Raw genomic sequence first — 121896 nt, forward strand, 5'->3', positions numbered from 1 at the left:
TATAAGATGGAGGAGTTGGAGCCTAAGCCAGTAGCCAGAAAGAATGTGCGTGGCAACGGCCACGCACGCAAAGCCAAAGTGCAGACTGAGCCAGACCCAGAGGACCACCAGCCGCCCACCTAAAAAGCACGTGGTGGAGCCCGTGCTAAGACACCAGTATCCATCAGCGGATACCGCTGTCTCCTCAGCATCGACGGCACGCAGTGGCCGTGCATATATAAATATTCTCTGCGGTACAATTGTATTTAATCTGTACAAAATAATTTGCTTGCATACTGACATGCGGATGGTCCTCGAAAGAACGCAGATGTGGTGACGACGTCCACTTATTACTAAATTCATCTTGGAATATATGTATATATGTACGTTTCGACTGCTGCTCTAATTGAGGATACACAGACAGGCATAGCTAACTTGTTTGAGAGCCGTTGCACAATTTCACAGGCTCATTCGACTCGAAGGAGCCAAAAGCACCCAGGAACACCCTTCGGCTCCTTCGGCTCTGGGTTCCTATCGTCCAGAAATCGTATCCAGGTAGAGTTTGTCGATTTGACGCTTTTATGTTACTTTAGCTTAATGCCAAAAATGAACTTAAATAAATGAACAAAGGTATGTGTAATTATGAATATTTCGGTAATCAACCAAATTTTATATCATTTTATATTTCAAATTATTCAATTATTTGTGATAAATTCGGTGTAAAAACTCTGGATATACAAAAGGTATGATGATGTTCTTGAATGAGTTTGAAAAACATTTGGATGTGATCCAGTAGGTTCCAAAGAATATTGCCATACGCGTACGAGTATTTTTGGAAAAATGGGTACAGCATGTCCTTTAACTGTGATCTTCTTGGCTTCTTCTGTGAGTTCCATCCAGCAAAAGAAATCCTCAAAATCATAAGTACTTTGATTCCCATCGCTATCTGATAGCATCCCAATGGCAATCCCATGGTATTTTATTTATTTTATTTTTAAGCCATTCTCAAGTAAAACCGGTTTTATTCGTATCGCAGCATGTTGCCAGCCAGCAGAATGGTGAGTTTCTCTTGCCTCATGTTGCAAGCATGTTGCTGGGGTCTGGTTCGGTTGATGGAGCATTGGCATGGGCACGGGGGACGTCTGTCTGTCTGCGAGGGCTGTCAAAGGAATTGCTTTTGGCGATCGAGTGGGAGCCGTTGCAATATAACTTTTTTTTGCTGCTCGGTTGGGTAGGGCCTGGGGCAGGGCGTATCCCCCAGGTGGGCGTGCAGTCGATATCGAAAAAAGTAATTAAAGGCAAGCGTGGCACGAATGGAGCCGCCGCCACGTTGATGTTGATGATGATGATGATGCTAAATGCTGATGCCAGTCGCAGTTAAACGTTGCACGTTGCCACGCCCACCGCCCAGCACTTGGCTGTCAAGTGCAATACGTGCCATATGCGGTCACCGAAAGAGGCGAAAATGCAACAAGAAAATGGCAAATGAAGGGCCGGGAGATAATGCAACGATAATGCAACGAGCAGATGGATGCTCTATCCATTTGGCTAGGGAAACTCTTGACTGTTTGTGGCTTGAAGATATAATCCAGTAGAATTGTCGATAGTAGATACACAATCCCCTCTACATCCTCATCTAAGTAGTGTACGCTTTGCCCATAGATGGACCCCCAATTTAAGTCACGGATGTTCCTTGCATTAGCGTGGACCACAAATGATGCCACCGACCTTATCAGAGAGTGGATACACTCTCTCTCTCTCTCTCGGTCGGCATCCACTGGCGGCAGCCACCAAAAAGAACAACAATAACGACAACAGAACGGTATCCGTTTTGTGCAACGCAAACGACAATTATCAGCGACATGAGCAAACCAATTGTTCAGTGCCCCCTTGTCGAGGGGGTACTCCATTCTCCATTCTCCATTTTCCATTGTCCAGTGTCCATTGTCCATGGCGACATGGTTATCCTCTGCGTGTGTGTGTCCGTGCAGGAGGAGAGCGATAGGCCTGGAGCCAGGACTCCATTGACCGCACATCTACACACTCAACTCAACTCCACTCCACTCCAGAGTCCAGTCCAGAGCGGGTTCATTTGTGTGTGTAATTGTTTGCCAGGCTACACTGATTACGGTGTTCAATAATAGTCGAAATTCACGGCATCATGTCCGGGTCACGCCCTCTGGATATACCCCTATCCATGCACCCATTCAACCCACATCCTTCCTTGCCCCCTTTCGGGGTTCCGGTTGCGGGGTGGTCCTTTAGTAGTGGCTATTTTGCGGGACATTGTTAAATTTATTCAATACTTCTACACGGTCCTTAGAGCTATTCAAAAAAATAATAATAATAATAATATATGTATCGATAATAGCAAAGTGGAAAATTATAATTACAATGGAAACAAAAATATGCGAATACTTAGGACTAATTTAAAAAAATAAGAAAGTACGGATAGAGCTGGGGGATTCAGGAGCTTACAAGGCATCCTTTCGAGTGGGGTACGAAATGCCATTTCGATCAAAAAGATCTTCATTTTTGTATACGATTCACCTTCGGATTTGGGTCTCAACAATACAAAAATCAACCAAAGATTCACTAGAAACTCTGGGAACATATATCTCTATAGATAATGTCCAAAATATCCAAAAGAAAATCTTTCCTCAGTTAGGATCCCTTTTCGAGCCACCTCTCGAAACGTCTCCTTTCGTCTATTCCTTTCCAGCAGAATATGTATATGTACAATAGGAAAAAAGGATAATACGCATATGTTACAGACAAATACCCATCCATCCCTCTCTCTAGGCCTCCTTGGTCTTGCCCTCCTCTGGGACATAGGCCGGATTCTCAATGCCAAGCACAGGCGGCGGTGGTGGTGGAGTTTCCTCCGCATGTGATTCGAGGGACTCGTGTATCACATTGGAAATGATGCCATTCATTTGACCCTTGGCCTCACTAGCCAAGGCCAGAGCCTCGATGGCGTTGATGTTGCCATTGGGATCCTTGATGGAGGCGCGTTCCGCATCGGTGCGCGCCAGACGGCGACGTTGCTTCACCTGGAAGCGGTACATCCAACTGGACAGGGGACAGGAGACAAAGGAAAGCATTGATTATGAAAACTGTCTTTTTTTTGGAAATGGCTGCACTTACAGGAAGATGACAACAGAGAACATGGTTAGGCCACCGCCGAGCAGAAAGAAGGCGCCCGGCAGCACCCTCAGTGTGGCAGCATACAGCGTCGTGTACATGGGGGCAAAGACCATGGGCATAAGGGCCTCTGCCACGCCGAACAGAGAGTTCACTTTCCCCAGTTCGTCCTTGGACACGAGCTTGGTGGCTATCGAGCGCATGGCAATGAAGGCCGTGCCATTGAAGATCTCCACCAGGCCGCCCAGATACATGTGCCACGGCACCGTGGCAAAGGCATAGACAAACCCGGACAGGATCTTCGAGGTGCTCGAGAGGACGCCCACCAGGGCATCGTCGATGCCCAGCTTGTGCGACAGGATGCCCACGCAGAAGATCACGCCGATGAGGCCCGTGAACATGGCATAGGTGGAGAAGAAACTGAACTCCACCTCCGACCAGTTGAAGCGGAACCTCGTGAACAGATACGTCACAGCCATTTCGCCGTGCAGCGGACCAATGATCACCATCACGACGATCATCAGGAGAATGACGCGCTTGCGGCGCTGATTCTCGCCCTTCTTGAAGGCCACACGGAATGTCTGCACCACATGCTCCTTGTCGAAGAAATCGGCCAGCAGACCCTTCTGCGTGGGACTCTTCTCGGGCCTGGCCACCGGCTCCTCCAGGAACCAGAAACCGTACACAAAGGCCACCACATAGAAGAACGCCGATATGGAGAAGACGCCGTAGAAGCCGATTTGCCTGCGAAATTAAAAAGTACCAAATTAAAAGTGAATCGACTTGGCGAAATGATTACACTCACTTGAGTAGGACCCCACTGAAGGCCATACCAATGGGCACACCCACAGAGAAGCATACGTTGAGTATGCCAATCCTTAGAGTGCGCTCCTCTTCGGTGGTGATGTCCGCAATGTAGCTGAAAACGCCCATCAGCATGGTGAACCAGCCCCCACTGAGGGAGGGAAAGATGGCCTCGGTCAGGGCGGCCACCTCCATGGGTGTATTCTCAAAGTAAACGCACAGCATGAGACCCACAACGCCCAGAAATTCCCCCACCACTGGGATGAGCATGCAGGGCTTGCGACGGCGATGGCGATCGCTCCACGAGCCCCAAAAGAGGATCAACAGGCAGGGGAACATCGATTGGATCACTGTCTTCCAGGCGGCCATGCGAGCCACCATCTGCTGAACCGTTTCCTCTTCCCTGGAAAGAGGATCGAAAAGAAGGGATTGAATTGAAGGCCTTCGCCAGGATATACTCCTCCGGATCCCTGTGCTTACATGGTATAATTGGCTGTCTGGCGGCGGGTTAGAGCATCGCACACCACATCCCCGTATGCCATGTTCACGCGACAGGCCTTCTCCAGATTGAGATTCTGTGTGGCCAAATTGGACAGCACGCTGGGCATAATGTACGACGCGAGAATGGGCTCCACCGTGATATTGTTCGATATCAGGCGAAACTTTTCGCGCCATGTCCGCTTAACGGGCGTTGTTGTTGTGGCTGTTGTGGTATCTGTTGCTGTTGTTGTTGTTGCTTTTGGTGTCATCTTTTCCTGGCCCGCAGCGGATGAAGCCGGTTCCGGTGGTGGTCGTGTTGCAGCCGCTGGCGAGGATGGGGGCGAATGATTGACAGTGTATTTGGCATATGTGGCATCATCCAGGCTACCGTCCTTGGGCGACATTCTGCTGGCTGATGATCTCTAAGGGGTATTCGAAGACGGGAGAGAGGATTTCAGTATTATCTTTAAATAGAAAACAATAGCCTTTCACTGGTCCCTGAACTTTTGGGCTATTCATATGAAAATAGCACGAAATATTTTACCCTCCAAAATATAATCCAGACCTCATGCATATGCTATACGTTTTTTTATGTTTTTGGAGAGAAATGTCTTCAAGAAAATTACATATTTCCATATAATTTTGCATTAATTTTTAAAAACAAAAGAAAGTGTTATGCCTTCTTTTGCCACCTTTGACCACACAGCTTTTGCAGGGTATTCGTGGCTACGAAACTCAACAAAATTCTCTACAGCTTTTGTGCGACTTTAATTGGATCGTTTTGTCGTGATGAGGCAAATAGTATGACTGCGAGTATATCATCATTTCGTTTTCATTCACCTTTATTTGGTTTCTGTTTTTGTGTACTTTGTTGCTGCCTTCCCTTATCGCTCGCCCTCCCCTCGATTCGGCCTCAACCTCGGATATACCTCGTACACGGTATTTCTGTGCGCATGGGTGTCGTTTTTATCATCGTTATCGCATGCTTTTGGGGCTGCCTCGCTCTCACTCGTTATCATTTGTGGCATTCCCACTCCGTTCTGCTCCCAGCATCCGCTTTGACATTCGCTAATGATGCTTGTTACGAAGACCAATATCAAAAAAGACTATCAATATCAAATAGTACGATTTGTAGTGGAAAACTACCGATCGGGGAGCCGGGACCAGGGACCCGGGTCCCCGGACCCTCCGTCGATAATCGAATTTCGGTTTGAAATGTAATTAGTGAAACTTCTCTCAGAGATAACTCTCAATCACTCTCAGCTCTTTCGGGGGGTGGAGGGTGGGGGATCTTTGGGGAATTTGGAAATACCACACAACGCGAGCGCAGCTTTACCATTTTTCCCATTTCCATTCCCATTCCCAGACAACATTCTGTTTGCTTTGTTTTTGTTTCGCTATCGCATTTAATTGTTTTGTCAAGTGCATTTGTTGCTTTACGACGAAAGTGTTTACACAATTGTTGTGGCAGGCAGCTTTGGCTACCACCTCCCCTTTCCCCCGCAGACCCTCAAAAACCCATTACAAATCAGTCAATCACACGTGCAACAGCGCATTAACCTTATGGCTCATTTTTCTGTTGAGCTTTAAAGATGATTTTGGAAGGGTAATTGTCATAAGAGATATTTCTACAGGTATGTATTTTCACAACACGTTGGAAGGGACTTTTCAGACCAGGAAATTCTTTTGCTTTGGTTAATCAATAATCAGCACGTATTAAACAAACATTGTTGGCCTTACAAGTGCTCATTGGCTTAGGAATTGGAACCCAGAACCGTTCATTCTTTTAATCTTTTCCTTGAAACATTCAACAATCCTCAGTCATCCTTTTCAGCTGCTTACTTCTGTTCGATTCTCTTAGAGAGGATTTTCTGCCAGAGCCCTTCACCTTTCTGCTGGTTCTGGAACATTATAATATCCCCTTAAGCTTATGCACTTATAATAAAATTTGCAAGCTTTATTGTGCGTATCTTTGGCACAAATATAGAAATGTATCTTAGGGGACTTTACCACTTTACTTCGCATGCCTTTATTTACAAAATTTGTCTGGCCCTTCCCACATCGACTCTCTGTCTGTGCAACAAAATGTAAATCTCATTGACAATGGCTTTAATTTAATCAGCATTCGGACTCTTGAAATTACTCAAAAATTAGGCAAAAGCTAATTGACCTTGACATATGCCCACACACATACACCCATACACACCTCTCTGTGCCTCTCTATAGAGTGAGGTCTAGCGACCCATAAAGTGCATCACTGACCGTTTTAATCTTCAACTTCCGTCTAGCGATGACGCAGACTTTGTATTTGGTAATTTGATCTATTGTACAGTGGAACCCCCCCCAAAGAACGGACAGAGCCGGCTACAATAACCACTTCCAAGCGATCTCTAGAGTGTGTCGTCACTGTACTCCACTCAAACATACCCTCGTAGGTACATACATATGTATATGGTTCATTATCTCAGGGCATTGTTCAGGTCATAGCTGGCAAAAATCTCGTTTGCTTTTGCTTTTGGCTTCAATTGCCTTTAATTGCTGTGGCGAAAACATTTAAGATACCGGATTACCAAGCCAAACGATATGTTTTTTAGAATCGAGACAATAATAAAAAGGCACTGCCCAAATTGCAAAATAAAAGTGTCATCTCTCAGGCGGGATTAGAGCAGATAGATTGTTGTTGCTCTTTTAATTTTCAGTGGGTTATGCCAGGTGCACTTCCGAGTCAGTTAGTCAATATTTTTGAACTAGCCGAAATGTAGCATATTGTTCAATGGAAAGGAAAGGACAATCAATATGGCTGTATCGTAAGAGTTTACTTTGAACATATGTTCTCCTAAGGAATTTTTTTCCTATGCGTACTGCTCTCAGGCGCACAACATGCCTACCGGAAAGGAAAATCCACGGAAACGGCAATGGTAGAGAGACCTATTCATCTTAAAGAACATACCTGTTCATCTCAACATCGATGGTATCGTCCGCCCAGACAAGGTCTGTCAACAGAGGCACCCCGCAAGATGGTGTCCTGTCTCCCATTTTGCGGAACTATGCGGCCTGGAAGGGCGTGGCTGCAAAGTCGTGGCATAGCCGGACGACATTGCGTATCTTCTCGGGGAAATACCCTTAAACACTATGAGACTTGGAGACCGCAACGCTCTCGCGACTGTCAGAAAAGACAGAGTAGAGCTAATTCCAGTGAAATTGGAATTCGTGCTATTCGCAAATAAGTACAAGGTTCCGCCTCTCAACCCACCAATACTAAATAGATGCAGCGACAGTGCCAGATACTTAGGGTGGGCTATTGAATGCAACCTGAACATCAAAGACAGTGTAAAGCAGGCTATGACAGCCCTCTACACATGCAAAAAGGCTATTGGATTAAAATGGGGCATGAATCCATGTATAGTCCAATGGATTTATCTAGCAATAGTTGGACCATTACTACTTTATGAAGATGCAGTGGAGCATCACTTTGCACTACTCCAAATGATGCGCTAAATGCGATCTTATGCCTTCAGAGCCTTGAACTTGCAGGAAAGGAGCGCGTAGAAATGGCAATGGTCCCCTCAGCACATAGGTCACTCATCCATATCAAATAATAGCAATAACGTCACCACGAAAACGGCCTACTGCATTCCAAGGGAGTACACAGATACCCCTTTCAATACCATCATCCTCCACAGAGACATATGGCTCGAGGGAGCTCCAGGCCCAGATGGGGCCATAAACGTCTTCACAGATGGATCGAAGCTGGTCAACAAGGTCGCAGGAGGGATCTACTCCGAGCAGCTAAACACAAGGCACGCCTTCAGGCTCCCAGATTATTGCAGCGTCCTCCAAGCGGAAGTTATTGCAATCAGGGAAGCTCTGAATTGCCTTCAATTAGCCCTCACAAGATGTCTCAGCAATTTCATCCATACGCTCCCTCACAGGACATTGGCTAATAGGCAGCCACGCAAACAGGTTGTTTGCGGTAGCTGTAGAGACGAGGAAGAGAAGGAGGCGGTGCTCCTGACCAGCTCTCAGCAGAAGAGGGTTACGGCTCTTGGGCTTGGCCCACATAGCTGACATTTCAGAAATGTCCACAATATGTCCTAGAAAGATAGGGATAACTGCTGACATGAGGTCTCACGTCGGAGAAAACCTAACCCTACCTAACCTCTATAAAGAAACCCAACCAAATCCAAACTATTTGAACCGTGGACTCCATTTCAGGGTAGGTATCGGTGGTAGGCTTGTATTTGGTTTGCCAACAATCTGAAGTGCAACTTGTGGCAGAACAGACCCATTTGCAACACTGAATCATCCATCACTGAATCATAAGAGTGTGGGGCTCTTGACATTGAGATCGTGTAGATCGCTTAGATCGTGTAGATTGCGTAGACCGCGTAGATCGCGCAGATCTTGAGCTTGTCTCGCGATTCTGCTTGCACTTGCAGCTCAATGCAGAACGACGGCCGTCAATGCCACACGAACATGCGGCAGACGTGCGTTGAACCCACACTCAAAAACGTACCGCTGAACAATGCATAGTACGGGCAAGTATGGGGAAGAAGAGCTATTGAGGTCGTTCAAGCCCCCTCCCAAGTCCCCCGCAAGCCCCCCCGACAAACGGTCACGTCAAGCGCCTCACCCGATTCGGTGTTCGGTGATCGGTGGCCGGTGGTCGGTGGTCGGCGGCCTCTTGTGTCTCTGTGGTCTCGTGTGTGTGTGTGGCATATTAACTAACTTTACTGCTATATATGGATATGGTTTTATGGATAGTACGGGTGTATATAGTATGCATATAGGTACACACACAACTCCAGGAAGCATTTGTATAATCAAATTTTTATCGGATTTGGCAGCAGCACCAGAAGGCATGCCAAAACAATTGGAAAGCTCTCTCCCGGCTCTCTCCCACGGAATTGCAAGCTAAAAGTACGACTAGTAACCACTCTAGTGGCAATTTGCAATATTATTTAATTAACTAATTTCGGTTGATTTTTGTTTTTTTTTGTTTTTTCGAAAATTTTGAATCGATTCATTTCCGGCTGCGGGTCCGGGACAAAACTTTTCACACACAAAAACGAATCGAACAAACGATGGCGCTCCAAATTACCCATTTACGTTATTAATTGCATGTCTATGCCAGATACAATTAGATATATGTATGAGTGTGTGTACAGATACAGAGATACAAAGATACACGTGTATCCGTGATGGCCGGAGTCTGTCGTCTGTGTGTGGCAGAGAAAAAGTTCTGCCTTAGTCCCTGACTAAATTGAGAATAATTAAATACAATTAGCCTGGCGTAACTTTTCTCTCTCTGATTTTGGGGATTTATTTATGCACAATTCAATGGTAAATTAACTGCTAAAAATAGTTGAATACACACACACACACACACAGCAGATACTGATTCGGACCGTGGAAGCAGCGGAACAAAACAAAAACGTAGCCAAAACAACACCCAAAAGACAATCAGAAGAGGAGACTGTGTTACTAAATTGACTTAACTAATAATTATAATTAATTCGGCTTGACAAATGGCTTGGAATTTGTGCGAGTATCCCACGAGTATCCAAAATCCAAAAGCCAACACATAAACGATAAACGAGTACTCGCGGCGGTACAGCGAAAGAGTGAAAGAGAGAAAGCGAGAGTGTGGGACCGACCGACCGACCATCCATCCATCCGCAGTGATTTGCGCGAATTTCATTTAATTTACATGTCGTTAATAAAGTTAGTAGAAAACCACACCACAAACACACACAGACACTACAGATACACTGCACTTTTTTGAGGGATCGACGGTGAACGGTTGATGGATGAATGGCTTAGGTTTGATCCTCCTTTGCTTTTACCTGTGTTGCGCTTTTTCTGGGAATATCCTGCAATCCTCAAGTCCTTCTTGAGTGGACTCTGCTTGTGCGCTTCCTGGATACTATACAATATTCCTTCTAGATCGACATGGCTGCTCTGGGGGGTACCGACTACCGACTAGCTATGGGTTGTACTTGTGTGGGGGCAGAGGATTCGCAGCCTCTGGTTCGAGCGGTGAGCTTTGGGAAGTGTCTAAACCAGCGGCGTTGAGCTGAAATCAGCGACTAAAAATGCTCGCACTCGCATTGAATTTGATGAGTGCCACACAGCCCACAGCCCACAGCTGTCGCTGCTGCTGCTTCGGCCTCTGCCTCTGTCAGCGTTGCTTCCACAGAGGTGTCGTCGCTGTCGTGTATCTGTGTGCCACGATCGGTGCTCCGCCAGCGATAAGCGGTAGAAACAGCTGGGAATAACAGAAAAAAAAAACAAAACAAAACAAAACCAAAGATACTCGTACAGGCAGGAATCAATGGGAGAAAAAGGTACCCAAGGCCACACAGCCTCAAATTTAGATAAAGATACAAATGTATCTGTTTGATTTGTATCTTTAATTTTATTATCAGATTGGCAGAATTGTAGCTCCATGTCCGGCCGCCACACGAGCAATCCATCTTTCGACTATAATTTCACCGCCAAAGGGCAAAAAAGTTACAATTGTATCTGTATCTATATCTGTATCTACGGTTCTGTGCTAGTGTGTGATGTGTCGCGAAAGCCTCAATTAGCCAGCGAAATTAAAGTTCTCTCCATTATTATTAGCGATTATAATTGAGAAAAATGTGCAAACGAAATGTAAAATAATTGAAGGGAATTGTGTGCCCATCCCACATCATGCCCAAAGGCGATGTATGGTATCGATGGTAGGTATACTGGAATTGCTTGAAATCGCAGGTATATATTGTACCTCCTAAGTGTATTACCCCTAAGGTAGAGGGAATTAGACGTAGATATCCTAGAACTATTATGGTTCGATAAAATCGACGCTTGATCTCCCAACGGTTCGAGGGCATTCAGTAGGATATACATATATAGTAGAACCTTAATCTTTCGTTGGAAGAGGGAGTTTTTCTATATTTCGGGCCCAGCTTTTGTCCCACTGGTGCAACAGGGTATGTGCCAGCAGACGACATTGAAAAAGTGTTTTTAAATAAACTGAACTTAAAAGAATAAGCACATTTGCTGATGGGGTACGATGATTCGGCAATACGGATGTTGAGTTGGCAAAACAGTCGCCAAATACCGGAAAATTAGTTAGTCGTAGATTGTGTGATTGAAGAGATCGGTTCATGGGCTGCTCCTACAATCGTTCTTGATTCAATTCGAAAGCACAATTAAAATCGTGGCACGGCACTCTTAATAATGCTGCCGATGAGGTCGATGCTGGCGGGTGAACGCCACCCAAAGGCCCTGACTTACAAAGCCGCAATGCCGCAGAGACCGCAACCGACTGGGGGAGGTGGATCTCATCTCTGGGCGCACCCCCACTCCGTTCCGTCCCGCGTTATTGCTGGAGTGTAACGAGAGACCGATTAACGGAGCAGCATAGCTGTAGTACCCCTGCCATCTCATCTACGAGTATCTATAATAATGTAATAATATTTAGTTATTTGGTAATTTAATGCACGATAATACATAAGTAAATTTGCACATTGTTCTGCGGAATGGAAAGCTGCACACTGCACACTGCGCTGCGTACTGGTACAGGTACTGGGCCTCGTACTGCAGCTGCCACTTGCCACTCTTAATAGCTACTGGGCTTATGGTTTCGCTTCTGACAGAGCAACTGATGATAGGCTTCCAATTGTTGACTACACACTGAGAGAAACCATCAGGCCATCAACTTTTCAGCAGCAGTAAAGAAATGTAAAAAAAAGATTAAAAATCCCAAAGAATCAAATAGTTTCACTTAGATTTTCAAAATTAATACCAAGAGCTATTTCATCGAGAGTGGAAACTAGTTTCATATTTATATTAAATATTTTCATATTCGATTAAATAAAAATTGTTTAAAAATGTATTATAATAGGTATATTTATTTTAAAGTGTTTTATATTTCGATTAAAAATGAGAAGTATTAAAAACACTTTTAAATAAATTTATACTCTAATTACCTATGCCCTTTTCCTCTCAGTGGAGGAGTGCTTAAAATGGTGGCACATTTCATGTCCACCGCTGATCCCAGAGACTGCGGATAAGGTGGCTCCTTATATTCCAAAAACTAACCATTTGGTGTCAGGTTTTTTCCCCCAGTGCACCCTGCCACTGGCTGCTCAACTGCTTTGTGGCTCTTTTTTTGTATGCTAATTGCTTCTTCGCAATCATTGCAGTTTTGTTTCAGCATAATTAATGGAAACCTTAGATCGCCAGACAATGCAACCCAATGCTGCAGCGGCAACGGCAGCGGCAGCGACAACTGTCAGGGATTTAAGCGGCCAGCAGCAGGTGGAGTGGTTTCGGTCTGTCGCAATTACCGCTTCCCTGAGTATCGATAAATCAAACACCGACTTGGCATAACAATCGAATATGGTGATCTTTGAGCTCTGTCTCTGTCTCTGGCTCTGGGTCTGGCTCTGGTCTATCCCAAGTCTCTCTTTCGAGCAGCCCTGAGCAGCGACTCGACTTACCAGAAACATTATCTGTGGCATATTTAACTATTGGAAACCTGTTTGATCTTCGACGGAGATTCGCTGGATAGGATATTTTTTGGTGACATCATCATCCCCTTCGATAGCCCTGCAGCAATAATGGTCTTATTTAGAAATCATTTTCACCCAATTCCACTGAGCGTTAAGTACACACAAATGCCATTTCGACAATTTCACTCGATCGATGAATCGACGGCTGTTGATTAATTGTGTTGTTTGGTTAATTAACCAATAATCATGACAGTTGGGATTTTGCATAATTTTATTTTATTTTTTTCGCGCTCGTTAGATCGCAAAACAAACAGCAAAACAGCAAGCAGCAAAGCGAAAGGTAAACGACACAACAGACGCCACAACAGCCTACAGAACAAGAAGCCACACAGAAGATTAATACTTGGTGAAATAATCTTTCGAATACCCTAACCCATAGCCGATTCATGGACAGCATTCTTTATGCACATTCGTTCTATAAAACTTCTGTTTTAAACCTGAGAGGATAGGTTTCCATAGAATGTGTCGAGTATTGCAGCAAAGTAAAACAGACTTCTGTTTAAACAGATTCATCGTTGTCACGCTTATATTGTTCTTGGACTATCTGTTGGCTCTGGCATATGTAAATACTATAAGTGTAAGCTGCTTTTATAATAGATTATACTGGTATTGTCTTACGACTTTCAAAATATCAGCAGAACAGCAACTATGATCCCTTACCTTCAGCGCTCTTAATCCATTTTAAAACCCTTTCTTTCATCTATTTACAAACCCTCTGATGATCTCTCAATCTTATAAACAAGCTATAAAAGTAGGTCAGAGAGTTTTTTCTATCAAAAGTGGCATAATATGTGTCATCTTTGCATAATATTAAATATAATTGTACTTTCTTTGGATTATCGTTATCTCTAAATGAAATGCAATCTTTTCGTTGCTTACTCGTCTGCTTATGAGGCATTGATCCCTACGATTGTCGCGACGACTGGCTTTCTGGAACTCTTGCAGCAATTAGAGCATCGCATCGCAATCAGAACCGAACCTGTGGAGCCAGTATTCAAATGGGAATGGGATGTTGATAGAAAGCACTACACAGACTTGAAACACGTTTCATAATATTATTCAATATATATTTAGGGATTTATTTAAAAAGCTTTCATTATTTGGCCCTCACACAGCTGTTGATTCTTTTTGAGTGTGAAATATTGATTGTTACTAATTATATACATGTACTAAGAGGACTTTTAATGTTTGTCACTCATTGCTTTATCTATTAGAGCCCCAAGATATACAGCACTCCATCCATCCCAGTATCATACAACTCTCTCTCGTTAGAGTAATGGGCGAGCAATCACGTGCCAGCAAATGAGCTAAGCAGCTCCGCAGCAGCCCGCGACATCGCCAATTTGCATTATGTATATATATTATATCTTGTTTCTTTTTTCCGCTCTTTTTTTTGGGTTAACTTTTGGCCAAACTGGCTGCCACGGGGCAGGTGTCAAAAGTTAGTCCAGCGCAACGGAAGAGGGCCAACAGCAGCGGCAGCAATGACGTCCGTGGTCCGTCGTCCATGGTCCATGGTCCATGGTCCGAGGCATCTATGACAATGGAAATAACAAGATATAACAAGTTGTATCTAATTCTGTCCGAGTTTTGATGGTAGTTTGCCTCGTTTCACCCTCGCTGGACCTGTGGGTGACTTGGCCAAGAAACAGAGGCAAGAACGAATGGTTGTTTTGACTAAAAGATACCTTTGAGTTTTATTTATCACTTCAGTGAAAAAGAAAGGTGTAAACTATCATTAAAATGGTATACAAATACATATAAATATATGATATATAATACTTTTCTTTAGCACAAGTTTAAGAGTAATACCGCCAGGCTATCACAAAAGTCGGTACTTCTCCATATACGAGTAGTTATTCATCTTCAAACCGAATATACCCCATGAACTCCATCATTATATGGTAGGGTATGCCACTGCTGGAGAGAGAAGTCAAACCAAAAAAAAAAAAAAAAATTAGCAACAACAATGAAGACAGCAAGCAAATATGTTAAGCAAAATCACAGCCCGAGCGGTTGTTCGGACGCTCACGACAATCAGAATGGCAGCGCCCATGACAGACGATTGTTGTGGCAGAATACGTTGGATAAACAAATTATAAGTTATGTGTATACAATTTATATAGTTATAGTTATATTATAATATACCCGTTAATATGGCAGCGGTAGCGAAGTCGGCTCTGCTCTGACACTCTGTCATTGTCTTGTGAACGCCGCACGACAGCCAGCCCTGCGGCTGTTTTTTCATGACGGATTTCAGCTCAGAGCTGTCACAATCATTCCGTCAAATACATGTACCTATAAAGGGTTGTATTTATTAAAAAACGAGATGAAGTACCTGATTGATAATGCATTCAAAAACTGGCACACTCCAGAACCATCCATGGATGTCGCTTTGCAATTCCCATCCACCATGCTCATATACGATATATTACATACATTAGTATGTATGTCCGTGCTATTTCAATCCATAGATACTCCCAATATATAGAACAGGACAAGTCAACAAATTCAGCCTTAAGTCTCTGCAAACCTCCAACGTGACTTCTTTTACGATAAAATGATAGAATGCGATCGATATTTCTTAAGATGAAAAACTCCCATCACCAAAAACAGCTGATTTTTTTGTTTGGTAAAGCTTTCACCAAAGCTTTACATGGGTTTTAGGTGAGTAGACAATAAGGAAATAAAACGACTCGATGTAATGCGGTTTTCGGGAGGCAAATTGGATTTTTATTCTGAGTATATCAAACTGTAGAGAAAGTGTTACAACTACAAATAAAATGATGATTGCTTTCAGACACGACCACTGGGCTATCTCATTTCTCTTCGTGACGGCAATTCCATCAATTCCAGAAGCCTGCTGTGCAGTTCATTAATCTGCAAGCAAAACCGCACACAATTTGCAACTACATAGTGGCAGGAACAGGATGAGGACGAGAAACAATATGCCAGGGAATAAAGAGAATACATCCACTTGAATACATACGAGTCTGTACATATGTTTTGTACATACATACAATCGTGGGATATAGACACGAGCCTCGTAATCAAGCATTAAATGGCCGTCAAGCGATGGGCAGATAAATTATAATAAAGGAGCTGCAAAAGTACTGCAGAATCACTGCAGTTCGCCCACCCTCCCACGCTCTCTGCAGCTTCCTCCTGTTCGATTGATGGATTGTTGCGTTGTCAGAGGAAATTGCAGCTCAAAGTCGAGACGGAGAGTCAGAGTCATCGCCTGGCGTGGCATGCAACAGAGTGATTTCCGGGGACCCCCTGACGGGCCGATGGCTTTTGTCCTGGTCCTGCCTCTGCAATCGAATCCCCGTCACAGAACCACTCTCTGTCTATCGAATGTATAGCCCACTTGGCTGGGGGGCCTTTCGAGGGAAGGGGGTCAGAGTCAGGACAGAAGGAGCCGAGCCGAGCCGAGCCGAGCCTCACATGAGATTCAAGCTCTCAATGGTAGTCGTATCGATACGAGTAAATGTCCCAGGAATATCTGGTAAGGAGTTACTTTTCTATTTGTTAATCGATTTCTTAGTTGACTAGAACAGAACCCGATCTTTCCATTGCTCTATGCGTGCTTCATTCCATGGGTAAAACGATATCTACTGGAACAGTTTATGGCTTACTTTGGTGCTACCTTCGGGCCACTAATCCCGGTGTGAACTGTACCCCTGGGTGCGGCGGTGCAGCTTAGGTCAGCCAGCCAGCAATATGGCACGGGCATTTACATATAAATATTTATTGTCCTATATGGCCCCAAGTTGCATGTGAGCGGTCAATTTAACAAAGCGCAAATGGCCGGACAGCTGGTGGGGCTGGTAGGGCAGAGAGCCTTCCCCAAGGGGTTGTACATATCCCCCACCCACACCACATAGCCCTTAGCCCATACTATGCCCCATCTCTGGGTCGGTGATGGCGATAAGAAGCTGCTGTTGTTATGGTGGCTCCCCTTTGTTTGTCTTTGGCCTCCGCAAGATGTTGTCCAGAGTGGTGGCAGGGGGCTTGCCAAGACTGGTGGCAGGGGGTTGTGGCTGGGGATGGGGAAGTGACAGGAGGCTGTACAGGGGATGGGATTGTGGCATTCATTCTTTTGGCATTTTTTTATTATGACTATCAACGTTTATGGCGGCCAGGATGTGGATGGCAAGTGGGTGTGGGTGTCTCCCCTGAGGATTTGTTTAGCTTGTGCTGTGCGGCTTTATTATTTCATCATTATAACATTTCTTTTATATGTATGTATTTATTTTGTATACCCCGTAGTCGGATGAAAGATGGATGTGAGAGGCAGACGGAAGCTATGGAGCTATGTGCTTTTAAACTTCTGGCTCTCGTTGTATATCCATATAACTATATTAAATGTTTTCCCTGTCACCTTTTGCAATTTGAAGGAAAGTTTTGTAAAATATTACCCATTTAGTGGGCATCTCAGGGTCGCATGGGCCCTGTAACATGGTTCTTTCTTCTTATACATATACATTTGTGGGCTATAGTAGTTCCTTCCACGTCCACCACACCCACTTTCTGGGCAGCACTTTAAAGTGCCCTGAACTTGATTAATGAATGGCAACGCTCTAAAGTATGCTACGGCATGCACTCACACACTCTTGCAAAAAAAGAAGCAGCCACCCACACACATTCACTCGACATGTCAACGACACGAGAAAAAGAGGGAAGTCGCGAGTGAGTTCTGAGCCCCAGTGCCAGTACCAGTACCAGTCCCAGTCCCAGTCCCGACATGGCTTAAAAATTGTTTGCCAAGCGAAGCACAAATTGAAATTGGCTCACAACTTGGCAGCTAATTTAATATTTTCCCTCTGAGAAGAAGAGACCCGACTCCGACCCCAACCCCGGCCCCCATGTGTGTGTTATACTTATAATTGTCACAGACACGAGCATTCAAGAACACATTTCTGGAAAATGTTTATCCGGAAAGGCATAAACAGGCAGGCTTTTGATGAGGGGTGGGGAGGCAGAACAGAGCACAAAACAATTTCAAGTTCCTTTGCAGTAACAGGATTTCCTTTTTTTTGTTGCCATTCAAAAGCAGCATAATCCTTACAGGAACCCGGAAGTTCTGGCACTCAACAAAAACAACAACAACAAAAAAGTGTAGAATATAGAAATGAAATTATCAGACATTGAGCTGAAAGAACCTCTCAACATACGAGCACACACGACATAAACAGATATAAAAAAAGCTTAAATATTTTATGCTCTTAAAATTAATTTTAACTATGGGAATTAGTTGGAGAATATAATTGTAGACTGACTAAATTAACTAAAAGTTTTCAAATCTCAAGGAAAACTTTATTTTATATGTGCCCAAAAGTATGCAATGGAAAACTGTCGTTCTTTCAAGGCATTCGCTAGAGCATGATATGTGCTTTTCGTTGCATACTTTTTGGCCACTTAGAAAAAGTTTTGGTTAAATGGCACATATCTAAGGAAAAGCTGTTAAACAAAAAACAATGAAGAAAATTCTTTGTCCTAGAAAAATAAAAATTAAGTATATAATTTCCTATTGCTCAAGCAAAGAAAGTCCACAGAAGGTTGTCTTCCTCTTTGTGGCTCAATGGACACACAAGTACTACTGCCCTCACTCGATCTGTTCTTTTTCATATATAAACATCTTTGATGTTGTCTTTCCGCTCTCTGAAATCCCGCTTTCCAATCAATAACTATCTTCAATCCATTAACCATCTCTTCCAAGTATATTTCCTTTCGTTGCCTCACATTTAAATCGAATTTCCATCCATTTCTTGCCATTTGATTAATAAAATAATACATAATTAAATATTAGAATTTCCATTGCATAACCTCCCTCAATTTGAGTCCCTTCGAAGTCATTTCATATCAATTTGTTGACTGCCTTTCACCCCAGCACAGGCCCTCTGCTATTAGGGAAAACTTGTGGGGCAGAAAACTTTTTGCATGTCCGTTTTAATAAATTGGTTTATGATTGCCTTTCGATAAACTTTGCTCAAGTGAAATGCTAATACGAGCACATCGACCAACTTTAAACGGTTTTCCAACCGAGAGCAGACCTGGCCTCAACCAACCCCCAAAGTAGCCACCATCCTGCCATCCAATCAGACCATCATCCACACTCTTCGACCACCGAACCAACGAATTTGTATCTTGTGGAAAAGATGGCGCCGCCCGCCGTTTAGCTTCCTGGCAGCAACAATTTTTATGGCTTCCTGGTGTGCAGCGCTTAAATAGATACAAGATATATATCTCACACACACACACCACACACATGGCACACATGGCACATTGTAGATACATATGTACGAGCATATCCACACCTCGTTGGTAATTTAAATTGCGCCTGACTCGGATTCGGATTCCGATTCCGATTCACGGCTGGCTGCACCATAATTTGCTGTAATTGAATTTAAATGATTTTTTCCCCAGCAGAATCGTTGTCGTTTTCCCCTTGGCATTTTGCAAATCACTTTTATTTTATTATTTATATATGTGTATCTTTATGGTAGGGAATCAATTGAAAGTAGGGATTTGCTCTAATAAAGAATGATTGAGGTGATGGGAAACGGATAGGAATGATAGAATACGGCTTTTCGGATAGATCTAAGCACATGCCTATAGAAAAGAAAACCTTAGAAAACAAATCGCTCATTCCATGCCTTTCAGTGTTCATACATTTGTTTTTATCGGTCGATTCTTTCGTACTGGTATGTGCATTCAAGCCACAGTTTCATTATAGCACTCATCATTCCTTAATACAGTGGTCTGATCTCTCTCTGACTCCTTTTGAGGCTCTGAAACTCTCTGGAAATTACGCATACGCCGCATGGGCATCCTCTGCCATCTCCATCGATGGGGCATACATCCGAAACGAAACGAACCTGCGCCAGACTGATGGCTTATTTTCGATTTGTGCAACAAATGAAGTGAGAAATTATTATTATTATTATTTATATTTTTATTACGGATGCCTGCCATAACCAAATCGAATGGAGGCAGTCCACTCTCCCCGCTCCCCATTCACCCCACCTCCGCCGGTGCGTCGGCGAATCACGTATTCACAAAAGCAAACAAACGCCGAAGCACGCATAAATAAACAGGCAGTGGAGCAGTGGAGCTGGAGCAGGGGAAGGTAGAGAATTATGGGAAAAGTAAGGAAAAGCCAAAGGGAAAAACCACAACAGAAGAAACAGTGAAGCAGCAGCGACACAAAGTACATACAACATTTTTCGGTGGTCTCTCGTCCATCAGTCACATCATTAAAATCGAGCACTGAGTAGTCCCGGCTGCCGCCTAATTCGAATCCTTGCCGCAAGATGTGCTGAAATGTGACGTACGGGGCGTGGGGCAGCAGTGCGATTGGGAGTGGAATTGGGAGTAGCACCCGGCGGCGGCACACACACGCACGCACAGGGAGAGAGAGACATAGAGAGAAAGGACAACAATTCTCTGGAGGCATTCATCAATATGCCAAACATGTTTTGTTATCATCAAATGGAAAATGCTTCATTTTCACGTACGCCAACGCAGAGGAGCAGCAACAGGACCCACAGGAAGAGACAGGGATCCCAGGGATCTCACCCTGACAGACAGACAGCACCAGCCCAGCCACTGACAGTGAAATAGACAGAAAGACAGACAGACAGACAAACAGAAAGTTGATGGCCTCAAGGCAGATGGCGGATGCCAGAGATGAGTACAAGGCAGACAGATAGACAGACAGACGACAGAGAGCGTGTTACCGTTGAGAATTCTCGCAGGTAAAACCCAGAGCCTTGCGGCTTGCGGCCTGGCTGTAGCATCTGTCGATTGCTGCCCCATTTCGCGGCGCTTAAACCACCAAAAAACTAAACGAGAAGCTCGACGAAGCGACGAACGGAACATATAAATTGATTACCAAGACATTTCACGACAAATTCGCCATGTAACAACAATGACAGCCCCAGCCCCCCACCAATGGAATCTCTCCCCAAAATCGAGAGAATGCTTATCGAAGGAACCCATAGACAACAGTCGCCGGAAGCAATATGTGATGATGTGGCAAGGGCAATAGCAATGGCAATAGCACAATAGATGCCGAAATCTCTGTAAGCAAAACAGTTGCTCCATCCAGCCATCCAGAAACCTGGGGCCCAAAATCAAATGCGACAACTGTTGAGCCCAGCTAAAGACTCGATTTCTCCAGCCTTAATGAAAGTGTGTTCCAGAGATAGCTCTAGAAAGAGCTGTAGTTGAAAGAATAACTAATCTGCAGAAATATTCCGCGAGCAGAGAAGATATTATAGATCTAAATAGCTCTTAAAAAAATATGTGTTCCTCAAAAACCCAAGAACTATCACTGATTGACTTAAAGAATAATTAAACATTTAAAGTACTCACGCAATCTCCATTCAAATCATTCGAATACTCAACAAAGTTCAGTACTCAATGAAGAAGGAGGTACTCTATCTATAGGCACTATCTTAGAAACCAAATTTAAACTACAACAATCGAATACAATCGTTCTTTCAAGAATAAGATAACCTTCACAGCCACACAAATCGTAGATTGATGAAAAAGTAGTGCCACGTGCCTAATGGTGCCTTCTAATGGTTTCTACATGATCTGAAAGGTAGACTGATACTAGTAGTAATGGAAGTGTTTTCCAGCTGGTCTGATTATTTCATCGAAAATTGATCTTGGAAAGATATAAAAATACTTCCAAAGTACTTCCTGCTTCCCTAAGTATTTCTGAATCAATCTTCCATTCATCCCTATTCCATTGAACAATGAAGACATCTACATATTATGTATATCTCAAATTTTGCTGAATAGCTCTTTAATTTAAAAGGCTTCATTGGGGCTTGTTTCCTTTTACCAGCTATTCACATCGTACCACTCGGAGGGCGAGCACAGGTTACCGAACTCTCCATTGGTGCCGGAACCGCATCCCTGTGCGCCCGAGCCGCAGGTGGAGTAGATCTGTCTGCCGATCATGTTGGTGGTGGCATAATTGCAGGCGACCAGGACCTGGTTCCAACCATCGCGACGGTAATTGGAGGCGGCACAGCCCACACGGGTATTCCTCTCCGACATCATCACCGTGAAGTGACCAATGGCCCTACGAAGAAAAAGGGGGCTTAGTTGGAGGACTATCCAAAAGGAGTATCCACTGAAGACTTACGGTCCGGAGTAGCCACTGGGGTAGCCGCCTTCGATGATGCCGCTGTTGGAGTTTTGCACCTCATCGAACCACATCTGGACGCTGTTGTCGAAAATGGTGCCCAAGTCGGGCAAATCGCCGGAGTAGGCCAGCCAGGCGAGATTCTGGCCAGAGTACTTGAAGGCATCGGTGTTGTGGCAGCCGTCGTGCCTCATCTCGCACTGGCGGACATTCAGGGAGGCCAGGTAGGCTAGCTCGTCGTCCCACTCCATGGTGGCCATGCGGCAGGCGGCGTTATGGTTGGGATCGTATCCGCCAGCAATGTAGTTCCTCTTGTCGTTGTGCGAGTGGACAAAGACCCACTTGTAGTCATCGTTGATGTCGATCAGCTGCGCATCCCCGGGACAGGCGCTGTCCCACCAGTTGCTGTGACCGCAGGCGATATGCGATCCGCCATTGCAGATGTCCGACGAGCAGTAGTCCGTGCCCTGGGCCAGACCCACGGCCAATGCGAGGAGAGCGAACAGAGCGAACTTCATGGCGATTTTAAGTACGAACAAGTACTATGAAGTCGGGTATCTGAGCACAGTGTTTATATATGGAATTACAGAAGGCTTATCGCAAGAGTGCAGTTGCAATCGAACCATAAATCATCTCTCCCATTTACTGGGGCTCTCTACGCTCAGACTCGTCTAATCTAATCAATCGATTTACGATTGCCAATTCTCGATTTTTGGCCAAAAGTGAGAGAACATCACCTCACCAGACACAGACCGGACCGGGGATCCCTTATCTTGGCAGATTGATGGTTATTTTATGGGGTACTTCCCCTATTTAGAGTTCTTTGAGGAAGAGTAGTGCGATATCATTAACTATATTCAAAATTTACAAGTTATTATTGATTTCTTAATCAAACAATAGATTAAATTTCAATGGGAAACGAAAAACATGGCTGTACTTTTACTCCAGGACGACGGTTTATTTATTATATTAGGTCTTTATTTATGAACATTATCTAAAATTCGCTCGTTGATTATAATATAATATAATCTCCGTACTTTTACTTGAACGTCAATATAAATATATATTGAATGTAAGTTGGGTTAGGTTATGGCGGTAGACGGGGAGGGGGGAAAGGAAAGGTCCGAAATGGCCATGAGGAAAGCGTCCCCGAGAAGCCGAAGACGCTTTCCAAGGGCCGGGCAGTGGCTAAAGAATTGAGGGACTGATTCCTCCTGATTGCTCCTCCTCGCACAAATAATTGCGCTCTTAAAATAGGTGCAGGTTGAGAGAGAATTTGGCACCGAGTGCTTGGCTCTCTCTCTAACTGTTAGCTCGGTTCACCCAAGTTGAATTTATTACTAAGGTGACGTTGTCACCACATCTGCCCTCTTTCGAGGACCATCCGTCTGTCAGTATACACTCAAGCGCGCAGAACTCAAAACGTTTGCTGTCTCTTTCTAGCGCTTCTCTTTGCGAGCTGAGAGAGAGTAGATGGACCCTCACCACAACGGACGACGTCACCCTATTAGTAAATTCATCTAAGGTTCGCCTAGACGCCTACTCTCAGTGACTCTACAGACTCTGCTGCTCTCTGTGGGTTTCCCAAATCCCAGGTGAATACTTCAGTCGAATATTATTCATTTCTTCAATTCGTACCTCAAGCAATACGAAACCCAACGAATCACAGCCCGAGTCTCTCTTTCTCTCTATTTGAAGAAATCAAAGTAAAGTGCTACAACAAAATGTGTTTTTTTTTTGCACTCTCTCCGTCCGTCCATCTCTTCGGCTACGGAATGTAACGCAACAACACTTTGGCTGCTACATATATGTGTGTGTGGGAGACGGAGTTAATTTTCTAAAACAAAAAACGAGAGTATTCCCTTTGCCCTTTATCAGTCGAGAGAACCGACCAACAATACTTTCGCACCCACATGCAAGTATCCAAATACGTGATGATGTACATGTTTGGGTGTTATAGCACACAGAAGGAAGCGTTTTCGACCCCATAGAGTATATATATTGTGAGGCAACACCTACACCGACGAGTACCCAGCCCATCCCATAGTACCCTCACCGGTTTCCCGGTATCAACCCACAACCAATACTCTTATGCGGTTCTGTAGTGCGATAAGTCTTATGCGATACTCTAGTGCGATATACGATTCATTCGGTGATCGGCTAGAGAAAAGAAAAGACACGTGAAGTAAAAGAAAGACATAATAAAACCAGGGTCTGTGGCACACTATTTTTGTACTCAGCATCAATAGCCGAGTCGATATAGCCACGTCTGTCCATCCCGATAAACGCCTAGATCTCAGAGACTCTACGAGCTAGAGCAACCAAGTTTTGTATCCAGACTAATGTTACACGTGTATTTCAAAATATCGCCCCACCTCCTTCCGCCCCTACAACACGCAGAATCGTAGGCTTACAACATTCCCCCTGGTTTTGGATTGCAGTAGAGTACAGTCGAACTTCTCTATTACGAACTTCCATACAACGAAGTTTTCTATATAACGAATTTATTTCTAGAACACAGCAGTTTCATATTCTGAATCCCCTTGAGATTCACTAGACTGAAGTTCGACTCTATTTGAAAACATTTTAGTCAAGTTCCGCATACAATTCCCGACTGACTGATTATACTGAATGGGGTGGAAGTGCTGCCGGGATGTGATGCAGAAGGTTACAGCAGATTGTGCAGCCTAAAAAGGTGTTTGATTCTGATCTTTCAGGAACTGTACTTAGTTCCAACGAAGTGGATCCAGTCTGAGAGCAAACAATTCCACAAATTTGTATGCATTCTTTAGTAAATCGTCAATTCTCAAAGTTATAATGATCCGATCGCAGTCTGGTACATAATATCATTTTTTAAAGCTCTCTCGTATCTTTTTCTGTTTATCTCAAAGTTATAATGATCCGATAGCAGTCTGGTACATAATATCATTCTTTAAAGCTCTCTCGTATCTTTTTCTGTGTATCTTTTTTGGGTTCAAATACCCCAATGACTCACCCCGTAATGTTTTTCTGCTGAACGAAGTAATACCAACAAAATACTATACACAAGTAAAAGATAAAGATATTATGTATTCGGAGAGTGCGGAATCTCCAACAGGCAGATAAGAAGAAAGAGAATATTCAAGAATTCAATGATTATTTCCATTTATTTTGCTATTCTTTTTGCATCCCAAATATGTCTGCGCATTTATTTTTTAGTAGAAAAGATTATTCACATCGTAGACCTCGTTGGCGCTGCACAGATTCTTGTATTCGGGATTGGTGCCGGTGGTGCATTTGGTGGCCGCTGCATTGGGGCAGGAACTGTACATCTTGATGCCCAGGACATTGGTGGCCGCATAGTTGCAGGCCATGAGGAAGGCCTTGTAGGACTGGCCCTCCACCGAGTAGGTGGACACGGCGCATCCCACATCCGTATTGCGATCGGCCACCAGGACGGTGAAGTGACCGATAGCCGGACCCTGGTAGTTCGTCGGATAGGCATCGATGTAGGACTGCTTGGTGTACACGGCCTCGCTGTACCACATGTCCACGCCCCACTCCACATAGTGTTTGATGTCCAGGGGCTCGTACCAGCCCATCCAGGCGAGGTTCTGGCCGGACCAGTCGAAGGCATCGGTGTTGTGGCAGCCGTCGTGGCTCATCTGGCAGCTCTTGACGTTCAGGGAGGCCAGGTAGGCCAGTTCGTCGTTCCACTTGATGGTGGCCATGCGACAGGCGGCGCTCAGATTGGCATTCAGGCCCCCAGCGATGTCATTGCGGTACGTGTTGGTCCTGGCCACAATGGCGGCCTTCTGGTCGTCGGTGAGGGTCAGCAGGGTGGCATCCGTGGGGCAACTAGAGGCAAATTCGCCCGTATTGTTGCAGCCAAGATTCTTCGTGCCGCTGCAGCTTTTTTGGCAGTAGTCCGTGGCCGAGGCAATGCCCAGGGCCAATGCCACACAGACGATGATCAGGATGTTGCGCATTTCTAATCCCACACTTGAGTGCTGAGGAATCCGAGCGGGTGCCGTGCTTTTATGGGGGAACTTTTTTTGCCCAGAAGTTGTTATCAACATTTGACTAAATATTTACCAACAGTACGTATACGTATCTTTTGTCAGCGCCGCCGCCAATGGTGATCAAATATTTAACACCAAACCACCCGCCACCTAACCATTGCGTCATCCTACGTCACGGCGATGACAAATACCAGAGAATATGAATGTATCTGAGAGATAGGATCCCCATCACCATCCGCCATGCCCAGTTGCCCTGATTGCTTTGAAATGGAAGTTATGCGGAAACCTCCTTCCATAATTCCATGGAAGAAAGACTATAGATATTGCAGCAGATTAATTGCTTAGTGATAATGGGATATAATCTGGCTCATAAAATATATCATTAAATTATCTATAAGTGTCTATATTTCTTGGGAATGATTGCTTCAATCTTCTAGAGAATAAAATATAGTAACGAAACCATGGATTTCTTAACGTTTAAAGCAGAAAAATATACACTTTGTACGACAAACAAATATCAAGTGCTAGCGATACAAAAACGATGAAGTGCAGAAACTAATCCCAGGAATCATGACTCTGAAATGGAACTAAAGATATCAGATATAGAAATATAATATAGACTTCTGATATGGAAAGAAAGGTAAATGATAGCACAACGCGTGCCCAGCACTGCAAAAGAAAAATCAACATGTGCATTGATGACACTCAAATGTTTGTCCAACTTACAAAAGAAAGCTTTGAATTGATACAAGTATAGATATATGTAACACCTTAAATATTAATCCAAGTATTACGAGATTAGTTTTTCCTTCGAGCCGTGTATTAAGGAACAAAGGCCCAGACAACCGAGTCAATGTTTGTGCAGCTGTCGGCAACTGGCCATAAGTACTGAGTAAAACTGAGAGAACTTTTAATACCTATGACTTCTGAGAGAACTTCTAAGATATATGACTTCTCAGAGTATTACTCAACGCTGAGGACATCTGAAAGAACGTTGAGAATCTAAGACTTCTTAGCAAACTCCCAAGACTTTTAAAATATCAAACATAATACGTATACTTCATATCTCATAGATATTTTGTATTCTTATAAAATACTTCATTCTTAAAACAGGAAAAAAAAATATATATTGCAAGAGGAATTTTTCACTGGACCTAGAAAATCATACTATGCTTTTTTGACAAAGAAAATACTTGATTCTAGCACAAAGTTCTCTCTCAGGGGCACCGCTGTTGGCACTCAGAAGGACGTATCTTCTAAACTACTTCATCAGCCTCTTTCGGAGTCGAAAAAACGTTGAACACAAAATTTTTTAATGATAACTGCAAACCAAAAGATTTCATTAAATGTGGGGAAATTTCTGCAAGTCTGCAAAGCAGATAAGGTGTCGAGTGGGTCTATGTGGAGAGCTCGGATTGTGGTAGTAAAGTACAATACGCAATCGGAGACTGGTTTTCCTCAGTTCTAAAAAAAACTTCCTACCAACTGCCGAGCCCCTTTTTGAACGATTTTTAAACGAAAACAGCTCTTTTAACACGAGTTGATCATGGAAATTACGGACGTCATTCTAATGTCGCGGTATGTGACATGGCAATTTACTCAATTATTTCTCTAAGGCTAAAAGCGAATCTGGAGGGGTTCCAAAATGTCTTAAGCTTAAAGCAAATATTTTAAGAATACAAAAATCAATCATTTTTGTATCTGCTTTTTAGAAGTTCTAAAACTTCTGCACGGAATTGAACATGAGATACCCAGTACGCTGAAATTACATTTACGGATTTGATTTCCGCTTACAAAGAGGACGAATCCTAGATCCTACACATTGTGCTAGCTCTGTCATGTACCACAGCTACTGTGGGACGATCATTGGACTTTCGATCACTCGAACTACGACTGAATCATGTCTGAATCTGAATGAATCTGAATCTGTCTGAACAGTAATATCATTTAAGTTTTCCTGCATATAATTCTGCAAGCAAAGAATAATCGTCGTATTGCAATAAATTTCAATTGAAGAATGTCAGACCAGCAAAAAATACTATGAACGTATAACGAGAGATATATAATGCTCTTATGCGGGTTTTTTTTTAATTAACGGCAAAATTTTGGGTTCCAAAAACCCTGGTAAGCCTTTGACTGGAGGGTTATATATGTATGTACTATATTTTTTATATTTATGGATCTGTGACTGTTGAGGAGCTACTATATAGATCTATAGATCCATGACTGCCAAAGACCTATAGATCCACAGTTCTCTTTCTGCCTTAGAGCTATAGATCTATAGAACTCTTTCTGCTGAAGGTGTATACATCCAAAGCTTATCCATCCGAAGTTCAAGTTTACACATCATAGACCTCTGTTACCTTGCACAATCCTGAATAGTTGACATTGGTGCCCTTTAAGCAGCCAGAGGCCTTGACACCCGTCTGGTAGACGGGACTGCCCACCCAATTGGTGGTGGCATAGTTGCAGGCCAACAGGAAATAGTTCATGCCACTCGCCGTATAAAAGGCAGCCGCACAGCCGCAACGGATGTTCTTCTCTTGGGCCATGGCAGTGAAGTGTCCAATTTGCCTAAAAGAAAACCATATCTAAGTGGAATCGCACAGAAAGGGGGGCACATATCTGAGCCACTTACGATCCAGTCCAGTTGCTGGGATAACTGTTGATGACAGCCATTGTGGCATCCTTCTTCTCGTTCCACCAATTGTTCACGCAGGCATTGATCAGCTGTGCTACGGTCATGCTTGACTGGAGACCCGAGTAGCCATACATGGCCAGGTTCTGGCCACTGGCGGAGAACGTCTGCGTGTTGTGGCAGGCATCATGTTTCATTTCGCACTGCTTGACATTCAGGGCCGCCAATTTGGCCAGCTCTGCATTCCATTGCATCGTGGCCATCCGTTTGGCTGGCTTGTATTTGGTCAACACTCCGCTGGCTATGTTGTTCCGCCTGACATTGTGCATCTTGAGGATTAGCTTCCTCTGGGACGCATTAAAGGTCACAGCCGATGGGGCGGGACTTGTGGGACAGGCCGAGGACCAGGCCTGCAAATATGTTTCGAAAATCTATCAGACCTCTATCAGAGACCCAGCTATATGTTCCACTTACACCACTATTGTTGCAGGCAATATGCGTGGAGGTGCCACACAGCGCGCTGTCACAGTAGTTCGTTGTCGCCCCCTCGGCCGCGGACAGGACCACACCGATGATCGAAAACAGAGTTACAGCCGGTCGCAACATTTCTCCACAAAGTATCAGGTGTTCATTTACCAGCGTTGGACTTCTTATATACCGATTTTTGATCCCAAAAAAAGAGACACCATTGTTGTGGGTGGAGGAGCGTGTCTTCAATATTTAATTTACCTTATTGTTCAGTTAATTTCAATATTTGTCTGCAAAGGCCCCCCCAACTGTATTTGCATGAGCGGATACAGTGTGAGCAGTGTGTACAAGTGTCATAAGCCACAGACCAATCCCGACCCTCAATCTCAACCCCGAAATTTCTTAAATCCAGATGAAAGTATATCTAAAAATGTGATTGAAATCTGGTAGAGTTCTATCCAAAAATGGGGACATATGCCCTCAAAGAAACGTGTGTGGACTGACCTTTTTGTTTTCCACTCTGCTCCGATACTGTAGCACCGGCGGTGTGAGTCCCCTTTGCTATTTATATGCACAATGCCATTTATAATTTTGCTTCATGTTTAAAGACAAATATTAACATAGTTAAACAATATTTAATTAATAACATTTCCGAAATTGTCCTAAAATTGTATTTGGCCCACGCGAAACGATCTGGAAATATATGGTTCGTCAGAGTTAAATCGAAACTTCTGTTCTCTTGTAGTTTGATCATCCCATAACCTACGAAGAATCCAGCAGAAACCTCCTCTGATCCAACTCTAATTCGCATCAAAGAATGTCTGCTAAATTTCAAACAAAAATTATAAAAAACCATTTAAAAGCATACTTTCATTGAGTAGTGGGTTATTATATCTTATTCCATGATATTGTTTTTAATTCAATATTATTCTTATCTGTTTACCTTCATATAAAGCCATATCTAGATATGTCTGGAGCCATCCAATTCGATTCCGAAATTAATCAATTCAAAACAGAGGTTGATAACACCGTGCCAGACGACAGAACTTGCGAGTGCCAGACGACAGAACTTGCGAGTGCCAGACGAGCCTCCCTCGCAGCTCTCGTCGGATGACGAACGATGAGAAAAATCGATACAACAATTACAATACAATACAAACAATAACAATATCAAAACAAAGAGTTACATTACGTTAAGAGATCTGTTTACTGTACTGCTCCGAATAGTACAGATTATCCATAGATCAAAAACAAAACAAAAATTATATAAGTATATCCCATACAATGCACTTCAGCACTCAGTTTTTTCCTGTTTCACTAAGGAAAACCCCTCATTAAATAAATTATTTAATATTTTTGGCTGATAAGAACTAAAGATTAACATTCTTCAGGCCATTCCTCCCGAATGGTATTTAAAACTCTACTGGCAGATAAACTTCTGAGTCACGAATCACGAATTCCATTAGCAGTAGAAATTTCAGAAAATCAATTCCGATAAGCTGATACATTACTGGAAAGTTGTGGGCTAAAATATTTAAACGACTGCCAAAGGTGGGGGATTTCGTTTCATTTCGAGTTCCTTCTGATAATTATAGAGCTAATTTCGATACCCCTATTCTTGGGATCTTGTGGAAACCTGTTTCCAGGACCCGTTTATTCCTGGGGATCTTTGTTAGGTGTCTCCCGTAATTCCTAACTTCTTTGTAGACCTATTCTCCCATTTTCACCTGGAATGTAGGGGATCTTTTAGTTGGGATACCTTCTGGAACTGAAACCGATTTGTAAGACTTCAATTCTCTCCCTAAAATCGTTTGAATATTCCAAATAAAACCCTATTTTTTTTATAATATATATATATATATATTTTCTTGTTGACATATTTGATATGCTGCCATTTTTATTTATTTGTTAGTAGGGTTCTTCTGTTTCGGTTTGTTTTGTTTTGTTTCTTCTTAAAACTTAGGTTTTCTGTGTGTCTTCCCCATATAGTTTAACATACGGATACCATTTGCAGATCTCTCTTCTATTTTTGTGTAGATATATGTAGTATTTTTTTATATATGGAATGAATGCCATGTCATTCATTTTCTTTTTGGTACATAAAAATAAATATAGTACTTGCTTAACCTCCAGCACTTCCTTGTATCTGTATCCCTCTCTCTGTTTTTGGGACACATACATACATATGTATGTATATATGTAGATATATAGATATTCATTCGAGTTTTTCCATTTCATTTCAGTGTTTTTATTTGCATAAGAAAATTATTATTCTGTGGGCTGTTTGCAATTGTTCTTCAAAGTTCTGTTTTTGGTTTTGTGTTTTTTTTCTTTTTCTTTTGCTTTTGCTGTGGCTATTGCTTTTTCTTCTGTTTTTGTTTGTTTTACCGGTTCTCTGTTAATAATATTTTTCTTTTTTGGCGCTCCTAAAGCTAGCACTCTTTATAAATTTCACACACAAAATATGGATTTATTTGCTTTAATATTTGTTGTTTTTCTTCGTATTTATCGTTTGCACAGTTGTACGAGATTTTTATTCAAGTAGGTATATTTCTCACTTAGAGTTCTAGTAATATTAATTGAATATATAATCATATATAGTACTATATACAGATCAGATCCTAAACGATTAAAGTACGTACTTTTGTTTTTTTTTTGTTTTTTTTTTTGTAGCAAATGAAATTCTGACAATTGTGCAGGGGGTGGAATGGGGGAAAAACCGACTTGTAGTCGCCTCCATTTTCAGCACTTACAAACTAGGGATGGGCTCATCAGGATCGTATGAAAAAGCTAAGCAACATATGAAACATATACACAATAGAGATGATGGCACAGAGGACCCTACGCTTGGCGATGGATTGGTAGGGGAACAAAAAATCAAACAATTCAAATCAAATCAAAGCAAAGCACTTTTTTACGTATGATTTTTTGTGTTATTTTATATAAGTAGGGTTTCAACTTAATTCAATTTTCCGTTCAGTTCAATGTATGTGTGTGTGTGTGTGTGTGCCGCAGTCTATAGACATTATAGCCTTTAATATCATTTAAAATACTCGTATAATATATAACATTTTTTCTCTTCTTGCGTTTCTTTATCTTTTATGTACAACATTTACGCGTGTCATGCATGCCATTTTCTTGGGGGGGATGGGGGGTATATATGTGTATAGTATATTTATCTGCTTACATAAATAACAAATGGGGGGAGTATGGGGGTTGTTTCTAAGCGCACTAAATGAATGCATATCATATCATGGTATATATCAGAGTATATATCTCTCCTTCTTTTTCAACTGAATATCATTTTTTTGTTTGTCACAAGTTCATTTTTTGTTTCGGGTGTAAGTAGTAACTGGAACTCTTTCAACTGGGGCCGAATGACTATATGCATCTTAAATGTCGAATAATAATTATCATATAGATATTTCCTGTATATACTAGGTATATATATAATATCTAGGGGGGGTGTGTGTGTGCCAAAGGGTAGAACATTGCCTCCTCTCTCTCGCTGTCTTCTACCGTACATAAATATATATCTTTATTTTTTCCTTTCTTTCGTTTTGTGTCCTCTATTTCTACAACTAGGTTTATGTATCTCTTTAGTTTAGGGTTTTATGTCGCTTATTGTTTAAATTTTAATAGACACCATTTTGCATTATATAGCAATAACAACGTTTTGAGTGCTGTCCCTTCACATTTTTTTATTCCCTCAGCTCTTCCGCTGATTGCGATTGAGTCTGTGCCTGAGTTGGAACCTGAACCGAAACCAAAGACGAGGCCGTAACCAAAGACTGAGACTGCGACTGGTGCTGCGGCTGGTGCTGCAGCTGCTGCTGATGTTGTGCCGGCGATGGTGGCGGTCCAAATTTGCTGGTTATCTTGTGCGAGGCATTGACAATGGCCAGCTCATGCTTGGAGTCCAGATCACAATCGTACAGACCGCTCAGCGAGTCCAGGCTTAACAGACGAGAGCTGGCGCGACTCGACACTGAGGTGTCATCCACATCGGGGGCATTGTACAGCGAATTGACATCCGAGAGAGCGCCCTCGGCATCGGTGAGACCGGCCTCATTCAGCAGCGAGATATTTTCCAGGCCCGGTTCATCCGTAATATAACCAGTGGACTCGGCACCACCTAAAACAAAAGAAAGAAACGACTTTAAATTAGGGGAAACCATAAAGGATAAACGTTTTACCTGTGGCCTCTTCACGGCAATCATCGTCCGACCATTCCGATTGGCTCTCCAATGGATTGGAGTCCATCGACTGGTGGTTGAGATGTGCTGCCCCATATTTTAGCTCATCGTTTATCACATTCGATTCCAGGCCGCCGCTGCGCAGGCCACCGCCACCGCAAACGCCGTTTGTCAGCGGTGTCACATTGTTCTGCTCCTTCTGCTCATGCTCGTGATCCTCCTCATCATCATCATCATCGCTATCCCCAGTCGTTTGCTTATGCTTTTCCCCTGGGGCCTGCTGCAGCAGGCGCTTTTGTCGCACATCCCGACCCACTTCATCGTCTTCGAACTCCTCGTCGGCCAGGTTATCCTCTGTGTCGTCACGCTCCTCCTGCTCCTGGACATGGTTGTATCGCTGCTGCTGTTGCTGCTGTCTCTGCAGCTGTTGCTGCTGCTGCTGCTGGTGATGATGATGATGATGATGGTGGTGGGAGTGATGGTGATGGTAGCGCGGGTGCCGCTGCTGCTGCTGTTGCTGTTGCTCCTGCAGGCCATCCAGACTCTCGTGGCTGTATTGAAGCTCCTTGGAGCGTGGCCGTTGGCGATGTGCCCGCTGCGACTGTTGCAACTGTGGCTGCTGCTGCTCCATCATCTGATGGGGATGCGACAGGGCATGCAGTTGATTGCGATTCTCGTGCAGAATCTCGCACGATTCCGTGTCCGATGTTTGCCTGCAGAAAATAGCAATAAATATTTAAACGTTTCCCAAAAATAAACAAATAAAATAAATTAAGGAAAAAAAAAACAAACAAATAATCCAGCAACCAAATGAATGAAAAGTTTTCCGCATACCACGTTTTTTATGGACATGGAAATGCTTGTGGGGTGTGCGGTGGGCGGTGTGGTGTGGTGGGGTATGGCACTCACATTTGACTCGATTCCGAGGGATTCTTGTTGCGCGTTATCTCCTTGATGGCCTCCAGGCCCACAGGGTGCTTGGCAATCATGAAACTGCTGCTTGCGGGCAGTCGGCCCATCAGGTCGTGCTCCTGCTGCTCTCGCTCCCGCTCGCGGCTGTTCTGATGATTGTTGTTGCCGCTGGCATTCGAGTTGCTGCCACCGCTGAGGTTTCCATTGCTGCTGCCACTGCCGCCGCTGCCACCATTGCCTGCTGTGGCTCCGCCCGTTCCCGCTCCTCCCTGCACTCCCGCCAGCTTGCTGTTGCTCACGGAATAGCTCATCTGCTTGCCATTCTCTGTGGCACCGGCGTTGGCTGCTGCCAGGCAGCGCGCCCTCGAGGATTCATTGAGCAATCGCTGCAGCTCTCTTTCGAAGGGGGATTTGGTGGTGGCAGCAACAGGCTGCTGCTGCCCCCCCTGGGTAGATCCTCCTGCCTTTTGGTAGTCGAAACTGTTGCAACTGTCGCCCTTGTTCTGGGTGTTGTTGCTCGTCGCATTGCTGGTCGTGTGCTGGCCCTGACTCTCGGTGGTGGAGCTAAGCTCAAAGTCCTGCAGCTGGGTCATGTCCACGACTGGCGAGGTGGGATCCACTTGAATGTCGCACGGGTACAGCCACTGCAGGGGATTCACGAGTCCTCCTCCTGCTGCTCCACCTCCTCCTCCTCCTCCACCTATGCCAGGCAGATGGAAGCCCACGGGATGGCCATTCCGATTGAGCTGGTGATGGTGATGGCTGCCATTGATCCTGGGCGAGTCCTCATCGCCTTCGCCCTCCGTTGTCTTCGAGTAGCTCTCATCGGAGCTGCTCATCGATGGGGAGTGCGGCCGAGAGCTTAGGTCATCCGTTGAGGACATGTCACGGCTCTCGTCCAACTCTGCGGGAAGCTTGGGCAGCGGCTTCATGTACGTCCGCAGCGTGGGCTTCGGTGGCAGTGGCACCGGCACCGGCACGACCACGGGCACCTGTTGCGAGTACATGGCATATTGCTGCTGCTGTTGCATCACTTGGTGTCCGTACAGCAGCTGCTGTGGGGCAGGAAGCGACTGCTGCTGCTGCTGCTGCTGTTGCGAATGCTGTGACAACACGGTGTTGGGAGAAGTGTAACGTGGTGGCTCGTACTTTGGCGCATGCTGCATGGGCATGATCTATGGGTGTTAGTCGGTCGGTATATATGTGTGTGTGTGTGTGGCAAGCGGAGATGAGCGAGCGAGAGAGAGATGTGCGAGTTGTGTGTGTGTGTGGCATGCAAAGAGTGAACACAAAGAGAGAGAGAGAGTTAGACACACATTTGGAGAGAGATATTTATCAGAGATTTGTATCACATTGAGAGCATTAGATTTCGGTGCAAACAGGGGGGAGTTTTGTTTGTTTTTCAGACGGGGGGAGGTGCACACATCAGGAGATCAAAGGATCAGCAACCAACAGATATATATAGAGAACGGACAACGAAGCTTTTTTCTATTAAAAATCCACAAAAGGGATTATCTATCTCATCTTCTCTGGTATACCCTTGAGATTCCTGAATTTCTTACTGCCTGCAGCAAAAAAAAAACAAAAAGGATCTGTGCAGCAGGATTTCAAGACTTTTGTGCATTAAAACATAATAATGGACATATTATAACACATTTTATGTACTACTTCTTTAAAAATAAAAAACTAATATTTCCTTAATTTTTTTAAATATTTCATCCATGATTTCAATGAAATTTCATGAGAAATACACGTGCAGCAGCGCCCCTCGGTTGGTTAGGAACAAACTTTGAAGCTTAAAGCTTAACCATATGAAGAGCTTTTCATCGAAAAGCTTAAAAATTTGAATAGCTTTGAAGGTTATAGATATAAACCTTTTCTTACAAAAATATCTCTTAAACATAAACGTATAAGACTATCCACATCTGTTCCGTTCTGTTCTGTAAAAGTTAGTTACAAATGGGGGATGGGGGTGTGGGTATGGGGCATGGGGATGGGCAGGTACTTGGAGGCAACATCTGGAGTTTACTCTGAAGCTTGGCTCTGGCCATTCATAGCAGAATCTCCTTGCCCCAGAGCCTCTCCATTTCGACAACGTCAATGTCGTCATCGTCATCATCTTCATCTTCACTCACCTTGGCTACCGGTGCGATGCTGCTGGCATGCAATAGCGGCTCGCTCTCACGGCAGTGGCCATACCCCAGGCTGGTGGCTGACGATGGCTGATGCTGATTCTGATTCTGATGCGGATTCGAATGGTTTAGATGATGCATTGGATGATGGCCATGCTGGTTAAAGGGCAACGCCATGCTGGGCGGCGGCGCGTATGTGCGCAGCTGAAGCTGATCACAATCTCGTTCGCGTTCGCGATCACGATCACGCCGCGGCATCATGAAGCAGTCGCCGCCACCGCTGCCGACACCACCGCCACCGCCACCGAGCACTCCGGCCGCGTCCATGCTAAGGCTGCCATGATGCTGTGGCCGCTGGGCAAGCAGCTGTGGCGGTAGCTGCTCCAGCTGCTGATGCTGCTGGGGATGCGGATGCCTGCCACCGGGATTCGGATTTTCAATGATATTAAATTCGCGCAACATTACCGAAGGAATGGGCTGGTGCTGGAGCTGGAGCTGGTGCTGGTGCTGGAGCTGGTGGTGGAGTAGGATCTGGTGCTGGTTATGGTCCAGGGGTAGAGGGACAGCAGCAGACGACGGTGTCGTTGTCGTCGTCGTCGTTGATGCCCCCACAATATAGTGATGGTCCCCATTGTGGCCGTTCTCGCGTATGTTTGGCAGTCCCCCATTGGCCATGAAATTGGACTGCTTTTGCAGCTTGCTGTTGAGACGCTGCTGCTGCTGCTGGTGCAGGTGGTGGTGGTGCACGGCCGGTGGCTGTGGTGGAGCGGTCAGGGCCAACTGTGGCATTGCCAACGGCAGGGGATCCAGCTGCTTGTGCTGATGCTGCAACAGCAGCTGCTGCTCCTCGCCGCCGCCCACCGCAGTGTACAGATGCCCGTTCTCCTTCTTGCTGTAGGTGTCCGTATTGACGCGATTCTCCGGGAATTGGGAGGCCTTCATGTAGTAGTCGGGGCCGTGCATGCTCTGCGGCAAGGACATGGCATTCCGTACCTCTCCATTCAGCGATTTGCTGCTGTTGTCGCACAGGAAATACGTGACCATGTCACCCTTGCCCTTCACTTTGATGGTCCCTCGACATCTGTGTGGAAGAAGAGGTTAGTTCAGTTTGAAGGTATCCCTCTAGTTTTTCTTACCGAAACTCAAAGTGCGATCCCACCAGACTGTCGACCACCTCCTGGGTGACCTGGGAGTAGCCAGGGACGCCTGTGGAGTCCATGCGGCTGGCCACATTCACCGTATTGCCCCAGATGTCGTACTGCGGCTTTCGGGCACCAATAACGCCTGCCACCACGGGTCCAATGTTGATGCCTGCCAAGGGGGAAAGCGATAATTAATCGATAATTTTCCATATTCGATATGATTTATGATTAAAATATGGCTGCATGTGAAATTCGTTCATTTTCAGGGTTTTTCATATCACTACTCAATATTTTTATCGACATTTGACTCAACAATGGCTCCAAAAAAAATATTTAAGAACTCATGAATCGATAATTATCGATATACAAGACAATTTATGATTAAATAGGGGATATAGGGGACTTTCATTCTCTTTCAAATATGTCTATGGCTGGCAATGTCTCCAGGAAGTTTAGTTACTCACATATTAATCGATAATTGTCGATATTCAAACCGATTTTTATATGTCTATAAGTAATCTTTTGAGTACAGCTTAAAAAAATTGTGGAATTTCTTATCCATTCTATGCTATTTTCCAAACAATCTGCTATGAAATCCTTCATTTATTGATTTTGATCGTTAGAAATGGCTTTCTAGAAGGGAATTTACTTCCTTACGAATCGATAATTATCGAAATTCAGCACCATTAAATATGGATACAAGTAATATCTGAAATACTGTTTATACAGTTTACGTTATTTGTTTTCCTTTCTGGATATTTTCCATTCCTCTTTGCTATTGATTTTTATTCATTGCCATGACTTCCACTTATCGATTACTCACCGACTCGAAGCATAAAATTATTATACGAATGACTGTTGATCTCCTGTAGCGACAGTCGCATGGCCTTCACATACTCCGTCAAAGCGGTCATGTGGCGACGCACCGAATTGGGGTCGTTGGGCTGGATCTTGTACTCGGGTATAAGACCCACCACGGCCATGTAGGTGCTGCCGACGGTCTTGATCTTATCGATGCCCCTGAAGCGATCCTCCTTGAGCAGCTCATCAAAGTCGGCTATGATTTCGTTTAGCAAACGCAGGCACTCCAGACCCTGATCGGATCCATCCATTTCGGTGTAGAATTCATTAAAGTTCGGTACGCTGGCAAAGATGACGCCCACCTTGGCATAGCTCTGGTGGTAGAGCTCCTGGAAAAGCGGTGACACCACACAAAAGGGCTTAAAGAGTGCTTCAAAGAGTGGGTCAGTGGTGCAGCAGCTCTCACCATATTGTTGCGGAATTGCGCATCGAGAAAATGTGCAGCCACATGAGCGGGCAGCAAATTGTGCAGAATGCGCTTATTCGACTCCTGCAGCACATCCATTTCCTTCTTCTCCTGGGAGGCCTGAAGTTGCCAGAGAAAATCTAGACGGGCGGTGCCCTCCACCAGGCGGCCATGCACCAAAATGGCAATCATAAAGATGACAATGCGCGCCAATGAGATCAAATGAAGCGGAATCGAGGCACTGCAAGTATATAGTGTGTGTGTGTGTGTGTGTGTGTGTGTGTGTTTGGATCAATCTGATTAGTGACCAAAAATAAAGCGACCTACTTCACCCGATGGTCGTAGCACTCGAAGATGTTCTGATGCGACAGTTCAATGAACAAACCATAAATGGTGCCCATACCCAGAACCAGCAGCGACTTGAATATGATGGGCAATCTGTGTGGCAATAGAAAAGAATAGAAAAGTGTGTCATCATTAGGGTTCTCTCCTTGGGGGCCTCCATTCGTGTCTACGTACCTGAGAAACACCGAAACTGAGAGGAAGGCAAATGCCGCCGACAATGACACGTACTGTGGCAGCGAGCACTTGCGATGGGCATCGCTTGGGTACGAGAAAAAGTGCGGATCCAATTGTCGGTTCGATGACCAGGCAGTGGCCGTGGCATTTCCCGAGCAGGGATGATCCGTGACGCAAGTGAACTATAAACGAAATGGCAGTCATGGAAGGCAGTGGAAGTGCTTCAAATACTTACCACATTCACTTGTCCCACAGAATAAATCAAAATGATTGTAAATATGGTGATGGCCATGCGCAGGCTGAAGCTCTCCGAAATATCCCAAATGATCCACTTGAGACGCACTGCCAGCAGAAGCATCAGTATGGCACTCACCCAAATGAAGGCCGTGAGGAAGAGCAGCAGCAGTATGAGAGTCCTTGGCAATGCCGTCACTTGGAGCGCCGCTCCGAGTATGAGCAACAGCAAGGAGCATCCCATGGCGGTGGTAAACCCCAAATCGAAATCCTTGTGATACTCTCGCTCCATGTCGCTCTGTCGGAAGCGCAACGTCAATCGATCCACATGCTCCGACTTGTCGCAGTCCACGGATCTGGCGTTGATCGCCTGCGAGAGGAAGCGATTCACACGATTCGTGGGCTGATGATGCGCTGCCACCGAATGCCGTTTGCGGAAGGGTCTCTTGAACTTGTCGGCCACCTTGGACTGTGACTTTTTTTTGTGTGTTTTTTTTTTGTTGGTTTTTAAAGTGCATTTAACAGGCAGGAGCGGAGCAAATGGGAAGAAGGAAGGAAGAAAATGGTATTTCGGTTAGTTGTAGTTACTGTTCCCGGATGGGTTTTCGTTTTCTGGTCGCTGGCTGGCTGCTGATTGCTGGCTGAATATCAGAGAGATAGATAGATTTTTTTCTACTTATGTACTATGCTAAATGCTACGAAATGGGGGGGATGCTAAATGCTAGATGCTAGATGCTATAGATGCCATGGTTTCTAAAGATGCTGAGGCATGCGGTGGTTCCGGGTAGTGGATTTACTGGATTACTGGGGGGGTTACTGGAACCACAAACGACAGAACGATTGCAGCAAGCATGCTCTAAGTATGACAGAGAGAGAGAGAGACTGTGTGTGAGAGTGAGAGGCAGAGAGCTTAACGAAACTGAACGAAATTCATGCACGCCGTATGCCGGATGATAACAAGCTTAAACGCAACGAAACTGAACGAACGATGCTGGACGAAACAAGCGCTGCATAAAGGCCGCCCCAACCCCACGGCGCAGAAGCGCACAACTGAACGAAAGCATAAGCCATAACTTAACGAATGAACAAACGACACTTGAATACAGTTGTGGTCAGAGTTGCAGTAGTTTTTCTGGTATTTGAAACTTTAAAGAAAATTGGTTTTAGTATTTTTTTAAACATTAACGAACTTAACGAAGAATATTTTTTAAGACAATACCACAAAAATCAACAAATAATGGTATTTTTAAGTATTTATTATAGTATTTTTGCAATATACTATTATCATAAAAAAAAATTAATGAGTTAGTTTTTAAATTTAAAAAAAAAAAAGTCCCCAAGGAGTTATTTTTTAATTTTTATTAAATATTTAAAGAAAAAATCATCACACAGTTCTTGAAGTATTTTTTTAGCAAAAATACACTTCAACGAAGCGTGGTATTTTTTAGTATTTATTTTCATAGGTATATTTTCAATATTTTAGCAATATTAAAAACTCATCAAACTGTTTTAAGTTTTTATATAAAAAAAAATTCAATGAAGAAAGGTAGTATTTTTCGGTATTTTAGTTTGTTTTTCTTCAAACATTTCTATAACGAAAAAAAAGAAATATTTTTTGTGGTATTTTTTAGTATTTTAGGAATGCTAAGAAAAAATCAAAGTTTTTTTAGAAGTTTGCATATTAAAAAATCAACGAAGAGTAGTGTTTCGTATTTTTATGGCATTATGATAATTTTTTAATAAAATCAAATTTCAACAAAATTTGAATTATTTTAGTATTTTTTTACATGCATAGCGAGTAACCTATTATTGACCACAACTGTACTGAAATGAATGGTTCCAACACGAAACGACACACATATTCAAAGGAACGAAGACGTAGACGTGGAGTGAACGAAACGTTGTACAACACAATTGAACGAAACATGAACCGGAATGCTGAACGAATACGATTGAACGATTGAACAAATGAACGAAAATTATAGACTGTTTTTTGTTTGTTTTTGGTTGCTGCTCTGCTCACTTTATTGTTCTTGTGATTGTGCCTATGAATGCGACTAATCGTACTCGCTGTTGAGTTGGGATCTGTGCCTACGGTCACTTGGACACTGCCACCCCCACCGCAGCCACTGCCAATGCCACAGCCCACACTGCCACCGTCAATACCGACACCACAACCAGCACCACCACCGCCACCACTGCCGACGACGCTACCATAGCCCATGGGTGGCATGCCATGAGCGTGCGGTGGCGGGGTGGCATGCAAGATTTTCTGCAGACGTATTACCTAAATCGGAGATCAGAGAAGTACACAGGAGTATTCAAAATAGATTCGTAATACATCGAAATATTTAAGTATATAATTGATAGAAAAAGAGAGATAATATTGCTTATCATAGGAGTAGTCTTTAAACATAAATAATAGCCAGAAATACAGATTAATAGATTAAAGATTAGGAGAAAGAGAAAGAGAGTGGAAGAGGCGCAAAGTATAGGGTAAACAATATCTTAACGAAACAAAAGGGGCGCTGATAGATCACTGATAGATTAATTAGCAATAAGATGTAGAGTGAGCATAGAATATAGTATCAAAGATTGTAGAACACTCGGAGGGGAAAAGGTAACGATCAACAACGTTCAAGAAACGTTCGAATTTGTTAATTTTCTTCGTTTCTATAATCTTTGATAGAATACAGCTTGGATAACTGTTAAGGGAGCTGAAAAACGAAAAGAAAAAGAAGACCCCCCTGAAGATCCCATTGGTGGAGATCTCTTTTAGGCAATTATCTTCCGATATCAACTTCTGAGTAGTGCGTGTAGTGTGTGTGTGTGTGTGTGTGTGTGTTTGTGTGTGTTCAATGAAGAAATATCTAACCAATTTTGATGTCCCAGATAAATATACATGTTGTACAATATAGTATTCTACGTTCAAAACTACACACAACATCGACGCAACGAAACTTTTTTTTTTGTCCAAAATATACAATAAAATATACACTCGATCTTTATGCTACACGATTTTGTTAGTAGTAGACACAGCATCCACATTATTATTATTTATCTAATTTTATTATTATAGATATACGATATACGAAATACGATAGATATACATCAGTTAAAGGATAATATAATGCCACTACGGAACCAAAAAGGAAAAAAAGAGCCCACACAAAACGGAACAAACCGAAAAACTACTCGGACAAATAAATGGAGACAAGAGAACTAAGCAACTCAAAGGAGAATTCAACGGGGAGGGGGATCCTTACGGAGAAGGAGAACACTACTTTAGACATTTCTTTTTTTGGGCGAGTGGCAAAACTTACCGCATCCTGAAAGTAAACGAAAGAAAACAAATCAAAGAACGAAAATCAAAAGGAATCGCAGTTTTACACAGCAAGCGACCTTCGGACACTACCCATCGATCTGAATCGATAATTATCGATAACTCTCTTCGGGGAAGTAGGGACAGCAGGACACTCGGTACAGAAATGATAAAGTGTACATCAAGCCACAGAAAATCATAAGACCCCAACGACCCACCCGTTCGGTGCCCCCCGGACATGCAGGAGCTACGGCAACAGAAACAGGAATCAAACCGAAACATAATCGATCTACAGGAACGGAACTCCTCAGCGTTCCAATCAAATCTACCCGAAAGAAAGTGAAACCTACCTTGCGTGAGCCCTTCTCCGATACGGCCTGTACACTGCCGACGCCTCCGCCTCCGCCGCCGACGCCGCCGCCGCTTGCCTCACAGGTGCTGCCACGTGCCACGCTCAGACCAACGCCCAGACCCACACCGGCCCCGCCAACCAATGCATTGGCCGCCGAAGGAAACGAACCGGTGGCAATATTCGAGAACGGCACTGGCTCCGAGAACTTGATCGTGTGCAACAGTTGCATGACCACATTGGAGACATTCCGGAATGACAGCTTCCGCCTGCTACCGATCGCCGAGCGTACGCCCAGAGTGTTGAGCATTAGGGGCTGCGAAAGACAGAAAAAAGAGGAGTGACAACCATAAGTACATTTATGGAAAGGAATGGTACTCCAAATACCTTGCGACGGTGCGGTGGTGGCACTATAAAGAACGTATCCACTCCATGATCGCGCAGATACGAGGATCGTTCGTCGCCGTGTCCCGCCTCCACTTCGTACTCGCCCGACAGCGAATCGAGGGTTGCGCGAGTAACATGCACTCGACCCGGTTCACCGCCCGATTCCATATGATTCGCCAGGGTCACATCGTTGGACCACACATCGAACTGCCACTTCCGGAGGCCCAAAACGCCGCACAGCACGCGGCCAGTGTGGATGCCCACGCGCATATTGAGTATGACATCGGTGGCTTCAACGACAGTGCTGGAAGAGTAGGATCATCTCTTAGTCGTGGAAGCTCTTTATAAAAAAAAAACAAAAACCGGGCTCTACTTACGCAATGGCATCGATCATATCGAGTCCCATTTCCACTGCACATTTTGCATGATCCTTCCGGGGCTCTGGCAAACCCGAAACACAATAATAACAATCGCCCAAGATCTTAATGCGCAGGCAATGATTATCCTGGGGAGGGAGAATATACATAGCAAAAGATTATAAATAAGAGCGCGGGAGATTAGATATAATTAGTTTCCACTGTCATATATGCACAATAATCGTTACTTTAATTGAAAGAGGCTTCTCGTTCCATTTAGACAAGAGAAAGATCAACTATACATTCATAGGTGCCTGATAAGTAGTCGCCACTTCAGTTTAGAATAAATCGTAACTTTGTAAGTAGATGTACTTGTTACTCCACACCTATAGGAACTCGTTACTTCTAAAATGGACCTACTTCAAATATACTAGCTCATCTTAGTTTTACTCGCTAATTTGATACAAGTTCTGTTATTAAAGGTAATCGTTACTTCTTTACCCGATGGATTAATTGATACTTGAGAAACAAGTTATCTCAATAAGAGAGGTACGCGTTACTTTAGACAATGTAATCGCTACTCCGGATAGTAGATGAATTGTTGATTCAATAAAAGAGGAATTCGTTATTTTGATACTAGAACTATTCGTTATTTTTTTTTGGCAATCGGTAATTCCTTAGCATATGTTCTCGTTTCTAGTAATTTATTAGATGATTATAGCGAGTGAATCATCCAGCCACTACTTACATGTGCCAACTGATCGAATCGCCCAAAGAGCTCGTTGAGCAATCGCACCAACTCCTGAGCACTGCACTGCGACGAGAGGACCGTGAAGCCCACAATGTCCGCAAAGAGAATGCTGACATTCTCATGCTTCTGGATGTAGATGCGATGGAACTGCCCGGCCACCGGCGATAGGATGTCGTTCTTCATCTGCATGGCCACATGTTGGGGCAGGACAGAGAGCAGCAGCCGCTCGAGCTTCTCGTTCTCGTCCTGGATCTCCAGACGAGAGGCGATACAGTTGCGCGTGTCGAGGAAGGTCCTTCGCTGGGCCCGCTCCATCATAATGTTGACCACCAGCCCTGCCACATTTACGCCAATAAAGATAACAATATTCGCAATCAGCTGGTTGTATTCCAGGTATCGCAGGGCATCGGTGAAGATCTTGTAGACGGTGAGGCTTATGTGCACCGAGGGCAGGGCGATGCCGAAGGCCACCGCCTCCCAGATCTGCAGCGGCATCATGGCGTAGGCCAGAAATACAACGAATACGATTTGCCAGACACCCTCGGCCATCACCTCCTTGGTGTCCACCGGAAAGACGCTGCCCAGCGTCGGCATCGACACCACACAAATGCTGGCCGTAAACAGTAGAATCCCGTAGCACAGTGTCGGCAAATGGTGATCCTTGATCACCGAACATTGCAACAGGATCAGCACCACGGCGAACAGCAAGCAAACGATCGAATTGAAGATGTTCTGTATTTTACATGGAATTTTATGGATTAGTTTTAAAGGTTTTTTTGTTTTTCCTGAAGGTGATTTCTATTTGCAAAGAAGTTTGGAAAATACTCACATGAAAGGTGGCCGCATTGTTGAAGGCCAGCGAGAGGGCCGCCATCACTCCGCATAGCACCACAACGAGTGCAACGACACCGAGCACCGAGAAGCGCTGGAGCTTGAGCGTGTACCGCTGATAGAGGCACTCGAGCTCATCGTTCTCGAAGCGGAGCGTATTGAGCGGGCGGCCGCGCGTTGCCTTCACGGCATGGTCCATGCGGCACCGCTGCCGCCGCCGCTAATGCGGCAGCCTGCACAGCTCCTCCTCCTCCACCACCCTTCGGGCGGGGCAGGCACAAAAAGATTATTCTGCAATAGAGAGCGAGAGAGATGTAGAGAAAGTCCATGAGTGACCTTGAAAGTGTATTGTTCATTGGAGAGGAAAATGTGTCGTGTCGTGGTCCTCCTCCCCCCCCCCCCCCCCCCCCCCCTCCTCACCGGCCGTTCCCTTCAACTTTTCACACGCTGAAAATACATGCTAAAAATAATCTTCGAAAAGCTGGGGCGTGTGAAATCAATCAATGTTCAGAGACGCCAAAGAACCCCCCGAAAGAAGAGAAAAGGAAAGAAACCCAACAGCCCACGCACTTGGGTGTCCGAGAATCTAAAAATCGGAGAATCTCAGAATAGTATTCGCGAGCGTACTTTTCTGTCGGTTTCGATGGTAGATTAATGACGATTTATATGCCGGCAATCCGTTGAAATCATTAAAATATTATGCACAAATTCATTTCGAAATTAGAAATCCGTAATTAGTCGAGCTTTAACGAGTGCTGCTGCTGCAGCAGCAACAGTATGGATCGATGTCTATATTCGGACGCAATGTCCGATGTCCGATGTCCAATGTCCGAGAGCGAGAGACGTTAAATCAATTAGGCATGAAAACATTTATAGACATTCGTCAGCAACGGCAACGGCAACAGCGACTGCGACTCTAGGATTGGGTGTGGATGTGGAGTGGGGCGCAGACCGATAGAAGGTGCCATGATGTGTGTGTGTTTTTTTTTTCATGCAAACCCTTTTTTTTCGTTTTCTTAATTAATGTCAATCCTCATTAGCAGTTAGCAGACTTTAACACTGCAATTTGCGTCACTTAATTTCACTCGAGCCTCGGTCCTTCTCGCACTCATTGTCCACACTTGCAATTCCTTTCCATTTCCAGCAGCCAACAACAAAGCAAGCGCATGGGAGTGGTTCGCTTTTTTGTGTCGTTTTCTGTTCCTTGGGCGACATGATCGTTCGTGCCGGAAAACGAGACGACACATCTTCGTTTCATATTACGCGAGCTTCGGTTTGGTCTTCCTCCGACGCAGTGCACACGCTTGCAATTCCACTACTTCGCTCTCTCAGCAGCAGCAGCAGCAAAAATGCGAGCGCAGGGCAGGTAGTCACACTTTGTTGTTGTTGCTGCAATTCGTCTCTCTCTCTCTCTGTGGGCAATTCTTGTCATCATTTATCTATTGCTCTCTATCAGCAGCAACGCATGGGAGTCGGTTGTTTTTTGTTGTTGGCAAACGGTTCACCTCTTCCCGAGTTGTGCTCTCCCTCCTGTAGCTCCTGCGCTCTCTGCTCATTTGCTCTCTCAGCAACAACAACAATGCGTCCACAGTCGGCTGGAGACTGGAAGCCCTTTGAGGAAATGCCATTTTGATTCATTGTACAATAGGGCGGGAATTAACGGGATTTTACTTTGCTAAGTAGATTTCCTGTCCCCCCTAGACCCCCCACAAACGTATATTACAAAAGAGAATGCCCGAGAACTCATAAGCAATACACGAGTATACATGATCTATTGAAGATCTACTTTGGATGTTCTCCTCATGATCTTTGGATGAGCTACTGAATGTCAACAGATGATCTCATAAGTATCATAAGTACATACAGTATGTCAAGAAACTCTTTACACACTGAAAATAAATTAAATTTTTTGACTTTGGATAAAAAAATAATGGCCTTTGGTTCAAATTTATCAAATTTTTTTAATTCATAACCATTCAGGGATTAATTATAAAGTAGTTAGTGAAAAAAAAATAACAAAACTATAAATAGGTAACTTACAAAACAACAAAAACAATGATTACTCATTTTTGACACTGTCAAGAAACTCTTTACACATTTCGTTTTCGAGCTCTGTTTTGATCTCGTTCTTAGAAAAAACGGGACTTTACCGTAATCTATGCTTTTGGCGTTGCTCAGTGATGTTCTATTTTTGCATTGACTTTGATTTGGTTGCGAAATTTGACCGGTGCACATCTACAGACTAACTTTCTGAAATTTTTAAAATGCCTGGCAAAAGACTAAGCTTTGACGTTGTCCAGTTGATTTACTATAATCACCAGTTGGGCAAATCTGTTGCAGACATGGTAGACATGTTTTCAGTATCAAGGAAAACAATTTACAATGTCCTAAGTCGCGCGAAGAACGAAGGGAGACTGGAAACCAAATCTGGAGGTGGCCGTAAAAGGAAGATAGACAAACGGGCAGACCGCATAATCATGAGGAAAATTAATCAGAATCCGCAAATATCGGTCAGGACTCTGGCCAAGGAACTTGACGAAGAACTTGACTTGGTTATTTCACACGAAACAGTACGCCAGGTTATTCTACGCCATAAATACTCTTCCAGAGTGGCACGAAAAAAACCGCTGCTTTCGTCGGTCAATGTGGAAAAGCGCTTCACTTTCGCTGTTAACATGATCAGTAAGCCGGCAGAGTATTGGGATGACGTCATATTTTGCGACGAAACAAAAATGATGCTATATTACAATGATGGTCCACCCAGAGTATGGCGCAAGCCGTTAACAGCTTTAGATAACCGAAACATCATTCCGACTGTAAAGTTTGGAAAACTTTCGGTTATGATTTGGGGGTGCATCTCTAGCCGAGGAGTGGGAAATATTGAATTTATTGAGAACACAATGGATGCCAAACAGTACCTCAAAATTTTAAAAACAAATTTAAAAAGCAGTGCGGAGAAATTTGGTCTCATTACGGACAATAGGGCCAAATTTAAGTTTTATCAAGACAATGATCCCAAACATAAAGAGTCCAATGTGAGAGCTTGGCTGCTTTACAACTGTGGAAAAGTTATTGATACACCACCCCAGAGTGCCGATCTTAACCCCATTGAAAATTTGTGGGCCTATTTGAAGAAGAAAGTGGGAAAAAGACAGCCCAAAAACCGCAATCAGCTCAAAGAATTCATATTGGAAGAGTGGCAAAAGATTCCCTTTGAGTATGACCTACAAAAATTGATAAATTCGATGAAAAAACGGCTCCAGCATGTAGTCAATGCTAAGGGTGGACATACCAAATATTAAAATAAGTTAAATATATTAAATAATTACGAAGAATTTTGAATTTAAAAAATGAAAATATTTTGTGTAAAGACTTTCTTGACAGTGTCAAAACTGAGTAATCATTGTTTTTGTTATTTTTTAAGTTACCTATTTATAGTTTTGTTATTTTTTTTTCACTAACTACTTTATAATTAATCCCTGAATGGTTATGAATTAAAAAAATTTGATAAATTTGAACCAAAGGCCATTATTTTCTTATCCAAAGTCAAAAAATTTAATTTATTTTCAGTGTGTAAAGAGTTTCTTGACATACTGTAGATCTGCCCCATCAGCAGATCCCAAGCAGAGAGGGGTACAACGAACTGCCGTGAGAGGATTATTGATCCCCCCGCGTATTCGTTTGTGGCTTGTGTTTGCTCCCCCAAAAACTCACCCAACACTTGAGTACTCATCGACCATACGAATAACACGAACAATATGAATACAATGAATGTATTCGAATACGAGTAGAATTACATACATAGAACCCTGCCTGGGTATTTGAACAGTTGCAGACACCATCCGGACAATTAGATGTCAACAAATATACATATGGTACTATAGCGATGGTTGTATATTTTTGTATTTCAACTTGAGATCTTTCATTCATTCAGTGAGTGTCATGCCGTCATTCAAATGTGAGATGTCTGGATGTCTGATGATTCGTTGGATTATTTTTCGTTGTGTATTTGTTTGAGGGGCTGCTTGTTTGTTTTTGGAGGCGAAAAATTTAATATTTTTTCAATGCTGATGTGTGGTGTGCGCATTTGTCGAATTTGCATTTATCGCAGCGACAATTACAAATATAATGAGACGTGAATATTTTCGCAAAATATTGTCGAGAACCCATGGCTCCAATGTTCCAAAAAAAACCAAAAAAAAAACACAACAAAATTCTATTTTAGGCACGAGGCAAGGCACACAGAGGCTTTTCAGAGAGTTATGCAAGCGGAGGAAAATTCAAATGCGAAGTTTTCTTTTTTGCCCAATAAATTGGTTGAATGAATATTTACTGCTTTTTCCCCCCAGCGAGCACTTTGTGCGAGTGCGCAATGATTGATGTGAATCGAAAATAAATCGAATGAAAAGATTGCCGTCGTAGAAGGAGCACTTTCCACAGTCTTTTGGCTGTCTCTTGGGGATCATCTCATCTCTAAGTCCACACGCCCACAAAAGAGATCTCCCTCTCTTTCTCAGGTTTTCTTTTTGGGTGCAAAAACATGACATTTTACTTGTGTGTTTTCCGCTTGTTTTTTTTTTTTTGTCGCCTGATGGACAGTCACCCAAGCATTCCCCGCATCCTCCTACGACGACAGAACCACTCGAAAGAGTACAGAGTCCAAAGATGTTCTCTGCCAAAGATACAACGCCCATTCACGCCCTCCCACTAAAGGGGCGGGGCAGCGGTTAAGTTCATTGTCAATCAAATGGGAAGGGCAAAGTTGGGAGATCTAAAAGCCTCGACTTTTGACTTTTGGATACCCATTAAACAGTTTTCAGGGGAATTCTTTCGGGCTGCAGCACTTTTCCGTTCAGTCAAGACGATTCTTAGCATTTAAGTAGATCTTATCTTTATCCACTTTATACATATCTTTATTAAAGGGATTACTTTTACCATTATCTATCTGTTCTGATATATCCACCCTTGACTATAATTTAACTATACATCTGTACATACAGTGGCGCCGAAAAAAATAGCACCAGTAGGGACGACCGTCTTTATTCCTTCAAAACAAGACTACTGTCCAACATTTACTGGACTTTACTATAATATCATGTAGCTTTATGTGTCTCCTCTCTGAGAGAAGTGTGCTTACTCTCTCAATTCTAACGGTTCTTATAACATTAGGCAATTTTGCGAAAGAGGAGCGAAATGGAGCACCAACAAAAATAGCACCAGTAACTGTTTTATGTAAAAGCTTATACTTTTCTGAACTTCTTGATATTTTAAGTTCTTGACTGAATTAAAAATCGGTGGCATTAGGTGATTGTGACAAGAAAGTTACAAAATTTAAGTAGTTATGGGTCTTGGAAAGTACTAAAGTGAAGAAAAAAGCCAAAGGATCAAAACATTCATTTCAGAAGGCAGGACCTATGCTAAGGTGGGGAACATTGTCGGTTGTTCAAAAGAAATGATTAGCAATGCTTTGAAATATGTTTCCAACAAGAAACACGTGGAAGAAAGGCCGCGATATTCCCATTTCTGGTAAAACTACTGGTTCGTGAGAGCAAGGAGGACCCATTTAAGTCGGCCACAGAGCTAAAGCAAGGATCTTAAAAAATCGGCAAGTACCAGAAAAGTTAGATCTTGTTTACAAGAACGTAAAATGGGTACTCGTAGTCCGAGGAAATTTCCACATCTCACGGGAAGGCATAGGGCAAAAAAATTTTGGTATGCAAAATAGCTCTAAAGTTGGGCCAAAGAAAATGGATAAACATCCTGTGGTCCGACTAAAGCCAAAATTTATTTTTTGGTGTAAAAGGGTCTTGTTCTTGTGTGAAACGACTACCGAATGCAGAATACAGCCCCCTGACTCACATGTAAATTCATTTGACATAGAAAAGCAAGAAAAATCGTATGGGCATGATTTTCGTACTAGGCAGGTGACCCAATACATGGCACAACCCCATTATGGATCAACATGTCTATGTCAATATCAAAGAAACAGTGATTCTGCTTTATGCAGAATACGAAATAGAGTTCTTTTGTGTCTTCCAGCAGGAAAATGACCCAAAACGATCTAGAAAGAGAGCTCGAAAGTGGTTCGAGCACAATTCTCTTAGTGCAATGGATTGGCCTGTTCAGTCTCCAGACTTGAACCCCATTGCTAATATTTTGGGTCAAGTTAAAAAATGTGTTTCTAATGCGGAATCAAAGAACAATAAATATTTTTGGGGTATCCTGCATGGTTCGTGGATCAATATCCCAAGGAAAAGATGCGAAAATTAGGTGAGCTTTAATGCCAATATGTTGAGCTGCTGTTGTTGCTGCCAAAGGCTTTACAACAAAACGCCAACCTTTAAATACAACTAAAATAACATATTTTACAAAAAAATTTGGAAAGTTTCCTTGTATTTTATAGTTTTTTGATTTCTTTGTAAATTGGTGCTATTTTTGTTGGTGCCCAAATTTCTGATAAAATCCTTTTCTTTTCAAATATTTTCATTTGGAGTTTGCAAATCATACCAGTGCTCTGGGATACGATAAATTATACCTTAAAGTTTACATATTAGTCTTAACAACGTTCATTAGAACCATTGTTTAAGCTAAATCCGTCAATATAGAAACATTAGTCCCCTGGTGCTATTTTTTTCGGCGCAGCTGTATATCCATATTTGTTCTATCTATCTCTTATTTATATTTTTGTATTTATCATATTATAATTGCATCTACCATTTATCTATCTTAATGTATTATTTTTCTATCCCTATTCACGATTTATCTTTTTTCTAACTATCAAAATTTTATCTCATATTTTTTTAATATTTTTTTTAATGAAAATGTATCTTTATGAACTGTGAATCTATTAACTATCTATCTATCTTGATTTATCTATCTAATTTGTATCTATATACATATGTTATCTCTTATATTTAACTATAATTTATTTAAAATTTACATAAATCTTTATGTATCAAATATTCTTTTAGCTCCGTTTCCCCTTAGCCACATTATACCCCTCGAATCCATCACCCCACAAATACAGGGTATACAAAATGCACATAGAATTTTCAGTGCGATTTCTCGTTAGAGAATGTTTGCTCTTTAAATGATTTTTCCATCAATTCTCTCCATCAATTGGCGGCAATTAAGTTTGCAACACTTTTGATGGATTTTGCATTTAATCAACATCATCGTCATCAGTATCATCATGATCATCATTGACAGAGCATCATCATCTTCTGGCTCTCATTCATCATCGTTTTCCCATATAATCAATCAAATTTTCAATTTCCAATTTTCGCTTTCGTCGTTCGTCTGGCGCCCGACAAACAAATTAAGGAAAAGCCATAGAAAAACTAATGCAAAAAGTAAAAGCAACTAAACAGTCGTGAAAAATGACGCAAACACAGAAAATATTTAGCAAAAAAAAAAAACACACGAAAATGGGAAAAACGTATATATAGAAACGACAACCATATGAAAAGGTTTTTATGGCCCTCCACTAGAGGGATGCGGCGGATTTTCATTTCAAGTTTTTCCAAGGAGCAAGAGCTTCACGTAATTTCTTTGTACAAGATTGGAGCGGAAAACCTTTTGGGTAATTGGTATTTTTATAGAGGTGTTTACCCAAAACTAAAGGCACTAAAACCACAACTAAAACTCTTAATGACAAATAAGCCATAGAAAATGTGTCATAGCATAGGGGCCATCTGTTGTTTTAAGGGCAGTTTTACACGTTAAGGGCATACAATAGTACTCTTCCCACTATAGGTTTTTCAAAAGTGAAGAATTTGAGAAAGAAATGTGTATATTTCTATATAAATAAAAAAAAAGTTGGTCGATCAAAAATGTTTAAATAGATACAAATTGAATAGATGGACGTATGCTCTCTAATGAGGGCTTTCAATGTTTCCATAAGCAAAAGGATACTTTTTAAACATTGAAGAACATTTTTGAGAGGCCAAAGACACCAAAGACTATAAAATTAAAAGTTGTTCTATGGCGGCAGTTTTTATTACTCCTCTGTTGACAGAAGGCTCCCTCTATGATTCATCTCTGACCGTGGCCCCTTGCCTACTTGCTCGCTTGGGCAGCTGAGTCCAACACAATACACAGCATCTGGCGAGGCGCAAGAATTGGTCCAAAGAATCCTACAACGAAGTATGCCCAGCCTTTGGCTACAAGTCGGTCCCAAGAAACCGAAAACAATATACATGGCTTGTGCATGACACAGCCAATTGATGCTAGAGCCGAAGGCTAACCCCAGGCTAACTCCCAGCGCGTCCGTGCTTTAAAGGCATGGGTTTTGTTCGTGATAATTATCTTGGTACTTCAGGGGTCTACGAAGATTATTGGGCATATCGTAGCTAGCTTTCGAAATTCCTTAAGAACCGCTTCGAAAAAGAAAGTAAAACCCCCTTCAAAACCTTAGATATCTGTCCAAGCTGCAAAGAACTTTTACAAATTTATTATCCCCATTCCTTAATGGTTTCCACTTTCCAATCCATTGGTCATTCGCCTCCACTCCACCCACAGCTTCGATCAATCAAACATAAATATTCACAGCAACAGACCAGACCCAGAAAACCCAGCGAATATTTGTGTACTGGCAAAATTCTCGGGCACATCCGTAAACACAATTTTCGCTTTAGGAAAATTCTATTAAGAGGAAAATGTAGTTTCCGCAACAGCGTTTTCCCTTTAGATTTTTTTTTTTTGCAATCTCTATCCATCGGAAGCCCCAGAAGCCAACAGAATCGTTTGTGAAGCGGTCCAAAAACTAATTATATTTTGTATCTTTGTATCTGTACATGATATACACATGTATCTACAGGCCATCCATCCATCCACATCCCCCAGAGCAGACAGCAATCGCCCACAATGAGCCCCTTTTTGTGGCATCAATGGGGGAGAAGACAAAATCAATTAGCGGATCCGTTGCGGATATTTTTGCCATCCACTTCAAAAAGAGTCTACAAATAATTTGATTACCGAGTATCTCTCTCTCTCTCTGCATCTATCTTCTTGCTTTTCCCATTGGGGGTTTCCCTGCTCTTTACACCCTTTTCTTTTTCGGTTGTCATTTAACGTAGGACATCAGCTTGTTGGTGGGCGAATGCGGGTGGACACAGAATGTGTCCTGCAACCAAATTGACCCACGAAAATTGGCAAAAATTTGAACATCAGACTGGGAGGAGGCTTTCGGCGACTGGCGCCACACAAAAATGTTGTGTCGCGCCAAAGGAAGTCGCACATGTGCGAGCCCCTCCCCCCAATCCACATCACATATCCGGCCCTCATCATTTTTTGGGCCGTAGCATGTATGTGTGTGCTTGGGTATGGGTTTGGATATGGATATCCAGGCGAATGGCATGGACGTGGCAAATACCCCGTGGAGTAGTCACAGCAGAGTGAGAAATTCATCTAGATTCTAGATCAATGTAGATATTATGTGGATTGTGTGTAGACTGCAGTCAATTGCGTTGGAATATCACATGGTTTGTATGTTTATACCATGGGAACTATTTTTCGATTATATTTGGAAGTTAGTTGTTGATTGTATGTGGATTAAGTGTGGAGTGTATGTGTGGATTCAGTGTACATTGCGTGTGGATAGTATGTGGCTTGTATGTATGCGAACTATTTTTCGACTGTATTTAGATGTTAGTTGTGGATTGTATGTGGATTAAGTGTGGATCTTAAGCGGGGGGATAGGATTTTTACCATAGGGATCTCTATATGGAGGGATATCCATAAAAACTAAATTCTACAGAAAATACGCAGAAACTATGTGGATTCTTTTCATCCGCCGTTAAACATTATTTTTCATTCATTTTATCTTCATTTTACATTACAAATTAAGTTTGGGGATTGTCTTCAGATATAGCTGAATCCTCTGCCGTGAGACTCGCCTGCAACTGCTTTATGACCTTAGCCACATTCGCAATGGCTTTGTTTATCTTCTTAAGTTTGCTCTTCAGGATTTTTAATTTCTTTTTATTTTCCTTGAGTATATAGTCAAGCGAGTCGGTTTCCTCGATTTTTGCCATTATTGAAGAACCCCACGAATCTCGTATCTGAATCTGACCAAAAAATTCTCTTCCGTCGTCTTGATTTTTATTCTTTTGTTTCTTAGCAGTAGGAAATCTTAAAAAAAGATTTATGTATCTTATTATCTATAAAAAAAGAAATAAAACTATTAATAAAACAATATAGAAATAAGATACAAAAATTAAAATCAAAATATATAAAAAATTTCATGAAAAACAAATACAAAATATAACAGAAAGTTCAATTAGATTTTTTTTTTATTTTATTATTTTTTTTTTTTTTAATATAACAACAAATTTTGAAAATATATTAAAGAAACCGAATAAAAAAAGGTAACAAAAATATATGTATAATGTATGGTATAAAAAAAAAGCACAGTTTAAAAAAAAAAACAATAGTTGAAGTGGAATGGCATTCATAAATTTAAAAAAAATTAAAAATAAAAAAAAAATAAAAAAAAATATAAATTACAAAAATAAATAAATTTAAAAAATAAATTTAAAAAATAAATTTAAAAAAAAAATTCCACACAGTCCTATATACCCTCCGTATACAGTACATGGTACAGGGTGCAAGGTGCAGGGTGCCGAATGCAGGTAGGGACCATGATGTCATTGGCTTCTCTCGTGGGCGGAGTGGTAGTCCGAGGATAAACCTCCGAACCTAAAGCAACAACAAACAGAAATACACCGAGTAAATAGTCGCAGTCGAATGGATGCATCTGCCGTATATTTCTTTACTGATTTCCTATGGATGTGGATGCGGCGAGTATCTCCATAATCTCTACCTTTGCTTTATACTCTCCTTCCCGTTCCCTGCCCCCCTCTTCTTATCAGACAATGAAAATACTTTAGGAGCTTCTTCTTCTACTTTTTTGGGAGACTGTAGCGGGGATGGTGTGGCAGGTGTCTGTTATCTGTTCTGGGCCTCTATTTGCACCGACTCTGTGGCTGTGCCGCTACTATTTCTCTGCAGTGCAATGCACCGGCACACCTGATACGATACACACACTGCACTCCACGCCACTCCTTCTCCTCCTCCTCTGACTTTCTATATACCATAAACCTCTTGAACCTTCATTTACACTGTGAGAAAAATACCAGAAAATGTTTTACAGATGATTTTAGGATAAGCTTCCTTGAATTCCTGCCTTTGAATCAGTTTTTGGAACCCTATTTTCTTCCTTATTTCAATCTTTAGATTTCTCCCGTTCTTCTCTATTTTTCCAGTGCCTCTCTCGTAGTTTTCTTTCAGTGTAAAAGTACCCCCATGGCCTGTCAGCGATGATCCAGCCATCGTTCCAGGAGGTCGCTCGATTCTTTTGCGATTTGCTTGGGTATTTTTTATGGCATTTATTTGCGGCTAATTGAACGCACTAAAATACTGCGAAAAATCCGTATCGAAATCCGAAGTACGAATATCAGAAAAACGCATTGGGAATATGTAAAAATCGTAGGACAAGTGGCGCGTATCGCGTATCGAATGGAACACGAACACGAAACGAACGTGTGGCTTTGCATCCGCAATGAATGAATGATTGAATGAAAGGAGGGGCATGCAATGGAGGGGCATGGAATGGAGGAAGACGGTTTTGAGGGTCTTCGGCTGCTGATTGAACGAACGATTGAGGGGGAGGGGGGGTGGGGGGCAACGAAAGCAGCTGAAGGCAAGGGCCATGGGGCATGCAAATTACCCAGAAAGGCCATCGCACACACACACACACACACACTAAATAAAATCAATAAAAAAATGTATTTTTAACACATTCCTCCTTCTCCGTATTACGAGGGTGCGGGGGGGGGGTCATCCATGGGTTAATCGTGCGTGAATGATTTTCCTTTTCGGTAGGGAATAAAAATAAAGAATACAACTATCGATGCAGGAAAACTCCTGCAGGCCAATTCAGATAATAGATCCCCCAGCACTTCACGAAAGGTGCGACCCATGAAGAGCAGGGCAGGGCCAGGGGCAGACCTGCAAGGGGCAGCATCGGAGCGAGGCGTAGGCCAGGAGGAACATGGTGTGGTCCCCCTGTAGGGGGTGTGGTCCAGCCTCCTTTTGGACACTCAATTCGTCAAATTCCCCAGACTTTGTCTATACCTTGTCTTTCTATATATATATACATACATTGAGAACATCTCCTATATGGTGGCGTTCCCCCACAAGACACGCATGACAGCCAATGATTCTCAAGGTAAGTGCCACGCCTTGTGAATGACAGTTCCATTGGGTGGGGGGATTGTCTGTCTGTCTGTCCCGTCCAATGCCTTCACTAAATGTGGGGGAAGCCGCGTGTCAGAGATCTTTAGCAGATCGGTTGAAACACCTCCGTTGTCTTAAGGAATTATCATCCAAAGGCCATGTCATACAAATATTGTATTTACAATATTCATTAGAGAAAATACTAAATACATTTGGGTGTGTGTAAAAATACAACGTAAGGGGCAAATATATGATGCATAATCGATAGAGATCATTGAATTTACAATGTTTTCATTGGGGAACATCAAAGAACACTTTATATTTGTAATATTTCAGATTTAAGCACCCTAGAAGATGTGATCTTTAAACACTTTTAAATGAATCCAAAGATCGTTTAAGGTAAGAACTTTAGACCCCATTCAAAGATCGTTTAATTTGAATCGTTTTTCCTATCATTATTCCACAATATATATAGTACATATATTTACATATATATGGACTACAAACGGAAGTTGCATGATCTATCATCGATGCGGTAACATCAAGAAAACCAATTTGAAAACCTAATGGCACTCGGTACTCTCGGTATCGTGTGTACCCTATAACCATGGTAGTGGAGAGGGGAAGGGAAAGGCTAAACGATAATCGCAACGACAAATTGCAAACAACTGTAATTTGTGGGTCTCTTAAAGACGTGTATTTTGCTGCTGACGACAGGCGTACCCTTCTCTCTCCATTCTCCTTCTCTCTAAATCTCTAAACGATGTTATAACCCCTTGAGCGAGAGGAAACGAGAGTCAATACGACAACGTTATGAGGCATCATCGCATTAAAATGTACGACGCCATCCATGTGGCGTCCCATTAAAAAAGGGGCAAAACAGTTATTATTAGTAAGCCATGTAATCCATGATACTTATTCGACGAAACTTAGACGTAATGATGGATTGCACAAAAGAGCGAAGAGTGGGGGAAGAGAAGGAGAAGGAGGAAAAGGGCACATTGGATGTTCTTTGGGGTTCTCTTGGTTTCATCTCTGGCTAATTTTTTAGCTCCTTCTTCTAGGGTCATCTTTTTGAAGCTCCTATGTCTCTCTCCTGCCGTTTTTATGGAGTTTTCTCAAAATTTTATTTTTTTTGGTAGTTATGGTAATTTTTGCACTTATTTTGATGTATTTTTTGATATTTTATGCTTTTTTTTGGTATTTACATAATATTTTTTTGGAATTTGCATGGTATTTTACGGTTTTCTGTTAATATATATAATTTTATGATATATTTTTTGGCATTTTTATAGCATTTCCTAAGGGTATCAGATCTGTGATGAAAGTAAATATTTTTCATATATTTTTATATATGGTTTTTTTCTAGTATTTTCATAGTATATTTCTGGTTTTTAATGGTAGTATTTTTATGATATATTTCTAGTATTTTTATAGTATATTTCTGGTATTTAATAGTAGTATGTTTATGATAAATTTCTAATAATTTTATAGAATATTTCTGGTATTTAATGGTAGTATTTTGATGATATATTTCTAGAATTTTTATGGTATATTTCTGGTATTTAATGGTAGTATGTTTATGATATATTTATAGTATATTTCTGGTATTTAATGGGAGTATGTTTGTGATATTTTTCTACTATTTTTGTAGTATATTTCTGGTATTTTTATAGTATATTAGTGGTATTTTTTTGTATATATTTCTCGTATTTTTGTGTATATATTTCTTGTATTTTTATAGTAAACCCAGGCAATGGAGAAGGCGAGTATAAGAGGGAACATTGAGACGTAAACTGCAGCCCTTTCGTTCGTTTTGTGGTAACATCTGTGGCTGTTCCATCTGCGGGCCGCTTTTTAGCTGCCCCTCTAATGTGCGTTGCCCTCTCAAATGCAGGGCACGCAAACAGAAGACTGGAAAACCGATGCCCATCCAGCAGCTACCTGACTGATGGACAGCGCGGGGCGTGTGAGCAACACTCTCTGTGGGGGTCAACGAGGGCCCATAATGAATATTAAATATTTGCTATTTCCAATGAAAAACACAAAAACATCAATAAACAAAGCCCACAACAAACCCGAAGTAAAGGCTAACACAATGGCATTTAATACCCAAAAATTTCCATGGAATATTAGCTTTAAATTTCGAGATACAAAAAGAGAGATTATGGATAATCTATCGACATTTAAAAGTGAACAAAATAATGTATTCACATAGCTTTCTATCCCCATTTCGATGGCTGTACATATTGTGAAAATCTATTAAGAGATCTATCAAAAGTTCAAAGAACATTCTTGGAAAATAATTAAACGATTCATCAAAGAATTTGCAAGACAATTCCGCGAAATGACTTATGCGGAGAGTCGATTGATTGGACATCCACTTCCATCATCAACAGATTGAGTGCCCCATCCACCATCGAGCATTTTGCCCCTTCCATGGGGCATCGTGTGTCCAGAGCCACCATCTGTGGACACTTCTTTTTCCATCTTCAGTCCACAAACTTGTCAGCGCCTTTCACTCAAATGTACGGAATTTTTAAATGGCAACAAAAAACAGACACGAAAGAAAATCAAGGGGATGACAGAAATAAGAAAAAACCAAGAAAGAAAAGGAAAGAAAAAGAAACAAACCCCAAAGAAAAATAGAGAAAAAATAGCAACAGAAAATGGTGAAAAAAGTGCCAGAAGCTAAATGAAAGAAAAATATGAATTCCGATTGTCATTTGACTTTGTCCTTAGAATAATTTGAAACAGAAATAACACAACAAAACAATAAAGCAACAATAACAACTATGAAGGACAAGAAAACAAGGAAGTAAGCAGACAACAAACCCATGAAAGAAAGAAAGAAAAAACACCATTGGATTTGGTAAATATCCTTCTTTTAAAAAACTTCGGTTTCTATGGTTTTTCCTATTTGTAATACTGGAAAGTTATGGTATATTTCTTTGGTATTTGTTGGTATTTTCCTGTCGTTCTACGGTCTTTTTGTGGAACGGAATTTTCCTTAAATTTTTCTGGTACTTTCTAATATTTCTAGTATTTTTTACAGTATTTCTGGAATTTTTGTTTTACGCTATTATTCAATATTATGATGGTATTTTATTCTATAATATTTACCGACATTTTGTGGTATTTTAGTGTTTTTTTTTCTAGTCTTTCTTCTAATATTTTAATCAGATATGTATGTTTGGTATTCTATTTTACCGTATTTTCATGGTATTTTTATAGTATTTTCTGATATTTTTTATGGTGTTTATTAGGTACTTGGTGTATGGTATTTTCTGTAGTATTTTTCTGGCATGTCTGGATGATACCCGTCCTCCCCAAAGAGTGTCAAAATAATGAAAACGTCACAAAAGCGAAAAGAAGCCAGAGGAAATGTTGCTTTCGTTTTAGGAGGAAAGGATGGATGGGTGGATGGGTGGAAGGGGGATGGCAATGAAAAAGGATTCCCCGCTGGTTGACATTTCGACTGCTTTCCATTGTGGTCCTTGAACTTGAGAATGCCAGAGCAGCTCCTGCCGGACTCCGCAAGAGAGAAAAGAGAAGATAAAGCCCGGGGGCATGCCATCACGGACGCAGCCAAAACGGAATGTCCAGTCGCCAATTCGGAATCCCCCGGAATGGTTTTTATCTCAAAAGGAACACTCGAAAAGCCGCCCCCATGCTCTATGCCACAAGCCGCACACACACACAGTGAGGCAAGTGTTGTGGGTTGTTGAACCAGTTATGCCGAATGTATGCCACATGCCGCATGAATTGCAGTTGTCTCTGGGAGTGCAGCGACCCAGCAGAAGCAGCAGCAGCAGGAAACAGCCGCCAGTTATGCGGCAAAGTGTCCTTTCCTCTTGGAAACATTCTAAACAGCACGGACACGGACACGGACACGTGCTCCACCTGCCACACTAGAGAGGAGGGTACACCACTTGAGGCACTTTATAAGCGGTGCTGATGACCCTTTCGTGGCGGCTTTGCAGTCCATCCTTTTGGGTGGCTTATAGAAAGCCCTTTTATGGGCGCCTGCTGCCACCCCCAACCCCCATCCCACCCCAAGGATTTGTGGCTCCGCATTTTAAAATGCAATGAAATGTTCATACCTGGAAATAGTGTAAATAGAGGAGCCACAGGAGCATTCGAAACAAATGTATCCTTTCGTTTATGGGAAAATTTCACTTTGGCTTTACAAAGAGAAAAAGGATTTAGTCAAAATTAGCTCCTAAAAAAAACTTGCAACAAATCACTTTGTTTTTTTTTCTAATATTTACAGTATTTTTTTTGGTTCCTTCTGGTATTTTATGGTATTTCGCTTGTGGTATAGTCTTACTTTGCGATATCTGGTATTTTATGGTATTTTGATAGTATTTTCTGATGTTTATGGCATTTTAATAGTATTTTCTGGTATTTTAATACTATTTTATGGTTTTTTTTTCAGTATTTTAAGGGTATTTTGATAGTCTTGTTTCCTAAGGAATGCTCTACAGTAAACCTTAAAATTCCTGCAAGCTGTGGACTGTGTGCAACAGAACCCAACACTCTCCCAGTGAGTATTCGAAAAATATTGATAGTTATTGATATTATTTCATTAGAATTCCCTTAAAGAATGGTTTTAGTATATTATAAATACTTAGGAATGGCTGACAATGATGATATTTCATCGCAATGAAAACCTGGAATCTATAGGTAACCATTTAGAAAATTCTGTTCTTGCTTTAATCTTTCTCTTGAAAGAAATATCTCAGTTCTATTTATAGAATTTACGTTTATTATACTGTTTTTAATCATCTCCTTCCGCTTTACGCCAATTAGTTGCTCCAAAAATGTTCCCATAACCGAAAAGAGTTTCCTTTTTGGCTACTCAAATATGCAGCCTTTTCAAAATGTATACAGGCGTATCCATAAATAGTAGCCCCTCTGCTCTAGATACATATTAAAGTGAGATGTTGCCTCTGCCCCTCCCAGGCCCCCTCCCGCCCCGCACGGAGAACCAATCAAACCCCTGGCTTTTGATGGGGCTTAACGCGCGAGAACTCTTTGGCTTTGGGCCTTGTTTGGGGTGGGGGGATGGCTTTTAGGGGCTTTGCCATTGGCGTTGCATCATGCGGCACGCAATTTCCACTTGACCTTGACGGCACTGCCTTCCCCCATCCAAAGAGAGAGTGGTGCCCCCTAGTGTGGTGTCTTCCAGTGTATTCTCCTCCCACCCCTCTCATGACATCACTCCCCATGAAATCGATAAAAGGTTTCCTCCTCAAACAAAAAACAGCAGACGACAGATGACAGCCGACAGACGATAGACGAAAATTGGGAGACGACAGAATGACAGTCGACAGGCCGTCGCGGAAAAGAGACATCAATGATAATTATAATAAGTTGAGCCCCCTGTTTCCTCCGCGTTTCCCCCTTCATAATCAGATCCAACAACGACAAGACAACGACCGTCACACACACCCCACCGCTCTTCCCTCTCCCCATCCCCCAGCTGCTGCTCGCTTGCTGCAAAAGGGTCGGGGAGCGGGGGGGCGGGGGCCGGGCGCCTCTTTCCGCCGTTTCTTATCTCTGTGTACCTTCTCCGTCTCTCGTCTTATCTCTTAGCGACGATTCATCGTAGTAGAGCGAGTAGAGAGTTTCCTGACCCCCCGCAAAAAAACAAAAAAAAAAGAAACCACAACAACACCAAAGAAAAAACAAACAAAAAACCAAAGACGAAAGACTGAAAATAGAACAAAAAATGTTACAACAATAAATATAGGGCACTGCAATCGTGATTTTTCGAATCCGGGGACACCCTAGAATCAAGAGATGTTTGGACGGCATCGATACCCCATAATCTAAAGATATTTAGACGGCATAGATACCCTATAATAAAGAGTTATAGATGCGGCGGGGGGTGTGCGCTGAAACAACACCCTTCGATCGAGACATTTCAACGCGGAAACATCCTGAAATTGGGATCTTGGAATGGGATTGGTTCCTAAAGTCAAGAGTTCTGAAAGGGAAGACGATCCTTAACCGAAACCATTTCTTGGTATTTTTTCTGGCATATTTCATAGTAGTTTTTTAGTATTTTTAAGTATTTCATAGTATTTTTTGTATTTTTTTTGTATTTTTAGTATTTTATCGTATTTTTTTGTATTTTTAGTATTTTTAATATTTTAGGGTGGTTTTTTCAGCTATTTTCCTTTATATTTATGGTATTTTTTGAAAAACATTTTTTGCTATATTGGTTTATTTAAAAAAAAGTATTTGTATGGTACTCATATTTTTTGTATAGCCTACCTCTAATATTTGTTTGGAATTTTATAGTGTTTTCTGATTTTTCTGGTATTTTTTCTATGGTATATTTGAGGTATTATATAGTATTCTTGCGATTGTTGTGCTTTATTAAGGAAATTGGTATTTTTTCTAATTAAACGGCATTTTATATAAAATTATCAAATTTGATACATTTTCATTTTTTTTTTTTAGTTTTGTTTTTTATATTATAATATTTAACTGCACTGTTGTTTCTTTCTACGAATCGGTAGTATAGGTCAGACTTTGGTGACGGCCCTGCCCTTGCGAATCTACCCCCTGAACCCCTCAGTATTAGCCTCTGCCCCACTGCCCAGCAACGGTGGTCGACAGCCCTCCTCCCATCAGAGTACAGGGGCGGATTCGCCGGCCGAAGAGGAACCTTCCCCGTCTCAACGTCTCTTCGAGATTATAAATTTCTTGTAGACAGGACCTTGGCCAAGACCCCTCTACCATTTCTCCGAAAGATTCGCCTTTAATCGTGAGTTATTGACCGGGGGAGACCTCCCACAATCTGTAATACCTCGAACCCCCCAAACCGCAATCGCAAATGCCCTTTGCACACTTTCTTCTCCCTCTCTCCTAAGTACAGAAAATAAATAACCTAAATAGAAGCCTATATTCATGTATATATATATAGAAAGCCTATATTGCCTATTGCCTATATCTCTATCTCTGTACTGCTATAAAACGATTGCATGTGCAATCTCTGTACTGTGCTGTGCTCTGTGCTGTTTCAGGCCTGTCCACTTGAGATTTGCAGTATTTTTTTTATTTTATCAGCAGCGGCGCCACTCGAAAGCTGATTAAAAAATATACCCCACAAGTGTTGCTCGCAATCGTCCCGCCCTCGCGTGTCCATCCATCCACCACTCGAATTAAAGTCAATAAAAAATTCAGTGATTTTTTGAAGGGAGCGAAAAATGCGGAGGAATATTCCTATCTTTATTTCGATGAATTCCTGAGAATCCGCTGTCATTGGCCACTGGAGGTGCCTCCTGCGGCACGGCATTTGCATGCCACATCGGAGGGTGGGGAGAGACAATCTAATTTCCGTCGCAGTTCCTGTTCCTGTTTGGCCTTTTCAAAGGGTCAAAGGGGGGGTTTCTGTAGGAGTTCCAAGGGTGGAAAGGGAGTACCTAATGGGTTCCAGGGGTCAGAAAGGAGCTCCTGTTGGGTCCCAGACTGCAAAAGGGGGGGGGTTCCTGTAGGTTCCAAGGGTCAAATTGTAATTCCTTTAGCGGTTCCAAGGGGTCAAAGAGTTCACTGACTCCAGCACCCAATCGATCAAGGGAGTCCGAGACACATGCAGAGCTCTCCACAGCACTCATTATTCTTTATAGAAGTCTCATCCCCAAGGTGCAATTACGCCTGAGCGAAAGGATACATTTTATCCAGAAAATTCATTCAAATGGCCTGTAAATACCATACAAATAGCACATAAAAATCAAACGAAAAATAAAATACTAAAAGAAGAAATTGCAAATAATATACAAAAAAATGCACCATTAAATGCCAGAAAAATACTATAAATACTAAATAAAGCAAATTAACTGATTTCAACTGCTTTTTAGATGAAAGTTGAACTATTTTGTTTTGAACCAAAGTGAAATTTTCCCTAAGCGAAGGGATACATTCGTTACGGATCCTTTAATTCCAGGATTTTAGAGTTTACTCGGAGAAAACCATCCATAAATTCTACAAGCTAAAAAAAATCTGATTCGATTTATTGAATCAGGAGTAAACAATAGTAAATAAATTATCTTTTAGCTTATTTTCAAGTGGAAATCAATTATCATTTCGTGTGTGTGTGTGTATGCGAGGGACAGGGGGCCCCCCAAGAAATTAAGTTCGGAATTAAGTTATCTTTGTTTTTTGTTTACCTTTTTGATGAAATTTATTAAATGAATTATGGCGGAAACATTGAGTACGAGAATGAAACTACATAAATATGAAACCATGATTCCCTGGGGGTATTACTTCTATTCAATGATTTTCTATATAGAATGTATATCATAATTAAGCCCATCACCCAAGAAACATCAAATTTCTATGCGATTACAGACCCCAGAATGGCGTGTCTTTCATCTTTCATCTTATTGGACACCCCAACAGCACATGTGTGCAACATCTGAGGGACACCGCGCGGCGTGCCGAGCCGGGGCCGTCTTTCACGCCTGTCTGTCACGCAAATAATGAGAGCAATACGAAAACAATACAAGAAATACAAGAAAGAAAAGGGGGAACAAAAAAAAAAACGACCCCACCAGAGAGACTCTACACATTAAAAAAAAAGAATATTTAAAAAAAAAATTAAAATATACTATAAATAGATCTACGTTCTATGGAAAACTATTGTTTGCTTTTTGTGTGGAACGTTGGAACGTGCACCCTGTGGAATGGGGGGAGGGGGTGGTGGGCGAATCGAATCTTGGGAATCAAAACTTATTTGTTAATCAATCAATTTGTATGTGTCGTCAAATGTTGTCTTGTCCGTCAACGCGCAATGATTCTTCCACTTAATTGCTTCCCATTTTGGACGGATCGTTAAATGTCTCTATAAAAAGTGCGGCGGATTATCATATGATCTCTTCCACCGCCTTCTCCTCCGACTCTTCCTCGACTACGGCCTGCTGCTTCCCTCTTCACCGCTCCACTTGAATTTTTTCGGTTTAGAATTTTCGTTATCTTTGCAAAAAATAAGAGATATCAACAAATTTTTAATTCAAATTGGATGGTGGGTTGTGGCAAGGTTAGGGGGAAGGAGGGGAGGGGATGGAAGGGGTCGGAGGGAAGATAGCTATAAAGAGACTTTGGAATGGATTAGTCATAGCTTGAAAAATGCCGGGTGTTCATGGGAAAAATTGGGGGGTAAAAATATTATCGTGGATGTACCAGAAATATACCAAATATATGGCAAAAGTATAATAATTATAAAGAAGAAATATACCAGAATATACTAAAAGAATACCAAAAATACCAAGATTTTACTAAATATATATCAAAAACATTCCAATTTGAGACCAAAAAAATACCAAAGAGTGAATAAAAAATATACCAAAGAGGGAACAAAAAAAATACCCAAGAGGGAACAAAAAATATTCCAAAGGGTGAACAAAAAATATACCAAAGAGTAAACAAAAAGAAAATACCAAAGAGTAAACAAAAAGAAAATACCAAAGAGTGAACAAAAAAATATAACAAAGAGTGAACAAAAAATATACCAAAGACAAAACAAAAAGAAAATACCAAAGGGAGAAAAAAAATATACCAAAGAGTGAACAAAAAATACCAAAGAGGGAACAAAAAAATACCAAAGAGGGAACAAAAAATATACCAAAGAGTGAACAAAAAGAAAATACCAAAGAGGGAACAAAAAATATACCAAAGAGTGAACCAAAAATAATACCAAATTACATGCTATCTTCAGTAACTTAATATTTTTTGATAGTTTATCTTGTGATCCAATTTACATGCATGGAAAATCCTTAATTTCTGCAAAACATCTCTCTCTCCCTCTCTCTCTCTCACTCTCCCTTTTTTTCCTTTCCCATGCGTTTCATCGGCTGTTACGTCGAGTGCTGACATTTGGCAAAACTAATTTCATTTATGCCTCCAAAAGTGTTGGCCAAACACTGAAGGAGAAGCAGATGCAGAGGCAGAGGCAGAGGCAGAACTCAAGGGGGAACGAATGCCTGACAGGTTCGAGTGTTGCCCCAAGGGGCAGTAACGGCCAATGAAGGGCAATGAAGAGGGAAAAGAACTGCCCAAGAGCGTGAACAGTAGGGAGGCACTGGCACCACTCGAGTGGAGGCGCCGCCGCCACTCCATTCATTCATGGGGTAAAAAAAAAGTGTTTGATAATTGGTCAGTCATCAGTCCATCAAATGGGAATGAAGAGGAGGAGCTTGAAGAGACTTTGCCACACTTTGAAGCAACTAATTGCAGGTCTAGTCTCCTCCTCCTTTAACCATTCGACAGAGTGTGTGTGTGTGTCTATTCCACTGTCAAAAGCCTGTCAGTCACTCCTCCATCTCCCTCTGTCTCTCTCTCTCTCTCTACTCTCCACACATCTCTATCGTTCGTTGCATGATTGATGGCATTGATTGATCGATGCTGCTCGACGCAAAGGCAATGCCTGATCATTGGCATGTCGATCAAATTAGCAATTAGATAAACATTCGAAACAATAAATAAATACAACAAAAAAACAGAGCGAGAGCGGGAGCGGGCCTACAACGCGCTACTGATCGGCTTATGACTTTGTTATGAAATTAAATTGCAAATTAAAATTATAATTAAATTGTTTAACAACAAGAACGAGCGGCAGAGCACAGGCTAACAATGTTTTTGTGGATACTCTTTTACCCGATGATGGAATACGAATTAATAAACAATATAATTAATAAAAATATATAGCTATGGGTGGCATCCCCCCCCCCCCCCCCCCCCCCCCCCCCCCCATTCATTTGAGTGGATTAGTTAGAGGATTTTCAGATAATGGAGCATTTGTGAGGTAGAAAAAACCCAATAGAGATATTCATATAAAATTATCTATAATTAATTGATAATTTGCATGTGTAATCCAACGAATGTGATCCCATTATTCTATGATTTTCTTTCTTTAATGCCATGGAATTTTCTTTCTCTCTTTTTCTTCCTTGACTGCTGTATCCTCGTTTTTTTTTAAACAAGTCCTTTACTTCCAAAGAGCATCAATGATTCGACGTTTTCGCCTCTTTTCGCTCTATAAATTTTCAACATGTCTGAGCACCTAAGCACACCATCGGACAGACAAAACAGACACGAAACGGAGGCGTCGCAACGATTTGGCTTGAATTTCGAACAAATTTGTTACGCGTGCGCCGCGTCGGCTTTTAAATTAGCTGCGAAATCTACGCCGCTGCTGCTGCTTTTTCTCTGCTACGCCTCTGCTTTGAGATTTTACGACACCACTTCTCTTTGGCTTTGCTTTTACTCTGCTCCAGCTTTTGCTCTGCTCTCTGTTATCTCCTCTCTCCTTTTATCCTACACATGTGATGAACGGGCTCTAGTCTTCATCTATCGACTCTCCACCAACCGACTCGCCAGAGGAGTCTCGGGTCTCCAGTGCTCTTCGCACTTTGCCGATGGCTCTGGCGCTCTCACTGCTCTCCCATTTATCGCCTGCTACTCTCCACTCCACACTCTACTAAAGCAAGGAGCATGTGTGCCTGTGTGAAATGAGATTGTGTACGTGCACAGCCGCTGCATCGTTTACAACCAGCTTTAAGCTTTTTCATCTCTCTCTCTCTCTCTTTGCCAGCAACTCTCCACTGCAATACTCTCCGCTTCGTCTCCTCACCGCTCCACACCCAGCCACGCTTCTCATCTCCTCTCCTCAACCAAGCCACTCTTCTCCTCACCATCTCCCTCCGCCACCCTAGCACTCGCAGAAAATTAAATCAATGCGCGCGCTTTTGGTGTAAGTAGCTTTATTTTATTTTGTTGCTATTTTTTGTTTCTTTTTTTTCGCTTCGAATACGATCAATGCCTGCGATGTGCTTGTTGTTGTTGTAGCCACGGAGTATCTCACTTTTAGTTTCAACGCCGCGGCGTCAAGCTGCTGTTTGAGCCATTTACACAGTTGTTGCTGTTTGGTCTGTTTGTCCGTCCCTCTGTCCATCTGTCCACTCGCCCCCCGTCTGGCGGGGCGGCCGGCACGTTTTTGTCAGGGTTGCCAGCGTGAGTTCATTTTAATTGCCAGCAGCAGCAGCAGCACACATTCCACAGTAGTCCGACGGACGAGACGCGACGCGACGCGAAACAGAGACAGACGGACACACAGATAGAAGTACGATTACGAGTCACTGCAGTGCCAGTGCCAGTGCCACCACCACAGAGGCTGCAACTTCGTCTAAAAGGAGCTTGGCTGCAATCATTTTGGGTGGGAAGGGAGGGGGGGGGGGGGGGGGTTTGGGGTCAAATTGGAATTCCTGGCAATAGATTTGATTGACTACCAGTTAAATACTCCTCAAAGTCCCATAAAAGGAGGGGCCCCGTCAAGTCTCATTTGCCTGAAAAGTTCATTCAACTTTTTTTCGCACTTGGAAAAAAAATATAAAAATTAACGAACAATTATGCCTTCAACAATTAGTTTTGTATAGGCATGTGGAGCCATGTGAGGTTAAGGGTTAAACATTAGAAGAAAAAGATGTCCCAAAATAAAAAGAAAGGATATTCCAAAGAGAATTCATACAATAATATAACGGCAACGGAAAGAAGCGGCAAGGCCCGCGGCTCTACTGTTATACCCGGTATCGTAGCCGATAACTGCCGCAAGCTTGATTTGGACCCGGATCCGTCGAATAACCTGGAACCAGGAACCTGCCACTGGAAATCGAGAATCACAGACCATCAGTCCCAGAGGCAGAGACAGAAGAAGACCTTCTCTCTGCTCTAGGGTCCACATGGATTCCGACTACATTTGGCCAGAAAATCTCACTGTTTTGGTGACTAGACCTCTGGAGACCAGACCCAGAGAAAACATCACGAATGAGCCTCAAAAAAATGGCTCAACCAATACGAGAAAGAAATTTGCAGGGAGTTTTCCAGCTAAATAAATATACTTGAGGGGATATACCATATCTAGGGATACTTCTGCTCAAAGATTGGAGGGATACTCGACCGATTCTCCATAGAAACTTCATCGCTCCTAACCCCAGAACTCCCCAGAGAATCGAAATCTAGAATTTTCACAAACTTTTGGCGCTTTTTTTCTCGACATTTTGCATATTTGAGTGTCAAAGAAAACAGGTTCTTTTACTGCAGTTTTAATGCCACAACAGACACACAGAAGTTGCAATGCCACGGTGTGTGGAGGTGGGGGGTTATGGCCACAATCGGTGGCAAATACATCAAAGTATTTGGGTCGCAAATGGCAATTCTCTCAGGGAGAAAATTGATTTCTAATTAAAATTAAAAAAGCATTTTGCATGTGCAAATGTTCTCACACGTGCCCGTGCCCCACCCTAAAGGCAAGGTCTCCCCCTCTCTCTCTCTCTTCATGTGTCACCTTTGCATGCCTCATGCCTCATGCCCCGTCGTATGTCGTATCTCTCGTTAGCCATTTGTGGGTCAAGAGTGACATTTGTGTTAACGTCTTTGGCTTTGCCTTTTTGGCCTTTTTTCTGCTTTTTGTTGTTGGAGGTGGAGGTGGAACCCTCCCCCACCTCCTTCTCCTCTGGTGCCCTGATTATCGAGAAAACAGGTGGGGGTGCGACACACACACACACACACACTGCTGTAATTTTTTGCTTCCTTTGGATTATTAAACGCTTGTCCCACATATCCCGCATCACCCAATCGAATGGGGGAATCGAACACGCCCCCATCCATATTCCACTTTCAAGCGCCAATTAGTGGCATGTAGGCGCTAAAATTAATTTGTTTGCCGCCAAATGTGGCACAGCAGCCAGCAAAATGTTTACAAAATAGCGGAGATCTACAGATCTACACAAACGGAACAGAAATGGAGGATTTTCGGAGGGGGGAAATACATAGATCGGAAATGTGGCTTCAACTGCCACTTGGGTGTGAAACACCCATTCATCGTTCATCGTTTAAAAGATCGTTGAAATACGTTTAAAAAACTAATTTACAAAGTCTTCAAAGATCGTGATAAAAGAGTTTTAACGAAGAGAGGAAATACCCTCCAGCAAATTGCACTTAATTAAATGGTTAACCATTGATTAGTGGTAGGAGAAATGACGAAAAACAGAACGAACATAAGGGAGGGGGAAGGGAGAGAGCAGGATTGTGCAAAGCTCGCGTGAAATTAAATGACAGACAAACAGCAACAACAAAGTGCGATTTCTCTTCTTCCCGGCGCCCGCATTGTGTTGTTGTTGCTGCTGAGAGACTAAACCGAAGATCACATGAAATGAAACGAAGCGGTGTCGTCCCGTTTGCCGACACGAACGATCAAGTCTCCCGAGAGGGACTGCTATGCATGCGCTTGCATTGCTGCGAGAGCCACCGATGGAATTGGAGAGAGCGAGAGCAAGAGGGAGAGATCAATGGGAATGAATTGCAAGTGTGTGCAATGCGTGTGCTTAGGTAAAGCGGAGTCAGTCCTCACGTTTCGTGGGTGGTTTACAAAAAAAAAAAAAACAACAACGAAGTGGGACTGCGCAGCGCTCGCGGCGTATGGAAAAACAGAAACACTCGCTCTGTCTCTCTATCTTTGACAAATGGATGATTGGCACATACACAATGAATATCCTTCTATTCCTTCCAAAGCGCTCTCTCTCTCCTTCTCCTTTCACTTTCTATATCCACAATGAATATTCTTCTATTCTTCAAACTTTTTACTCTTCCAAAGCCATCTCTCTCTCTCTCTCTTTTATAGAGTAGCTGTAGTGTATCTACTGTTCGTCTTTCCCCTATTCCCCTGTGTGTGTGTGTTTGTGTTATTTGTATTATTTTCAAACAAATGAACAAATTCTTTTGTTGCGAGCAAAATATGCGTTTTGGTTGACGGAGGTGGGGGTGACATAAAAATACAGGTGACAGGTTGCTGCCGCAGCCGCAGGAACGTACGTGACATGCATGCAAATGCATTATGCACATGCCCCTACATGTCGCACCTTGCGCGCTTCAAAGCTTCTTGCGATAACAAAAACTGTTTTTTTTTCGCAAAAAAAAAGAACTGAATGAAAGAATCACTTAAGGCGTTACAATTTTCGCTTGATTTCCACCCCTCCCCACCCACAAAGAAATGAAAGAAAATCAGGTTTAATGTGGGAGATGCCCTTGTTTTACAATTTTCATTTAGAAATGTTTTGTGCCATGGAGAATGGTGTGAAAAAATTAAAAATGGATTTCATGGAATTATTGGAAGATCTAATTTTTGTCGATTTTTTACCACATTTAGTACTTTCTTTCTCTTGGTTTTTGGCTTAAATTTAGCTGAATTTTTCCTTCTCGAATACTATTTCATATCATGCCCGAAATATCATTTGTCATAGACTACAACATTCAACGATTTGCAACGCTGTGGCAGTGAAACACTGTGCCTGTGGTTGGGGGCCCTTCTGCCCCTTTGCTGCGGTGGTACTGCCTGTTAGTGCCGCTGTTGACACGCTCTAGAGTGTCGTCTCTGAACCCAAGAGCATCCCATCCATCCATACGTATCATCTGCTTCATCTTCATCATCGTCGCGTTGCACCATTGCGTTGCAAACTGCGAGTAGGGGGAGGAGTAGGAGGAGGCAAAGTGCATTCTAATGAAAGTTCAATGAACTGTGAACCACACAATTCTCTCATTCTGTTCGCCCATGTGGATGCTCAGTCCTTCACTGATGCAGCTGCCTCCTCCTCCTCCCCTGGCGCTGCTGCTGCTGCCTCCACATATGTTGCACGCACATTGCAAATTAACACAAAGCTGCGTTGTGCTCCCCCTCCGACGACTCTTTCGCTTGCGTTTCAGCAAAAATTCATTTCTTATACGTATGCATGTAGATCTTTCAATGCTTCAATAGGTGTGGAAAAATATCTTTCAAAATTAATTTAATTAATTAATTTGTTTAAAAAAAAAACCCTCTAAAATCTGAAATATGAAAATATTTGCGGCAGAAAAAAGGTTGTTGATCTACTCGTTACACTTCACATTCGTTACTCGCTACTCGAACTAGTTGGGTAATGACACTCGCTACGATATACTCGTTACATGTCACACTCCTTACTTTCCACATACCACTCGTTAGATGCAACTTGTACCCCACTCATTACATAACATGGCTCAAATCTTTACTCGTTACTTTTCGCTATTAGCAACTCTTTAAGTACGAACTCTAAAATGTGCACTCGTTACATTCTATTTTTTGTTCTTGTTTCCCACTAGTTATGTACACCCTCCAAGCTCCTACATGCCACTTCATGCCACACTCGTTACATGTGCTACACTCGTTATGTATGTCACTCACGTCACGTGATGGCTGGCCCCCATGAATATCCTTGAACTCGGAAAGAGTGAAAACACTTTCGGGGGCGACCTTTTAGTGTAAACAATAAAAATGGAATAAATGAAATATTTATGCACTTAAGAGCCACACAACAACAATAACAACAACAACAATAATAATATAATAGCCATAAAACCAAAGCACACACGAGAGAAACAGAGAGGAAATGCAACCGAGAAGAGGCAATGCCACATGCCACTGACAACAAGAGGCAAGAGCCAGCAGCAGCAGCAGTAGCAGGAGGCAGGAGGTGGCTAGCACATTGTTTCGTGTGAAAAAGAAGGCCAATGAGTAGGCAGAAGGCCAATGCACCAGCCACAAGATACTATATGTATCTTTTTGGGGGAAGATACTCCTCTCTTCGTAGGTTTCAGGGATCCATAGGGAAGCAAAAGAGAAAGAGTGTGAGATCCACAAAAGGTGCCAAAAATAAAAGAAGTTCCCCTAAGCGAAAGGACACACTATTCCAATAAGAGAATATACACTGTCTGGTCTGTAGGTCCCAATGCAATGGGATCTCCAATATTTGTCGTACACCAAAATGTGTGCCTCCGTCAGACAGAGAGAGAGAGAGGGAGAGGAAGAGACATCGCGCGACTCTTTCCCCCTTTCAAAAAATATTCTATCAATTGCAAAATAAAAAAAGAAACAAAGGGCCCGCATAATTCGAAGTCGGGACGACAAAAAGCTTCCCAAGGACAGGGGACAGAGAGCCGCCCTTGGAGCAGAGAACGAGAGGAGGGGCAGAGGCAGTCAGACAGACAGAAGAAGAAGGGGCACACAACATTCCTGCAACGGCAACAGAGTTCCACAGAAAATGTTATTTGATTCCCATATGATTGTAACAGATTTAACAGAAAGCACCTTAAATATTATTCATATTTCACACCCAAAGATTTACCCAAAAAAAAACGAAACATTTTTCAATTAGTTTACTGCAAATTTCCTATGAAATGATCTTTGATTAAAGACATTGGAAAATCGGGGATTCACATAGAAACAATACATTTACCATAATTTAACCTAACAAATATTTGAACACACATTGCCACATCTATTGAGGTTAGTTTTTAATGGTTTTTTTTAGATTCTAAAAACAAATCAAACGGATTTCATCCAAAAATTGGGTTACGATTCGAATCACAGTTCGGTTCAAAGAATTTCCTTACAATTCCTTGACAGAATTCCGATTCTTGTAGATTCTATTATTTGTACACCAAAGAACTCAAGTTTTCTCTTTACTGAACTCTAGATTAGCCTTGGAATTCTTTTGAGGAATTCAATTTCCATAGATTTCTATAATTTACGGAAATTTTTCTTTACATTCCGTTTATTTTATATAAATTTAATACAAAACGCCTGTTCATCCTTAGAATACCAAAGATTTCCCTTAAGAAACTCAGATTTCTTTAGAAATTTTTAAAAGTTCTTGTTTTTTTATAAGTTTTCCACTCGATTTCCTTCATTTTAAATGCAATTTGCATGGAAAACACAAGAATTTCATCTACCATTTTCTGTGCCCAAAAATGTTCTTCTGTTTAAGAGCTTTTTTTTTTGTAAATATTATTTAAAAAAAAAAACAGGAACCGGTGTTTGTCGTGGCCTCCCCTCTGGCATATAAAAATCCAGAAAAAAACGGAAGCAGTGGGGGGAAAATATTCCCTTATGAAGTGGAAAAACTTACCCGTGCAACAACAGAAAAAAAGAGCAACAAATGTGCTACAGAAAATGCTGCAATGAAAGTTTCGGTGTTTGGGAATTTCCTTTTCCTTTTTTGGGCTTTTCCTTCCGTCCTTTTTGGCTGTTTCCCGATGCTGCTGAAATAGAAGAAGGTGGGGGGTGGGGGTACAGAAAGAAAGAAATAAAAAGAGATGAGCAAAAGATAAACTGGAATGCAGTGGCGGTAGAGATGTAGTTTTTGGTGTTGTTGCAGGTGGCTTTTCTCTGAATTTTCTTTGGTTTTCGGTTATCTAACGGTTAGCCCTTTTGGGCCGGGACCGAAAAGGTTGCCGGTTGACATTTTTTTTTTTTTTTTTTTGCAAGGGGAAGAAAGACACAAAGAGAGAGAGAGAGAGAGGGAATGCAAGGAAGCGGAAGCATAACGGTGTTGCCACTCAGCTGCTGGCTGCCTGCTTGCCCTGCCAAATAACGTTATTGATTTTTTTTTTGTTTTTGCTGCTGTTTTTTGCGGCTTCTGTTTTTGTTTTCGCTTTTAGTTTCCGTCTTTTTGCTGGTGTGTGCGTGTGTGTGTGTATTTTCTACTGCTTTTGGTGGTTCTTTCTGTGTCTCACTCTTCCTTCTATTCTGCTTCTTCTCCGTCTCTTCCTGCTGCTGCTGCTTCTTCTCCTACTCATCCTGCTATTCTGCTTCTTCTTCCTTCTCGTCTCTCCTCTTCTGTCTCTCTTCCTCCTTTCGGTGTCTCTGCTTCTTCTCCCCCTCTTCCTGCTTCTGCTGCTGTAAGCCCAAAAAAAGGCGTGTAGCAAGAGCCAACGCAACGTCTAAGCGCATCCCATAGACAACACACACACAAGCACACAACGCCGACGGCATGCGGCAACACGCACACATAAGAGCGACAGAGACAGCTAGAGAGAGAACAAGAAGAACCGAAAAAGACAAAAACTAAAAAAAAAACCAAAAGCCAAAAGCAAAAAACGAGTTAAGACGCAGACAACCCAAAGACAATGCGTCCAGCAGCACACAGCAGAAAAAAGCCGCAGCCAACGTTTTCCTATCGGACTGCATTTTCATGCCCCAACATTTTTTGGATGTCTTTTTTTTTTGGGTTTAATTACTTTTTCTTTGGAGCTGCTGCAGTTTCTTATTTTCCTTCCTCAAAGGCGCGCGCGCAATTTATTTTGTTTTTAAGAAAAACAAAAAAACCGTTTTTACACACACTTTTCTTGGCAAACTGCAAAGAGGGGAAAACACCGAAAAAAAAGTGTTAAGAGTTGAGAGTTTCGAGTTAGTCGCGTGCCGACGAATAGATTTTCAAAAAAAAGGGCTTTTCTTTTATCCACTCTTGGTGCTTACAGCTATACTCGAGATTTTTTTGTTCTTAACGCAAATGCGTCCGACGATTGGCGACAGCGAGATTTCGCAAACTAAACAAACGCTCACGTTTTAAATGAATACGGAGCGACCAGTGTGACCGCGGATTTATCGTTAAAACATACCGTCCGACCCTCAGAAATACACCAAAATATACCGTCTCATTTAAAAAATATACCGTAAATATACTGACGAATTCAAGATCTATTTTACATATTCCTCAATGTTGATATTCCGTTGAATATTACTAGCTAGATAGAACATTATACCGTAATAAACTGACGAATTCAAGATCTATTTTACATATTCCTCAATGTTGATATTCCGTTGAATATTACTAGCTAGATAGAACATTTAGCCATGCCCAAATATTTGTATGCAATTAATGAACCTATTTTCTAATTGACTGGCTTATTTTAAACACTTGCTTTTATTGCATTTTGCGTAAAAAGAGGTTTTTCTGTTACGTTTTATTTGTTTGACCTTTTCGCTAAAACCTTTTCTAGACAAAATCCCGTAAAAGCAAGTATTTGAAATAAGCCAGTCGAGTAGAAAATTGATTCATTAATCGGATAAAATTATGTGGGCAGGGCAGAAAGCTCTATCTAGCTAGTAATATTCGACGGAATATCGAAAACGGGAAATATGTATAATATAACTTGAATTCGTCAGTATATTTCGGTATATTTCTGATGTCGGACGGTATATTTTATCGATAGCTCGCATTTGTTGTTGCAAAAGCTCCGCGTCCGCTCCGCTCAGCCCTGTAATATTTGCTCTTAATTTTTGATTGTTTTTTGTGATGTGGAAATGAAACGAATTTGCGACAGCAAGTGACACACAACTAAAGTGGAAACGCAGAAGCAGCAGCTGCACTGCCTTCGTCATGCCACAGCGCTGCCAGTGCCAGTGAGAGAGTGAGAGAGAGCGCCCCCAAAAGTGAAAACGTTCTGGAAAATCAGGCGAATCGCAGAGCAGAAAAGACAGCAGTGCAATGTCAACAGAAAGCAATACGCCCGTGGATCCGCGTGTCCAGGTATGTGGGTGGGTGGGTGGTTGTTTGTGTGGGTGTTAGGACTGTGCTAGAAGCACTGATGAGACGACATCTCCCCTCCTTCCGAAACTCTCCCCACAGATCGAACTGGAGAAATTGAATTCTGCAACGGACAACATCAATCGATTCGAAGTGGAGCTCGATGTGAGTGTTTTTCTTTTTGTTTGGCATATTGATTTTTCACTCATTCACTCCCTTCTTATTGTCTGTGCCCCAAAAGGAGTCCAAGTGCGAGTTCAAGCGTCTGCTGGCGGAGAGCGTGGTGCGCATCAAAGCGGCCGCCCACAAGCTGGGAAATTCGATTGATGCCGCCAAACCGTACTACGAGTCGCGCATCTATGCTGCACAGCTGGCGAAGGAGACGCAACAGTCTGCGGCCAATCACGAGAAGGCCAAATCCATTCATGCCACCGCCAAGGAGATGGTATACTTGGCCGAGCAGGGACTCGGCGAGAAGTCAACATTGGATACGGCCTGCCAGGAGATGCTCAGCCATGCTGCCAGTAAAGTGAATCAATCGCAGCTGGAGGTCACCGACACACGGAATGCACTGAAAATGTGCCAGCTGAAGCTGGAGGTGGCCAACAATCGGGTGAACAAGCTGCAGGGACAGCTCAAGCAGGCGCTACGTGCATCCAGGTACACTTCTGGCTCTATAGATGGTGCAGGATCTATACAAATCTATGGGATAGAACTATACGAATTTTGGGAGCTTTTGTTTCTTGGTTAAATGATTTGTTTAACAATATTTTATATAGCTTTTTATAGTGAAAACTTTAGTTTCTTTAGTTTTATAATACTTGAATTATGATACATACTTAATATGTAGTTATCGAGTCATCGAAAATAATCGATTTCGAATTTTATTTATGTCTGTGGTCCGTTTTTAATGATTATAAAGCCATATACCGATTGATATGTAGAAATAGAAGTGTAATATATATTGAGACTGATCTATCGAACTCTTGGTATTCATCGATAATTCTCGATTAAGAGCTGTTGTCTGTTTTTAATGGATATGGATTCTTTTAACGATTAACACATAAATATAGATGTAATTTTGATAGAAAGAGATCTATAGATCATATTGATCTAAAATCTAAGCAGTTTGGTGGATTTTCTTGGTTTTCCTTTTGGCTACATTCTTATTTGTTCTTGCTCTTTTCTTTTGCTTTTGTTTCTTTTTCCTTTCTTCTGTTTTTGAATTTCTCCTATGCTTTTCCTATCCTTTTTTTTCCGTTTCCTTTTAGATTGCAGCTCAAGCGCAATTTACTTTTGTTGAGATACTTTAGCATTATGCACGCCCTGCACTGTACCTTGTGTTCGTGAGTATGCCTCACCCGCCCACAAGCACTAATGCGGGGCATGCCCCCTCCCCAAACGCTACTCGTTCTTGTTCCTCCCGCATCCCGCAGGCCCTACTACGAGACGCGTGCGAACTACAACGGACTGCTGAAAGCCCAGAAGCTGCGGGTCAACGAGCTGGAGGCAAAGGTCAGCGCCGCCAAGCTCACCTACAACGAGGCCTTGAAGAATCTTGAACAGATCTCCGAGGACATCCACCGACAGCGACAGCAGCGCAACAATCTCCTAAACTACGAGGCCATGCTACGGCAGGTGGACGCTGTGGATGCTCTGTCTGGCGGTGGAATGCAGAGTGCCAGAGGCAGGGACGATGACGATGATGCTGAGGTGGATCTGGAGGAGGAGGAGGACTATCTGCGTATGCCCGATCGTCTGGGCAGTGCGGGCAGTCCGCCGCGTCAGTGTTTGAGCGATCCGCACGATTGTCCCCATCTGCTGACGGACTTTGAGGCGGTGCTGACGTTCCCCCAGAAGCTGGCTGGCGGTATGCACAAATCGGCCAGCACCAGCGCCACGGATGGCGACACCAATCTGTTCTCGGTGCAGGCCCAGGGACTCCATGCCCCCTACGAGGTGAAGCAGCGATCAGAGTCCGGCAGCGGTTCCCTGGGTGGATCGGCCTCGGCATCGGCCTCAGCATCGGTCTCGGGAGCACCGGGCGACAACGACATTGAGCAGTGGACGGAGATCCGGTTGTCCCACTCGGACAGCACCAGTTCCAGCTACTCGAATCAATCGCTGCTGGATCAGCACGGCCTGGAGGGTGCCGGTGGCTGCGGCAGTGGAGGAGGCGGCGGCGGCGGCCTGGGATATGGCCTGAACCGTGGCGGCGGCTACGATCCGGATGTTCTGTCCCAGCACTCGGGATCGTCCTCGGATGAGCCCAAGCGGAAGGTGACCTGCACCACTATATTCCAGGACGACGGCAGCCACTCCGCCAGCGGCGGTGGTCAGCAGATGAGCCGCAAGCAGAGCCTCAGCCAGTGGCTGTCCCGCTCGAACAGCTTCAAGAGCAGCGGCCGGAGGCAGAGCTTGGATCTGTTGATCGATGCGGGGGACAAGGTGAAGGATGCGTTTAGCTACGGTTTTCAGAAGGTGGGCCGCAGTCTGGAGAGGCGCAACAGCGAATCGGAGATGGCCGCCACCGAGGGCGGCGGGGCCGAGGCAGAGGCGCTGCTGGGTACAACGACGACGGCAATGTCATCCTCGGGCAGTGCGGGAGGAGGCGGAGGCAGCACTAGTGGCGGCGTCGTCGGCAGCGGCGGCGGACCCGGTGACTTTTTCCTCTTCAGCAGGTCAGTAGATGGTGTAGGGACGTCGGGCGGCAGTGGCAGTGCGAGCGGCAGTGGCGGGAGTGGCGGTGGCGGTGGCGGTGTCGGTGGCGGACGAGGCCTGCTAAACTCCCTGCAGAGCCGCCTGACGAAGCTCATTTGAAAACAGTAATTCTCAAATAATCAGAAATTATCCGATTTACGATCCATCGAATCCATCGATGATCCATGAAATAAGCCATCGATGATTTTTATGCACCCATCTTATCCACCGAAAACAACAGTTAAAAAAAAGACAACCAACCAACAACAAAAAAGTACAGCAATTAGAAACAACAAAATTAATTAATGAAACGACAAATTGGCTGCTTTGATATGATCTCTCTCTCTCTCTCTCACGCTCTCTGCTTTTTGCTACCATTTGAAAAAACAAAACATAAAATATAAAAACACATTCTCCCAAGAACAAAATTAACCGCAACTACAACAATAAAGTACAACCTACAACAACAGCACGAACGCACACTCGCTTAAAAAATAGAATAACCAAAAAACTTCCTCCCAACAACAATTGCAACAGCAGCAACAACAGCAAAAGTAATAATGTTCTGTATGTACTGCTCAAAAACTTAAAAGAGAGAAAAATTATTTGTATATGTTGTGTTTTTGCCCACCCTCCCCTTACCCGTTATGTTTTCAGTTTCAACTCTCACCGACATCCCATTGTCCCCCTCCACCCCTTCGACCGACCGCACGTTTGTAATAGCTGTATGGCATTAGACTTTGATAAAAAAGCTGCGAAGAGAGAGATAGCATGACAGACAAAACGCAAATTTAGTGATCGTAGCAGTCGATCATCTCTGCTCCCAGCTAAACAGGAAAGCCAACTGGACGCATATGTATATCCATCTCTCTCGCTCTCACTGAATGCTTTTCGCCGGCAAAGTCCAATGCCAAACGGCACTCATATGAGCAAAAGCTTCGTTGGCTCTCACACACTCACACAATCTCTCGCGCTCTCATTGTCTGATCCTTAGTTTGTTTGCTGTAAATGTAATCGCTGTCACCACTTTGCCTGCTGTCTTTTGAGCTAAGCGAGCTGCACCATACAATCAGACCGCTGTTGAATGTCTGCTTCTCGTTTAGGCTATCTACACCTCTCTTTCTATCTGTCTGTCTCTGATGCTGCTTAAACACCCGCTCTTCATTTATATGGTATATCGCTCTCACCCACATTGCTCTTCTCCACCCCCCACTTTTATGCTACAAAAAAGAAAACAACCGTTTGCTATCCACTACACTCTACACTCTATCGTTCTCGCTCTCTCTCTCGCCTCAGCTCAGACTCTATTCTTCCTTGGTTGTTGTGTATTTGTTTTTCACGTAATCCGTTTGCCGTACAATACAATGATAACTTAATAAACCTAACTTTACAGATCGTCAGAGCCTAAAGAGTTACTATCCGATGAGCAGGTTGAGAATTTACTATTAAATCATTCGGTGGACGAGCACGGTGCTATAATAGTGGAAGAACTTAAGTCGCCAAAAACTACAACAACAACAACAAGCATGCATCACACACACCAACAACAACAGCAGCAGAAACAACATCATCAAGCGCTAAATGTGGTAGGAGCTTTGTTGTTCTAAGAAACGAAATGTTAGTGACTCTCGCCGACAACGAGATACCTTTACTAGAGCACACAACAAACATACACACACACACGCAAACAAACACACACACACGAACACATATTAAATTATGGCAAAATTTTTACTCTATGAGTATTTTGGTGGGCATGGGCATCGACCCGCAAGAAACGAAAAGAAAACAATTAGTCAAAATGTAGTACATATCATCAATCCCAAAATCCAAATACATTTACATTACACGGACACACAAACTATGTTCTAATCCTAACAAAACAAAATGTGCAATAATTTTTGTGTGTTATTTAGAGGCATACGAAAAATAAGATGGTTACATTTTATGCTGTTTACAATAAGCAAATAACTAAAACGCTAGTCAAAAAACGAAATCAGTTACAAATGTTTTTAGTGTGTATTTAAACATTCAGCAGAAGCATAAACACAACAAAAAAAACCCAAAAGAAAACAGTAATACTTACAAATAATAATTGTACAAATAATGTTATTTGTGGCGTATGCAGGAAGCGGACTGGTAGCGACTTTCCTTTATCGAAAGATTTTAATTGTGAAATTGAAATTCTACATATAGTATGTATATTCTTGTATCTGTTTCTATATCCACTATTCCATTCATTTTCTGCCTACGCCACTGAATGTTACATACATAAATACAACATTTATTGATACCTGCATTACAATTATATATGAAGAGTATGTATTCTAAAAATCGATGTGCGTTTCATTCAAATGGGTGACGGTTATTTAAATTACCTGTTAAAAAATAACATTGATCGATACCTGCATACAAATTACATATACATACGTATGATAAATCAATGTGTTGTTATTTCTGGGCAGATTAACAGGGTATTTACAATTTCATTTTTGTAAATTACTTTCAAACATAACTGTATAGTATAGCTTGACTACCGCTTCCAGTGCCACAGCATATCGATGTATCGCGCCTGACCATCGATATACCACCTGTCGTCCTCCCCATGGCCTCTGGGGTCAGCTTCAGGATGAAAATTTTGTGTATTTTATATACTGTTTCATATAATTTGACGTCGATATTGTGTTGAAGGTATTTATCAATTTCATCAATCTATTAAATTAGCATTTTCCCCCATTCACTTTCAAACAATTTTTCGCTCACCTTTTGGCGCTCACCACTCGCATCCAGTGGATAGTATAGATTACCGAACTTCTTCACCCTCTTTACCAATGCTCCAATTTAGAACCCGTGTAGAAATGCCATTTAGAAATTGTTTTCGTGATCAGCATCGAGCTGCTCATCTTTGGTCGCCAAAATCTCAATTTTTTAAAAAATGTCTGAATAAAGTTGATAGCGAAGGTATTTTGCACTGGCGCTTCCATGGGGCTTATAAGAAAAAACGGCCAATAATTTTTGAAACGTACACATTTCCCCTTCAGGTGCCGCTTTTGGTAATTACATGTGTAGTTAACGTGTAGTTGTCATGTACAAACATTAATTTAGTGTTAATTGTTGTTGACCGTTTTTGTCATAAACCTTATTTTATAAGCAATGCAATAAAGATTAAAACTTAGATTTAACCAGACTTGTAGACAATTAATTTAGTAATAGGATACAATTATGAGTTCAGAGCTGAAGGTCTTAGCTAGCTAGTGATATTCAATCGAATATCAAAAACGAGGAATATGATTTAACTTGAATACAAATAATTTGTCAGCATATTTATCGTTGATCGATAACTTCGCTGCTGGTCAGCTGGCAACGCTCTTCTTGTTTTGGTCGTCAGTTCTAGAAAATTTGCATTTATTTTCGAACTGGACAACAATAAGACGTTGTTTACGGACACACACTCAGTGAAGACGGAGAGAGCAGTGCGGACACTTGTGCTACTTAATCGGAAACCACACATTCACTGAAAACCACATCGCAATGGAGCACAAGAAGAATGTCGAGAACAAGCCCATCCGCAAGGAGATTATTAATCCGGGAAACGCTTACATTGAGCTTACGCCTGGAACACGGGTATGAATTAAATACAATTTGCAAGGAAAAACAAAAAAAAAAATCATACTGCGGGGGCAGCTGTTGCTGCCTGACCCGCCTAGTAACAAGTGAAATTAGGCCAAGGCCCTGGAAAGTGAATGCACTAACACTATCCCCCTCCCATCCCACCCCATCCCTTCCTTTGCTCCTGTTTACAGGTGAAGTTCCACTTCCAGACGCGCACAGCCCATGATGCACGGATTGTGGATGACAGCAGGAAGATGGACAAACCGATGGAACTGGTCCTAGGCAAGAAATTCAAACTGGAGGTCTGGGAAGTGATTGTACAGCAGATGTCCCTCAACGAGGTGGCCAAATTTACGGTCCACAAGTCGGTATGTATACACGCAGCGAGAGCGAGAGAGAGAGTGTGTCAATAATGCGATCTCACTGACCCAATTTCCATAATTTCGCTCCGGTCGCAGCTATGTCCCCAGTATCCTTTCATATCAAAGACATTGCGGGACATTGGAAAGAAGCCCGAGGAACGACGTCGCTGCTGTGGCATGACACTGCAAAACGAGGGCATTGGCTATCCCGATTTGGATGCCTTGTTGCAGCATCCTGTGGACCTGGAGTTCATCATAGAACTGATCTCGATTGAGCTGCCCGAACAGTACGAAAAAGAGCGCTGGCAAATGTCCGACGACGAGAAAATGCTGGCCACCAACACACTGAGGGAGCGGGGCAATGGTTTCTACAAATCAAATCGGTATACCGATGCAGAGACCTGCTATCGCGAGGCCGTCGGCATTGTCGAGCAGCTCATGCTCAAGGAGAAGCCACACGATGGTGAATGGAAGGAGCTGGCGGCCGTCAAGACACCATTGCTGCTCAACTATGCCCAGTGTCGTCTCATTGCTGGTGACTTTTATGCCGTCATCGAGCACTGCAACGAGGTTCTGAATCTGGATCCACGCAATGTGAAGGCACTGTTCAGGAGGGCCAAGGCACATGCTGGTGCCTGGAATCCGATGCAGGCACGTCGAGATTTCATTGACGCACTGGCTCTGGATAGCAGCCTCAAGTCGACGGTGGCCAAGGAGCTGAAATCGATTGAAGAACAGCAGCAGGCACGCAACGTTCAGGATCGGATTCACATGCAGAAGCTCTTCTAGAATATAAGTTGTGCGAACCTCCTGCTAATGCTCCTGGTCTATTGGAGCAACTATGAGACCTGTTGCTAACAGTTAGCCGAACCCTCAATTTTCACCATCCTAGGACGCAGCCTATTTGTACCTTTATTCTCGCTGGCCAACCTGTTGCTCAGCTGCTGGGTCCTCTACAAGTCGATGCGGACGATGAGGCAGAGACGTATACGGGCGATATGGTGAGACAGAGAGAGAGAGAGTGTTCATTGCATTTCGGAAAAGTTTAGGTTTCTCCGCACAAAGCCATTCATTCATTCACTCTGGACTTTAAATTAAGTAAAAAGATCGCTGAAGCCTAAAGCCTAAGGCCTCCTCCTCTAAAAAAGTAATTAGCAAAGAGTTGGACTATGTTTATGATTATTATATGTGTCTGTGTATATTACAAATAGTTTATAAGTTGTTGCTCTTCGTAGCGTTTACCAAAATGAAAATGAAAAAAACAAAAACCCTAACAAATGGTTTTGCCTATCACGTATCCTATCCCCAAAAGGTCTACATTTGTTGTCCAATGTCCCCATATATATATTCGATATGTACATCGAGATAGAAACTATCCTAAGACTAGATATATATGTATGTACTTTATGTGTATATGTGTATGTATATGTATTATATGTGTGTGTGCGAAACTATTATATATCCAACATTCGTATATATATATATATATATTTACACACATATATTGGCTGTAATTTGATTGTAAATGTTGTATGGAATTTTGATTGTGAACAAAATATTAAAAACAAACGCCATCGATATGTGTTATAATTCGTAAAACTGTTTTCGGACTATATTTGGGGGAAAAGCCATAATAATTTTTAGATTATATATTACCTAGGTTTTGGTGGAAATTTTGTTTGAAAAGTGCTCCGTTTGTGGTTAAGGACTATATCTGTGGAGAACTCAGAGTTGGAATGAGTATATTCAAACGATTTAGAGATGAATTACAACTCTTTAATAGGATTCTCTGGTTATTTTTATGCATGGAAAAGCATTACCAATTATTTCAGGGATTGTTTATGTTTACTGAAAGGTTTTAAGACTCTTTGTGGACTATTTCTGTTGAGAAATTACAGTAGGGTTGAGAATATTCCTATAAATTAATGAAGAAATGTCTTGAAAACTCTTAGGTGTTGCACTTCTTTCTTAGAAGTATTCCATATTGCCAGCATTTGTCTTAAGATTCTTTTGTTAATCGAATGCATGAAAATTAGTGGATCAAAATGTATATTTAATCCAAAAAAATACCTACAGCCTTGACTATGATTTGTTTTTAAAGGTACATGTATCTTAGCCCAATGAATCCTAGCTAAGAACTGCAGAACTGTCCTAGATAGATATTTATAGATCCTTGCCACACAGCAAATGACGTCGGATAATTGAAAAAGACACTGGTATCGAGCTATAGCCTTTGCCGTTTGCACTTGCCCTACTTTCCAGAGAAGAGACGCACCTGAGAAGAGCGAGAGAGGCCTGGCCTGGATGGGAGGGATGACCCAGATTTATAAATAAATTCAAATGTGTTTCTGGGGTGGGGGTGTTGGATTGTGGGCGGAAAAAAAAGGACAATTTGGCATTTGAATAAATCATTATTTTGATTTGCATTTACTAATTTAAAATCACGATTAAGTGTGGCATTTAGTTAACGATTAATATACACAGTAAATACATGAATATTACGGACTAAGAAAATCTTTGGGGGTCGATTGGTTGCAGGTTCTTGCAGGCCTTGCACCGTCTAGAGCCTCCACAGACGACTGCTGTTGCCACCGGTGGCCCCCTCCGCCTCGCCGCGCAGCTTGTTGTCATCGGTGCGCCATACGAACGGCTCCAGGCGGTCCTCATCGTCCAGGAAGTTGTTGATTGCCTCCAGACTGGCAATATTCTCGTGCAACAGCGAATTGCAGCGACTCAGCTGATGGGAGACGCTCCGGATTTTGGCAAACTGTTCGGCATATGAGGCATACGTCTTCTGCATGTCCACGAAGCTGGCAAACAGCGTCGTAATGGAGTTGCTGACGACCTTGGTGCGCTCTACCAGATGGTTCTGCTCGCTGGACACATAGCAGGCGCAGAGATTGAGATGCGTCTGCATCCGCGTACAAATGTTGATCAGATGCTGCGAGTGCAGGCGCTCCAGGATCTCAGCATCCCGCGTGTATGTGGCCGAGCTGATGGACTCCCGCAGAACGGGAAGGAATTGTGGAATGCTGCGCAGCCGGGCCAGATCCGGATCGATGTCGTCGTTGGTGTCCCTTGCCCCGGGCTTCACAATCACAATGCTGTGACTGGAGACCGTCGATTGGGGCCGCTTCGGCTTGGTGGAGGTGGTGAAGCCTCCCGGATGCGACTTCCTGTTTGCCGCCCGACTCGCGCTGCTCTGCTGCAGCAGGTGGGCCGGCTTTGAGCGGATCTTGGGCGAGTCCCCGATAGGGCGGTCCGTGTATGAGACATACGGCAAGTCGGAGCACACGCTCAGCGGCGGCGACGGCGGCCGACTCAGCTCCGAGCTGGCCGGCGACGAGGCATCCGCTATAATCTGCTTGCTGGCTATCACAATGCTGGCCGGTCCAGTGCCCGGCACCGTCTGTTGTCTGTTCAGGCCACCGCCGCGCCGTTTGTTGGCCGCCGCCGTTCCGGCTGCGGCTGCCAGGGCCATGGAGCTGCCATCGTGCAGGCCACCGCCACCGGGCATATGTCTGCCCTCGAAGATCTCGTGGCCATCTGCCTCGGCTCGCTGCTGGGAGTGCTCGGCCCCCATTTATCGATTGATTGGGTTGTTAGGGTCCTCTTGTGGCACTCCCAGTCTCCTGTTTGAACCGATTTCCCTGGCCCGCAGCTATTTTACTCGGCTGCAGGCAGTGATCCGTGCATTGGCTAACCTTCCTTTACTTGTTGCATCATTCCAGGACAATCTACGCTCTTGAAACCCTCTGAAAACAGCCAAAAAACAATGGAAACTCGGATTTTACGGATGAGATTCGCCAGCAGTGTAACCACGGATTTGTCCTCAAAATATACCGCCCGACCCTCAGATATATATACCGAAACATACTGTCTCATTTAAAAAATATACCGTAAATATACTGACGAATTCAAGTTATATATTACATATTCCTCGTTTTTAATCTTCCGTCGAATATTACTAGCAAGATAGAGCTCTCTGCCCTGCCTAATTGACTGGCTTATTTTAAACACTTGCTTTTATTGCATTTTGAGTAAAAAGAGGTTTTGTCAACCGGTTACCAATAAATACTCGTTTTTGATCTTCCATCAAATATTACAAGCAAATAGACCATTTAGCCATGCCCACATAGTTTTATACGATTGATGTATCAATTACTTGCTTTTATTTGATTTTTATATAACGTTGAAATTTAAATTTAATAGATTGATGAAATTGACAAAATATACCATTATATACCGAAAAGTATTAAAAATACCGTAAACGGTCACCCTGTTCGCCAGCGCAAATAATGCCAAAGCGATTATATAATGATAATAGAACCGATAATATATTCGATTACTGATTTCATTTAAAATGTTTTTATAACGGTTTTTAGCTAAAAATTTTATAAATGAATACATTGTATTATTTTGTTTTCTTGGAATTACAGATAATTGCTCTGTTTCGGCGGTAGTACAAGTATATTGTTGAAATGAATTACTAATTTCATTAAATAATTGTTTTGGTTTAATGATCGGACCAACTGTCTTCAGCTTTTTCTTTTATACATATGTATGTATATAATATGTACGACCACTAATCTACCAATATATTTATGCATTTGTCAGGATCTGAAGACACGGCGACAACCTCTGATGGTTGCGATGGGAAATGAGTGACAGGCAGTTGTGGTACTGTTTCTGATACTGAATTTGATTGAACAAATGCATCTCCTTACATAGCAGTGGTAATCTTACTGTATGGGAGGGAACGCACTCCTTGTGAGTGTGTATTTTTAAATAGGGTGCACTTACCCTATGCGGGGTGTTATATTCCAGTCCATTTACCTAGGGTTTTGGCAGCAATAAAGTAAATGGATGGACTTGGCCAATCCAAGCTTGAAGACCTGGGTATGCAGACGACGGTCCAAGAAATCTTCAATCTTTAGGCCGAGCACGTAATCGAGCTTTAAGCGAGATTCGTCCTAGACACCAATGCGCACCAGACGACGCAGAAGGCCATTGCCCTGGAAAATACGCTTCTTGTCCTTCTCATCAAGGGTCAGCAGCTCACGGGCAGCCTTACAGATCTTGGCCAGGGAGTACTTGACGCGCCAACTTGACAACGCGAGTACTTCAACTCCTGATCCAGACTCGCCTTCTCATAGGGGCGACGGGGAGTCACATATGTACATATGTACATAGGTCTTCGAAAAGGCCGATGGTATGCGGCCGTTTACCATGATTCAAACAATTCAACCGTGTTTCAGTTGTCGGAAAAAAGGCTTGTAAATGAGTAACAACTGGAGAGAGGGATTACCATATTACAGAAAGCCCCTGCCTTTACAGTTTCTTCTCCGGGAAGAGAGAAAGAGAGAGATCAGCTCGAGCGCTTTTGGGCTCAAAAGCTCCCATCGAAAATCAGTGGCAGGGAGAGCTTTAGAGATAGGCAACCATGTAGGAAGTGTTTGTTTTCTTCTGTTTTGATTATAGCTTTCTCCCTGTCTCTTTCTCGCTGCGTGGCATACCCTACGCGCCGATAGTGCTACTATTTTGATGAGATCTTTGGCAGGGCCAAGCATAGGTTAACGTGTAGAGCATTCGTTCTTTTGTCTTTCTTTGCTGGATGGTGGTTGGAGAGCTTTCCAGCATTTTTATCGCGTTTGCTGTTAGCGGCCGGTCGGTCGGTCGGAGGCGCTGCTTTTGAGGTGCTAATTCGTTCGGTTTCGCTTTCGGGTGTCGATTTCCGTGAATGCGAGAACCAGAAACGAACCTGCCGGCAACCAGACCACATCCACATCATGGAGACCAGAGTGAGTCCCCGTCCCGGTCGCGAATTTGGATCTAAGAAAACAATAATCTCAATATCTTCCATTTGCAGGGAAAGCCACAGCACATCCTGCAGCTGAGCGAGGAGCAGAGAGACCGTTTCGTGGGCTCCTTTGATCGGGTGCTCAGCGACATCGATGGCGTTCTTTGGAGCATGGAGTACACTGTACCGCGGGCCGTTGACGGCTATACGGCCTTACAGCGTGCCGGCAAGGAGGTGTCATTTGTGACCAACAACAGTGTCCGCACTATGGAGCAGTGTATCGGGCATTTCGAGAAACTGGGCCTCCAAGTGGCCCCCGAACAGGTGTGGCATCCCGCCCAGTCGATTGTCCTCTATTTGCGCGACATTCAGTTCGAGGGATTGATCTACATCATTGCCAGTGCCCCGTTCAAGGCGGTGCTCCGGGAGGCGGGCTTCCAGCTGCTGGATGGCGTGAGTAATCCCACCCCCCAAATTGGTCCCGTCGCCAGTAATTCAATGATTGTATCTCCTTGACAGCCCAACGAGTTCATCGAGGAGAGCTATCAGAGCCTGGCCAAGACCATCTTTGACCGCCAGCCCGTGCGTGCCGTCATCATCGATGTGGACTTCAATCTGACATCGCCCAAGCTGCTGCGCGCCCACATGTATCTGATGCGGAATCCTGAGTGCCTGCTGATTGGGGGCGCCACCGATCGCCTGCTGCCCGTGGCCAAAGGTGTAAACATCATCGGTCCGGGGCCCTTTGCCTCCATCCTGGTCGAGGCCAGCGGCCGGCAGGCCGTCACACTGGGCAAACCAGGACGCGAGCTGGGCGAGCTGTTGATCAAGCACCTGAAGATAGCGGAACCGCAGCGAGTGCTCATGGTGGGCGATATGCTGGCCCAGGACATACAATTTGGTCGTCAGTGCGGCTTCCAGACGCTGCTCGTCCTCAGCGGCGGCTGTTCGCTGGAGCAGCTCCAGGCGGAGACCTCGCCGGACCTGTTGCCCGACTACTATGCGGATAGTGTGGCCGATGTGGCCCAGCTACTGGGCAAGACACCCAAGGCTCATGTGTAGTTCTCTCTCAACCTTTACTCTGTTTTTCATAATTTTACGAACGGGGGTAATGGGCGTTTGTTAATCAGCGGACAACATCATACTTTAATCGTTATCTGAAATATATTTGGCACTAAACATAATACACTTTGAAGGCTTCGACCATTAGATACCTTTTGAATGTTGGGATCGATATATAATGATTCTATCGCCTAAGAACGGTACAATTTCTGTTATGATTCATGGAAGAGTATTTTGTGGCATTTACTTTTTGGGTTTTTTCAAGATCCCAAGACATTCTTAATATTTGTATCTGCAAATGTATAATAGTACGAATATACCTTCGTTTTCCACGCCAAAGACCACTTCAATGTCTTCTCCTCCTAACTGTCTGGGGGTGGATAAGGTCCAAGCTCCGTTAATCGCTATCAACCAGATCCCCCAGGCAATCGGCCACATAGTCCGGCAGCTGGGGATGATTCGCTGGCAGGCGTGACACATCTGCGGCCTTGGTGCCGCCGGTGAGGACGAGCAGCGTCTGATAGCCACTGGCCCGGGCAAAGCCAATATCACTGGCCAGGCTGTCGCCCACAAAGAGCACACGTTGCGGCGGTATGTCCGGATGGCGTTGAAGCAGCAGCTGGCGCAAAGCATCGCCCGGCTTGCCCAGAACCACGGGCTGACGGCCCACCGATTCGGTTACCACATTGATAAAGGCACCAGGACCTAGAGATTAAAGATTAAGTTTAAGGAGGATAACGAAGAAATTAGGGAGGTGCAGCATTACCTATAGTCTCGCCTTGGCCGAACGGTATGAGCACATCAGAGGCACCAGCCAGGAACAGACACTGAGGATTCTGCAGCTGGACATGGGCACGCATCAGCTTGGCCGCCGACATATTGAAGTCCACATCGATGACAACAGCCTGCACCGGCTCCCCGTCGAAGATGGCCTCATGCAGATCCCTCAGGCTCTTGATCACCACCGGTCCGCTCTAAAGGGAGGGGGGGCCCAGAGAAATGTCACCAGTGCCTTGGTCCGCTATCCTCCCGCTATCGACTCACCTCTTGGGCCAAGTGAAAGCCTGCTGCCTGCAGCAGCTGCTTGAAGGGGGCCGTTGCCAGGCAAAAGATGAGTCCCTGGAACTCCACAGACTTTAGATGATCGCAGATGGTCTGGGCCGGATGCACGATCTGGTGCTGTCAGTTTTGGAAAGTCGTTTAATGCTCAAAGAATATACTGCTGCTCCTGGAGTACCAACCTCCTCTATCTTCAGGTTTCCCTGGCGGGCAAACTTCTCGATGTGATCTTCGGGGGAACTGATGCTGTTATTGGTCACAAATGTCAGCCGCTTGCCCAGACTCTGCAGATGGGCAAGAGCCCGAGCCGAGCCGGGTATAAAGTCGCGTAGGGGATACCAGACCACACCTTGGAACGGTAGAAGTTTGAGAAAAATTAAAGCTATCCGCCAGCGGCACATTCTCACCATCGCAATCGCAAAAGACCAGATCAAAGGAGTCCAAGAACCGCTGGCGATCTGCCCCATGCAGTTCCTTGAGATTCTTCGACTGTCAGAGAAAGAGATAGAGAGAGAGAGCGATTAGGTTTCCAAAGCGGCTTATTCATCTGGAACACCACAATGTGCCCTCTGGCCTACCAAACTCATTCCGAAAGCCGACACAAATCCAGATCACAGATCACAAGTGGAGGAGGAGCAAAGACAGAGAGAGAGAGAGAGCTCAGAATCCCATTCAAGCGTTACCAGGCGCAACAGATTTGTGACTAAGCCAAGCGGCAGCACAATCCAAAGCTGGAAGACACCTTCCAAAGACAAAACCAGCCCCAACCCCAACCCCAGACCCCAGTGCATTATGATACATATATGTATATGTATTTGCAAATTGCATTAGTCGCCCGCTACTCTGCTTCCATGGCTCGCTGCATTTGCCCCTGCCACTGGCACTGTGTCACTTGGATGCGCCTCAATTGAGACCTCCTCTCTGTGGGGCTGGGTGTCACTTTCAATTGAATGCTGTCTAAGCCTCTCTGTTCCAATTGATTTGCTTTTATCACCTTTCGATTCGTTTTTATAATGCTATCCGGTTCTATTATGACATAGTTGCGTGCATATGCATATACATACCATATACCTGTCTGTATATAGTATCTGTCTTATCTCGAACGTGGAGCATATCATATAACTATTTTAGGTCTTGAATTCAACCGTTTTTATGGCACTAAAGCTTTCCTATGCTCACGTTCGAGAGTTTCAACAAACAGGTAATATATATGCTCTCAGAGACTGCTAGACTACTATACTATACCAAAAAGCTGTTCTATGGCGAGGTTTTTCGTTAAGCCCCTAGAAAGATGGCGCGCGAGGGGTAGCAATTCTTTTTTTTACCTATGCTTCGTCTCTGACTGGGGCCGGCTGCCAACTTGGCTAAGCCTACAAAAAATAAAAAGTCGCAGAAACGTCGTACTTTTCGGTCCGGTAATTTTCTAGTCAATGCGTTACCCGTATCATGTCAGGGCCGAGTTTCTTATTCTTAAGAACCATTGAGCTTAATGGTTTTTCTTAATTTTCCTAATTTCTATGACCTCCAGCTATGTTCAGCGATTAATAAATGTATAAATCATAATATAAAACTGTTCAATATCATTACTCTTTGAATTTCACCATAAACACCTACTCTATTTAATGGAAAACTGGAAATTTCTAACATCTATATAACAAACTAATATAAAACCCATTCTATGCCGTTACTCTTTGAGTTTCATATACAAAAATGTTATTTTTAATGCAAATCTACGTCTAAAGGTATGCATAAATCATAATTTGGCTATCTAACAAATGATTAATAAATCCTTTACTCTTCAAATTTCCATTAAAAGTGTTCTTTTTAATGGAAATCTTTATATAAATCACTGGAGACAATTGTTCAAAGACCCCATAGTATATATTTCTTATAAAAACACCTAAAACATTGTCATATCTGATCTCATACCAAATATGTGTAGCTCTCTTTTATAAATATATATACAGCACGATTATTCTCTTTCAATTCGTTGACTGCTGGTTCAATCATTCTTTATTCGGGGATTTTTGCTTCATTTTTTAGTTCAGATGCGTTTCGTAATCGTATTCGTAATTTGTTAACATTATTTGTATTGTAAACGCAATCGTTGCAATCGTATGCATAAATATGTTTATCAAAACAACAATTCACTTTATACTAGATTGGGGGATCATCTTCAGAGATTGTACATACAAAAGACATTCATAGGTATTCCTTAAGGGATCAACAATCAAAAAACAATGATGGTTTCTGGGATGGGCAGAGGACTGTGGTACATATGTCATATGTTTGTGTTCGTTTTGTTGTAGGTAGTATATGTATATATATATATGTATGGTAAGGTACATTGGATTGTTTCTTAGTGTTTTAGTATACATAGCACATGTATGTATGTATTGTACAAATATACAATGGTGTATAATTCGTTTTTTGTTCATTGATGACCTCCTGTCCGTTCGCTTTCAACTTTTTCGTTTCATTTCCATGGCATGCAATGCACAAAACAATAAATAATACAATACAATACAGAATAATCGAATAATGCACATTTGGACATTTGGTGTATATCATACCCTTCCTACAAAATACAAATATAGCTATATATCATATATATATATATCTTTCTATCTATCTATTATGTATATCTGTATAATTTCTGTGTGCTGCTGGCGCTGGCAAAAGCAAAGATGATTCTCTCGTACAAAATACATAAATTAAATATATCTGAACAAACCATTCAACAATAATGTATATCAAGTATATGGTATGGTATACCCTATATAAAAATGCAAATTGCTTGACTCTCCGTTTCGTTGAGCACTTTCGATTCTAAAAACACGCATTATAAAAATCATCTTAAGTACAAAGCACAACATCAACTGCTGGACGTGTGTCCGCGTGTATATATAATACAAGAAATAAAAGAAACTTATGGAATGAACTTATAGATATACAAAAATATATATATATAAAGGCAGGCAGGCAAGCAGACGGCCAAGGCTTTTAAACAAAGGAGGTGGCATCCTCATCACCAGCACCATGGCGCTGGCGCAGCCCCGATGACTCCTGGCTCTTGGTCTGCTGGATGTGGACTGCTGTCTGGGCCTGCAGCATGGCATGCTGCTTCTCGTACTCAATGATGTGTTCGCGCAGCAGGAAATTCTCGCGCTTGATCCGCTTCAGCAGTCGACCAGAGACATCGGGCACGGCCCAGCGCAGCACGCCCTGCAGCATATTGATGATGTTCTAAGGCAAGCAAAATATTAAATAGGGTTAAATACAGATCTATTTCGCATTGAATGACCATACCTGATAGATGACTATGAAGGCCAGACGACCCGTGAGTATTTTCCAGTAGATCATGGGCCGCTTGTACGGATGATCGTCCGTGGGCGCATTCCGGAACTCTGTGTAGCGACACTCCGTCTCATTCACATACTGACTGCCCCCGAGCAGTGGCTGCAGCTGAAAGTCCTTGGTGTTGAAGTACGCCAGCGTAAAGTTTAGATACCCGTTGAGCTCCCGGTCGCCCGTTGAGGCTGCGTACACGATTTTCGGTATGAGGTTTGTGCTAAATGCAATTATCATGGCCTAAAAGGGTTTACACAAACGACAGCTTAGAGATCTACATTGATTTCTATATTCTCGGTTGGACTCACGCTAGAGGCCACGGCTATGCGTGTGACTACAGTCATGATGTTGTGCCACACGCCAATGTCCCTGGCTCGCATGCCCACTGGTCGGCGCAGAAAGCGCAGCATCTTGATGGCATCTAAACGCACTTCGATCACATTGTTGAGCAGCGCCAGCAGCGGTGCCAGCGGAAAGGCCAGGCTGAATAATGTGATAAAGCCGAATTGCACGACTGCAGCACCACCATTTAGAGGGAGATGGAAGAGAGAGAGATAGAGAGAGGTCGTTAGAAAGCGCTTCTTAGGCCCTGTACAGGACAGCACTAAAAAAATCCCAGTGCTGCTTCCCAGTGGATTCAAGAACGAAAATTTCAATGTTTTTTTATTTTTTTGCCCGATCCTTACCCATTTCCAGGTACTCCACATAAAGCGAATTATTCTCGGCGGGCAGTAGATTGTAGTCCTCGGTAAACTGATTGTAGGGCACCAGTCGCTGCTCCTTGTGGCTCTTGTACCAGCCATGACGATAAATCATCTCCTTGACGGTGCGCATAAGATAGGGAATGAGCATCTCGACAATGGCGTTCACTGCCTGCTTGCCGGCCATAATTATCACCAGCTGCATGCAGAGCTCCATGAGACAGCCGCCCGGATTGCACTCCTCCTGGCGGAAGCCCAGCACGCGATTGTATTTAGCCGGATAGCCAACAAACTTGCCCTTCAGGAAGGCTATGTAGAAGAGCGAGGAATAGTAGTTGACGAACTGGAACACATAGTTCTTAATGGTGAGGCTCTCGTCGTACTCCGTTTGGGTGCGGCAGTACTCGTAGTTGGTCAGACGCACGGCCAGATTGGAGTAGACCAGGTCCAGCAGCGAGATGACAATCAGATCGATGATGCCCGCCGTCATGGGCAGGATCATCACTTTAAAGGTCATCGAGTTCTCGCTGCCCAGGATGCTGTGTGAGGCACGCTGCGCCATTCTATAGATGATGATGCCCGCAATGGCAATCACTGATATGCAAATCTGTGGAGTGTGGCGTGGAGTTGCGTAAACAAGATCAAATATCGTCTTAAGAAAGGTAAAAGCATTTACAAACACTTACAAACAACACCATGATGCTGTAGCTGGTAAAGTTGGGCAGGAACTTGATGCTCCAGAAGGGCACATCCGGATCCAGTATGCCAGTGCCCTGGGTATTGCCAGCCAGCCGCTTCGAGCGCGATATCTTTGCCAGATACTGGGAACGCGGATGTTCCACATGATGTGTGAATCCAGTCAGGCCCCAGCGATGCACCAGTCCCGCCGAATAACGTTTCCAGAACTCCAAATACGTCACCGACCAAATGGCCATGGCCAGGGCAAACACCACCGTCATATTGTTGTCTATCAGATAATTAAACTTGGAAGACGTGCACGTCTCGTTCAGGCGCCAATAGTCGCAGCTGCGATCGCACTGCGGACACATGATCGTTCCGCTATCCTCGCAGATATCACGACTGATCGGATCACTGCTCCACGTCACAAAGCCGTATAGGAAGCAGAGCAAACCGAATATGCTTATGGGTATCAACATTTGAGTGTAGAATCCCAGCCAGGCAAAGTATAATGCCACCTTGGCACCGAAGTAGTCTTTGATTTGGTCCAGTGGCTGGAGGCTATATAGGAAACGAAATATATACAAGATTTTTAGTATTCTAAAAACAACAAGCTGGCAGGGAAGAGAAGGATTACTAAAAGCATTCTAAGGTTTTCAATGGATCTACTGGTATTACAGGAGATTGATGGGAGAACCTCAGTATTCTAAAATAAACAAGAACGAATGGCGATGTCACAAATACTAGAAGCCAGGGATATACCAAGGAAAGAAATTCGGGAAGCTATCTTAAAAGTTCACAATGGAACTATCCATTTGATCTATTCCCTGACCTAAAGAGCAGCAAACACTTTACTATTCCTATTAGTTATCCTAGAAACTATGTGTCTTTGTTCCCTCCGCTGTGTAGATCGAGGGGATTCTTTGAAAATACAAGCAATACCCTACATAATGGTTTCCAACATTTAAAAAAAGGGGGAAATCCCCTTCAGTGCATAAAAGCTACTAGTCCTACATTTCATATCTAATATGAGTACTATAAATAACACGGAAATGCAGAACAATCTTTAACAATAAACAACAATTAAAATGAATCATTCCACGAGGCATTCCCCTCTTACTTCTTCCACTTGGTGATGTTGGCCCACTCCTTGAGCAGACGATCCCTGTCCGCTTTCTGCAATAGAAAAAATCACAATATAATAATAATATATATGGTGGAATATAAATATATATCTCAAAACTCACATCGTGGAGGGTGTAGGCGCATGTATAGATGCCATCTTGAACGAGCTTCTCGACGCCCAGATTGTCGACTGTTTCCTCGCCTTCGAGAAAGTGCTGTCGCTGCAGTATAAAGTTGATGATGGAGTACCGAGTGCTGTCATCGAAGAAGTTTGGATGCTCTGTGTCGTACAGCTCCAGATAGTTGCGTGAGAACTCCAGGTGGATGCGTGGCTCTCGTTCGGGAAAGAGTTCCGTGTTCAGCTGCACGGAACTGAAGAGGCTGCGGCACATGCGGGTGAAGCAGGACTTGAAGGCGGGCGCCGCCTCATCGAAGATCTGATCCTGGCCCGGTATTGGCTTCAGTGGCACCTTGATCTTCAATATCTCCGCATAGCGATAGAGCACCTCGAAGGGGGCATGGATCTTGATAAAGTGCACGCGCTGCACTTTGTTGTGCTCCAGCTGCAAGCCCTCCCTCTGCAGATTCGCCTCGAAGATCTCCCGCTTCCGACGATGATCCTCCACCTGATCCTCGCCATTGTAGGCCAGCACAAAGTCCACGCTCCGTTTGCCATCATCAAAGCGTCTGTAGGTCTGTAGATCCCAAGAAAGAGAAACGAGAAGAGCTTTAGACAAATCCGAATATGAATCACATCACACTGAGACGGAGAAACGAAATATCTTAAAAATACGTATGGTTATCTATAAACTAGAAACAACAAAGCGTGTGGGTGCGAGTGCCTGCACTTCCCGGGCCCCACCCCAGCCCATCACCATGCGAGACTCCTCCTGGGGCTCCTGGTTGCCCAGCCAGGCCAGAAAGCCACAGCAGGCCGGCATTTTTGGGAGAGTCGGAACGGAACGAAAGAACAACCGACCGTCGCGGGCGAATAACAGAATGGGTTTGATGCCGCCTCCGCCTCTTTCTCTCTCTCTCTCTGCGAGGCGGGAGGCGGCACAGATTGGAGATGTATGCATTGAATATATATTTATTTAAATATATACCATGCACACATTTTTCTCCGTGCAGCAGCAGGCAGAGCAGTAGCATACATACTATTTATAATTACAATAAAATACAAAAATGTACAAAACAGTTTTTCATTTACCCAAAAAGAAAATTCCCTCAAGCAAGCTTTTTGGAAAGAAAGAAAGCTTTCGGTTCACCGAAGTATTGGATACCCTTTTGCAGATCGTTAGCTAAATAGCTTCATATTGTATTTAAAGTATCTTGACATATTCTGTGATTTATGTAGATTGCTAATCAATAACAATTTAGAGTTTAATTGAAAAGGTTTTTTCCTCAAAGCATAGGTCTTATGACAGATCATTGGACCGAAGAATGTCTAGATAAACAATATAAGATGCATCGGTAATGGGTATATTTCCAGAAACTCTTAAGAACTTGCCCTTTAACCGATTGTTCCTATGGTAGCTATAAATATTTTCATACAGATATGGTTATAGTATTTCTACAGACATTTTGGATGGCTAACTGATTTCTAAATATGGCTGGAATCATTCCAAATAAATTAAAAAACTAGCATTTTGATGGTTTGTCTGCCCCAAAACTAGATGTAGCCCAGGGTAGCTTCTTTTTTTTTTTAAATCAAAGAAATATAAATACAGACAAACGGATGCACGCCAGTCCTGCTGCTAATACAGAAATCTACATATATGCTTTCTGGGTGCGTAACAAAACATCTACAGAATTATAATGCTCTTTCTGCAAAAGGGTATCATCAATCAGAAGCAAATAAAACAAAGAAGAGTGTGAAAGAAGAGGCGTCTAGAATGCGTGTGTCGTGTGTGTATAGCAAAAGAGAACGTTCGAAGAGTGCGAAAGCTTGCTCTAGTAGTGTTGTGGGAGATGTGTACATATACCGTACCGTACTCCGTATCGGTGTATGTATGCAAATGTGGATGAGATGGAAACAACAACAACTGCCGCAACAAAGGCGAGAGAGGGCGAGAGATCAAGAGAGAGCGAGCAGGCAGGTTGGTTGGTTGGGAGGTTGTGATGAGAGCGAGTGAGTGAGTGAGTGAGTGCAAAGGATTAAATAAGAGAGGCAGCGAGCAGAGCGGCAGAGCGAGGCGGTTTTTTTGTTTTTGGTTTTTTTTGGTTTTTTGGCGTTTCGTGCGGTAATTCGTTGTGGATCATATCGTAATTTTTTGTTTGTTGGATCGTATTGTTATTGTTGTTGTTTACCCTCAATTTCCACTGGGAGTATGTAATTGGCAATTTCTTATCTTTATTAGAAACTGTGCTACTATTTCTTAACAGACGTCTAGAGACCTCATCGTCACCACCTCCTGCTCCTGCTCCAGCTCCAGCTCCTGTATGGCCGCCAACACCAATCCCCGTGGGCAAATGATTCCGTCCGTTGTGCAGGGCCAGCATTTGTGCAGCAATCGCTGCATCCGTTTGATCGCCTCCACCGTTCAGGTGCTCCAAGGCCGTCGACTGCCGATAGCCGGGCTGCCACGCCAAAGCAGCATGCTCGGCAGCGGCGCCACTACCCAGCCGCAGGCTGTTGCGTGTCTCATCATTGGCCAGATCCACGGCCGAATGGTAGATAGTGTTCCGCGACTGTGACAGCGATTTGCGATGGGCGGCTGCGGCAGCCGCCGCCTCGGAATCCGCCAGCGAAATGGTGTCAAAGTACAGGCTCTCGCGCTCGTCCATCTCCGATTCGGGATAGTCGTAGTCGTGGGTGCGGACTGGAACGAATGGGCATTTGAGGGATTAATCGGGGATATCTGGACTAGGCAATAGGTTGGTTTTAGTGCGTGCATTACGAGCAAGTGGATGACGAGACGATGGGATGATGATGATGATGATGACGGCCCTTAACCGAGGGACACCATAGTCGATGCGGGTAATCGATCATTCCCCTTACAAAGTAAGAAATTATTTTATTCTGATTCTAATTGAATTACTACTGATTTACGCTGGCATATAATCTACTATACATTATTTTACATATAAATTAGCTTTAAATAGGCGACATCCCAGAGAAATTTCTTTCAATAGAAATGCATCCACTTTTACCATAAATCCAATATACCCCTATGCTCTTTTTGAGTACCGGGTAGAGCAAATCAGTTTCTACAATCCCACCACTTTTATTACTTAAGCAAATAAATAAATAAATTCTATATTAAAATTAAAGAGCCGGAATCGTATTGGTATAAATTATCAAGCCTCTTTCCACCATATTAATTACTGATAAGTTTCGCTTAGTGCTTCGATAGTGCCATACATGAAAAGCAGATAATGTGTAGCAACGAGGATGATGATGGCATAAAATTCCAATTCCGATTCCGATTCCATGCCGCCGGCTAATTCCGTGGCAAAAACTTATCAGAGAGCCCAGCCGCTGTTGCTGTTTCTGTTTTTCTGATACCAAAACGGTGGACGGGGTCATTTAAATGCGGTCAATTATATAATTGATGCCCCCCTCCCGTTTACGAAACACATGAGTGGTGTGGGAGCTTCGATGGATGGATGAATGGATGGTTGAATGCTTGGTGCGGGGGATGTGGGTCTGATGATCCGTTTCCGGCGAACACTTTACACACTGAATGAGGCCTAAGAAAAACCAAACCAAAATCGATCCCAATACAAATACATAGGTGTGTTCTCAAACAAAAAAATGCAGAACAATAACGATCGAAATATGTACATATGTACAAACATAAATGCACAATAAAAGAGACACAAAAAAGACAAAGATCGTTGGGTTGGGGCGGGGTGGAGCGCAATGATCGAGTGATGATGGAATTTGTTTGATCATTTTTCATTTTATTTACCCGCCGAATACATGGTGAACGGCCGAGGCAGAGGCAGAGGTAGAGAGAGGGAGAGAGAGCGGGTAGAGTAGCGTGGTGTATGGCAGTTTTTTTTTTTTTTTTTTTGCTATATCGATTATGGATAGATCCTTGTGGCCTCGGATTCGGATTCGGCTTTGGCTTCAGCTTCAGCTCTCCTCTCTCTGGTTATCGATTCCTGGCGATCCACTTCGTTTCCACACACGGACGGGGGGCGGCTGCGCAGGTGCGCCTGAGCCCGGGCATAGCGGTATTACACGACGACGACTGAAGGAGTAGCGCAGGCGGCAAAAAGAGAGACCACACCACAGGTGACGCAGAAGAAATGTGAGCACTCAAACAAACAAAAAGAACAAAAAATCGCACGCACACGAACGCCGCAAAAAATAAAAAGAAGGAATGATGTCAGAGGGGGGGTACAAAAAATATTAGGCGGCCCCAATATATGCGTACGTTCGCTCGCGTTGTTTGCCGATTACTGAAAAAACCAAATACGAAACAAAATACGCTTTGCTCCGCCGGGGGTTAACCAAACTCAGTAGCCAGCCTCAGACCCAGCAGCGCCCCAGAACTACATTGAACTAGAAACAGCACCAAAAAAAAACGAAAAAAAAACTAACCAAACACACACACACACACACACGCAAAAAACATAAAACAACAAGAACAATCAACTGATTGCCCAAATACAGGCAGGCGGCGGCATGCAGCCAGATGTGACGTTGCACAGTGTTTGGGAAATGATACGGCGAATGGGTTTCGTACCCCGCACAGTGTCCCGAAATTGTAGAAAAACGAGAGTGTACATATGGGAGGTATGTCCCTGTTTCCCAGTTTCTAAATTATGCAAAAATCTCCCTTGAAAACAGAACACTGAATATAAAGAACTAAAGATCTCATAGGTTTTAGTAATCTTTTAAGATTCTTTTGTTGAATATTAATGATCCATCATTCAATCTTAATGGAGAATTTCTATAAGTTTCCACTGGAGTTCTTCTGTTCTGTTCCATCTGTTTGTTTCAACAAAAGTTGCCTAAATTATTCCTAATAGTTGGATTTCTCTCACTCTTTCTTTAACAGAAAACCCATAACTTATACTTCTGTCTGAACAAAATCCGAATGTGGCTCCGAGAACACTTTATGTGGGCGTCAAGCTAATATGCTCTTTCGTGATAGGGTAAACGCCACAGATCGACACAGGGGGGGAAATCATTGACCTTGACGGAATATCCAAAATTGGTGGGAATACTGGGCAATACGGACTACAAAATGTGCTTCTGTGTAACGCTCCCAGACGAATTTCGGAGGTCGCAAGCAGAACTAGTTGTTTATAAAGGGAAATCGGCATGAAAGAAAAAGCATGTGTACGGAGACTGCAAAGGTCAAGTTAAAGCGTAAATTGTTGACAAAAGCAAAGTGCAAAAATAATTTTTTTTTTATTTATCTTCAGCTTGTCTAACAATTTAAAACCTGTTTCACACTCGCTGCCAGACAGACAGACACACACACACGCAGACACACAGACACAGGGGGAGAGTCGAGCAGATGTAAAGCCGGAAAATAGTCCAAGACACGCAAATTTTCGGTGGAAATGGAGGCGATGGCCGCCGAAAGACATTCAAGAAGAAGGCTCATTCATCATTTTGAAGCCATTAAACACAATGAAGCTACTACTAGCTAGCGAATGGGTGCGCTCGAGTGATAATGATACACCATCGCCACCTCTGGCGGCATCTTCTTCTAGGCATGAGCATGTCTCTATATTTAGCAGATTGCATACAGAAATTGTCTCTGGTGTGGGCTTGTGGGGGAGGAGGACTGCAACTTGGTTAGAAACAATGCGTTATTAGTAGTTTAGCAGGCATGCGGATTCTCCTCTCCAGTCTAACCGCCTGGGGGACTCACCTTGGTCAACCGATTTTTGGTTGTGCTGTGATGTGATGCGTCCTAGTATTTACTGGAAGCCAGGGCCCATATCAACCTGCTCTTGCTCCTGTTAGTGTTTCCCGCCCCCGCACTTTCACACTCACTAATAAGACAGGTGCAAGTATAGTTTAAATCTCGGAAGCTGCTTTTGTTTTGTGAATTTCCATCAAAAATCTTCCAAAACACTTGGGATGTCCGGCCCAGTGTTGAGTTGGGAGATTGCAAAAGTGCTGGAAAATGCTGGCAGTGTATTCGATATCGCAAAGTATCGCAAAGTATTGTACACAATTGTCTGCTAATAAACATTGAATTGTTTAATTTTGGCCAATATTATGCTTGTTCTATGTTTTTTAAGCATTAAATGTATTGCTTTTTAGGTTATTTTATGAATGAAACTCGATCGCTACTATGCTCGATAGTAAATAGTATATTTCTCTCATCTCTAACCATTTGATACCACGTCGTTTTTTGACGACTAGTTTTTGTTTTGTGCGTTGGAAAACCAAAATTTGTTAAATAATCGTAGCCATTAGGAGAATCCTGCATGTTCGCAGGACCGCAGCAGCATGGTGTACATCGACCGCAGTGAGTAAAATAACCGTCCCGATGTTTGGACCCTAGAGTTCTAGACGTTGTTTATGTTTATAGATGGTCGCGTATGCGAGAAGCGTCCTTGGGACTGGCCGCGAATAGTGGAAATATTTTTGAAAATCTGGTACATCATCAAGCAATTGTAAGTGACTCAAGTGGCTCTCCCATGGGCTAGTAATAAGCCAAGTTGCTTGCAGGTTCCTGACGTTCCTGGCCCCCTTCGACGTCAAGAGCAACAATGATAATCGTCGTGGTGGAGGAAGCGGTTGGGGAGGCGGTGGAGGAGGCGGCGGCGGCGGAGGAGGAGGAGGTGGCAGTGGTGGGGGCAACGAAGGATTAAGGCCGAACCGACGAATTGGCCGCATTCAGAACACCATGTCCTGCAACACCCCTAGTGGTGGTGGCGGATGAGGATAGTAGCGACATCCAGTTCCAACTAATGAACGGATGTCGCGCATATCCCAGGATGAGTCAGATTAAGCAGCACCCATAACATGACTCCCACATCAGATTCATATCTTGCCCAGCGTGGCACTAATGACGCAGCATTCTAAAACTCGAATTTGAGCGGATTGCTGCGGATGCGATTGAACTACTGATATGGGGGTCGCTGTAAAGTTTGACCATCATATATGACCCACAAATTAACTTAGCTCTATTTTAGCCATACGATTTTCGAAACAATTTTTTTGGTTCTGGCTTTACCAAATTTACTCAAACTAATGTTAAAACTTTGCAATAAACGCGAATTAAAGATTCTTCTGAATAGTAATAATAATAATAATAATTTGAATATTATAAAAGAAATCTCTAGAAAATTTTTTCTGGCGTTTACAAGCACTTTCTGCTATCAGCGATCTGGCAACACTGCACACGAACATCTGTTCCATCGACGAAGAAGAAGGGGCAGCAGCGGTAACAGATGAGGCGCCTGGTACGAAATTGGAATAACCAATTGTTACTTAATGCAAGTACTGGACAATGTCTTGCCGCCAAGTGCGCAAGTGGCCAGCCGGCTAGGACAGAGGCCGTCGAGCCAGATAAGAATGGATTCGGCTCCAAGTACTGCATGGGCCTGGTAGAGTAAGTTGGAATTACGTGGGCACTCGAGGATTATCTGCTGTAACTATCTCTTGTCCCTAGGAAATATGATTATGAAAACTATTTGAGCACCTTGCTGCTGCCGCGGGAACTGCGTCGAGCCGCCTTTGCCCTGCGCGCCTTTAACGTTGAGGTTTCTCGGTCAGTCAGCGGACACGTAAGTTGTGCTTGCCATTTCTTGGGTAACCATCAGCTCTAAGGGCCTTCTCTACCACTCCATAGCAAATAGAGCCGCAAATTGCAAAGCTGCGTCTCAAGTTCTGGTACGATTCCATAGACAAATGCTTCGAGCTGGACTCCCAGCAGTCTTACGTGAAGGACCAGCCAGTTCTGCGGGAATTGAAGCACGCCGTAGGGACCCGCAAGCTCAACAAAATCTATCTGCGTCGCCTGGTCACGGCCCGAGAGCGTCCGCCCAATCAGGCGTTCGAATCGATGCGGGAACTGGAAGAATACGCTGAGCAGGCGTTTTCTTCCCTGCTTCATCTGCTGGTAGAGGTGAGCGGCGCTAAAGACCTGCAAGTCGATCATGCTGCCTCCCATCTGGGCAAGGCTCAAGGCATAGCCACACTGTTGAGGGCCATACCACATGCGGGACGCCAGCAGGCAGTCTGTGTGCCCCTCGAAGTGCTGGTGCGGCACGGGGTCAGCCAGGAGCGCATATTGCGCAGCAAGAGTGACGACAAGGGCGTAGAGGAATGCATCTTCGAGGTGGCCAGTGCGGCCAATACACATCTGAAGTTGGCCCGGCAGCTGCACGATCAAGTGCCGCGTCCGGTGCGCAAGATCTTCCTGTCCGCCGTGGCCACCGGTGGTTACCTGGAGCGACTGCGACGCGCTGACTTTCTGTAAGTCCTTAAGTCTATCCTATTTGTTCCTCGTCAACTTACATTTCTTTCCAGGCTTACCCACAAAGGTTGTGTGGGACGTGACACCATGCTGCCGGCCCGCCTCTTCTGGAATAGCCTGTTGAATCGATACTGATTATACCCCTTAGCCTCTGTCAGGAGTTAGTTATAGTTTAAATAAGCCTGAAGCCAAATTGTTAAACTACCTAAATTTGCTATTTTGCAGCAGAAGGAGGTACTAAAAGTTCACAAAAAAGGTTAATAATAAATGAATGATTGTGAAAGGAAATGCAGTCGAACTTCTCTTTTACGAACTTCCATACAACGAAGTTTTAAGTATAACGAATTTATTTCTGCAAAAATAATTCTATATTGAGATTTGCTATATGGAAGCTCGCATAATTGAGCAATTTGCTTGAATTTTAATGTTGGCGCCAATACGGATAGAATAGACAATATATAACAATATCGATAACAGATCGCGGATGACGTTTGTGCGATATCCCCATCATTTATATTCGATGGCTTAGTTGGTTTAAAGCGGGTCGGTGCGAAAATTTTAGATTTTATAAATGTTTGATTTGATGTGGCAATTGTGTATTAGAAGAATCCCATCCCATGGAAAACGGAGCAGTGTGAACCAGACGACGACGCACAACAAGAAATAGCACCGTTTTGGCCAGGCCCGCGTAAATGATAAATTATAAAATTCATATATTTTTGGCAAAGTAAGGGTCCGCCGGCCCAGCTCCCGCGCGCTTGTCTTTGTTTCATTCGCCTACACCGCACCTCCTACTCCAAGCAGAATTACCGCTTAGCGTTTCTTCATTTTGTATGTAACGGCACTTTGTGGTGCCGCGTCTTTGCACACAACGCTACGGAACGAGATAGAACGATAGAAGAAGGAGAGGAGTCAGGAAGAGGATAGACAAAACGAAAACAGTGCGTGTGCATGTGTATGTGTGTGAATGCCATTTGCAGCACACTCGAAATCTAACGGTACCCGTACGTACACTGGCGGGCGTAAAACAAGTGACGGTCGATAAAAATCAGAAAAATTATATTTTTCCTCCAAAAATCGAACAGATCTGAAATGAAAATTATTATAATATAAAAGCAATTATAAAACACACAAAAAAAAAATATTAAAAAAAAAACAAATTATATATATGTAAAATAATTATCCACAACATAAAAAAAAAACCACAAAAAAGCAAGGAAAAAAATATTAAAATATATTTATTACAAAAAAAGAAAGAAAAAACTAAAATATTTTACACTTAACTTAAAAAAAAAAAAACAAAAAACCAAAAACATAGTCCTTAAGCCAACACACACAAAAAAGCAGTTCGTGCTGGGATCCCAATTTTATTCCACAAAAGAAAAGAAAGGAAAACCACGAAACGATACCACTGCTTCTAGCCCCACCCACGGAACGAACATAAGGGATCCCCCTAATGTATGCCACCCAAAGAGACGACATGAAGATCTTTGTCGCCGCAGAAGTAGCCGCCGCCGACGCTGCCACGAGCACCACTGCGACCGCTGGGTGCAGCGCACTGCCCGTGCAGCAGCAGCGAGAGTTCCGTCCTGGCTCCAATCTGAAGTACAACGGAAAATACAACAGCAAGACCTCGAATCTGCTGAGGCAGGTGACGAGCTACCACAACAGCATCACTAGCATAAATGGCCTCAACGAGGCCGCCAGCAACACTAAAAATCAACAGCAGCAGCAACCACAGATGCTCTATACGAATCACAGTCACTCGTTGGCCAGAAAGAAATATTTTGGTAGTAACAGCAATTTACAGCAGCAGCAGCAATCATCCTACTACCAACAGCAGCAGCAACAGCAGCAAAATCTTAACAACAATAATTTGTTAATGAAAAATCAAAACATAATACAGCAACAAATGTCCGACTGCAAGCTGAGTGATGGCAATAATAACAATAATAGCCAGAAAACATCAAGCAAATGGCTGAACAACAACAACAAGAAACGCAGCTCTCCCTCCACATCCATAGAGTCGACATCGTCGTATTATCGCAGCAGTCCGGATTCCTCAACGGAGGCCTCCTCAACCACAACCACAGCGGCCACAAGTCTCTGCAGTAATAGCTCTAGCTCTACCAGTCCCAACGAGGATGCTGAGACTGGAGAAAGGGAGGGAGGGAAGCAGCTAGCAGGAGCAGCAGCATCAGGAGCAGCAGCAGCAGGAGCAAGAGCTGGAGAGAGCCTGAAGGCAGCGAGACCACCCCGGCAGCAGCCATTGAGCTTCTGGAAGACCAACTATCCACAGCAGCCCACCAATCAAATGAAGAATGTGAGTAAAGCTCCTTAAACGAGAATAAATTCCACTTTATAATTTCCATTCTCAAGCAGCAAGTGGGAATGACTGTGGCCAGCCAGAAGGAGGCATTGGCTGTGGAACAGCAACAACAGCAACAGCAGGGACTGTCTTACGACCAGAGACGCAACTCTGGGGGTGGATATCAGCAACATCAGCAAAACTATTATCAATATTATTATCCACAGCCCAAGCAGCTGACAATAGCCTCGTTTTTGCAAAAGGAACTCCTGCCGGAAGCCAACAGCAGCAGCAACAGCAACAGCAACACCAGCAGCACCGACAAAAACAGCAGCAGCAGCAGCAACAACAACTTTGGCAGGCATCCACCAACAGGAGGAGGAGGAGGAGCAGCAGGAGCAGGGAGCGGTGGCTACCAACAGCATCGCTATAGGAATGCACAATACCTCTATCAGCATTACCAGCAGCAGGCGCAGGCGCAGCAGCAGCAGCAGCATGCCCAACAGCAGCAGCAGCAGCATGGGATTAGCACCCATTTTCGGCGTAAGCACAGCGACAATCATGGGAACAACAATAAGAAAATGCACTACAGTGCCGAAAGCATCGTTGGCCCTCAAAAGTCCATTGAGATATTGCCCAGTAGCAATTTCAATGCAATGCACCGACGCATTCAGGGCGGGAATGGCGGGAAGAATGGATACTACCAGCATCACTACCATGCGGTGATCGGTGAGAGTGTGGGGGCGGCAACCACGCCGACCAGCTACGAGCATCAGAATCTGTACAATCTCACCTACGTAAATGTGGATAAGGATGCCTGCAGCGAAGGAGCAGCAGCCGAAACAGGAGGAGGAAAAGCCGCAGCAGCAGCAGCTACCACAGCTCCTGGCGGTGCCCCGACAACTGTTATCTCACCGGCCGCTGGGAAACTGTCGCTGCTGTCGAAGCCAAGCATCACCCTAACAACGGCCACGTCACCGCCTGTACTGGGCACCACCGCACCAGTGGCCATTCCTGTGGCCAGGAATATGTTTGTGCCCCCACCGCCACTGCCGTTGGCCCTGCTCTCGCCGATGGATAGCAGTGGCCACAGCCATTCGCCGGGCACAACGCCCACCAATATGATAAGCTGCGCGCAGCTGGACGAGGCCATCACAGCGGCGGCTGCCAGCGGAACGGCCACGGGCGAACAGCAGGCGCCGGCTAGCCACAGTCCCAACTTTCCTTCAGGTGTGCCGTTCCTCATTCAGCAGCAGCCGCCACCGCCACACAGCCTCAAGGGACAGCCGCCACAGCAGCTGTTCTTTCACTTTGGCGAGGCGTATGCCAATCCGGCACCTCCGCCGCCCCCGCCTGCTGGAGTGTGGCCGCATCCAAGCTCCCCCTGCTACCCACCCACTGTGTCGCCCCACAGCGTGCCTGGACACCGCTCCGTTTCGCCTACCCTGTCCTCCAACTCCTCCTCCCTTGGGAGTGAGTCCCATTGGAGTGGCAACAGCAGCCGGTGAGTCGGTCTTAAAAAACAACACGTTCTATTCTTCAAGTATAAATTCATAAAAAAGGCTGAAAGCTGCAGAAGGAGGAAGGCCGTGGGTCGTAGGGGCCTTCGAGGACCTGGAGCTGGGGAGTCTGGTACTCATTACAAAGGCCTGGCCCCGGGATAGTTTAGATAACCTTTCTATACAGAGGACACCATCACATTGGTCAGATCTGTCTCCGAGTTACCTCGACTGCGGTCGAGCCGGCCGATAACCCCCAAGCCCCCCAATCAAATCGAATTTCAATCGATAGAAATGAAAAGAAAGGGGTCTTTCAATCGAAATGCTCTTTATGCAGAATAATTTATGTGAAATAAGAAATAAGAATTAAGAATTAAGAACTTTTTTCCAAGAAAAACCATGTATTTGGGATACTGGCTTGAAATGTCCGTGAGGAAAAAGGCCCCAAGAAGCCGCGGTCTACGATTTGCCAAAGCCGGGCAATGCCAGAACTTCTCCCCTTCCTCGTCCCTTCAAGTTCTGCTGAAGTCACTGTGAGGGATTGAGAGTCTGGAGGCGTTTTTTTGCCAACCTGCCAGGGTCTCGTGATACCGCTCTGCCGAGCGGTTTGCTGTCATCGCCTGTTGACATTTCTCCCCGATCCAAGTAAGCCCCAAAAATGCACGAGAAACAGAGAGAATTTTACCACAAGCGAAAGTGAATCCTTTCTTAAAGAGTAGGCCTAGACTTGGTTATAGTTGATTCTAACGAAAGCCAAGTCAGTTAAATCAGTTTTTCTTTATTCGTTGAACTGTGCGGATCGTGTGACTAGAAAAAAGTTTTTTTTTGCCCCATTATAAACATAGATTTAAATTGTGTTTAATGTTTAGACTGACAGGTCCGTCGCTATCCCCGTCGCAGCGCGCTGCTGCCTCAAACGCCGGAACAGCCGGACACCACCAGGCACATATGCATGGCCACAATATGAACGTCGCTGGCGCCGCTTTTAACCCATCGCTGTCGCATCATGTACCGACATCGCCAATATCCAATAACCTGCCCTGGTACGAGGTTATCCTGCCGCCAGATCGCTTCCTGACACAAGCGCGCAACATGGAGCTGACCGTGCAGCCAGAGGAACTGCTTTGCAACTCCAAATTCGACAAGCTGTCGATGCAGATATGGGAGCGCTTCCGTCGAGCCCAGCAGACCACAAGAAAATTCAAGATTAAGATGCGTCTGTGGCGCTTTCTATTGCTATGGATGATCGTGAGTACACCACAGAACACAAACGCATTTGAAATTACAATGTTCTACCAATTTTTTAGCCCATGTTTGCCAAGTATCGCATTTGGCTGGTGGGCTCGACCATCACTGGCTTTGGCACGGATACATCCGACGTTGATATGTGCCTGGTGGGCGGGCCACCGCATTTGCATTCGCATCATCAGCAGCACCATTATCAGCAGCACCAGCATCATGGGCAGAATGCACATCCCTATCAACACCAGAATGAGAAGCGTGCGGAAGCCTTGATAATTCTGAATCTGTTCCAGTCTGTGCTCAAGAAGACAGGTAAGTAAACACCCACAACAGCAGCGGTGGCAGCAGCAGTCTCTAAGAAAGTGTGTCCTTTTGTAGCTATCTTTCGTGATTTCAATTTGATTGAGGCGCGTGTTCCAATATTGCGCTTCAGGGATATACTTAATGCGATTGAAGTTGATTTGAATTTTAATAATTGCGTGGGAATCATGAACACCTATCTGTTACAACTGTATGCACAGCGTAAGTCACACCCACAATAGATGGTACACCTTTAATGGCTCTTTTGGTCCTTTAGTTGATTGGCGCACACGTCCTTTGGTTGTTGTGGTGAAGCTATGGGCCCAATATCATGACATAAACGATGCCAAACGCATGACCATTTCCAGCTACTCGCTGGTATTGATGGTCCTACACTATCTACAGTATGGCTGCACCCCCCACGTGCTGCCCTGTTTGCACACACTCTATCCGGAAAAGTTTCAGCTCGGGCAACAGGATTGCTTCGATTTGAACCTGATCGAAACCATCGATCCGTATCCCACACAAAACCATCAGACGCTCGGAGAGCTGTTTCTAGGATTCTTCAAGTACTACAGCTACTTTGAGTGAGTTGTGTGATCGATGCTTGTTTTGGAAATGTCATATGTATTATCTGTGCTTTTGGGTTTCTTTTAGCTTTCGCAACCATGCCATTTCGGTGCGCACCGGCGGCGTTCTGCCAGTGTCTGCCTGTCGCCTGGCCAAGAGCTGTAAAAATGATGCTTACCAGTGGAAGGAGCTGAATATTGAGGAGCCATTCGATCTATCGAACACGGCACGTTCTGTCTACGATTTTGCCACATTTGAGCGTGTCAAGGCCACCTTCGGGGCCTCAGCCCGTGCCCTGGAACACACGCTGGATATTAACTCGGTGTTTAGTCCCCATTTTTTGGAAAACCAATTTGCAAATCAGCCACAATATAGCCATGGCCATGCCCAGGGCCAGTCACGCGGAGGAGGAGGAGGAGGAGGAGCTGGAGGATCCACCTCTGCTGCTACTGCAGCTGGCAGAAACAACAACATCAACACCAACATGTCGCCGACCTCTGGGTGGGTATATAATCGTAATGGGATGTGTCCCATCCATGGCCGGCCACTCGGCGGAGGAGGATCTGCAGCTGGAGCTCGCAATAGAAACGGGAATAAAAAAAACAAAAATATCTCGCCGATAACTGTGGCGGAATGTAACCGTAATGTGATACGTCCCGTTATTGTTGCCAATGTTATTGTGAATGGTATACCTACACGTTATATTTTCAAGTAATTTATTTAAATGTGAAGCAAGATTTTCTAGATACTCCCAAAAGAGGATACAAAATATGTGATATTGCAATCGATGGCAGGGTTAAAAAGCCTATATTCTTATGTTTGATGTTTGATGTTGTCTCGTCTTGTAATTAGATACTAAAGCACTCGTCCATCAGCGAACACACACAACCTTTTTTTAACACACATAAATCTCATCTTTTTGCAGATAAAAACACTTAAAAACTCTCCATAATTGGAAAAACAACAAACAACAAACAAAATTCATGTATTTCAAAAAATTTTGTAAATTATTATTCAAAGATTTTCGGGACTCCTCAAGCAACGCAAAGCGATCTGAAAGAATTTTTGCCTCTGTGTTTCCCGCATATACTTTGAATTTTAATCGCTCATATTTCGTTAAATGTTATTTACTATTTCTTTTCTCACCACCCCTTTCATTATTTATACTGTTATACACAAAAATGTTAATGCAAATAATTCCAATTCCAATTATTGTAAACATACCACCACGCGGAGCCATAGCCCCGCTCCGATGGCATGTCTTACTCTTTTTTTTTTCTTTTAAATGTCATCCGAAACTGTTCCAATCCAATTATACAATTATACACAAAAACACCGAACGAAGTCTTGATTATTGGAATAACAGAGAGAAGAAGAAAGAGGAGGACCAGTACGTACCCTTCGAGGGCATACAGTCCAGAGGGCACACCTGATCAGAAGGGTCCTGTAGGGGCCTTGCAGAATGTTCTCTTAACGTCTATGTGGCAATAAATGAGTTATTTAATTCCAAAATCTACAGAAAAACATATCATACTGGGCATTCCACTGCAGCCGCTGAATGTTGGGATCCTTTTTCGTAGTTTGATCTACATAAAGGTATGGTAATGCAAATCTATGAAGGTTTCGTTGAATCCCTAAATGGTTGTACATCTCGACTGTGAATCTTATACTCTTTTTGAACACAAACCTGCCACCGATCGCTGAGAGCACACTTCTTGAAGGTCTTCGATGCGACACTCGCAGAAGGCTGTTACGCGCGGATCCACCAGGCAGGAACGCAGACCTCCTCCGACCGAGGGGCGAAGGTGCAGGAAAGATAGATGATATTCGAGGAAAATTAAAACTGGCTCCTCCGCTGACTTCATTTGCAGGTTTCTTGAGGAGGAGTCGCCACGTTGAACATTCCTCTAAAACCGAACAATGTAGAGCTACTGAAAGTACCTCTCTCTCTTTTTTTTTAGAGATCAAACCCAACCAAATCCAATAGAAATAGCACACATTCGTTTTTGGTTTTGTCGCAAATAAAAATTTTAATTATTTATTGAAATGTTTTTTTTTCCCGCCGAAAACAACAATAAAATGCATTATTGAAATATAACCATTTTATTGTGTGCTTTCTTCTGGGTCCGTTACATATTTGTTTTTCTGTTTTGCATTTTCTTGTTTTTTTGTTGGGGGGTGGAACGAATCAACTTCACCTGCTCTTTTTTTATGTAGTAGAAAAAATATACCATCATCCATTCATCTATATCGTTTTAAAAACAACAATCGCATCGCACAACAGGGGTTTTTCATATTTCGTTTCGTGCAAAAACTCTGTAGTCTCTGTGTCCTCCACTCCATCCAGATCCGATTTGGTCGCTCGGTCCGGTCCGGTTAGGTCCGGTCCACACCTGTCTCTGTTCTGTTCCTGATCCTGCGGCGCTTTGTGTGGGTTGATTCGGTTCGGGTGTTTTGTAGGGTTGGTTGGGGAGGGGGGGCGGGGGGTCGTTGGAAAAAATATTAAAATATATTTATTACAAAAAAAGAAAGAAAAAACTAAAATATTTTACACTTAACTTAAAAAAAAAAAACAAAAAACCAAAAACATAGTCCTTAAGCCAACACACACAAAAAAGCAGTTCGTGCTGGGATCCCAATTTTATTCCACAAAAGAAAAGAAAACCACGAAACGATACCACTGCTTCTAGCCCCACCCATGGAACGAACATAAGGGAACCCCCTAATGTATGCCACCCAAAGAGACGACATGAAGATCTTTGTCGCCGCAGAAGTAGCCGCCGCCGACGCTGCCACGAGCACCACTGCCACCGCTGGGTGCAGCGCACTGCCCGTGCAGCAGCAGCGAGAATTCCGTCCTGGCTCCAATCTGAAGTACAACGGAAAATACAACAGCAAGACCTCGAATCTGCTGAGGCAGGTGACGAGCTACCACAACAGCATCACTAGCATAAATGGCCTCAACGAGGCCGCCAGCAACACTAAAAATCAACAGCAGCAGCAGCAGCAGCAGCAACCACAGATGCTCTATACGAATCACAGTCACTCGTTGGCCAGAAAGAAATATTTTGGTAGTAACAGCAATTTACAGCAGCAGCAGCAATCATCCTACTACCAACAGCAGCAGCAACAGCAGCAAAATCTTAACAACAATAATTTGTTAATGAAAAATCAAAACATAATACAGCAACAAATGTCCGGCTGCAAGCTGAGTGATGGCAATAATAACAATAATAGCCAGAAAACATCAAGCAAATGGCTCAAAAACAACAACAAGAAACGCAGCTCTCCCTCCACATCCATAGAGTCGACATCGTCGTATTATCGCAGCAGTCCGGATTCCTCAACGGAGGCCTCCTCAACCACAACCACAGCGGCCACAAGTCTCTGCAGTAATAGCTCTAGCTCTACCAGTCCCAACGAGGATGCAGAGACTGGAGAAAGGGAGGGAGGGAAGCAGCTAGCAGGAGCAGCAGCATCAGGAGCAGCAGCAGCAGGAGCTGGAGAGAGCCTGAAGGCAGCGAGACCACCCCGGCAGCAGCCATTGAGCTTCTGGAAGACCAACTATCCACAGCAGCCCACCAATCAAATGAAGAATGTGAGTAAAGCTCCTTAAACGAGAATAAATTCCACTTTATAATTTCCATTCTCAAGCAGCAAGTGGGAATGACTGTGGCCAGCCAGAAGGAGGCATTGGCTGTGGAACAGCAGCAACAGCAACAGCAGGGACTGTCCTACGACCAGAGACGCAACTCTGGGGGTGGATATCAGCAACATCAGCAAAACTATTATCAATATTATTATCCACAGCCCAAGCAGCTGACAATAGCCTCGTTTTTGCAAAAGGAACTCCTGCCGGAAGCCAACAGCAGCAGCAACAGCAACAGCAGCAGCACCGACAAAAACAGCAGCAACAACAACTTTGGCAGGCATCCACCAACAGGAGGAGGAGGAGGAGCAGGAGCAGGGAGCGGTGGCTACCAACAGCATCGCTATAGGAATGCACAATACCTCTATCAGCATTACCAGCAGCAGGCGCAGGCGCAGGCGCAGCAGCAGCAGCAGCAGCAGCAGCATGGGATTAGCACCCATTTTCGGCGTAAGCACAGCGACAATCATGGGAACAACAATAAGAAAATGCACTACAGTGCCGAAAGCATCGTTGGCCCTCAAAAGTCCATTGAGATATTGCCCAGTAGCAATTTCAATGCAATGCACCGACGCATTCAGGGCGGGAATGGCGGGAAGAATGGATACTACCAGCATCACTACCATGCGGTGATCGGTGCGAGTGGGGGGGGCGGCAACCACGCCGACCAGCTACGAGCATCAGAATCTGTACAATCTCACCTACGTAAATGTGGATAAGGATGCCTGCAGCGAAGGAGCAGCAGCCGAAACAGGAGGAGGAAAAGCCGCAGCAGCAGCAGCTACCACAGCTCCTGGCAGTGGCCCGACAACTGTTATCTCACCGGCCGCTGGGAAACTGTCGCTGCTGTCGAAGCCAAGCATCACCCTTACAACGGCCACGTCACCACCTGTACTGGGCACCACCGCACCAGTGGCCATTCCTGTGGCCAGGAATATGTTTGTGCCCCCACCGCCACTGCCGTTGGCCCTGCTCTCGCCGATGGATAGCAGTGGCCACAGCCATTCGCCGGGCACAACGCCCACCAATATGATAAGCTGCGCGCAGCTGGACGAGGCCATCACAGCGGCGGCTGCCAGCGGAACGGCCACGGGCGAACAGCAGGCGCCGGCTAGCCACAGTCCCAACTTTCCTTCAGGTGTGCCGTTCCTCATTCAGCAGCAGCCGCCACCGCCACACAGCCTCAAGGGACAGCCGCCACAGCAGCTGTTCTTTCACTTTGGCGAGGCGTATGCCAATCCGGCACCTCCGCCGCCCCCGCCTGCTGGAGTGTGGCCGCATCCAAGCTCCCCCTGCTACCCACCCACTGTGTCGCCCCACAGCGTGCCTGGACACCGCTCCGTTTCGCCTACCCTGTCCTCCAACTCCTCCTCCCTTGGGAGTGAGTCCCATTGGAGTGGCAACAGCAGCCGGTGAGTCGGTCTTAAAAAACAACACGTTCTATTCTTCAAGTATAAATTCATAAGAAAGGCTGAAAGCTGCAGAAGGAGGAAGGCCGTGGGTCGTAGGGGCCTTCGAGGACCTGGAGCTGGAGAGTCTGGTACTCATTACAAAGGCCTGGCCCCGGGATAGTTTAGATAACCTTTCTATACAGAGGACACCATCACATTGGTCAGATCTGTCTCCGAGTTACCTCGACTGCGGTCGAGCCGGCCGATAACCCCCAAGCCTCGCTAATCAAATCGAATTTCAATCGATAGAAATGAAAAGAAAGGGGTCTTTCAATCGAAATGCTCTTTATGCAGAATAATTTATGTGAAATAAGAAATAAGAATTAAGAACTTTTTTCCAAGAAAAACCATGTATTTGGGATACTATTGCGAATCAATTTGTAGTCGAGTGAACGCTTGGTATAAATGTTTAAGGCCAGAATCGATTGGCGGTACCCGATTCAGGTTATGTTAGGTTATAGTGAAAGCTCGGAAGAATTCCCATCCCTGGCTTGAAATGTCCGTGAGGAAAAAGGCCCCAAGAAGCCGCGGTCTACGATTTGCCAAAGCCGGGCAATGCCAGAACTTCTCCCCTTCCTCGTCCCTTCAAGTTCTGCTGAAGTCACTGTGAGAGATTGAGAGTCTGGAGGCGTTTTTTCCAACCTGCCAGGGTCTCGTGATACCGCTCTGCCGAGCGGTTTGCTGTCATCGCCTGTTGACATTTCTCCTCGATCCAAGTTGGCCCCAAAAATGCACGAGAAACAGAGAGAATCTTAGCACAAGCGAAAGTGAATCCTTTCTTAAAGAGTAGGCCTAGACTTGGTTATAGTTGATTCTAACGAAAGCCAAGTCAGTTAAATCAGTTTTTCTTTATTCGTTGAACTGTGCGGATCGTGTGACTAGAAAAAAGTTTTTTTTTGCCCCATTATAAACATAGATTTAAATTGTGTTTAATGTTTAGACTGACAGGTCCGTCGCTATCCCCGTCGCAGCGCGCTGCTGCCTCAAACGCCGGAACAGCCGGACACCACCAGGCACATATGCATGGCCACAATATGAACGTCGCTGGCGCCGCTTTTAACCCATCGCTGTCGCATCATGTACCGACATCGCCAATATCCAATAACCTGCCCTGGTACGAGGTTATCCTGCCGCCAGATCGCTTCCTGACACAAGCGCGCAACATGGAGCTGACCGTGCAGCCAGAGGAACTGCTTTGCAACTCCAAATTCGACAAGCTGTCGATGCAGATATGGGAGCGCTTCCGTCGAGCCCAGCAGACCACAAGAAAATTCGAGATTAAGATGCGACTGTGGCGCTTTCTATTGCGATGGATCGTGAGTACACCACAGAACACAAACGCATTTGAAAGTACAATGTTCTACCAATTTTTTAGCCCTTGTTTGCCAAGTATCGCATTTGGCTGGTGGGCTCGACCATCACTGGCTTTGGCACAGATACATCCGACGTTGATATGTGCCTGGTGGGCGGGCCACCGCATTTGCATTCGCATCATCAGCAGCACCATTATCAGCAGCACCAGCATCATGGGCAGAATGCACATCCCTATCAACACCAGAATGAGAAGCGTGCGGAGGCATTGATAATTCTCAATCTGTTCCAGTCTGTGTTCAAGAAGACAGGTAAGTAAACACCCACAACAGCAGCGGTGGCAGCAGCAGTCTCTAAGAAAGTGTGTCCTTTTGTAGCTATCTTTCGTGATTTCAATTTGATTGAGGCGCGTGTTCCAATATTGCGCTTCAGAGATATACTCAATGCGATTGAAGTTGATTTGAATTTTAATAATTGCGTGGGAGTCATGAACACCTATCTGTTACAACTGTATGCACAGCGTAAGTCACACCCACAATAGATGGTACACCTTTAATGGCTCTTTTGGTCCTTTAGTTGATTGGCGCACACGTCCTTTGGTTGTTGTGGTGAAGCTATGGGCCCAATATCATGACATAAACGATGCCAAACGCATGACCATTTCCAGCTACTCGCTGGTATTGATGGTCCTACACTATCTACAGTATGGCTGCACCCCCCACGTGCTGCCCTGTTTGCACACACTCTATCCGGAAAAGTTTCAGCTCGGGCAGCAGGATTGCTTCGATTTGAACCTGATCGAAACCATCGATCCGTATCCCACACAAAACCATCAGACGCTCGGAGAGCTGTTTCTAGGATTCTTCAAGTACTACAGCTACTTTGAGTGAGTTGTGTGATCGATGCTTGTTTTGGAAATTTCATATGTATTATCTGTGCTTTTGGGTTTCTTTTAGCTTTCGCAACCATGCCATTTCGGTGCGCACCGGCGGCGTTCTGCCAGTGTCTGCCTGTCGCCTGGCCAAGAGCCGTATAAATGATGCTTACCAGTGGAAGGAGCTGAATATTGAGGAGCCATTCGATCTATCGAACACGGCACGTTCTGTCTACGATTTTGCCACATTTGAGCGTGTCAAGGCCACCTTCGTGGCCTCAGCCCGTGCCCTGGAACAGACGCTGGATATTAACTCGGTGTTTAGTCCCTTTTTTTTGGAAAACCAATTTGCAAATCAGCCACAATATAGCCATGGCCATGCCCAGGGCCAGTCACGCGGAGGAGGAGGAGGAGCTGGAGGATCCACCTCTGCTGCTAGTGCAGCTGGCAGAAACAACAACATCAACACCAACATGTCGCCGACCTCTGGGTGGGTATATAATCGTAATGGGATGTATCCCATCCATGGCCGGCCACTCGGCGGAGGAGGATCTGCAGCTGGAGCTCGCAACAGAAACGGGAATAAAAAAACAAAAATATCTCGCCGATAACTGTGGCGGAATGTAACCGTAATGTGATACGTCCCGTTATTGTTGCCAATGTTATGGTGAATGGTATACCTACACGTTATATTTTCAAGTAATTTATTTAAATGTGAAGCAAGATTTTCTAGATACTCCCAAAAGAGGATACAAAATATGTGATATTGCAATCGATGGCAGGGTTAAAAAGCCTATATTCTTATGTTTGATGTTTGATGTTGTCTCGTCTTGTAATTAGATACTAAAGCACTCGTCCATCAGCGAACACACACAACCTTTTTTTAACACACATAAATCTCATCTTTTTGCAGATAAAAACACTTAAAAACTCTCCATAATTGGAAAAACAACAAACAACAAACAAAATTCATGTATTTCAAAAAATTTTGTAAATTATTATTCAAAGATTTTCGGGACTCCTCAAGCAACGCAAAGCGATCTGAAAGAATTTTTGCCTCTGTGTTTCCCGCATATACTTTGAATTTTAATCGCTCATATTTCGTTAAATGTTATTTACTATTTCTTTTCTCACCACCCCTTTCATTATTTATACTGTTATACACGAAAATGTTAATGCAAATAATTCCAATTCCAATTATTGTAAATATACCACCACGCGGAGCCATAGCCCCGCTCCGATGGCATGTCTTACTATTTTTTTTTCTTTTAAATGTCATCCGAAACTGTTCCAATCCAATTATTCAATTATACACAAAAACACCGAACGAAGTCTTGATTATTGGAATTACAGAGAGAAGAAGAAAGAGGAGGACCAGTACGTACCCTTCGAGGGCATACAGTCCAGAGGGCACACCTGATCAGAAGGGTCCTGTAGGGGCCATGCAGAATGTTCTCTTAATGTCTATGTGGCAATAAATGAGTAATTTAATTCCAAAATCTACAGAAAAACCTATCACACTGGGCAGTCCACTGCAGCCGCTGAATGTTGGGATCCTTTTTCGTAGTTTGATCTACATAAAGGTA

At 43.6% G+C, this 121896-nt stretch overlaps 14 protein-coding genes and 2 pseudogenes across 31 annotated transcripts; 7 read left to right on the forward strand and 9 right to left on the reverse strand.

The window, feature by feature from the left end:
- Nucleotides 1-2253: 2253 nt before the first annotated feature.
- On the reverse strand, nucleotides 2254-10511 carry LOC108164902 (solute carrier family 46 member 3). Its single transcript, XM_017300870.2, has 5 exons — nucleotides 10254-10511; nucleotides 4408-4829; nucleotides 3929-4330; nucleotides 3127-3867; nucleotides 2254-3051 (listed from the first exon to the last, which is right to left on the reverse strand). The coding sequence occupies exons 2-5, from the start codon at nucleotides 4809-4811 to the stop codon at nucleotides 2778-2780; spliced, it is 1821 nt and encodes a 606-aa protein (XP_017156359.1). The 5' UTR covers nucleotides 4812-4829; nucleotides 10254-10511; the 3' UTR covers nucleotides 2254-2777.
- Nucleotides 10512-21751: 11240 nt separating this feature from the next.
- On the reverse strand, nucleotides 21752-22676 carry LOC108165291 (antigen 5 like allergen Cul n 1). Its single transcript, XM_017301329.2, has 2 exons — nucleotides 22132-22676; nucleotides 21752-22068 (listed from the first exon to the last, which is right to left on the reverse strand). Exons 1-2 carry the CDS (start codon nucleotides 22647-22649, stop codon nucleotides 21822-21824), a joined length of 765 nt encoding a protein of 254 aa, XP_017156818.1. The 5' UTR covers nucleotides 22650-22676; the 3' UTR covers nucleotides 21752-21821.
- A 2586-nt stretch (nucleotides 22677-25262) lies between these two features.
- On the reverse strand, nucleotides 25263-26128 carry LOC108165184 (antigen 5 like allergen Cul n 1). Its single transcript, XM_017301258.2, has one exon. It carries the CDS (start codon nucleotides 26097-26099, stop codon nucleotides 25326-25328), a length of 774 nt encoding a protein of 257 aa, XP_017156747.1. The 5' UTR covers nucleotides 26100-26128; the 3' UTR covers nucleotides 25263-25325.
- Nucleotides 26129-28195: 2067 nt separating this feature from the next.
- Nucleotides 28196-29402, reverse strand: LOC108151414 (antigen 5 like allergen Cul n 1-like). Its single transcript, XM_017280007.2, has 3 exons — nucleotides 29245-29402; nucleotides 28771-29180; nucleotides 28196-28706 (listed from the first exon to the last, which is right to left on the reverse strand). Exons 1-3 carry the CDS (start codon nucleotides 29374-29376, stop codon nucleotides 28472-28474), a joined length of 777 nt encoding a protein of 258 aa, XP_017135496.1. The 5' UTR covers nucleotides 29377-29402; the 3' UTR covers nucleotides 28196-28471.
- Nucleotides 29403-31462: 2060 nt separating this feature from the next.
- LOC108161375 (Ca(2+)/calmodulin-responsive adenylate cyclase) lies at nucleotides 31463-77318 on the reverse strand. 11 transcript variants are annotated; one of them, XM_017295626.2, is made up of 20 exons: nucleotides 77207-77317; nucleotides 76969-77084; nucleotides 75858-75987; nucleotides 45635-45927; nucleotides 44803-45537; nucleotides 44076-44203; nucleotides 43699-44002; nucleotides 43313-43627; nucleotides 42964-42969; nucleotides 41664-41927; nucleotides 39642-40115; nucleotides 39407-39588; nucleotides 39215-39325; nucleotides 38888-39128; nucleotides 38444-38810; nucleotides 37615-37789; nucleotides 36482-37559; nucleotides 34344-35521; nucleotides 33435-34147; nucleotides 31463-33373 (listed from the first exon to the last, which is right to left on the reverse strand). In XM_017295626.2, the coding sequence occupies exons 4-20, from the start codon at nucleotides 45833-45835 to the stop codon at nucleotides 32940-32942; spliced, it is 6906 nt and encodes a 2301-aa protein (XP_017151115.1). In that variant the 5' UTR covers nucleotides 45836-45927; nucleotides 75858-75987; nucleotides 76969-77084; nucleotides 77207-77317; the 3' UTR covers nucleotides 31463-32939. The 11 variants fall into 11 exon arrangements, with proteins under 11 accessions (XP_017151115.1, XP_017151121.1, XP_033242929.1 ...); XM_017295632.2 differs by having other exon boundaries at nucleotides 75858-75990; XM_033387038.1 differs by lacking the exon at nucleotides 42964-42969 and having other exon boundaries at nucleotides 75858-75990.
- Nucleotides 77319-77944: 626 nt separating this feature from the next.
- On the forward strand, nucleotides 77945-83291 carry LOC108164765 (SH3 domain-binding protein 5-like). Of its 2 annotated transcripts, XM_017300675.2 has the most exons (6): nucleotides 77945-78260; nucleotides 78360-78422; nucleotides 78499-78917; nucleotides 79529-79603; nucleotides 79694-80938; nucleotides 82351-83291. In XM_017300675.2, the coding sequence occupies exons 1-6, from the start codon at nucleotides 78219-78221 to the stop codon at nucleotides 82562-82564; spliced, it is 2058 nt and encodes a 685-aa protein (XP_017156164.1). In that variant the 5' UTR covers nucleotides 77945-78218; the 3' UTR covers nucleotides 82565-83291. The 2 variants fall into 2 exon arrangements, with proteins under 2 accessions (XP_017156164.1, XP_017156165.1); XM_017300676.2 differs by lacking the exon at nucleotides 79529-79603.
- A 990-nt stretch (nucleotides 83292-84281) lies between these two features.
- LOC108164917 (AH receptor-interacting protein) lies at nucleotides 84282-86193 on the forward strand. The gene is made up of 3 exons (XM_017300901.2): nucleotides 84282-84581; nucleotides 84761-84937; nucleotides 85028-86193. Exons 1-3 carry the CDS (start codon nucleotides 84489-84491, stop codon nucleotides 85718-85720), a joined length of 963 nt encoding a protein of 320 aa, XP_017156390.1. The 5' UTR covers nucleotides 84282-84488; the 3' UTR covers nucleotides 85721-86193.
- A 1136-nt stretch (nucleotides 86194-87329) lies between these two features.
- On the reverse strand, nucleotides 87330-88767 carry LOC108164953 (BLOC-1-related complex subunit 5). The gene has a single exon (XM_017300950.2). The coding sequence runs from the start codon at nucleotides 88512-88514 to the stop codon at nucleotides 87492-87494; it is 1023 nt and encodes a 340-aa protein (XP_017156439.1). The 5' UTR covers nucleotides 88515-88767; the 3' UTR covers nucleotides 87330-87491.
- Nucleotides 88768-89763: 996 nt separating this feature from the next.
- Nucleotides 89764-90188, reverse strand: LOC108153463 (annotated as a pseudogene).
- A 197-nt stretch (nucleotides 90189-90385) lies between these two features.
- Nucleotides 90386-91917, forward strand: LOC108164960 (pyridoxal phosphate phosphatase). Its single transcript, XM_017300968.2, has 3 exons — nucleotides 90386-90732; nucleotides 90801-91184; nucleotides 91251-91917. Exons 1-3 carry the CDS (start codon nucleotides 90721-90723, stop codon nucleotides 91791-91793), a joined length of 939 nt encoding a protein of 312 aa, XP_017156457.1. The 5' UTR covers nucleotides 90386-90720; the 3' UTR covers nucleotides 91794-91917.
- A 94-nt stretch (nucleotides 91918-92011) lies between these two features.
- LOC108164961 (4-nitrophenylphosphatase) lies at nucleotides 92012-93997 on the reverse strand. Of its 2 annotated transcripts, none has more exons than XM_033395016.1 (6): nucleotides 93917-93997; nucleotides 93260-93341; nucleotides 93035-93201; nucleotides 92838-92972; nucleotides 92560-92767; nucleotides 92012-92498 (listed from the first exon to the last, which is right to left on the reverse strand). In XM_033395016.1, the coding sequence occupies exons 1-6, from the start codon at nucleotides 93968-93970 to the stop codon at nucleotides 92191-92193; spliced, it is 954 nt and encodes a 317-aa protein (XP_033250907.1). In that variant the 5' UTR covers nucleotides 93971-93997; the 3' UTR covers nucleotides 92012-92190. The 2 variants fall into 2 exon arrangements, with proteins under 2 accessions (XP_033250907.1, XP_017156458.1); XM_017300969.2 differs by lacking the exon at nucleotides 93917-93997 and adding an exon at nucleotides 93431-93570.
- An 830-nt stretch (nucleotides 93998-94827) lies between these two features.
- On the reverse strand, nucleotides 94828-104797 carry LOC108161320 (anoctamin-6). Of its 4 annotated transcripts, XM_017295559.2 has the most exons (10): nucleotides 104545-104797; nucleotides 102622-102906; nucleotides 101018-101529; nucleotides 98830-99402; nucleotides 98703-98758; nucleotides 97591-98143; nucleotides 96890-97511; nucleotides 96512-96717; nucleotides 96162-96443; nucleotides 94828-96098 (listed from the first exon to the last, which is right to left on the reverse strand). In XM_017295559.2, the coding sequence occupies exons 2-10, from the start codon at nucleotides 102632-102634 to the stop codon at nucleotides 95856-95858; spliced, it is 3060 nt and encodes a 1019-aa protein (XP_017151048.1). In that variant the 5' UTR covers nucleotides 102635-102906; nucleotides 104545-104797; the 3' UTR covers nucleotides 94828-95855. The 4 variants fall into 4 exon arrangements, with proteins under 4 accessions (XP_017151048.1, XP_017151057.1, XP_017151039.1 ...); XM_017295568.2 differs by lacking the exon at nucleotides 102622-102906; XM_017295550.2 differs by lacking the exon at nucleotides 104545-104797 and having other exon boundaries at nucleotides 102622-103173.
- Nucleotides 104798-104998: 201 nt separating this feature from the next.
- LOC108161342 (glycine-rich selenoprotein) lies at nucleotides 104999-105915 on the forward strand. The gene is made up of 3 exons (XM_017295582.2): nucleotides 104999-105150; nucleotides 105214-105298; nucleotides 105354-105915. Exons 1-3 carry the CDS (start codon nucleotides 105132-105134, stop codon nucleotides 105565-105567), a joined length of 318 nt encoding a protein of 105 aa, XP_017151071.1. The 5' UTR covers nucleotides 104999-105131; the 3' UTR covers nucleotides 105568-105915.
- Nucleotides 105916-106008: 93 nt separating this feature from the next.
- LOC108153391 (NADH dehydrogenase (ubiquinone) complex I, assembly factor 6 homolog) lies at nucleotides 106009-107394 on the forward strand. The gene is made up of 4 exons (XM_033387151.1): nucleotides 106009-106239; nucleotides 106300-106414; nucleotides 106480-107105; nucleotides 107160-107394. Exons 1-4 carry the CDS (start codon nucleotides 106079-106081, stop codon nucleotides 107239-107241), a joined length of 984 nt encoding a protein of 327 aa, XP_033243042.1. The 5' UTR covers nucleotides 106009-106078; the 3' UTR covers nucleotides 107242-107394.
- Nucleotides 107395-108381: 987 nt separating this feature from the next.
- Nucleotides 108382-114365, forward strand: LOC117188395 (poly(A) RNA polymerase gld-2 homolog B). 3 transcript variants are annotated; one of them, XM_033392231.1, is made up of 8 exons: nucleotides 108382-109429; nucleotides 109486-110918; nucleotides 111783-112161; nucleotides 112221-112467; nucleotides 112534-112677; nucleotides 112733-113042; nucleotides 113113-113711; nucleotides 113771-113933. In XM_033392231.1, the coding sequence occupies exons 1-8, from the start codon at nucleotides 108563-108565 to the stop codon at nucleotides 113875-113877; spliced, it is 4086 nt and encodes a 1361-aa protein (XP_033248122.1). In that variant the 5' UTR covers nucleotides 108382-108562; the 3' UTR covers nucleotides 113878-113933. The 3 variants fall into 3 exon arrangements, with proteins under 3 accessions (XP_033248122.1, XP_033248126.1, XP_033248128.1); XM_033392237.1 differs by lacking the exon at nucleotides 113771-113933 and adding an exon at nucleotides 113951-114365 and having other exon boundaries at nucleotides 108383-109429; nucleotides 112519-112677; nucleotides 113113-113526; XM_033392235.1 differs by having other exon boundaries at nucleotides 112519-112677; nucleotides 113113-113855.
- A 1357-nt stretch (nucleotides 114366-115722) lies between these two features.
- LOC117188936 lies at nucleotides 115723-121511 on the forward strand (annotated as a pseudogene).
- The last annotated feature ends 385 nt before the right edge of the window (nucleotides 121512-121896 follow it).

The sequence above is a fragment of the Drosophila miranda genome, chromosome XL (genome assembly GCF_003369915.1).
Source record: "Drosophila miranda strain MSH22 chromosome XL, D.miranda_PacBio2.1, whole genome shotgun sequence".
NCBI classification, from domain to species: domain Eukaryota; kingdom Metazoa; phylum Arthropoda; class Insecta; order Diptera; family Drosophilidae; genus Drosophila; species Drosophila miranda.

Bases quoted from the DNA above. Each gene is read 5' to 3' on its own strand.
- LOC108164902 (XM_017300870.2), bottom strand. From the start codon at position 4,811: ATGTCGCCCAAGGACGGTAGCCTGGATGATGCCACATATGCCAAATAC. The intron at 4,331-4,407 runs GTAAGCACAGGG...TCCTCTTTCCAG, and splicing joins CAGACAGCCAATTATACCAT to GGAAGAGGAAACGGTTCAGC. The intron at 3,868-3,928 runs GTGAGTGTAATC...TTAATTTCGCAG, and splicing joins TTCAGTGGGGTCCTACTCAA to GCAAATCGGCTTCTACGGCG.
- LOC108165291 (XM_017301329.2), bottom strand. From the start codon at position 22,649: ATGAAGTTCGCTCTGTTCGCTCTCCTCGCATTGGCCGTGGGTCTGGCC. The intron at 22,069-22,131 runs GTAAGTCTTCAG...TTTTCTTCGTAG, and splicing joins CCCAGTGGCTACTCCGGACC to GGCCATTGGTCACTTCACGG.
- LOC108165184 (XM_017301258.2), bottom strand. From the start codon at position 26,099: ATGCGCAACATCCTGATCATCGTCTGTGTGGCATTGGCCCTGGGCATT.
- LOC108151414 (XM_017280007.2), bottom strand. From the start codon at position 29,376: ATGTTGCGACCGGCTGTAACTCTGTTTTCGATCATCGGTGTGGTCCTG. The intron at 29,181-29,244 runs GTAAGTGGAACA...ACATATTTGCAG, and splicing joins TTGCCTGCAACAATAGTGGT to GCCTGGTCCTCGGCCTGTCC. The intron at 28,707-28,770 runs GTAAGTGGCTCA...GTTTTCTTTTAG, and splicing joins CCCAGCAACTGGACTGGATC to GCAAATTGGACACTTCACTG.
- LOC108161375 (XM_017295626.2), bottom strand. From the start codon at position 45,835: ATGGACCATGCCGTGAAGGCAACGCGCGGCCGCCCGCTCAATACGCTC. The intron at 40,116-41,663 runs GTGAGCAGAGCA...CACAAAAAAAAG, and splicing joins ACAATCACAAGAACAATAAA to TCACAGTCCAAGGTGGCCGA. The intron at 39,326-39,406 runs GTACGTAGACAC...ATTGCCACACAG, and splicing joins TCAGTTTCGGTGTTTCTCAG to ATTGCCCATCATATTCAAGT.
- LOC108164765 (XM_017300675.2), top strand. From the start codon at position 78,219: ATGTCAACAGAAAGCAATACGCCCGTGGATCCGCGTGTCCAG. The intron at 78,918-79,528 runs GTACACTTCTGG...GTTTCCTTTTAG, and splicing joins CAGGCGCTACGTGCATCCAG to ATTGCAGCTCAAGCGCAATT. The intron at 79,604-79,693 runs GTGAGTATGCCT...CGCATCCCGCAG, and splicing joins CTGCACTGTACCTTGTGTTC to GCCCTACTACGAGACGCGTG.
- LOC108164917 (XM_017300901.2), top strand. From the start codon at position 84,489: ATGGAGCACAAGAAGAATGTCGAGAACAAGCCCATCCGCAAGGAGATT. The intron at 84,582-84,760 runs GTATGAATTAAA...TCCTGTTTACAG, and splicing joins AGCTTACGCCTGGAACACGG to GTGAAGTTCCACTTCCAGAC. The intron at 84,938-85,027 runs GTATGTATACAC...CTCCGGTCGCAG, and splicing joins AATTTACGGTCCACAAGTCG to CTATGTCCCCAGTATCCTTT.
- LOC108164953 (XM_017300950.2), bottom strand. From the start codon at position 88,514: ATGGGGGCCGAGCACTCCCAGCAGCGAGCCGAGGCAGATGGCCACGAG.
- LOC108164960 (XM_017300968.2), top strand. The intron at 91,185-91,250 runs GTGAGTAATCCC...TCTCCTTGACAG, and splicing joins GCTTCCAGCTGCTGGATGGC to CCCAACGAGTTCATCGAGGA.
- LOC108164961 (XM_033395016.1), bottom strand. From the start codon at position 93,970: ATGATATGCTCCACGTTCGAGATAAGACAGATACTATATACAGACAGG. The intron at 92,973-93,034 runs GTTGGTACTCCA...CAAAACTGACAG, and splicing joins GAAACCTGAAGATAGAGGAG to CACCAGATCGTGCATCCGGC. The intron at 92,768-92,837 runs GTGAGTCGATAG...CCCTCCCTTTAG, and splicing joins GCTTTCACTTGGCCCAAGAG to AGCGGACCGGTGGTGATCAA.
- LOC108161320 (XM_017295559.2), bottom strand. The intron at 99,403-101,017 runs GTAAACAACAAC...TGGGATCTACAG, and splicing joins ACTCCCAGTGGAAATTGAGG to ACCTACAGACGCTTTGATGA. The intron at 96,444-96,511 runs GTGAGTCCAACC...AAACCCTTTTAG, and splicing joins GCATAGCCGTGGCCTCTAGC to GCCATGATAATTGCATTTAG.
- LOC108161342 (XM_017295582.2), top strand. The intron at 105,299-105,353 runs GTAAGTGACTCA...AGTTGCTTGCAG, and splicing joins TGGTACATCATCAAGCAATT to GTTCCTGACGTTCCTGGCCC.
- LOC108153391 (XM_033387151.1), top strand. From the start codon at position 106,079: ATGAGGCGCCTGGTACGAAATTGGAATAACCAATTGTTACTTAATGCA. The intron at 106,240-106,299 runs GTAAGTTGGAAT...TCTTGTCCCTAG, and splicing joins TACTGCATGGGCCTGGTAGA to GAAATATGATTATGAAAACT. The intron at 106,415-106,479 runs GTAAGTTGTGCT...ACCACTCCATAG, and splicing joins CTCGGTCAGTCAGCGGACAC to CAAATAGAGCCGCAAATTGC.
- LOC117188395 (XM_033392231.1), top strand. From the start codon at position 108,563: ATGTATGCCACCCAAAGAGACGACATGAAGATCTTTGTCGCCGCAGAA. The intron at 110,919-111,782 runs GTGAGTCGGTCT...TTTAATGTTTAG, and splicing joins TGGAGTGGCAACAGCAGCCG to ACTGACAGGTCCGTCGCTAT. The intron at 112,678-112,732 runs GTAAGTCACACC...TTGGTCCTTTAG, and splicing joins GTTACAACTGTATGCACAGC to TTGATTGGCGCACACGTCCT.